Source organism: Barbatula barbatula (assembly GCF_947034865.1).
Source record: "Barbatula barbatula genome assembly, chromosome: 1".
Classification (NCBI taxonomy): domain Eukaryota; kingdom Metazoa; phylum Chordata; class Actinopteri; order Cypriniformes; family Nemacheilidae; genus Barbatula; species Barbatula barbatula.
The window spans coordinates 32,985,530-33,129,708 of record NC_136766.1 but is presented as its reverse complement, the minus strand read 5'-3'; the positions used below and the strand labels follow the sequence as shown (position 1 = coordinate 33,129,708).

The 144,179-nt window shown below is 39.1% G+C and overlaps 1 protein-coding gene across 1 annotated transcript; it reads left to right on the top strand.

Annotated features, from left to right (window-relative positions):
- Window positions 1–46,689: 46,689 nt before the first annotated feature.
- ntrk3b (neurotrophic tyrosine kinase, receptor, type 3b) lies at window positions 46,690–126,355 on the top strand (the record flags this gene model as incomplete). The annotated part of the gene is made up of 16 exons (XM_079451397.1): window positions 46,690–46,931; window positions 60,359–60,433; window positions 64,268–64,339; window positions 79,575–79,643; window positions 82,164–82,318; window positions 83,444–83,586; window positions 83,665–83,806; window positions 86,394–86,714; window positions 87,700–87,749; window positions 87,971–88,073; window positions 107,782–107,970; window positions 116,389–116,519; window positions 117,703–117,875; window positions 118,567–118,810; window positions 124,089–124,247; window positions 124,948–126,355. The coding sequence occupies 16 exons, from the start codon at window positions 46,690–46,692 to the stop codon at window positions 125,131–125,133; spliced, it is 2,454 nt and encodes an 817-aa protein (XP_079307523.1). The 3' UTR covers window positions 125,134–126,355.
- Between the last annotated feature and the right edge of the window lie 17,824 nt (window positions 126,356–144,179).

The window sequence follows — 144,179 nt, the reverse complement described above, 5'->3', positions numbered from 1 at the left end:
CATCTTAAAACTGCGACCCCGGCAGGACTCGAAAAGGCAATCTTCTGATATGAAGTTAGACGCCTTATCCATTAGGCCACGAGGCCTTCAATTGTGTACAAATTTCCTCTGGTTTTGCACAAAAGGACCGTATTAAGATTCTATAAGTCCGGCAAGACGTCCCAGCTTTGTGGCGTTCTCAACGCAGAAACTGAAAAAAATGTGTTAAAGGATGGTTAAGACTTATTTGGGGATTACATTTAGTTCTGTTTAGAAAAGGGCCTAAGCCTGGATGTACTGAAGTTTCTCACGAGTTTCATACAAGCTGCAACAACCTTTTTGCAAAGACCACTGGTGTGGCGTAAACTGTTGAAATGGTCATCTTAAAACTGCAACCCCGGCAGGACTCGAACCTACAATCTTCTGATTCGAAGTCAGACGCCTTATCCATTAGGCCACGAGGCCTTCAATTATGTACAAATTTCCTCTGGTTTTGCACAAAAGGACCGCATCAAGCTTCTATTACTCCGGCACGACGTCCCAGCTTTTTGGTGTTCTCAACGCAGAAACTGAACATTTTTAGCTAGCTCTGATTCCTACATCTGCTAAAATCTCTTTCAGTGACGCATGCAGTGTGGCGATTCATATGAAACACATTGGGCAGATACTAAGATTGGCATCCTGTCACAACTTCTGAAGCTTCTCACGAGTTTCATACAAGATGCAACAACCATTTGCAAAGACCACTGGTGTGGCGATAACTGTTGAAATGGTCATCTTAAAACAGCGACCCCGGCAGGACTCGAACCTGCAATCTTCTGATTCGAAGTCAGACGCCTTTCCTCTGGTTTTGCACAAAAGGACCGTATTAAGATTCTATAAGTCCGGCAGGACGTCCCAGCTTTGTGGCGTTCTCAACGCAGAAACTGAAAAAAATGTGTTAAAGGATGGTTAAATCTTATTTGGGGATTACATTTAGTCCTGTTTAGAAAAGGGCCTAAGCCTGGATGTACTGAAGTTTCTCACGAGTTTCATACAAGCTGCAACAACCATTTGCAAAGACCACTGGTGTGGATATAACTGTTGAAATGGTCATCTTAAAACAGCGACCCCGGCAGGACTCGAAAAGGCAATCTTCTGATATGAAGTTAGACGCCTTATCCATTAGGCCACGAGGCCTTCAATTGTGTACATATTTCCTCTGGTTTTGCACAAAAGGACCGTATTAAGATTCTATAAGTCCGGCAAGACGTCCCAGCTTTGTGGCGTTCTCAACGCAGAAACTGAAAAAAATGTGTTAAAGGATGGTTAAGACTTATTTGGGGATTACATTTAGTTCTGTTTAGAAAAGGGCCTAAGCCTGGATGTACTGAAGTTTCTCACGAGTTTCATACAAGCTGCAACAACCTTTTTGCAAAGACCACTGGTGTGGCGTAAACTGTTGAAATGGTCATCTTAAAACTGCAACCCCGGCAGGACTCGAACCTGCAATCTTCTGATTCGAAGTCAGACGCATTATCCATTAGGCCACGAGGCCTTCAATTGTGTACAAATTTCCTCTGGTTTTGCACAAAAAGAACGCATCAAGTTTCTATTACTCCGGCACGACGTCCCAGCTTTTTGGTGTTCTCAACGCAGAAACTGAACATTTTTAGCTAGCTCTGATTCCTACATCTGCTAAAATCTCTTTCAGTGACGCATGCAGTGTGGCGATTCATATGAAACACATTGGGCAGATACTAAGATTGGCATCCTGTCACAACTTCTGAAGCGTCTCACGAGTTTCATACAAGCTGCAACAACCATTTGCAAAGACCACTGGTGTGGGGTAAACTGTTGAAATGGTCATCTTAAAACAGCGACCCCGGCAGGACTCGAACCTGCAATCTTCTGATTCGAAGTCAGACGCCTTATCCATTAGGCCACGAGGCCTACAAATGTGTACAAATTTCCTCTGGTTTTGCACAAAAGGACCGTATTAAGATTCTATAAGTCCGGCAGGACGTCCCAGCTTTGTGGCGTTCTCAAGGCAGAAACTGAACATTTTTAGCTAGCTCTGATTCCTGCATCTGCTAAAATCTCTTTCAGTGACGCATGCAGTGTGGCGATTCATATGAAACACATTGGGCAGATACTAAGATTGGCATCCTGTCACAACTTCTGAAGCTTCTCACGAGTTTCATACAAGCTGCAACAACCATTTGCAAAGACCACTGTTGTGGCGTAAACTGTTGAAATGGTCATCTTAAAACAGCGACCCCGGCAGGACTCGAACCTGCAATCTTCTGATTCGAAGTCAGACGCCTTATCCATTAGGCCACGAGGCCTACATATGTGTACAAATTTCCTCTGGTTTTGCACAAAAGGACCGTATTAAGATTCTATAAGTCCGGCAGGACGTCCCAGCTTTGTGGCGTTCTCAAGGCAGAAACTGAAAAAAATGTGTTAAAGGATGGTTAAGTCTTATTTTGGGAATACATTTAGTCCTGTTTAGAAAAGGGCCTAAGCCTGGATGTACTGAAGTTTTTCACGAGTTTTTTATACAAGCTGCAACAACCATTTGCAAAGACCACTGGTGTGGATATAACTGTTGAAATGGTCATCTTAAAACTGCAACCCCGGCAGGACTCGAAAAGGCAATCTTCTGATATGAAGTGAGACGCCTTATCCATTAGGCCACGAGGCCTTCAATTGTGTACAAATTTCCTCTGGTTTTGCACAAAAGGACCGTATTAAGATTCTATAAGTCCGGCACGACGTCCCAGCTTTGTGGCGTTCTCAACGCAGAAACTGAAAAAAATGTGTTAAAGGATGGTTAAGACTTATTTGGGGATTACATTTAGTTCTGTTTAGAAAAGTGCCTAAGCCTGGATGTACTGAAGTTTCTCACGAGTTTCATACAAGCTGCAACAACCTTTTTGCAAAGACCACTGGTGTGGCGTAAACTGTTGAAATGGTCATCTTAAAACAGCGACCCCGGCAGGACTCGAACCTGCAATCTTCTGATTCGAAGTCAGACGCCTTATCCATTAGGCCACGAGGCCTACATATGTGTACAAATTTCCTCTGGTTTTGCACAAAAGGACCGTATTAAGATTCTATAATTCCGGCAGGACGTCCCAGCTTTGTGGCGTTCTCAACGCAGAAACTGAAAAAAATGTGTTAAAGGATGGTTAAATCTTATTTGGGGATTTCATTTAGTCCTGTTTAGAAAAGGGCCTAAGCCTGGATGTACTGAAGTTTCTCACGAGTTTCATTCAAGCTGCAACAACCATTTGCAAAGACCACTGGTGTGGATATAACTGTTGAAATGGTCATCTTAAAACTGCGACCCCGGCAGGACTCGAAAAGGCAATCTTCTGATATGAAGTTAGACGCCTTATCCATTAGGCCACGAGGCCTTCAATTGTGTACAAATTTCCTCTGGTTTTGCACAAAAGGACCGTATTAAGATTCTATAAGTCCGGCAAGACGTCCCAGCTTTGTGGCGTTCTCAACGCAGAAACTGAAAAAAATGTGTTAAAGGATGGTTAAGACTTATTTGGGGATTACATTTAGTTCTGTTTAGAAAAGGGCCTAAGCCTGGATGTACTGAAGTTTCTCACGAGTTTCATACAAGCTGCAACAACCTTTTTGCAAAGACCACTGGTGTGGCGTAAACTGTTGAAATGGTCATCTTAAAACTGCAACCCCGGCAGGACTCGAACCTACAATCTTCTGATTCGAAGTCAGACGCCTTATCCATTAGGCCACGAGGCCTTCAATTATGTACAAATTTCCTCTGGTTTTGCACAAAAGGACCGCATCAAGCTTCTATTACTCCGGCACGACGTCCCAGCTTTTTGGTGTTCTCAACGCAGAAACTGAACATTTTTAGCTAGCTCTGATTCCTACATCTGCTAAAATCTCTTTCAGTGACGCATGCAGTGTGGCGATTCATATGAAACACATTGGGCAGATACTAAGATTGGCATCCTGTCACAACTTCTGAAGCTTCTCACGAGTTTCATACAAGATGCAACAACCATTTGCAAAGACCACTGGTGTGGCGATAACTGTTGAAATGGTCATCTTAAAACAGCGACCCCGGCAGGACTCGAACCTGCAATCTTCTGATTCGAAGTCAGACGCCTTTCCTCTGGTTTTGCACAAAAGGACCGTATTAAGATTCTATAAGTCCGGCAGGACGTCCCAGCTTTGTGGCGTTCTCAACGCAGAAACTGAAAAAAATGTGTTAAAGGATGGTTAAATCTTATTTGGGGATTACATTTAGTCCTGTTTAGAAAAGGGCCTAAGCCTGGATGTACTGAAGTTTCTCACGAGTTTCATACAAGCTGCAACAACCATTTGCAAAGACCACTGGTGTGGATATAACTGTTGAAATGGTCATCTTAAAACTGCGACCCCGGCAGGACTCGAAAAGGCAATCTTCTGATATGAAGTTAGACGCCTTATCCATTAGGCCACGAGGCCTTCAATTGTGTACAAATTTCCTCTGGTTTTGCACAAAAGGACCGTATTAAGATTCTATAAGTCCGGCAAGACGTCCCAGCTTTGTGGCGTTCTCAACGCAGAAACTGAAAAAAATGTGTTAAAGGATGGTTAAGACTTATTTGGGGATTACATTTAGTTCTGTTTAGAAAAGGGCCTAAGCCTGGATGTACTGAAGTTTCTCACGAGTTTCATACAAGCTGCAACAACCTTTTTGCAAAGACCACTGGTGTGGCGTAAACTGTTGAAATGGTCATCTTAAAACTGCAACCCCGGCAGGACTCGAACCTACAATCTTCTGATTCGAAGTCAGACGCCTTATCCATTAGGCCACGAGGCCTTCAATTATGTACAAATTTCCTCTGGTTTTGCACAAAAGGACCGCATCAAGCTTCTATTACTCCGGCACGACGTCCCAGCTTTTTGGTGTTCTCAACGCAGAAACTGAACATTTTTAGCTAGCTCTGATTCCTACATCTGCTAAAATCTCTTTCAGTGACGCATGCAGTGTGGCGATTCATATGAAACACATTGGGCAGATACTAAGATTGGCATCCTGTCACAACTTCTGAAGCTTCTCACGAGTTTCATACAAGATGCAACAACCATTTGCAAAGACCACTGGTGTGGCGATAACTGTTGAAATGGTCATCTTAAAACAGCGACCCCGGCAGGACTCGAACCTGCAATCTTCTGATTCGAAGTCAGACGCCTTTCCTCTGGTTTTGCACAAAAGGACCGTATTAAGATTCTATAAGTCCGGCAGGACGTCCCAGCTTTGTGGCGTTCTCAACGCAGAAACTGAAAAAAATGTGTTAAAGGATGGTTAAATCTTATTTGGGGATTACATTTAGTCCTGTTTAGAAAAGGGCCTAAGCCTGGATGTACTGAAGTTTCTCACGAGTTTCATACAAGCTGCAACAACCATTTGCAAAGACCACTGGTGTGGATATAACTGTTGAAATGGTCATCTTAAAACAGCGACCCCGGCAGGACTCGAAAAGGCAATCTTCTGATATGAAGTTAGACGCCTTATCCATTAGGCCACGAGGCCTTCAATTGTGTACATATTTCCTCTGGTTTTGCACAAAAGGACCGTATTAAGATTCTATAAGTCCGGCAAGACGTCCCAGCTTTGTGGCGTTCTCAACGCAGAAACTGAAAAAAATGTGTTAAAGGATGGTTAAGACTTATTTGGGGATTACATTTAGTTCTGTTTAGAAAAGGGCCTAAGCCTGGATGTACTGAAGTTTCTCACGAGTTTCATACAAGCTGCAACAACCTTTTTGCAAAGACCACTGGTGTGGCGTAAACTGTTGAAATGGTCATCTTAAAACTGCAACCCCGGCAGGACTCGAACCTGCAATCTTCTGATTCGAAGTCAGACGCATTATCCATTAGGCCACGAGGCCTTCAATTGTGTACAAATTTCCTCTGGTTTTGCACAAAAAGAACGCATCAAGTTTCTATTACTCCGGCACGACGTCCCAGCTTTTTGGTGTTCTCAACGCAGAAACTGAACATTTTTAGCTAGCTCTGATTCCTACATCTGCTAAAATCTCTTTCAGTGACGCATGCAGTGTGGCGATTCATATGAAACACATTGGGCAGATACTAAGATTGGCATCCTGTCACAACTTCTGAAGCGTCTCACGAGTTTCATACAAGCTGCAACAACCATTTGCAAAGACCACTGGTGTGGGGTAAACTGTTGAAATGGTCATCTTAAAACAGCGACCCCGGCAGGACTCGAACCTGCAATCTTCTGATTCGAAGTCAGACGCCTTATCCATTAGGCCACGAGGCCTACAAATGTGTACAAATTTCCTCTGGTTTTGCACAAAAGGACCGTATTAAGATTCTATAAGTCCGGCAGGACGTCCCAGCTTTGTGGCGTTCTCAAGGCAGAAACTGAACATTTTTAGCTAGCTCTGATTCCTGCATCTGCTAAAATCTCTTTCAGTGACGCATGCAGTGTGGCGATTCATATGAAACACATTGGGCAGATACTAAGATTGGCATCCTGTCACAACTTCTGAAGCTTCTCACGAGTTTCATACAAGCTGCAACAACCATTTGCAAAGACCACTGTTGTGGCGTAAACTGTTGAAATGGTCATCTTAAAACAGCGACCCCGGCAGGACTCGAACCTGCAATCTTCTGATTCGAAGTCAGACGCCTTATCCATTAGGCCACAAGGCCTACATATGTGTACAAATTTCCTCTGGTTTTGCACAAAAGGACCGTATTAAGATTCTATAAGTCCGGCAGGACGTCCCAGCTTTGTGGCGTTCTCAACGCAGAAACTGAAAAAAATGTGTTAAAGGATGGTTAAATCTTATTTGGGGATTACATTTAGTCCTGTTTAGAAAAGGGCCTAAGCCTGGATGTACTGAAGTTTCTCACGAGTTTCATACAAGCTGCAACAACCATTTGCAAAGACCACTGGTGTGGATATAACTGTTGAAATGGTCATCTTAAAACTGCGACCCCGGCAGGACTCGAAAAGGCAATCTTCTGATATGAAGTTAGACGCCTTATCCATTAGGCCACGAGGCCTTCAATTGTGTACATATTTCCTCTGGTTTTGCACAAAAGGACCGTATTAAGATTCTATAAGTCCGGCAAGACGTCCCAGCTTTGTAGCGTTCTCAACGCAGAAACTGAAAAAAATGCGTTAAAGGATGGTTAAGACTTATTTGGGGATTACATTTAGTTCTGTTTAGATAAGGGCCTAAGCCTGGATGTACTGAAGTTTCTCACGAGTTTCATACAAGCTGCAACAACCTTTTTGCAAAGACCACTGGTGTGGCGTAAACTGTTGAAATGGTCATCTTAAAACTGCAACCCCGGCAGGACTCGAACCTGCAATCTTCTGATTCGAAGTCAGACGCCTTATCCATTAGGCCACGAGGCCTTCAATTGTGTACAAATTTCCTCTGGTTTTGCACAAAAGGACCGCATCAAGTTTCTATTACTCCGGCACGACGTCCCAGCTTTTTGGTGTTCTCAACGCAGAAACTGAACATTTTTAGCTAGCTCTGATTCCTACATCTGCTAAAATCTCTTTCAGTGACGCATGCAGTGTGGCGATTCATATGAAACACATTGGGCAGATACTAAGATTGGCATCCTGTCACAACTTCTGAAGCTTCTCACGAGTTTCATACAAGCTGCAACAACCATTTGCAAAGACCACTGTTGTGGCGTAAACTGTTGAAATGGTCATCTTAAAACAGCGACCCCAGCAGGACTCGAACCTGCAATCTTCTGATTCGAAGTCAGACGCCTTATCCATTAGGCCACGAGGCCTACATATGTGTACAAATTTCCTCTGGTTTTGCACAAAAGGACCGTATTAAGATTCTATAAGTCCGGCAGGACGTCCCAGCTTTGTGGCGTTCTCAACGCAGAAACTGAAAAAAATGTGTTAAAGGATGGTTAAATCTTATTTGGGGATTACATTTAGTCCTGTATAGAAAAGGGCCTAAGCCTGGATGTACTGAAGTTTCTCACGAGTTTCATTCAAGCTGCAACAACCATTTGCAAAGACCACTGGTGTGGATATAACTGTTGAAATGGTCATCTTAAAACTGCGACCCCGGCAGGACTCGAAAAGGCAATCTTCTGATATGAAGTTAGACGCCTTATCCATTAGGCCACGAGGCCTTCAATTGTGTACAAATTTCCTCTGGTTTTGCACAAAAGGACCGTATTAAGATTCTATAAGTCCGGCAAGACGTCCCAGCTTTGTGGCGTTCTCAACGCAGAAACTGAAAAAAATGTGTTAAAGGATGGTTAAGACTTATTTGGGGATTACATTTAGTTCTGTTTAGAAAAGGGCCTAAGCCTGGATGTACTGAAGTTTCTCACGAGTTTCATACAAGCTGCAACAACCTTTTTGCAAAGACCACTGGTGTGGCGTAAACTGTTGAAATGGTCATCTTAAAACTGCAACCCCGGCAGGACTCGAACCTGCAATCTTCTGATTCGAAGTCAGACGCCTTATCCATTAGGCCACGAGGCCTTCAATTGTGTACAAATTTCCTCTGGTTTTGCACAAAAGGACCGCATCAAGTTTCTATTACTCCGGCACGACGTCCCAGCTTTTTGGTGTTCTCAACGCAGAAACTGAACATTTTTAGCTAGCTCTGATTCCTACATCTGCTAAAATCTCTTTCAGTGACGCATGCAGTGTGGCGATTCATATGAAACACATTGGGCAGATACTAAGATTGGCATCCTGTCACAACTTCTGAAGCTTCTCACGAGTTTCATACAAGCTGCAACAACCATTTGCAAAGACCACTGGTGTGGGGTAAACTGTTGAAATGGTCATCTTAAAACAGCCAACCCCGCAGGACTCGAACCTGCAATCTTCTTATTCGAAGTCAGACGCCTTATCCATTAGGCCACGAGGCCTACAAATGTGTACAAATTTCCTCTGGTTTTGCACCAAAGGACCGCATCAAGTTTCTATTACTCCGAAACGACATCCCAGCTTTGTGGCGCTCTCAACGCAGAAACTGAACATTTTTAGCTAGCTCTGATTCCTGCATCTGCTAAAATCTCTTTCAGTGACGCATGCAGTGTGGCGATTCATATGAAACATATTGGGCAGATACTAAGATTGGCATCCTGTCACAACTTCTGAAGCTTCTCACGAGTTTCATACAAGCTGCAACAACCATTTGCAAAGACCACTGTTGTGGCGATAACTGTTGAAATGGTCATCTTAAAACAGCGACCCCGGCAGGACTCGAACCTGCAATCTTCTGATTCGAAGTCAGACGCCTTATCCATTAGGCCACGAGGCCTACATATGTGTACAAATTTCCTCTGGTTTTGCACAAAAGGACCGTATTAAGATTCTATAAGTCCGGCAGGACGTCCCAGCTTTGTGGCGTTCTCAAGGCAGAAACTGAAAAAAATGTGTTAAAGGATGGTTAAGTCTTATTTTGGGATTACATTTAGTCCTGTTTAGAAAAGGGCCTAAGCCTGGATGTACTGAAGTTTCTCACGAGTTTCATACAAGCTGCAACAACCATTTGCAAAGACCACTGGTGTGGATATAACTGTTGAAATGGTCATCTTAAAACTGCGACCCCGGCAGGACTCAAAAAGGCAATCTTCTGATATGAAGTGAGACGCCTTATCCATTAGGCCACGAGGCCTTCAATTGTGTACAAATTTCCTCTGGTTTTGCACAAAAGGACCGTATTAAGATTCTATAAGTCCGGCACGACGTCCCAGCTTTGTGGCGTTCTCAACGCAGAAACTGAAAAAAATGTGTTTAAGGATGGTTAAGACTTATTTGGGGATTACATTTAGTTCTGTTTAGAAAAGCGCCTAAGCCTGGATGTACTGAAGTTTCTCACGAGTTTCATACAAGCTGCAACAACCTTTTTGCAAAGACCACTGGTGTGGCGTAAACTGTTGAAATGGTCATCTTAAAACAGCGACCCCGGCAGGACTCGAACCTGCAATCTTCTGATTCGAAGTCAGACGCCTTATCCATTAGGCCACGAGGCCTACATATGTGAACAAATTTCCTCTGGTTTTGCACAAAAGGACCGTATTAAGATTCTATAAGTCCGGCAGGACGTCCCAGCTTTGTGGCGTTCTCAACGCAGAAACTGAAAAAAATGTGTTAAAGGATGGTTAAATCTTATTTGGGGATTACATTTAGTCCTGTTTAGAAAAGGGCCTAAGCCTGGATGTACTGAAGTTTCTCACGAGTTTCATACAAGCTGCAACAACCATTTGCAAAGACCACTGGTGTGGATATAACTGTTGAAATGGTCATCTTAAAACTGCGACCCCGGCAGGACTCGAAAAGGCAATCTTCTGATATGAAGTTAGACGCCTTATCCATTAGGCCACGAGGCCTTCAATTGTGTAAAAATTTCCTCTGGTTTTGCACAAAAGGACCGTATTAAGATTCTATAAGTCCGGCAGGACGTCCCAGCTTTGTGGCGTTCTCAACGCAGAAACTGAAAAAAATGTGTTAAAGGATGGTTAAATCTTATTTGGGGATTACATTTAGTCCTGTTTAGAAAAGGGCCTAAGCCTGGATGTACTGAAGTTTCTCACGAGTTTCATTCAAGCTGCAACAACCATTTGCAAAGACCACTGGTGTGGATATAACTGTTGAAATGGTCATCTTAAAACTGCGACCCTGGCAGGACTCGAAAAGGCAATCTTCTGATATGAAGTTAGACGCCTTATCCATTAGGCCACGAGGCCTTCAATTGTGTACAAATTTCCTCTGGTTTTGCACAAAAGGACCGTATTAAGATTCTATAAGTCCGGCAAGACGTCCCAGCTTTGTGGCGTTCTCAACGCAGAAACTGAAAAAAATGTGTTAAAGGATGGTTAAGACTTATTTGGGGATTACATTTAGTTCTGTTTAGAAAAGGGCCTAAGCCTGGATGTACTGAAGTTTCTCACGAGTTTCATACAAGCTGCAACAACCTTTTTGCAAAGACCACTGGTGTGGCGTAAACTGTTGAAATGGTCATCTTAAAACTGCAACCCCGGCAGGACTCGAACCTACAATCTTCTGATTCGAAGTCAGACGCCTTATCCATTAGGCCACGAGGCCTTCAATTATGTACAAATTTCCTCTGGTTTTGCACAAAAGGACCGCATCAAGTTTCTATTACTCCGGCACGACGTCCCAGCTTTTTGGTGTTCTCAACGCAGAAACTGAACATTTTTAGCTAGCTCTGATTCCTACATCTGCTAAAATCTCTTTCAGTGACGCATGCAGTGTGGCGATTCATATGAAACACATTGGGCAGATACTAAGATTGGCATCCTGTCACAACTTCTGAAGCTTCTCACGAGTTTCATACAAGCTGCAACAACCATTTGCAAAGACCACTGGTGTGGCGATAACTGTTGAAATGGTCATCTTAAAACAGCGACCCCGGCAGGACTCGAACCTGCAATCTTCTGATTCGAAGTCAGACGCCTTATCCATTAGGCCACGAGGCCTACATATGTGTAGAAATTTCCTCTGGTTTTGCACAAAAGGACCGTATTAAGATTCTATAAGTCCGGCAGGACGTCCCAGCTTTGTGGCGTTCTCAAGGCAGAAACTGAACATTTTTAGCTAGCTCTGATTCCTGCATCTGCTAAAATCTCTTTCAGTGACGCATGCAGTGTGGCGATTCATATGAAACACATTGGGCAGATACTAAGATTGGCATCCTGTCACAACTTCTGAAGCTTCTCACGAGTTTCATACAAGCTGCAACAACCATTTGCAAAGACCACTGTTATGGCGTAAACTGTTGAAATGGTCATCTTAAAACAGCTACCCCGGCAGGACTCGAACCTGCAATCTTCTGATTCGAAGTCAGACGCCTTATCCATTAGGCCACGAGGCCTACATATGTGTACAAATTTCCTCTGGTTTTGCACAAAAGGACCGTATTAAGATTCTATAAGTCCGGCAGGACGTCCCAGCTTTGTGGCGTTCTCAACGCAGAAACTGAAAAAAATGTGTTAAAGGATGGTTAAATCTTATTTGGGGATTACATTTAGTCCTGTTTAGAAAAGGGCCTAAGCCTGGATGTACTGAAGTTTCTCACGAGTTTCATACAAGCTGCAACAACCATTTGCAAAGACCACTGGTGTGGATATAACTGTTGAAATGGTCATCTTAAAACTGCGACCCCGGCAGGACTCGAAAAGGCAATCTTCTGATATGAAGTGAGACGCCTTATCCATTAGGCCACGAGGCCTTCAATTGTGTACATATTTCCTCTGGTTTTGCACAAAAGGACCGTATTAAGATTCTATAAGTCCGGCAAGACGTCCCAGCTTTGTGGCGTTCTCAACGCAGAAACTGAAAAAAATGTGTTAAAGGATGGTTAAGACTTATTTGGGGATTACATTTAGTTCTGTTTAGAAAAGGGCCTAAGCCTGGATGTACTGAAGTTTCTCACGAGTTTCATACAAGCTGCAACAACCTTTTTGCAAAGACCACTGGTGTGGCGTAAACTGTTGAAATGGTCATCTTAAAACTGCAACCCCGGCAGGACTCGAACCTGCAATCTTCTGATTCGAAGTCAGACGCATTATCCATTAGGCCACGAGGCCTTCAATTGTGTACAAATTTCCTCTGATTTTGCACAAAAAGACCGCATCAAGTTTCTATTACTCCGGCACGACGTCCCAGCTTTTTGGTGTTCTCAACGCAGAAACTGAACATTTTTAGCTAGCTCTGATTCCTACATCTGCTAAAATCTCTTTCAGTGACGCATGCAGTGTGGCGATTCATATGAAACACATTGGGCAGATACTAAGATTGGCATCCTGTCACAACTTCTGAAGCGTCTCACGAGTTTCATACAAGCTGCAACAACCATTTGCAAAGACCACTGGTGTGGGGTAAACTGTTGAAATGGTCATCTTAAAACAGCGACCCCGGCAGGACTCGAACCTGCAATCTTCTGATTCGAAGTCAGACGCCTTATCCATTAGGCCACGAGGCCTACATATGTGTACAAATTTCCTCTGGTTTTGCACAAAAGGACCGTATTAAGATTCTATATGTCCGGCAGGACGTCCCAGCTTTGTGGCGTTCTCAACGCAGAAACTGAACATTTTTAGCTAGCTCTGATTCCTGCATCTGCTAAAATCTCTTTCAGTGACGCATGCAGTGTGGCGATTCATATGAAACACATTGGGCAGATACTAAGATTGGCATCCTGTCACAACTTCTGAAGCTTCTCACGAGTTTCATACAAGCTGCAACAACCATTTGCAAAGACCACTGTTGTGGCGTAAACTGTTGAAATGGTCATCTTAAAACAGCGACCCCGGCAGGACTCGAACCTGCAATCTTCTGATTCGAAGTCAGACGCCTTATCCATTAGGCCACGAGGCCTACATATGTGTACAAATTTCCTCTGGTTTTGCACAAAAGGACCGTATTAAGATTCTATATGTCCGGCAGGACGTCCCAGCTTTGTGGCGTTCTCAACGCAGAAACTGAAAAAAATGTGTTAAAGGATGGTTAAATCTTATTTGGGGATTACATTTAGTCCTGTTTAGAAAAGGGCCTAAGCCTGGATGTACTGAAGTTTCTCACGAGTTTCATACAAGCTGCAACAACCATTTGCAAAGACCACTGGTGTGGATATAACTGTTGAAATGGTCATCTTAAAACTGCGACCCCGGCAGGACTCGAAAAGGCAATGTTCTGATATGAAGTTAGACGCCTTATCCATTAGGCCACGAGGCCTTCAATTGTGTAAAAATTTCCTCTGGTTTTGCACAAAAGGACCGTATTAAGATTCTATAAGTCCGGCAGGACGTCCCAGCTTTGTGGCGTTCTCAAGGCAGAAACTGAACATTTTTAGCTAGCTCTGATTCCTGCATCTGCTAAAATCTCTTTCAGTGACGCATGCAGTGTGGCGATTCATATGAAACACATTGGGCAGATACTAAGATTGGCATCCTGTCACAACTTCTGAAGCTTCTCACGAGTTTCATACAAGCTGCAACAACCATTTGCAAAGACCACTGTTGTGGCGTAAACTGTTGAAATGGTCATCTTAAAACAGCGACCCCGGCAGGACTCGAACCTGCAATCTTCTGATTCGAAGTCAGACGCCTTATCCATTAGGCCACGAGGCCTTCAATTGTGTACAAATTTCCTCTGGTTTTGCACAAAAGGACCGCATCAAGTTTCTATTACTCCGGCACGACGTCCCAGCTTTTTGGTGTTCTCAACGCAGGAACTGAACATTTTTAGCTAGCTCTGATTCCTACATCTGCTAAAATCTCTTTCAGTGACGCATGCAGTGTGGCGATTCATATGAAACACATTGGGCAGATACTAAGATTGGCATCCTGTCACAACTTCTGAAGCTTCTCACGAGTTTCATACAAGCTGCAACAACCATTTGCAAAGACCACTGGTGTGGCGATAACTGTTGAAATGGTCATCTTAAAACAGCGACCCCGGCAGGACTCGAACCTGCAATCTTCTGATTCGAAGTCAGACGCCTTATCCATTAGGCCACGAGGCCTACATATGTGTACAAATTTCCTCTGGTTTTGCACAAAAGGACCGTATTAAGATTCTATAAGTCCGGCAGGACGTCCCAGCTTTGTGGCGTTCTCAAGGCAGAAACTGAACATTTTTAGCTAGCTCTGATTCCTGCATCTGCTAAAATCTCTTTCAGTGACGCATGCAGTGTGGCGATTCATATGAAACACATTGGGCAGATACTAAGATTGGCATCCTGTCACAACTTCTGAAGCTTCTCACGAGTTTCATACAAGCTGCAACAACCATTTGCAAAGACCACTGTTGTGGCGATAACTGTTGAAATGGTCATCTTAAAACAGCGACCCCGGCAGGACTCGAACCTGCAATCTTCTGATTCGAAGTCAGACGCCTTAACCATTAGGCCACGAGGCCTTCAATTGTGTACAAATTTCCTCTGGTTTTGCACAAAAGGACCGTATTAAGATTCTATAAGTCCGGCAAGACGTCCCAGCTTTGTGGCGTTCTCAACGCAGAAACTGAAAAAAATGTGTTAAAGGATGGTTAAGACTTATTTGGGGATTACATTTAGTTCTGTTTAGAAAAGGGCCTAAGCCTGGATGTACTGAAGTTTCTCACGAGTTTCATACAAGCTGCAACAACCTTTTTGCAAAGACCACTGGTGTGGCGTAAACTGTTGAAATGGTCATCTTAAAACTGCGACCCCGGCAGGACTCGAACCTGCAATCTTCTGATTCGAAGTCAGACGCCTTATCCATTAGGCCACGAGGCCTTCAATTGTGTACAAATTTCCTCTGGTTTTGCACCAAAGGACCGCATCAAGTTTCTATTACTCCGAAACGACATCCCAGCTTTGTGGCGCTCTCAACGCAGAAACTGAACATTTTTAGCTAGCTCTGATTCCTGCATCTGCTAAAATCTCTTTCAGTGACGCATGCAGTGTGGCGATTCATATGAAACACATTGGGCAGATACTAAGATTGGCATCCTGTCACAACTTCTGAAGCTTCTCACGAGTTTCATACAAGCTGCAACAACCATTTGCAAAGACCACTGTTGTGGCGATAACTGTTGAAATGGTCATCTTAAAACAGCGACCCCGGCAGGACTCGAACCTGCAAACTTCTGATTCGAAGTCAGACGCCTTATCCATTAGGCCACGAGGCCTACATATGTGTACAAATTTCCTCTGGTTTTGCACAAAAGGACCGTATTAAGATTCTATAAGTCCGGCAGGACGTCCCAGCTTTGTGGCGTTCTCAAGGCAGAAACTGACAAAAATGTGTTAAAGGATGGTTAAGTCTTATTTTGGGATTACATTTAGTCCTGTTTAGAAAAGGGCCTAAGCCTGGATGTACTGAAGTTTCTCACGAGTTTCATACAAGCTGCAACAACCATTTGCAAAGACCACTGGTGTGGATATAACTGTTGAAATGGTCATCTTAAAACTGCGACCCCGGCAGGACTCGAAAAGGCAATCTTCTGATATGAAGTGAGACGCCTTATCCATTAGGCCACGAGGCCTTCAATTGTGTACAAATTTCCTCTGGTTTTGCACAAAAGGACCGTATTAAGATTCTATAAGTCCGGCACGACGTCCCAGCTTTGTGGCGTTCTCAACGCAGAAACTGAAAAAAATGTGTTAAAGGATGGTTAAGACTTATTTGGGGATTACATTTAGTTCTGTTTAGAAAAGTGCCTAAGCCTGGATGTACTGAAGTTTCTCACGAGTTTCATACAAGCTGCAACAACCTTTTTGCAAAGACCACTGGTGTGGCGTAAACTGTTGAAATGGTCATCTTAAAACTGCAACCCCGGCAGGACTCGAACCTGCAATCTTCTGATTCGAAGTCAGACGCCTTATCCATTAGGCCACGAGGCCTTCAATTGTGTACAAATTTCCTCTGGTTTTGCACAAAAGGACCGCATCAAGTTTCTATTACTCCGGCACGACGTCCCAGCTTTTTGGTGTTCTCAACGCAGAAACTGAACATTTTTAGCTAGCTCTGATTCCTACATCTGCTAAAATCTCTTTCAGTGACGCATGCAGTGTGGCGATTCATATGAAACACATTGGGCAGATACTAAGATTGACATCCTGTCACAACTTCTGAAGCTTCTCACGAGTTTCATACAAGCTGCAACAACCATTTGCAAAGACCACTGTTGTGGCGATAACTGTTGAAATGGTCATCTTAAAACAGCGACCCCGGCAGGACTCGAACCTGCAACCTTCTGATTGGAAGTCTGACGCCTTTTCCATTAGGCCGCGAGGCCTACATATGTGTACAAATTTCCTCTGGTTTTGCACAAAAGGACCGTATTAAGATTCTATAAGTCCGGCAGGACGTCCCAGCTTTGTGGCGTTCTCAACACAGAAACTGAAAAAAATGTGTTAAAGGATGGTTAAATCTTATTTGGGGATTACATTTAGTCCTGTTTAGAAAAGGGCCTAAGCCTGGATGTACTGAAGTTTCTCACGAGTTTCATACAAGCTGCAACAACCATTTGCAAAGACCACTGGTGTGGATATAACTGTTGAAATGGTCATCTTAAAACTGCGACCCTGGCAGGACTCGAAAAGTCAATCTTCTGATATGAAGTTAGACGCCTTATCCATTAGGCCACGAGGCTTTCAATTGTGTACAAATTTCCTCTGGTTTTGCACAAAAGGACCGTATTAAGATTCTATAAGTCCGGCAAGACGTCCCAGCTTTGTGGCGTTCTCAACGCAGAAACTGAAAAAAATGTGTTAAAGGATGGTTAAGACTTATTTGGGGATTACATTTAGTCCTGTTTAGAAAAGGGCCTAAGCCTGGATGTACTGAAGTTTCTCACGAGTTTCATACAAGCTGCAACAACCATTTGCAAAGACCACTGGTGTGGATATAACTGTTGAAATGGTCATCTTAAAACTGCGACCCCGGCAGGACTCGAAAAGGCAATCTTCTGATATGAAGTTAGACGCCTTATCCATTAGGCCACGAGGCCTTCAATTGTGTACAAATTTCCTCTGGTTTTGCACAAAAGGACCGTATTAAGATTCTATAAGTCCGGAAAGACGTCCCAGCTTTGTGGCGTTCTCAACGCAGAAACTGAAAAAAATGTGTTAAAGGATGGTTAAGACTTATTTGGGGATTACATTTAGTTCTGTTTAGAAAAGGGCCTAAGCCTGGATGTACTGAAGTTTCTCACGAGTTTCATACAAGCTGCAACAACCTTTTTGCAAAGACCACTGGTGTGGCGTAAACTGTTGAAATGGTCATCTTAAAACTGCGACCCCGGCAGGACTCGAACCTGCAATCTTCTGATTCGAAGTCAGACACCTTATCCATTAGGCCACGAGGCCTTCAATTGTGTACAAATTTCCTCTGGTTTTGCACCAAAGGACCGCATCAAGTTTCTATTACTCCGAAACGACATCCCAGCTTTGTGGCGCTCTCAACGCAGAAACTGAACATTTTTAGCTAGCTCTGATTCCTGCATCTGCTAAAATCTCTTTCAGTGACGCATGCAGTGTGGCGATTCATATGAAACACATTGGGCAGATACTAAGATTGACATCCTGTCACAACTTCTGAAGCTTCTCACGAGTTTCATACAAGCTGCAACAACCATTTGCAAAGACCACTGTTGTATCGATAACTGTTGAAATGGTCATCTTAAAACAGCGACCCCGGCAGGACTCGAATCTGCAATCTTCTGATTCGAAGTCAGACGCCTTATCCATTAGGCCACGAGGCCTACATATGTGTACAAATTTCCTCTGGTTTTGCACAAAAGGACCGTATTAAGATTGTATAAGTCCGGCAGGACGTCCCAGCTTTGTGGCGTTCTCAACGCAGAAACTGAAAAAAATGTGTTAAAGGATGGTTAAATCTTATTTGGGGATTACATTTAGTCCTGTTTAGAAAAGGGCCTAAGCCTGGATGTACTGAAGTTTCTCACGAGTTTCATACAAGCTGCAACAACCATTTGCAAAGACCACTGGTGTGGATATAACTGTTGAAATGGTCATCTTAAAACTGCGACCCTGGCAGGACTCGAAAAGGCAATCTTCTGATATGAAGTTAGACGCCTTATCCATTAGGCCACAAGGCTTTCAATTGTGTACAAATTTCCTCTGGTTTTGCACAAAAGGACCGTATTAAGATTCTATAAGTCCGGCAAGACGTCCCAGCTTTGTGGCGTTCTCAACGCAGAAACTGAAAAAAATGTGTTAAAGGATGGTTAAGACTTATTTGGGGATTACATTTAGTTCTGTTTAGAAAAGGGCCTTAGCCTGGATGTACTGAAGTTTCTCACGAGTTTCATACAAGCTGCAACAACCTTTTTGCAAAGACCACTGGTGTGGCGTAAACTGTTGAAATGGTCATCCTAAAACTGCAACCCCGGCAGGACTCGAACCTGCAATCTTCTGATATGAAGTCAGACGCCTTATCCATTAGGCCACGAGGCCTTCAATTGTGTACAAATTTCCTCTGGTTTTGCACAAAAGGACCGCATCAAGTTTCTATTACTCCGGCACGACGTCCCAGCTTTTTGGTGTTCTCAACGCAGAAACTGAACATTTTTAGCTAGCTCTGATTCCTACATCTGCTAAAATCTCTTTCAGTGACGCATGTAGTGTGGCGATTCATATGAAACACATTGGGCAGATACTAAGATTGGCATCCTGTCACAACTTCTGAAGCTTCTCACGAGTTTCATACAAGCTGCAACAACCATTTGCAAAGACCACTGGTGTGGGGTAAACTGTTGAAATTGTCATCTTAAAACTGCAACCCCGGCAGGACTCGAACCTGCAATCTTCTGATTCGAAGTCAGACGCCTTATCCATTAGGCCACGAGGCCTACAAATGTGTACAAATTTCCTCTGGTTTTGCACCAAAGGACCGTATTAAGATTCTATTACTCCGAAACGACATCCCAGCTTTGTGGCGCTCTCAACGCAGAAACTGAACATTTTTAGCTAGCTCTGATTCCTGCATCTGCTAAAATCTCTTTCAGTGACGCATGCAGTGTGGCGATTCATATGAAACACATTGGGCAGATACTAAGATTGGCATCCTGTCACAACTTCTGAAGCTTCTCACGAGTTTCATACAAGCTGCAACAACCATTTGCAAAGACCACTGTTGTGGCGATAACTGTTGAAATGGTCATCTTAAAACAGCGACCCCGGCAGGACTCGAACCTGCAACCTTCTGATTCGAAGTCAGACGCCTTATCCATTAGGCCACGAGGCCTACATATGTGTACAAATTTCCTCTGGTTTTGCACAAAAGGACCGTATTAAGATTCTATAAGTCCGGCAGGACGTCCCAGCTTTGTGGCGTTCTCAACGCAGAAACTGAAAAAAATGTGTTAAAGGATGGTTAAATCTTATTTGGGGATTACATTTAGTCCTGTTTAGAAAAGGGCCTAAGCCTGGATGTACTGAAGTTTCTCACGAGTTTCATACAAGCTGCAACAACCATTTGCAAAGACCACTGGTGTGGATATAACTGTTGAAATGGTCATCTTAAAACTGCGACCCTTGCAGGACTCGAAAAGTCAATCTTCTGATATGAAGTTAGACGCCTTATCCATTAGGCCACGAGGCTTTCAATTGTGTACAAATTTCCTCTGGTTTTGCACAAAAGGACCGTATTAAGATTCTATAAGTCCGGCAAGACGTCCCAGCTTTGTGGCGTTCTCAACGCAGAAACTGAAAAAAATGTGTTAAAGGATGGTTAAGACTTATTTGGGGATTACATTTAGTTCTGTTTAGAAAAGGGCCTAAGCCTGGATGTACTGAAGTTTCTCACGAGTTTCATACAAGCTGCAACAACCTTTTTGCAAAGACCACTGGTGTGGCGTAAACTGTTGAAATGGTCATCTTAAAACTGCAACCCCGGCAGGACTCGAACCTGCAATCTTCTGATTCGAAGTCAGACGCCTTATCCATTAGGCCACGAGGCCTTCAATTGTGTAAATATTTCCTCTGGTTTTGCACAAAAGGACCGCATCAAGTTTCTATTACTCCGGCATGACGTCCCAGCTTTTTGGTGTTCTCAACGCAGAAACTGAACATTTTTAGCTAGCTCTGATTCCTACATCTGCTAAAATCTCTTTCAGTGACGCATGCAGTGTGGCGATTCAAATGAAACACATTGGGCAGATGCTAAGATTGGCATCCTGTCACAACTTCTGAAGCTTCTCACGAGTTTCATACAAGCTGCAACAACCATTTGCAAAGACCACTGGTGTGGCGATAACTGTTGAAATGGTCATCTTAAAACAGCGACCCCGGCAGGACTCGAACCTGCAATCTTCTGATTCGAAGTCAGACGCCTTATCCATTAGGCCACGAGGCCTACATATGTGTAGAAATTTCCTCTGGTTTTGCACAAAAGGACCGTATTAAGATTCTATAAGTCCGGCAGGACGTCCCAGCTTTGTGGCGTTCTCAACGCAGAAACTGAAAAAAATGTGTTAAAGGATGGTTAAATCTTATTTGGGGATTACATTTAGTCCTGTTTAGAAAAGAGCCTAAGCCTGGATGTACTGAAGTTTCTCACGAGTTTCATACAAGCTGCAACAACCATTTGCAAAGACCACTGGTGTGGATATAACTGTTGAAATGGTCATTTTAAAACTGCGACCCCGGCAGGACTCGAAAAGGCAATCTTCTGATATGAAGTTAGACGCCTTATCCATTAGGCCACGAGGCCTTCAATTGTGTACAAATTTCCTCTGGTTTTGCACAAAAGGACCGTATTAAGATTCTATAAGTCCGGCAAGACGTCCCAGCTTTGTGGCGTTCTCAACGCAGAAACTGAAAAAAATGTGTTAAAGGATGGTTAAGACTTATTTGGGGATTACATTTAGTTCTGTTTAGAAAAGGGCCTAAGCCTGGATGTACTGAAGTTTCTCACGAGTTTCATACAAGCTGCAACAACCTTTTTGCAAAGACCACTGGTGTGGCGTACACTGTTGAAATGGTTATCTTAAAACTGCAACACCGGCAGGACTCGAACCTGCAATCGTCTGATTCGAAGTCAGACGCCTTATCCATTAGGCCACGAGGCCTTCAATTGTGTACAAATTTCCTCTGGTTTTGCACAAAAGGACCGCATCAAGTTTCTATTACTCCGGCACGACGTCCCAGCTTTTTGGTGTTCTCAACGCAGAAACTGAACATTTTTAGCTAGCTCTGATTCCTACATCTGCTAAAATCTCTTTCAGTGACGCATGCAGTGTGGCGATTCATATGAAACACATTGGGCAGATACTAAGATTGGCATCCTGTCACAACTTCTGAAGCTTCTCACGAGTTTCATACAAGCTGCAACAACCATTTGCAAAGACCACTGGTGTGGGGTAAACTGTTGAAATGGTCATCTTAAAACTGCGACCCCGGCAGGACTCGAACCTGCAATCTTCTGATTCGAAGTCAGACGCCTTATCGATTAGGCCACGAGGCCTACAAATGTGTACAAATTTCCTCTGGTTTTGCACCAAAGGACCGTATTAAGATTCTATTACTCCGAAACGACATCCCAGCTTTGTGGCGCTCTCAACGCAGAAACTGAACATTTTTAGCTAGCTCTGATTCCTGCATCTGCTAAAATCTCTTTCAGTGACGCATGCAGTGTGGCGATTCATATGAAACACATTGGGCAGATACTAAGATTGGCATCCTGTCACAACTTCTGAAGCTTCTCACGAGTTTCATACAAGCTGCAACAACCATTTGCAAAGACCACTGTTGTGGCGATAACTGTTGAAATGGTCATCTTAAAACTGCAACACCGGCAGGACTCGAACCTGCAATCTTCTGATTCGAAGTCAGACGCCTTATCCATTAGGCCACGAGGCCTTCAATTGTGTACAAATTTCCTCTGGTTTTGCACAAAAGGACCGCATCAAGTTTCTATTACTCCGGCACGACGTCCCAGCTTTTTAGTGTTCTCAACGCAGAAACTGAACATTTTTAGCTAGCTCTGATTCCTACATCTGCTAAAATCTCTTTCAGTGACGCATGCAGTGTGGCGATTCATATGAAACACATTGGGCAGATACTAAGATTGGCATCCTGTCACAACTTCTGAAGCTTCTCACGAGTTTCATACAAGCTGCAACAACCATTTGCAAAGACCACTGTTGTGGCGATAACTGTTGAAATGGTCATCTTAAAACAGCGACCCCAGCAGGACTCTATAAGTCCGGCAGGACGTCCCAGCTTTGTGGCGTTCTCAACGCAGAAACTGAAAAAAATGTGTTAAAGGATGGTTAAATCTTATTTGGGGATTACATTTAGTCCTGTTTAGAAAAGGGCCTAAGCCTGGATGTACTGAAGTTTCTCACGAGTTTCATACAAGCTGCAACAACCATTTGCAAAGACCACTGGTGTGGATATAACTGTTGAAATGGTCATCTTAAAACTGCGACCCCGGCAGGACTCGAAAAGGCAATCTTCTGATATGAAGTTAGACGCCTTATCCATTAGGCCACGAGGCCTTCAATTGTGTACAAATTTCCTCTGGTTTTGCACAAAAGGACCGTATTAAGATTCTATAAGTCCGGCAAGACGTCCCAGCTTTGTGGCGTTCTCAACGCAGAAACTGAAAAAAATGTGTTAAAGGATGGTTAAGACTTATTTGGGGATTACATTTAGTTCTGTTTAGAAAAGGGCCTAAGCCTGGATGTACCGAAGTTTCTCACGAGTTTCATACAAGCTGCAACAACCTTTTTGCAAAGACCACTGGTGTGGCGTAAACTGTTGAAATGGTCATCTTAAAACTGCAACCCCGGCAGGACTCGAACCTGCAATCTTCTGATTCGAAGTCAGACGCCTTATCCATTAGGCCACGAGGCCTTCAATTGTGTACAAATTTCCTCTGGTTTTGCACAAAAGGACCGCATCAAGTTTCTATTACTCCGGCAGGACGTCCCAGCTTTGTGGCGTTCTCAACGCAGAAACTGAAAAAAATGTGTTAAAGGATGGTTAAGACTTATTTGGGGATTACATTTAGTTCTGTTTAGAAAAGGGCCTAAGCCTGGATGTACTGAAGTTTCTCACGAGTTTCATACAAGCTGCAACAACCTTTTTGCAAAGACCACTGGTGTGGCGTAAACTGTTGAAATGGTCATCTTAAAACTGCAACCCCGGCAGGACTCAAACCTGCAATCTTCTGATTCGAAGTCAGGCCTAATGGATTGTACACAGGCCTAAAATTGTGTACAAATTTCCTCTGGTTTTGCACGAAAGGACCGTATTGAGATTCTATAAGTCCGGCAGGACGTCCCAGCTTTGTGGCGTTCTCAACGTAGAAACTGAACCTTTTTAGTAGTTCGCTCTGATTTCTGTATCTGCTAACATCTCTTTCAGTGACGAATGCAGTGTGGCGATTCATATGAAACACATTAGGCACATACTAAGATTGGCATCCTGTCACACCTACTAAAGAATCTCATGAGTTTCATACAAGCTGCAACAGCCATTTGCAAAGACCACTGGTGTGGCGTAAACTGTTGAAATGGTCAGCTTAAAACCGCAACCCCGGCAGGACTCGAACCTGCAATTTTCTGATTCGAAGTCAGACGCCTTATCCATTAGGCCACGAGGCCTACAAATGTGTACAAATTTCCTCTGGTTTTGCACCAAAGGACCGCATCAAGTTTCTATTACTCCGGCACGACGTCCCAGCTTTGTGGCGCTCTCAACGCAGAAACTGAACATTTTTAGCTAGCTCTGATTCCTGCATCTGCTAAAATCTCTTTCAGTGACGCATGCAGTGTGGCGATTAATATGAAACACATTGGGCAGATACTAAGATTGGCATCCTGTCACAACTTCTGAAGCTTCTCACGAGTTTCATACAAGCTGCAACAACCATTTGCAAAGACCACTGTTGTGGCGATAACTGTTGAAATGGTCATCTTAAAACAGCGACCCCAGCAGGACTCTATAAGTCCGGCAGGACGTCCCAGCTTTGTGGCGTTCTCAACGCAGAAACTGAAAAAAATGTGTTAAAGGATGGTTAAGTCTTATTTTGGGATTACATTTAGTCCTGTTTAGAAAAGGGCCTAAGCCTGGATGTACTGAAGTTTCTCACGAGTTTCATACAAGCTGCAACAACCATTTGCAAAGACCACTGGTGTGGATATAACTGTTGAAATGGTCATCTTAAAACTGCGACCCCGGCAGGACTCGAAAAGGCAATCTTCTGATATGAAGTGAGACGCCTTATCCATTAGGCCACGAGGCCTTCAATTGTGTACAAATTTCCTCTGGTTTTGCACAAAAGGACCGTATTAAGATTCTATAAGTCCGGCACGACGTCCCAGCTTTGTGGCGTTCTCAACGCAGAAACTGAAAAAAATGTGTTAAAGGATGGTTAAGACTTATTTGGGGATTACATTTAGTTCTGTTTAGAAAAGGGCCTAAGCCTGGATGTACTGAAGTTTCTCACGAGTTTCATACAAGCTGCAACAACCTTTTTGCAAAGACCACTGGTGTGGCGTAAACTGTTGAAATGGTCATCTTAAAACTGCAACCCCGGCAGGACTCAAACCTGCAATCTTCTGATTCGAAGTCAGACCTAATGGATTGTACACAGGCCTAATGGATTGTACACAATCCATTAGGCCACGAGGCCTTCAATTGTGTACAAATTTCCTCTGGTTTTGCACGAAAGGACCGTATTGAGATTCTATAAGTCCGGCAGGACGTCCCAGCTTTGTGGCGTTCTCAACGTAGAAACTGAACCTTTTTAGTAGTTCGGTCTGATTCCTGTATCTGCTAACATCTCTTTCAGTGACGAATGCAGTGTGGCGATTCATATGAAACACATTAGGCACATACTAAGATTGGCATCCTGTCACACCTACTAAAGAATCTCATGAGTTTCATACAAGCTGCAACAGCCATTTGCAAAGACCACTGGTGTGGCGTAAACTGTTGAAATGGTCATCTTAAAACCGCAACCCCGGCAGGACTCGAACCTGCAATCTTCTGATTCGAAGTAAGACGCCTTATCCATTAGGCCACGAGGCCTATAAATGTATACAAATTTCCTCTGGTTTTGCACCAAAGGACCGCATCAAGTTTCTATTACTCCGGCACGACGTCCCAGCTTTGTGGCGTTCTCAACGCAGAAACTGAACATTTTTAGCAAGCTCTGATTCCTACTTCTGCTAAAATCTCTTTCAGTGACGCATGCAGTGTGGCGATTCATATGAAACACATTGGGCAGATACTAAGATTGGCATCCTGTCACAACTTCTGAAGCTTCTCACGAGTTTCATACAAGCTGCAACAACCATTTGCAAAGACCACTGTTGTGGCGATAACTGTTGAAATGGTCATCTTAAAACAGCGACCCCGGCAGGACTCGAACCTGCAATCTTCTGATTCGAAGTCAGACGCCTTATCCATTAGGCCACGAGGCCTACATATGTGTACAAATTTCCTCTGGTTTTGCACCAAAGGACCGTATTAAGATTCTATAAGTCCGGCAAGACGTCCCAGCTTTGTGGCGTTCTCAACGCAGAAACTGAAAAAAATGTGTTAAAGGATGGTTAAGACTTATTTGGGGATTACATTTAGTTCTGTTTAGAAAAGGGCCTAAGCCTGGATGTACTGAAGTTTCTCACGAGTTTCATACAAGCTGCAACAACCATTTGCAAAGACCACTGGTGTGGATATAACTGTTGAAATGGTCATCTTAAAACTGCGACCCCGGCAGGACTCGAAAAGGCAATATTCTGATTTGAAGTTAGACGCCTTATCCATTAGGCCACGAGGCCTTCAATTGTGTACAAATTGCCTCTGGTTTTGCACAAAAGGACCGTATTAATATTCTATAAGTCCGGCACGACGTCCCAGCTTTGTGGCGTTCTCAACGCAGAAACTGAAAAAAATGTGTTAAAGGATGGTTAAGACTTATTTGGGGATTACATTTAGTTCTGTTTAGAAAAGGGCCTAAGCCTGGATGTACTGAAGTTTCTCACGAGTTTCATACAAGCTGTAACAACCTTTTTGCAAAGACCACTGGTGTGGCGTAAACTGTTGAAATGGTCAACTTAAAACTGCAACCCCAGCAGGACTCGAACCTGCAATCTTCTGATTCGAAGTCAGACGCCTTATCCATTAGGCCACGAGGCCTACAAACGTGTACAAATTTCCTCTGGTTTTGCACCAAAGGACCGCATCAAGTTCCAGCTTTGTGACGTTCTCAACGTAGGCCTTTGTTTTTCACGAGGCCTACAAATCTTCCTGTTTTATAGGTGAAAAACACTGTAGCCTTTATTTTGGGGCGATAGTTTGTATTAATTCATTCTGTATTTATTGGTATGGTTATTAACGGAGTCAGATCTGGCAAGATCTTTGCGAAACTATCTTTAGTAGCGGAGGTGATTGTTCTACCCTGTCGATAACGAGTTAAAGGGCTGATTCCTGCAGTGCGCATTGTACATGTTATAAGATAGTGATCGGTGACATCATCGCTTTGATGTATAATATCTTTATTGGTAAGATCGGCTCTGTGAGATATAATCAAGTCTATTATATGATTCAATGATGTTTTGAATTACTCCAAAAGATTGTAGTAGTTCTGTAAACGCCACAGCTAATGCATCGTTACTGCTATTTACATGGATATTAAAAACTCAGACAATTCGTATTTTATCAAAGTTAACCAATAGGTCCGATAAGAAGTCCGCGAACTCTTTCAGAAAATCAGTGTAGGGACCAGAGCATCTATACACAGTAGCCAATGTGCAGTAGCCAAGTAAAAACAATTTACTTTTGTTTGGAACAATTATGTTCAGCGCAAGCACTTCAAACTCTGTTCTCTGAGTAATAAAGTTTCTAAATATTGTAGCGACATCACCCCCTCGACCAACCGGACGTGGCTCATGCATATAACAGTAACTTGGTGGGGTACACTCATTTAGACCGAAATAATAATTTGGTTTAAGCCAGGTTTCGGTAAAACAGAGTATATCAAATCTGTTGGCCGTGATAATTTCATTTACAGTAACTGCCTTTGAATTTAGTGATCTAATATTAAGTAGGCCGAACTTTATGAATTGGTTTTGGTTGTTTATTACATTGTCTTCAGATTTAATCATGATCAGATTTTTTCTCTGACTTTTGCCAATTTTATTATTTTGTAGTATTAATCTGGGGACAGATACAGTCCATATATATATTTGGAAGCAGAAACTTGTTTTGTTTTGTTAACTTTATGTTTTGTTTTATAAAGCAACACAGCTCCCGTAAACATTATGATTTCCTAAGTGACCACTAATTGATGTTATGGCAACACAATATATTTATAATCCATTTAATGTTTCTCTTTTAAGTAGAAAAAGAACAGCTCAGCACTTTCATGAACATTTAACTTACCAAGACAAATAACAGCGAGTGAGATTAACTCACTACAAAATAATACACAACCTAATAAACTACTGATGTAGTCAATAGCATTCAAAACACTTACATTAATGCTTTCGACCAGACTGAAAATGCTGATAAGGCATTAGTTTTGGTTTCAGGAAACCATTTGTCTAAGGAGTCATTTTGAGAGCTACAGACATTAGTGTGAAATGTGTCTTATAACTTGATTAAAAGAAGGGCTAGTACATGTTGCAGTCGCCCTTTTTATGTATGACAAAGAGCTTATGCATGCGCTTCTGATTTGTCTCTGCATCTGAGCTTGGTAGATTTATTGCTCTGTAAGGATTTGTAATGGTCCCTGTTGGAAAACTGTATCAGGGAAAAGTTGTAATAAAAAGAACGATTCAGCACGAATTATGTAGTGTAGTATTTTATTCCTTTTTTAGACATTACTAGACAGTGGTTTACTTAAACAGATCAATTAAACAGACCAACGTCCACTTGAACTTGGGTCATTAAAAAATATTATAGTTCAAGTCAAAATGTATTTTATTTTACCTTTATCTTTACACAGTAGTTTACTACACAGAGTTTGGTGTTCTGGAACAGAGAGCCAAACAACTACAATTTTCACTAACCTACACGGTTAAAAATAAAGGTGCTTTGGTTAGTGGTTGAAGGTTTATATGAATAACAGTTGCTTACTCTGTTGTTATTCTATTCACTTTGCATTAGTCACACATTATTGCTGACAGGTGAAATCATTCACACCACATAACGGTGAAAGCTATTCAGTAATATTAAAACAGGGATATTATTTCTCTAATGTGTGCTCTTTAAAGCACAGCGAGTTCATATGTTTGCATCATAATCAGTGATGTTTTAGTGTTTTAATCATAAAACATGGATGTAGTGTCCGTGACATCACCCGTAGGTTTCCGGGGAGCTGTTTTGAAGCTTAAGTGGGCAAAAAGCCATTGTGCCTAAGCAAGTTTATGTTCATCATGCAAAATGACATTTGTATAGAAAATTACAAATGTAACTTTTTAAATGCGGAAAGCTACCTGTATCAATATTGATACTAATGATAATCAATATTGTTGTGTACTCCGTATTACAAGACAATATTGAACTTTTAACTAGGGAAATATTAAGAAATCTTTAAAATGTTAACCATCTGAAAGGTAATAACATGTGTTACTTTAAACTAAATCAAACTTAATGTAAAGATCTGTGTGGTTGTGTGTAAATAATCCTTTAGAAATGTTTACTGCATGAATACGCTTTCAGTTGTTTTTTGTCATTTGAGAACATCTAGTTAGTCTAACAAAAGAAATTTAGAATCTCTTTACTTTTAATCTGTTTAAATGACAGAATATCATGCACTCAGATACAGATGGACGCATTTTTAAAGAACCTAATTATCTTTATTATAATAATGTGTGTTTTTTATATGTAAAATTATTGTTTCGCGAGGATGACTCAACTCGGATGTGATTTCCATACTGTACATGGCATTTAGAAGTTACCCAGTCATCATCGTGGCCTAAAGCGAGAAGCTTCTCAATACACGATTTAGCTGGCTGACGCATTTCCCCAACAGACTGAATGGTGTCCTTGTAAGTGTCAAGGCTCGAAGACAGTTTGTGAGTGTCAGGGGAAAAGCCAGCAGCGCTTTGTGATTTTACCTGTTGACTGTCAAGGGTTTTAATACGCCTCTGAGATGAAAGACAGACCTCTGACTCATGTACAGAGACAACACTATAATGAATGGCTCAGAATGATCCCGGCATTCAATTCCTTACACAAAGATGAAGTCCTTGATGAGGATTTACAAACTAAAACTTCAACGCATCATCACATCATGAATCGTTTTCTATTTCTTGTGAAGGTTTTGTTGGCTTAGAAAAAGCATCACGTTTCATTTTAATCAAGATACTTTTTTCAAGGAAACTATCCAATATCCCATCATTTAAAACAAATGTAACCATTTCAATTAGGTCAGACACTTAAGTTGCATTCTTGTGGGGGTAAATATGCCAACAGTATGGAGGCAACATTGATGTAATAATAAATTCATTGCATGTTTAACATGTTAATATATGAATTGAGCAAAATAATTAAAAGTAAAAAAAACAATCCTGATCAAAACATAACAGATCATGTCTAGTTTGTGGCCAGTATATATATAGTTTCTTTTGACCTGTTTATGTCTGTTATGAATTACATTATGTAGTCTCTGACATTTTATAGAATTAAAAGAGAATGCTATGAATAATTAATAAAAAATGGATATGTCAAATGGATATTTTAATTTCTTCTATGTAAAGCACTTTGAATTACCATTGTGTATGAAATGTGCTACATAAATAAACTTACCTTGCCTATCAAACTGCTGTAACTTGACCTAAATTAAAGTAATAGTTAACCCAAAAATGTCAATTCTGTCATTATTTACTTACTCTCTTGTCATTTCTAACCTTTAAAGCTTTCATACTTCTGTAGAACACAAAAGAAGATATTTTGAAGAATGTTGGTATCTGGACCCCATTCTCTTCTATTGTATGGACACAAAACCAATGCAAGTGATTAGGGGCCAGTTTACAACATTCTTCATCATCTTCAATAATCTTATTTTGTGTTCGGGGAAATGTTTTTTCTATAGGTTGGAAATGACAATACGATGAGTAAATATCTATAGAACTGATCAAAACGCTTCACACATCCGCTGAAGAATGTTGCATTGCTTCTGTTGGGATCTTTTTTTGAGTGGGTTTAAAGAGCTTTTCTTCTGAAACTGCTCAATTAGGTTAAGTTAACGTAAATACTTTATATTAACGTGTAGCGCTATTAGCAAGTCATTGAGTTTCAAGAGTACAGAAGAAACACACGGCACCTTTTAAATTCTACAGCACATAATATTAGTCTTTAAAGTCATATAAAAGCCTGAGATTTAATTATTTTTTGCATCATCATGTCTCTCAATCTCGCTCTATCTCTACCTTTGCTGAAGTGCAAGAGCCGAGAAAGGTGACAGAAAATATCATTCACACATGGTTTCCGAGCTAACACAGATGCTCTCAGCTTCATCGCCTCTCTTACAGATCTCTTCTCATCCTCAAGCTGCTGTTGATCAGCACCATCCTCACCCAAGAGTCTTTCTGTCATTGTGTGACACACAGTAACCGGGATGACACTTTCATCCCACATCATCCTCTTTACTGACAAAACACACCTGCACTTGATGTTCTTCAGACAATTTCTTCAATACGTGTCTTGTACAACATGAAATTTGGCACTTGAAAAAACTTCCATGAGTCACTCTCTTTAACATCTTTCCATCTTAACTTGCTAGCACTGCAAATATGTTTCAATAGTTATATTCAAACAGATGCTTAAAAGGAAAGTTCACCCAAAATCTAAATGCTAATTCTTCAAAATGTCAAACAGGTTTGGAATGGCATGACTGAGTAAATTATGTTTTATGTTTGGGTAAAATATCCCTTTAATAATAATAATAATAATAGGCAAGAAATCCAAAATTGTAATATGTTGCCATGCTGCTATGGTGCTCAGGGTGGTTGCTAGTGTGTTTTGCGTGGTCACTAGCGCATTGTTGTTCAGTTTCTTGAGTGTTCTGGGAGAGGTCACACAGACTTTGGTCACAAGCCCAGTCTATGATATGGCTCGGACCCTTATTATGTAACGTTTTACCCTTTTCTGTCCAAAAAGAAAAATAAGTGTGAGTTAATGATGGCAGAATTTAAGTGAACCTTCCCTTTAACGCCTTCTAAGCCCCTCTAAAAAGTAAAGTGGACCACTTATTTTCATGGCGAGCCATGCATGTCATATGATAAAAGCACAGATTTGGAAAATATGCTCAGATATTAGAGTGTAAACCGTTCATTACGCTGGATGTCTGCCCTCCTGGATAACGGTTTATAGACAATATGAAACAAAAAACAAAGAAATGTAAAAAAAAAACGATTTAAAATGTAATAAACAAATGAGCGTTCATACTTTTATTTCTTTATGTAAATGTGTTATATATTTATATTACTCCTAATTAAATAATTATAGTATAACAATGCTTAGTTATGTTATATATATGTATAATGTTATATTTTAAAGATTATATATTCTTATTTCTGTTGTGTTTTTCACAAATTTATTTACATAAACATTTATTTATTTCCACTGTCATACATTTTCACATTTATTTATGTCAACATTCATGTATTTGTGTGGATGTGTCTACATTTAAAATACTATAGCATATTCAAGTATAGACAATGCAGGTTGCATAAGGCCTCTGCATCTCCAGGGGGCTGTCATGAAACTGCTCCGAGACTTAGGGTGAGATCCAAATGCAGCTTTATTGGTGGGTAATCCAGAGGCGTAATCCAAATAACAGGCAGGGGTCATACACAGGTAGGCAGTTCAAACAAGGAAACCAACAACACAAAGAAACAAACAAAACAGGCAGGGACCAGAGGCAAAAGAGTGAACAGGGAACCAGGCAATAAATCCAAAAAACCAAAAGACAAGGAACCAGGGAAACGCTCAGAAATGCAGTGTAGACAAAACAAGACTTCGCAGTGAGTGAATAAGTGCACATGGTATATATAGAGTGAATGTGAATGATATGCAGGTGTGTGTGAAATCAGTGCTGATGAGTCCGGTTAGTGAGTTATGGGAAATGTAGTTTGTGAGTGCATGATAAGTTTGATGTGGAGTGCCCTCTGGTGGTTTTCAAGGGCACTCCAGCTGGTGACCGTTACAGGGGCATCCTTGAGTACTTAATTAAAAACACCATAAAACAAGACGTTATTTTTTTAACTTGCAAATTCAACTTCAGGAACTTTGGAAATTTCCTTTTTAATACTTTATTTAATTACTGTTACATACTCCGATATCATTCAGTGGGTGGCAGGTAATAACATGTGTATTGAATGCATAGAAATGAAAATACTTTTCAGAAACCTGACATTTCGGTTTAAAATATCCTTTGTCATTGATCTTAAGTAATATTCTAATTTTCTTAAACACTGAATTTTGGGTTTTCATTAGCTGTAAGCCATTATCATAAATATTTCAAGAAATAAAGGCATGAAATTTTCACTCTGTGTGTAATGAATCTACAGTGAATTTAGGATGGACCAATTTACCGATGTCTTTAGTACTTTTCTGGACCTTAACAACAACTATAACCATGATGTTTATGAGGAGGCCTGGAAATCTCTCGGATGTCATCTAAAATATCTTTATTTGCGTTGCAAAGACGCAGAGAGGTCTTAAAACATGTTTAACGTCATGTGGGTTAAAAATAACAATTGTGATTTTGAGATAAACTTGCCTTTAACTGGCAATCTGTAACTTTTTCTTAAAGAGAAATTGCGATTATAATTTTATATTATTAAAACTATCTGGTCTGATTTTGTTGCAAATGTCAAGCAACTGAGCTATGTTTTAGACGAAGATCCAAAAAGAGGCTTTTCTGACACCATTTGACAATGACTTGCATAACTTTCTGGCGAAAAAGTTGATTTTCCAGTACCACCAGACACCGTAATGCAGTGGCAGCTAATCACACGAGGTTTGACCAAGCTCATATGAAGATATTTAATACCCAGTTGGTGTTTGCAGCTTTGAAACATAAAACTGAAAAATCTATCTTCGTTAAATAATGAGTGTTAAGCAATTACATTTTACATTTACATTTATTCATTTGGCAGACGCTTTTATCCAAAGCGACTTACAAGTAGTTTTATACAGTGGCACATTACTGCAGAGCAATCAGGGGTAAGGTGCCTTGCTCAAGGGCCCTTCAGTCATGACCTGCTGGCACTGAGATTAGAACCGGCAACCTTCTGATCACAAGCCCAACGCTCTAACCATTAGGCCACAGCTGACCTGAATTAATAACTTGCTTTTATGTCTTTTGATGTATTATTAACATTAATGACAAAGGCAGCAGCAGTTTTTTGGGCCACTGTCACTTTAATGGACCGATCCAATACAATGTAACACATCTGTTCACATTTACATAACCTATTGATGTTTATTTAAAAAAATATTCTGTCTTCTCCAATAGCTTTGTAATGGCATTGAATTGTGCCCTTGTTTGAACCCCTATTAAAAGCGCATACATCATCATAAAAGTTATGATTACAGGGTGTTAATGTCTTCTGAAGCGAAATGATACATAAGTGAGTTGACAAGTTGACATATTTTAAGCGTATTTAGCCAAACATCTTAAGCAATGTAGAATCTCGTAGATTCTGAGCCATCGAAAACCAATTATATTCAACGTTGAGATGAGCCAGTGTGCCACGTTATTAGGGTTCGGTACTGGACTCAATCATTTTAAAGCCACAATATGGAATTATTTTCACTTGCACAGTGTGATCAATTTCATGAAGTTGTATACTTCATTTAAATAAAATTTTACAAAAAATATGACAAAATAAAATGCATTTATTACATCATCCGTGAACATGATGGGTGATCTCAATACACCTCTGATGGTGAAAACGACATGTCCCATAATTTCACTCTCCTACTTAACGTCATTTAGCTTCACCTTATGTTGTTGTTTCGAAAGTGCACCATCTAGTGGTCCAAATGTACACATTGTGGCTTTAAGGGCACCGATCGCTTCACAGTAAGTAAAAATTTCGGTAACTGAGAACGCATCGGGTGCTGCGCTAGAGCAGGTAAGTTAGAGAGATGATTTAAGTTCACGCAAAGTGAAAATAGGAACGCTAATAAAGCAGGCTGTCGCAATCAACGTACAAAATGAAAATAAACACTTGACTCTACTTATATTTTATGATTATTATATTATATTTATATTATTTATCTCACTTCATCTTTTATCGAAAATTAAGCATACACTCGCGTTAAGAAAATGCGCTCCGAGTCCATTCTTGTAGCAGTAGGCAGAAAATAGTAAGGCGAGTCCCATATTGCGCAATCAGCGTAGTCATGGAGACAGAGGAAATCAGAGTGCCACAGCTGCCGGTTGTTAGCACCTGCACCTCCTTACCAACCTGCCAAAAAGCAGAAGAAGATCTTTCGACTCCTTTACACAAGCCTACTAACATTGATTCTCTTGTATTGGTTGGATCCGACGACTGACGATCGGCAGCCCCTCACGCCGCCTGACTGGGACACGGCATAAATCCAACACGACCCCGCCTTGTGGCTAGACAAAATTTCCCCACCGACTTCCACGAACCACAGGCTCTCTGAATAAAGATCACCCTCTGGGGCCTGCAAAGTGCCGTAGTTACGGAGTGATGCTACGGATCGAGTTACTCTATTCTACCTGCTTTCTGTTACAGGACAGCGCTTTCTGTTACAGGATGGTGCAGCTGCACGGGAACCGCTGGCGGTTGCGAGGTCGACTGCCCACCAACTTCTGACAAAGCTCACAGATCCTTGTCAAGGATTTCGTTTTCCCCCGTCTCTGTGCTGCCCAGACGTTCCACCAATGGACCTATGACAAGCCTACACCACCTAAGGCTACTGACCATGGATCCCACGGCCGCTCAGGTGGTAATAGACCATTCTCCTGCGAGATCTGCCTCGGCGCTACAGAGGATCTGTCAGCATGCACGGCCCCGTAAAGCTCCGAGACCTTGTCGAGTCAGTGGAACTGGCTAAGGCATACGTAGCCCGCGATGCTGGGGAGCAGTGGCACCATCCCGGAGGGTGAACCCTGGCTGGCGACTGCAGGAGGGCCCCTCGAGGCCAGTAAATAGACCCACAGCACCCACACCCCTGGACGAGCCGATGTCCACCTAACCAACCCTGGGCGTGGCTGGCATTGTACAACAGTACGTCCACTCTGGAGCCCCAGGACAATCGTTGGCCAATGTTGGCCAAATTCCTTGCCTTCTGGAAAGGCCCTTTCACCCTGGACTCTGGCAGCTCAGTGATATCCCTCGTAAACGAACATTTCGCCTCCTAGGATGGACCGTGAAGCTGGAGAAACAAAGAATATGAATGCAATTGTACGATACAAAATTATTCACATTTCATTTCATTCTCAACAAAACTGCATTTGTTAATTTACAGAACACATATCTTCCTGTCATCCTGCAAGCTTCACGAAACACACTCATGACTAAAAACAAAACATTACGTCATTTTACGCACACGAATAACTCAAATATTTAATATATGTTAGTATTCTCACCTCAAAAATGGTTTTGTGCCATTTATTATATACAGTACAGTCGTTTGCTGTATTTTGTCGGTAGGAAATCAGTTTACACAGCTTCAAACATTCCTTATGCCATTATGGCCTGGTTCTGTAGACCAAACTTAGCTTAAGTCAGGACTATGCCTTAGTTAAAATAAGATATTTATTTAGCTTTTACAAAAATCCCTTAGAAGAATACATGACTGGTGTACATCTCGAGAACTGATATAGTTTAAGAATATTTTAAGATATTTCTGGGCAAGTTGAAAAGGTCACACATTCGCTTTAGTCTTGGACTAGCCTTAAGCATTGCCCGTGAAATCGGGCCTATATGTAATTTAGTATCATTTCTCAATTTTTTATGAACATTACATAACTCCCACATCTGAAACTAAACTTTCAGTGCACATATTGCCATAATGTGGAGCTGTTGTTTACCAGCACGTCTGTCTTTTGATGCCGCGTTCGCGTTAGTAGCAGCCACCGAAGAACCACGAAGGTCTAGCGCTCTAACGGTCGATCCAGTCGGTGTATTCGGTTCGCGGACACATCCACCACCGTCCGTATCTTCCGCCTTCACAAAGCGACCAGCTTTTTGTCCCATTTTCACGGTTAAGTTGAGCGCAGTGAACCAGCTTTTCGTGAATCCGTAGCAAAAACAGCAAAGCAAGGGCGCGCTCTCAGCCACGCTGTGACGTAACAATTGTAACGCGTCATTTGAATAAAGCCTTTAAGTGTAAATCCCCAATGCGTGTGTTAGCTTATGTGTTTAATGTTTATATTTGAATTACAGCGTCGATGGACAAACGCGATTAGCCGATTCGAGCTCTCATCGGTCTGTTTCCATAGCGGGCTCAGCAAGGGGGATTTCCAGAAAACATAACGTTACCCAGCTAAGTAAGGGTTGTTAGCTGAAAACAACAACTTTCGGTTCCAAAAACTGAGATAACTTTCAGGATATTTAAGTGACGATAGCAACGTAATCTCTGGAGTAGCGTTCATTTTAAGGAAACTTTACCAAGCTTTAGGGGTTGTCTGCGCATGTGCGCGCTTAATGAGTGGCCGTGGAAGCACAGATCACGTATAATATATTATAATTGTACAGCAATATTACAATTACATTTCCAATCTGACCCATCGCAATTCAGCATTCACAACTCATTTTATTATTAAAATAAAATACTCTTTGAATAAAATAATGTAAGCCGTTTTTGTTAAACAACGTTATGTAATTATATTGAATAGTGTAAATACTTTGAATTAGGTTTATTAAGACATCTCCAAATATGACTGGATAATTATGCACACCTCTCAATTTCCAACAGTTAAAGGATGTTAGTGAAGTATATTAACTGCAGAGCAATTATATATCATTACACTTATTAAGCAATATTTGATGCACTGAGTGAAGGATTGCAAGTTCGATTCCCAGACTGGCAGGTGTCCAAGGCTTTATTATAGGTGACACCCAATGGGAACTATGGCATACTATTCACATATTTAAATTCTAATTGTAAATTGAATTCTATTTACATGCATAAAAACTTAGACTTCAGGTTTTTCATATTGACTGTATTCCTTAAAAATATATTTCTGATCCTCAGCCTCCTCTTGTTGTTTGGGATTGAAAGGCCTTCTCCAAATTACCATTAGCCTTACGGGATAGGCCGTTTCCACCTCTGATTACTTTTGCAAAGCCATGGCCTTTTAGGTAACAAAGTCAAGGCAAAAAATGTAAATGGATATTTTACATGACATATTGGACATGTAACTTGTGGGCCTAACGTTTCATTTTCTTTTACCAAACCAAATAAAAGTCAAATAAAATATACTGGTAGAAAACCATACACATGTTCATTTAATTGTTACAAACATCTTAACAAATCTAACGGAGAGATATATCTAAACTATCTTTATATTTAACAGCGTTTAAAGTTGTAGAAATGCATAAATTAAATTAATCAAAATTCATGTTTTTTAAGTTAGCACTTTATGCACCGATGCAGATTTAAATCTTTTGACAAAAAACTGATTTATAACGTTGTTTCACGGTTAAAACCTTGAAGACATTTAACACATTGAACAAAAAACTGTTTTTACAATGTTTTATTCAATACATTACATTTACTTTATATTATATGACTATTACAGCCCGTTTTCTTTTGTGTATACAGTATACTGTATGTCCCTGCATCTGGGACAAATACCATTAAAAATGAAACTTTTGGAATTTTAAGGGGAATTTTAAATACATTCATAAACAAAAATAACCAATGCACACAAAAAGGAAAGTAAACAAAGGTAATAATGCACGTGTGTGTTGTACAAATCTGACTAACGTCATCTGCCTCCTGTCAGAGGTTGCTATTTAATGTATATTAATGTAAAGAATACACAGTATTCAGATTGCATGCAACATGAACATGAAGTGTCAGCAGATTTCCTTTTTGAATTCCTGTCAATAGAATTAAGTAGATTAAAATTGAGCTTTTAGTTGGCTGTATTGTCAGCATCATGCAGTCTGTGCTTTTTGGTATTCTGAAATATTAAATGTGATATATCTGTTTCGACAACACGTTGACCTTGTGTGTGTTAAATATTTTGTTTATTTTGCTTGCATGTTGACAACGGCTCTGGGCAGCTATACACGTCATAGCAAGTCCACAGTCCTATCTACCTGAATGGGGAAGGCATATTTTCTAAAATCGCTGGCAAATATCACAATTAAAACAGCACATTTCTGATCAATAATCAAACATGACATCAATGGTAAAAATTGGCTAAATTGGGAGGTCACCTTAACTACTGCCCCACGGGCTGGCAACCACCTCACGAGAGCTCCGCCCCAGAACGCATCAGTCTTTACGGATTGACGATTGGCTTGTTTTACTGGAAGGCGGGAGTTCCTTCGATGGAGCGGCCAAATTGAGTGGTGCATTCCTCACCATTCATGGTGAAGGCAGTGCCGCCGCATCTTGTTCATATTTATATCTTTTTGATGATACTATCTTATATCGTATGTAACTGGCACTATTATGTTAATCTCTTTTGTCTGTCATGAGTAGTTGAGTTTATACTTTGACATTTAGGTCATTGATGAACACTGAGGATTCTGATGAATGAAGGGTTTTTGGCTGAACAGAATATGATGCAATGAAATGTCTAAATTACCAATGAGATACAAATTGTCTGAATTTACAACTGCGGTGTGTGTCTTTGAACAGACAGGATCAACAACAGAAATTCAGGATAAAGGTCTTGTGTGTCTTTGACGTGAAGAGAAATAAAACTAGTGGAACCCCCTCTGCATGAGCAATGAATTAAAAGGAACCTTACCTGGGGCTAATTTACAAAAAAATAGGTTATGTGATGTGTAAAGTCACAGGAAGTTGGTGATTTTGTGATTTAAAGGTCCAATGTATGAAATTGAATGGCATCTAGCGGCGAGGTTGTAAGGGGACCCGCAGTGTATGTGGATGGAAATAGCTCATTCTAAGGTAATAAAAACATAACACTTTATTATGTAAGGTCTTTACACACCTCTGAAGACGTAGTTATGTACATTACATTGCATTTCTGTCAATGGACCTTGAACAGACATTTTTTGTATTTGTTTTCCACAAGCAACTGTAATCTGGTAAGGAAAAAACATAAATGAGGTTTATTGATGTTTCGCTTCAAAATGGCACATACTGTATCTCAACGAATTAAAAGGCAGATGTGTTTGAACACCATTAGCTTCCTCCTGTGGGATTCTCCCCTGACATCATCCCGGCAACAAATTAAGACCAACATTTTTATTGTGACGGAGCTTCCGCATGACTTTTTTCCAGGTGCTGATCCGCTGCAAGTCTTTTGTAGGATTTAAACAATTTGTTGGGGGTTTATGCACATTTGCATTGTGTTCTTCATAAAACTGACAATAAGAAACTTGAACTCCATCAGTAAGCGTTTGTCTGCGGTTCTTTCTAAGGCAAAGATGACTACATTACAGTTATTAGAACATAAAAAAAACCCTAGTATTAAACTTTGACACATGATGAAGGATAACGAACAACTCAAATCACCCAGCTTGTTGAGAAAATGTGTACTATGGATTTTTCTGACTTAAATGAGTCACCTGGTAATTCCCTAGCAACCAGACAGAACACCCAGGAACAACATCACTTATTTTGTCAGGTTTTGCACACGTGCTCTGGAAAACAAATGCTGGGTTGTTTTAACACATTTTCAAGTTTAGTTTAGATTGGATTTTTTCCATATTTGAGACATTCATAAGTTGAAGCCGATTTAGCGGTGCAGTTTCTAAATGAAAGTTTTACTCAGAAAAATTGTCGAGACACTCAAAAACAATGAAATCTTTGCTCAAAACACAACATTCTCATTCTGTCTAACAGTTTCATTACTTGTCAGAATTCAGCGAGTGCCAATTGTCATTCTGAGTCCCAGCTGGCTGAGCAAAAGGCCTGTTATATAATGTCATATCAGACAGACTGGTACAGTGACCGCAAAATCTCTCTACCCAATTGTGATGAATCCGTTTTTAATTAAGGCTGACAGAATAAAGGTCCCCCGATACTTCACTCCGTGTCCTGCTTGTTTTTTGTGCAATACGAGCATTAAAGTTTGCGGCTAAAAATAGCAATGGCGTTTTATTAAACCGCAGTACTGCTGCTGGGGGCCAGCAAACCCCTCCAGTGTTGTCTCGCTTGACCGTACGATATATCCATAAGGGCTCAGAGACATTGATTCAGCAGAGCTCTTTATCATCAGGTGTTTTGCAGCGTGATGCGTAGTGTATGATCTCAGTGGAGCAACCTGCTGGGAGAAAAAGAGCGTTTGATGAAGTTCCTCGCAGATGCTCATAATGGCATCTGTAATGTAACAGTAATGCCAAAGTTACCTGACTCGTGGGGATTTATGATTAGAACAACACCTCCAACTAAAAAAAAAGATTTTGATTTAAAACAAGTGCTACTGTAGTAGAGGTGTGATGAAAGAGGGCTGGTGTCAACTTAAACAGGCAACTCAATCACATACGCTATATTCGTGGCACAAAAACAATATTTGCAAATCTAAGTTCCTAGGGCAAGCAAAATGCTTAAATGTGAAATGATTTGAATCAAACAAACAGAAAGAAAAGAACACATTCTGCCCATGTTTCAATAACACCTAAAAATGATCTAAGAGAAAAGCATTCCTATTATCAAGTCCCATATTTATAAAAAAACACAAATACAAGGCATTTTCAATGAGAGGATTATAAATAGGGCTTAAAGCAGTGGATGACACATCAATTATTTTGGTTGTTGGGCTTATTCGGGTTTGATTCCATATTTTTTATGATAAATTTCTATATTTCCTAAAATGCCACAAAATCGGTGTCCCCCCAATCCATCTTGGGGCCACGGCCCCCAGTTTGAGAACAACTGGCTTAAAACACTTATCCAATCAGAACAAATTAGATTTTTTTCTAATGTTGTTCGTCAACCTCAGGTTGTAATATCTCAGGTTGTAATATCTCAAACGAGATATTACACATGCTTTTTTTGCTTTATATGCAGTTTCCACATTATGTGTGAAGGTTATCTTCACCTAGTGGCTTCCTTCTTTGCTATATTTGAAACTCTGGCACTGTTACAGTGGGTGATAATACCAAAGATGGATGAGGTGATGAATCAAACTCTCAATGAAGGGATGACTATACTGTGCATCCGCAGTCCTTAAAGGATAACAGGAAATAGTTTCGCAAAGGCTGGTTTTGAAAGCTTAAAAGATCACTTCGGAGCTCTCCAAAGCACGCTTCCTTCATGTCTCATTTACCGTGGCAACAAGATTACGGTACAAAGCACGTGATAAAATAATAAACGTAAACAGCGTATTTATTGTTTTATAAGCTTGTTGTTTGCTCACAATTATGCCAAAACATAGGTGGACAGGTAGGACATCCTGTCATTGCATTTTCATACCAATTATTTAAATCATATTACTTATTGATTTATAAGTATGTGAAGAGACTTTTTAACAAGTATAAAAAAATGAAAAACATTGCCTACTCAGCTTCAAAGATGACTTGGAAGATAACGTGACAACCCTACCAATGCAGAGGCTATCATATACACTAATGTAAAGCACAAGCTTAATTTATGTGTTTTGATGTGATCTTTGAAAAAGCTACAAGTAATTAAGATTTTCAGTCGGGACAAAATATTTTCATACCTCTTAGAATTCTGTGATTCATTCATGACCTTCAATCCATTTGTTTATATGGCACACTAAAAGGCGAGTTGTTTGTTAAATAAGATGCTTTCAGCGTGTATTGATTGAAGATGTTGAGGTACTAATAAGAAGTCTTATGTAACACGATCATCTACGAACCAATGAGAAATACAGTCAAAGTGCTTTCTGCTTGTTTTTTGTTGTTTTTAATGGCTTTGGTATTGAGTGTGTAAGTTAAATATGTTTACACTCAAGTAACATTGCAGAAGATGTATGTGTTACCGGTGGGACGGTGTGTTGATGGTCTTCATGTCTGAACAGACAGCAAGTCCTGCTTTTGTTTCAGCAGCAGTTTTGACAGCTCCTCATAATTACCCTCGGGCACTATGTCGCCTCGGGTATGGCTCAAAAAAGCTTTCGCACCTAAGACCCGCCACCGTCTTCCATATATTATGGGTCATGACAGGGTTATGTGTGAGATAGTCAGCTAGTCATTGCAATATTTACCACTCTGAATTACAGTAAAACATGTTATGCTTTTTAAGGGTGTTCACACTGATTAAAGTGATAGTTCACCCAAAAATGTCTGTCCGTCTTACTTTTTACAGCAGAACACAAAAGATCATATTTTAAAGAAGGTTGGTAACAGTGGCACCCATTCTCTTCTATTTGTTTGGACAAATGCAAGTCAATGTAACGGCTGTTGTTTTGTTACATTCTTCAAAATATCTTCTTTTGTGTTCTGCAGAAAAAAGAAAGTCAAACGGGTGATGATGATGAGAGAATGTTTTATTTTTGGGTAAACTATCCCTTAAACTCCATAAATTAAATGAATGTCTGCATGGATTGTTGCCACAGTGCGATTAAAGAAATTCAACATCAGCATTGCACCTGCAGATTTACATAAAATACACAATGCCGTGAATGCACAAAAAAATTTTTTAATCATATGTTCTGACTTTTTATAGTTTAATGAACCTTTGCGCACAAAGAAACTTTTATGCTACAGAAAGGTTCTTTAAAACAGCATGTCCAAGTCACATTTCAATCAAAATCAAAGAAATAGTTTTATGTACTGCATCGATAAAATGAAGCTTATTTAGATCTAAGGATTATAATGCATAGGCTACACCTGATGCTCTCGATGCTTATTCTCATCAATGAAACAATTAAGTTTTTTATCAATTAGCATAAGTTCTAAGTTGAATAAATACTATCATTTGGTGTGAATCCTTTAAATGGTTTTATTTTTATGATTTTATTTTCTCAACATGTTTTGTAAGATTCAACCATATAGTTCTTTGACTACCATCCGACTAATGTCTGAAATGCAAATCCATCAGTGTATCTGGGTTGGTAATGAGGGCAACTGCTCTGATTGAAAAGCTATTTTTGTGCCTATAGTTGTTTTTGTATTGATTGCATTGAACGACTTCTTGGAAGCTAGTCCTTAAAATATATAACAGCGGGGTGAACGGGTCGGAAAGGCTTTCGCCTGCCTGTATTTTAACATGAAAAATTTCCCAAAAGGCAGACTATAAGCCACTCATTCATTTTACTTGTGATCTTTTGAAATTACAGTCCCCACAGGAACCCTAAATACTATATAGTGGTGACAGCAAAAGCATTGATGTTATGGGAAATTGGGCTTGAAGAAGCCATGCAGGTTTGCTGTTTTATGAAACTAATCAGCATTATGTCATCTTAACAGACCGAGTGTTCTTTGTGGATGTGGTCATTTGAGAGAGCCTTGTGGTTACATTTTCTAAGCGTCAAGCGCTAGTTATTACGTAATCCTTTTTTCCCTCTACAGATCAGGGTGTGAGGTGTACACAGCTCGCACCAGCTGGCATCCGTTACAATTACACCGTCACAAAAAGCGAGTTATGTTTACTAATTCCACAGCTTTTGTAAGTTCACTCGGTTTCTCTTATGCTGTACCTGTTACCTAAATAAATTTTCTAATGGTCGACACCAAACTTGACTTCAATTTCCAAGTGCTGTGTCAACTGGATTTGCATATATTAGTGCAGTCACATCACATGCTGAACGTGTTCACTGGATTTACATTACAGTAGATAGATTATTCCATCTTTCTATAAATAGAAACATCATATTTTTCTCAAAGGCAACTCACTATATACAGCTACAGTCAGTAGCTTCAGACAGATTGTTGACAGGGTTTCCGCTTCTGTTCTGGCTGCCAGTTCATGGCTCGGTGCAGGATTAATAAGTAGAACTATTAAGAACAACTGAGACAACTGTGCTACGGTGGCTCGAGTCTCGAGGCCAGATAAGAGTATCCTTGAGAGGTCTCTGAGTCCCAGCATCTCAGTACAGGGGTAGCCCAGGGCTCAGTTTTTGGACCGCTGCTCTTCTCCATATACAGTACAGTAAGTCCTAAGGTTCTGTCATTCGGAAACATGGCTTTTCCTATCACTGCTGTGCAGATGACACACAGATCCACCTGTCATTTCAGCCTAATGATCTGACGGTTTCTGCGTGCATCTTAGCATGCCTTAATGATATTTCACTCTTGATTAAGAACCATCACCTTCAGCTGAACCTTGCAAAAACTGAACTGCCTGTGATCCCTGCTATCGCACAAAGACTAAATCCCCGAAGACTAAGCACAGCCTTTCCAACCAACTCGGTTCATCAACCACTACTCCTTCCAGAACGGCCAGAAACCTGGGAGTAGTTATTGATGATCAGCTGAACTTCACAGATCATGTTGCCAACACAGTCCGCTCCTGTTGATTCATCCTCTACAATATTGGCAGAATTAGACTTTTCCTGTCTGAGCAAAGTGAAAAAAACACGACTCTGGAACGATCTCCCTCTTGCCACAAGATCAGCGGATTCTGTAGTTGTCTTTAAGAATCGGCGAAAAACATCTCAACATCTGACCCATTAGCACAGTCTCCTACTTCTTTTCTACATTCCTATCCCCACGATCCCACCCCCCCAAACAAAAAATTATAACGTTCATATTCTGTGGTAGGCTAACTGGGACCAGTTGTACTGCACCTATGCATTGTTGTCCTTTTGTTGCACAAATTGCTTCTATTGTTTTCCCCTACTTTGTAAGTCGCTTTGGATAAGAGCGTCTGCTAAATGACTGAATGTAAACGTAAAACAGCAAAACAAAAATGATCACTCTGGCCTATGAATGATCAATGTGCATTTCTCAAAGTGACATTATTCCGTATCTATTTATAGTTTATACTTTTATATAAACTATAAAATAATACATTTAAATGAACTCAAATTAATTAGCATGCACGCGATAGAACATATTTTGATAAATGATTCTGATGTGACTAAGTTATTGAGGATGTAGACTACATGCAATTCCATGTTGTAATTCAATGTTCCAAACTGTAACAATTACAGCTACATCCATTAGAGAAAATCCTGTCATCATTTACTCACCTCCGAGTTTTTCCAAATCTGTATGAATTTCTTTGTTCTGATGAACACAGAGAAAGATGTTTGGAAGAATGCTTCTAACCAAACAGATCTTGTCACCATTGACTCCCATGGTAGGAAAAAATACAATGGTAGTGCCCCAGAACTGTTTGCTGTCCTGCATTCTTCAGAATGTCTTCTGTGCTCAAGAGAACAAAATCATAAAATAAAAATCACAAAGTAATTGTCCTATTATGGAAGTCAATGGGGGCAAATTCTCCAAAATCGAAGGTGATTAAATGATGACAGAATTGAATTTTTTTGAGTGAAGTATCACTTTAAGGGATGTATTGTGTCCACTTGTTAACACAAATGCCACGTTAAAGCATATTAAAGCCATAACAATTAAACGATAACGGTTTACAACTACCTAAGTGTTTGAAACTAACATACCCATGTGATAACTAGCCCGTGTCTGTGTGTTAAATGAGAAAACCCTTTAACAAAATAAGATGCTGTCACACAGGAAAACAACACTCGTTTTTACGTGACTGTGTTTAAACGCCTTTGTTGGCTCAGTTTGGAAATCTTCTGTCTGCACCTCCTCCTCCTCTCGCAGGTGTCAGTCTTAATTCCGTCCAGTAGGTGGGACTTCATACTCGTCACCCAGAGCATCATTGCCTTCACCAGTACTTTCCTTCAGCTTGGAGACCGAGAGCGACCCTATCATGGACTGTGAAAGGGAAAGTCGCGGCGAGTTGTGGCATTTCCGCTCTTTCTTTTGATAAAGGAATACACAGCAACAATTCCGAGGAGAGTTCATGTAGAAGCCGCTCTATAACGATGTTCACAGGCGAGCGTCACCTTATGTAGCCGTTTGGACATTTAACGCTCATATCTTCATTCACGATCTTCATCGCCATCAGCCCTGGAAGACGTCGAGTCGTTTCGGACCCAAAAGTCATGGATGTATGGTTCTGTTCTGCGGTTTTCACCTGGAGGTTTATCTTTCTTTCAAGCATCTTCCAGGGCTATTGGAGCTCCATGCTCGATTGTCCGCCAACATGCAGCTGCTCGCCCACTGAAATCTATTGCAATAAGTCCGACAGTGGAAATTTCTTCCCTTTACTCGCTCTGCAAGACCCGACGGGCAACGGTAGTAACAATAATGACATTGAAGAGCTCTTCAGGAACATCACGTCCATGTAAGTGCGTTTTCTCACGTCCCTCTTCTACTGCGGAAAATCTTTACATATATAAATATATATTTCACCACGAGTTCCCCATAGAGTCAAGTCATACTTGGGCTATAAATAAAGTGTGTAGTATTATTTCCACTCGCAAGTTACTTTTATGGATTTATTTTCCGTTTTATTTTAAAACTAATGCAAAGATTTATCGAGCTTACAATCTCAAATAGCGTTGCCGCAATGTAGGACGTCGTTGTCACAGGTTTTGCAAGCTGTAAGATTTGATTATACGATCAACCTCCAGCGCTTTAGCTGCTGCTGTGTTATGTCGGTGTCGATTTTATGTCGTGATGTCTCTAATTCTGCATTCGTGAATCGCATTCAAACCGTCATTGATTTACAGTTTTTTCGTCTGGTTTTATGTCTACTGGATAAAATCTTCTCTTACGGATGTTCATTTTGATATGTCTGTAATTATAACATGAACGCAAACGCATCTCATGATTCCAGACGGTGGAATTAGTATCGTCCACTGGTTACTTGTATTAATACATTAATATTCGTGTGAAAACATGTATTGTATAATTTATCAATAGGATAATATTACATTGATGAATTAGTTGAAGTTGTAAGAGCTGTGCACCAACAGGTTTCAAGAATCCCCTTCAGCACTCTGGACAGCTCATGGTTTCTCTGTAGCATTGGCTGATTTTATTTTCAGGCTTGATCTGTTATAAAACATATTTTTTTTTCTTTGCATCTCTCTGTCTTCAGCTTGCTGTCTGTTCGCCATGTCATGGCCGGCTGTACATTGCTTCACGACAGTTGTATTTTTCAGTGAGCACATGATTTATTTAGCTGCTGGCTCAGAAAATGCAGGATGTCCTTCAAAGTTGAGCTTTTTTTCAAAAAAGTGTCAGATCTTCAAGTGTGAAGAAAGTTCTTCCTTCAGTCCTTCGAATCACTGACACTGTGAAGTAATGTTTTCATTTCACACGGATGTACAGCGAGTTTGGTTGGAGATGAAATTGATTTATTCAGCCGTTTGCAAATATTCAGTTGAGATTTGACGTGCTACACACTGTATATTAAGTAATATTATAAACTATTTCCAAATTTACACAAAATGCTTTAAGCAAGAAATTTCAGTAAGCACCATGAAAACAAACTTGTATATGCAGCTACAATAATTTCTCTCTTCAATCAAGTTTGTACTGTATATAACATGTATTGCAATACGTTTAAAAACCCTTGCGATACATAGAATATACTATAGTCTATAACGCAATATCCTTTATGTCTTGCAAGCCCATTATTGAGTTTGTCTGAGGCTTCTCGTTGTGTTAAGTAGGTCAGGGCTGCCATCTGAGAATTCGGAGGAACGTCTGAACTTCTCAGTGTGAAGGACCACAATGAGAATATTCCTGCCCGAGTGACCCACCCTGTCTCTCCCATGCAGTTTCTCAAATCCCTTTCAAGGGAATCGGAGCTCAGATTTGTTTGCTTCCATATAGTGGTTGAAATAAGTACTTTTGTGTGGGGAAACTGATTGTGGATCAGTGCAAGCGGGCTACTCTCAGCCATCTGCGGGGGCTCCACTTTTACAGAGGAATATAAATGAAGCACCTTCTCGGGCAACAATCAAAAGACGCATTAATCTGGAAATAAGGCTCGGTTTGGGCTGTCTGAGCGTTTGAAGTTTGTTTCTAAGGTGATTGTATTTTAACAAGCTTATTATGAATCATGGAGAAATGGTAAATGATAGTGCTGTCGCACATGCTGTAGTACGGAAGGGGAAACTGGAAAAGATTGTTAAAAGCTGCTTGGAACATTTCGACAAATTTTTATTTCATTATTCGCTAATGATTGACGAGTGCTTTCCAACAAAGTCATAGAATTTGTCAAAATATACATTTCTAAAATGAAATCAAAATTTTTGGCGTAAAGTAGCAGTATAACATTACACTCTTACAGAATAGTGCTTCACGATGTCAAAAAACATTTTGGCTGAATGGTTCCATAACCACCAAAGAAGAACTTTTGCTGCTTCACAAAAGGTTCTTTGTGGTAGAAAAACGTTGTTTGGATTATAAAAAGGTATAAAATGGTTCTAAAAAGACCTTTGGGGAACCAAAAATGGTTCTATGGCAACGCTGTAAAGAACCTTTTGAAGCACCATTTTTAAATAGTGCAACGTTATGCACGTCCTCTTAAATTCCTGTAACCTTAATGCAAATGCTAAGAATACTGTTGAAAATGTTAAAACGTTTTATTTAAACATTATTCATACGCCGTGGCTTTATTTATTGACTCAAATGATTTCCTGCTGATTTCAATTAAAAATCATTACAGGAACAAGAATCTAATGAGAGAGAAATGGAAATAAAAATATAATCTAAAGCAAAACGGCAGACCCATTACAGTAATAAGAACTGCCACTGTTATCGTGTTTTTTGGTTTAACAGATCCTTCCTATTGGTGCGGTCTGTCAACACGGTTTCTCAACATGTGATGAGACAAATCTTGGAAGAAGGTGTGAACCTAATTTTGTTCTTTAGAAAGAGACAGTAAGGATTGGTTTTAGAAGTGTCAGACCCTACTGTCAGCTCTTTGTAAAGTTTCCTTCAATTATGATCAGCAGATGTACTGTAAAAGATAATGTAATGAGGAGTTGATTTACCTCGCTGCTTCTGTTATTGGATTGCGCCCGTGTCAGCCTCTGTCAGGTTTCCAGGTCAAAACGAGCACTGTTTTTATCATCATTACACAGCATTCTGAACTTTATCTCAAGAAGTTTCAGCCATGATGCCTCATAACGCATGATTATGTTATGGATATGATATGGATATTGAGAAGGCCAAAGAAAAATTGATCTAGATCACTCAACACATGGCAAAATTGGTGCAACAAGATGGTCGCTAAAATGTTTTTAACAACATGTGGCATTTCATTTGATGTACACGTGTTCTCTCTTTCTTATCATATTGTTGCCTCAATGTCCTCTCTCTGGATTAGATATTCAACAAGGATGTATGTTATACATTTAATAACCGTGCTTATTTTCTTTCACAATCATGATTGTAAACAAGATTTTTAAAATCATTTTATTCAGTTCAATAGGACATATTAGTAACTTCTGTTTCAACTTTTGTAGCCTGATGTGTCGCACGTCTCAAAAACAGCATAAGACAAGGCAGAGAGCAATGTGACGGTTCAAATTAAATGAGCAAAATATCTCATTAAAAAGATCACATCATGAATTAATCATCTCATGGAGGAGACGGAGAGGAAGCGAGGAAGCAAACGCATCACATATGATTTTACTCTCAGGAGTCTTTCAAGTGTACATGATGGAAACAAATCAAAGCTTAATGTTGATTCGCAGAAGCAACAGTATGACTACAGTCTGCCGTCGATCTTCTCGACAGCGCACAGGTTTCTCATGCCACTGCAAGCTTCTACTTTCCAGCTTTATTCACCTATGAAATATTGAACACTTTCAACAAAATTCCTTTGATCCTGTTTTCTATGTCATTAAAACCCTGCATGCCACAAATTCCCCAAAAGTATTTTTAGATTGCTTTAATTAATATTTTCTCATTTAAAGACTAATCTGTGGGCAGTGTGCTAGTAATGGCCATTCTTAATAGGTTGTGAAATTCGGGATGTGGTCCACAGGACGGTATTTTACAGTTGGCGTCACGGGCGGGCTGCTGTCTACCTGCTTCGTAACCTGTTTGTATAGACAGCACCTCATATAATATCACAGAATGAAATCTGTCAGGCATTATGTTTCCTTTTTTTCACAGAATATGAGCCGAGTAGGTGCGGAGATTGGAAATGAAAGTCGACAGGAGCGTTTTAAATGGAAAACGACGTGTCCTATTAAAAGCGCGCTTGGTTCTTGTCGTGCACGCGTTTCTCGGAGGCTTCGCAATATGTTGAAGACAGGAATATGAAACTGTCACTGACTAAGTTGACATATATTACATAAAAAGACTGCTGTCATTCTTCACCTATGCACTCAGGTCTTTATATTTTAACCGGCGTGATTTCTTTGCGACTTTTTTTTATGTTTGACTTGATGTAAAATACCTCAGGAAGGGTTATTGGATTTGATACAAAGCGAGGAGTCAATTTTAATTTCAGTGTCAACAATGCTTTTGCGAAGTCTTACATCTTGGATTAAAGTTTTTTACGGAGATAGTCACAATGCATTATGGGATTGCATTCACCAGAAAGGACACGTGCAATGTCGCTATAGAGCTTGTCAATCGACATCACGCCGTGTTGAATGTTCCGCCATGTTGGGAGGCAGGCTGCTATTGCGTTCAATGGAGCGTTTTGTTTTTTCTTGTTTGATTAAGTAATATCGGTCTTGCTGTATTAAAAACTAAAATAGTGTTATGCGGAGTCGTTCTGGAAAAGGCCCTGGTGGTTTCACTTTCGATTTCTCCTTATATCAAACAAAACCAGTAACGGTACATATCAAAACAAAAATACCAGCGGCGTATGAGCCTCCCAAGATGGCGGAGCAGCCGGCAGAACAGCAATATAAAACGCAGGGCGTGACGTCAGCTTCACATTTTCTATAGAATATAAACAAAACATATTGAAAACAATGTCTAGTCTCTCTATATCCTGACTCTTTGTGAAAACTGCTATGTGCAACCGTCTGTTGATTTTTTTTTGATTACCGCCAATGTCAAAGACAGCTATTTTACTTTAAAACCCTTTCACAATCACGGCTGTTTCGCCGTTTATTACAGTATCTTTGCTTATGTTCCCCCTGAACCAGCTGAAAAGGATCCGTGTAAGCAGGAAGAATATGAAAAGAATTGATCAAATCTCACAGAAAGCCGCTTTTATGTGTCCCAGAGGGACCACAATGAATACGCAACACTTCCAAAGCACTTTCACAGTTGGGCTGCATTATGTCTCGCAGTGAATATCCGCCCGTACTTTATCGGAATCAAAATGTAGTTAGTTAACACTTAGCGAAAGCGAGAAGAGACGGAGGAAGTCGGTGTAACGTTCGTGCCCGCGCACACACGGTACGGTAACCATTCCAGCCCGCGGGTTGCATGGGCGATCGACAGCATGTATGTACAAGAAACCCCAGATGGGCTTGTTTTAAACACACTTGATTTTCACAGCCGAAACTTTCCCAGATTTGGGTGCTGTATGGCACTCTGGCTTTTCGCCAGCGCGAGAGAACAGTAAGAAATTGTTTTATTCAAAAGATGGGAGTACTTCAGTAGGCTGCTAAAATACTCATCAGGGGAGATGACACGCATTGCTCAACAAGACAAGACCTGTCAAGAGCACAAGAAAAGATAACACCAGAAAGATGGTTGTCTGGCTTTATACCTGCTTCGAATGCCCCGCTGGTGATGTTTACACCGCGTATTCGACAACGCGGTATCGACTCTGATGCCTTTAGGAATTTGTTTTATTTTTAATGCGGTGGTCAGAAGGGGCAAGCGAAAGTTTGCAGTGTTACATAATAAAAACGGCATTTTCAGAATAGGGGTTATAGTGAGATTGTGTTTTATGCTTATGCTCTGTATAATCCTCCGTCTTGAATATTTGTCCTCAGAACAAAGTAAAAAATCTCACAAATTTGAGCAGAGGAGATTGAGGAGCTACACTTGCATATGCATTTGATTTCATAAGGCTTTTACGTCTGCACTCATTTCATTTAACACTCATTCTGTTTATTTATGTGGAAATTTCTTGACATATTACTATAACGAAAGCTTTAGTGCACAGATTTGTACTCGGATGGAACGTGAGGTACAACCTCAAGCTGTAGGGTGGAAAAGCGTTAGATCTGCTTGCTTAAGGCCCTGTTTTCTTGATGGGGATCTATGGTCAAACATGAAGCAATATTAGTAATGTAATTCTGTGCAATATAGCAATGTTCATTACAATCCAACCCACCCCCCCCCCCCCCAACGCACACACACACACACACACACACACACACACACCCAGACTCAGACTTTCATCCTTTCATACACTCAGAATGTTAGGCTTTAAAGGACAAATTATGTAAAGCGGACCTTTAAAACTCTTTTACCCCAATAACTCTGAGTTACGGATGTGTAATCCATCTTGTGATGGCAACAGACAATATACCTGTGGCTTTACAGACTCTGCAAACAGCTTCTGTCTCTCTTGCTGTCTGTAATACACTGTTTTTTAGACTTTCTGTCTCTTCAACTCTCTCCTCCCTCCAAGCCTTCCTTCTTAAAGCTGAAATTGGTTTGGTTATTGAGGAGGTATAGATGCAACACCGTGCTCAAAACGGTCTCCATACCTTTCCCTGATTTGCAATAGTACGTTTGTAATAGTGATGTATAATGTAAACTGTTGAGTATGATTTTTCAGGAAACGTCAGTTGTGGGAAGTGCAAGGTAAAATGGAAACGTTAAGTAACCTGCAACTTTATGCTTCAAACAGGGATGGCAGTAGAGAGAACATTACGGATTAAAATGTAAGAAAGATTAGCTGTCAATTTATTAAAAACTGTCAAAGTCATTGTGATTTATTGATTGTCTAATCAAATTAATTGCATAGAAATTAAATGTTCCGGAGATTTTAGTCATCGAAATGTCATCTTATTTACATTTTTCTAAAAACATTGTGAAATCTTTTTCGAACATGTTTGCATGTGTCTGATTTATAATCCACCGCTATTGCATCGGACTATGCTATCATCTTTCATTTGTATAACTCGATGAGAAATGAATGAGATATATTGCAAAACTCTGTGTAGTGGATCTAAGAAAGTCCCTTTCAGCGGCTTGAACCTGAAATCTGATTTTTGATTAAGAAAGTTGTGATACTATGATAATCAAATCTTATTTTTGTTACAAAGACATACATTCATTTAGAAAAACTTGATTAAAACATGCCAATTAGCTAATAAAACATCAATTCCATTATGTTGTAATATGTGCAGATAAAGATGCTAAGGAAGCCATCTAGTGCCGATTCTGCAAACGCTTCCAAGCCTTTGGCATGGCGCTTGACATTGGCGGCCGGGCACCAGGAAGGTACTGACGTCTGCGCCTCTTCTGCTGCTGTGTCTAATGCTCTCTGGCTCATGGGACATAATTATGCTCATTTTCATTTTGGCTGCGGCTCAGGAGGGAATGGATGTGGAGATGTGCAAAATGTAGATACACTTCCCAACCGCTTTAGTTGTGACTATATATATATTCTTTTCGGTTTTGGTCATGGACCGTGAGGTTGATGCATCGCGCTGTTAATCTGAAGCCTGTTGATACGCAGCGTTAAACACGTGCTTGGACGCAGTTAGGCGAGGAATGTAAATCCATACGTGCTTTAGCTTGGGCGTAATGCCAGCGGTGTTTTGGACTATGCATTGTTCGTGCGGTGAAAATCTCTTTTTTAGCCGCATAGTTTCGGATGTATTTTAAAAAGCTGATGTCTGGAGAGTTATTATGAGGTGAAGGGTCGGCCTAAGGTTAACACAACCCGGTTTTACATTGTCATACGTGTTTCTGGTGACTGCTGTATAGTAACGGGACCGTTTAATTGTGTTGTTTACTGGGAGACACATTGCTGACATTTTGCCTCCTTTTCAAGAACAAGTTGAAGAATTGATCCCAAGATTCAATAACTCTGTGCTTTAATGGCAGGCAGACTAGTCAATACAGATTTTACTCATTTCGAGTTCTTAACCCTCAGGTATTGATGTAGTGTCTGAAAAGACCTCACTGGAAATATATGCGTTTATATATTTATTTGTGCAGGTGATAGATATATTTATTGCTTTGTGACTGTACAACATTTTACTTACAGTATTTCAATGCTGATTTTATCCCTTGTTAAAATTACCCTGCGTTTTGTTTATCGGTAAACTGTAGTAATTACGTTTTGGAAGTATTGATTATCATTTGCATTTATGCATTTAACCACAAATATCATGGTTATTTTAACAAAACCATGGCTAATTATTAATAAGAACAATAATATATTTGTTTATTATTATTTTATTATTGTTCTTGAGATACAGTAATGCTTTTATGCTATGAACAACAGCCATGAAACCACTCCTAAAGGAAAGCCGCATGAATAACACATGCGAAACTTGTGATTTTTGAACATTTTCATGTGAACCTGTGCGAAAACCTTGAAACATGTTATCCACGTGGGAAAAGCATATAAAATGAATGCGTTTTTTCTGTTAGGGTAGCACTGATCTGTTAGAAACCAGCCACCTGGGACAACAGCTAACAATCCAGTTTATTACATATTAAACTTAACATTTGGCAGGATTTTGAGATGAGCCGATCAGAATCAAGTATTCTAAAAAGAATAACTGTTAGAAAATACATAACTTGTGGGTAAAACCTGTTGTGCATTGGTTATTTGATTACATCTGGTTGCTGAAGACTAAGTGACAAACCTTAGACGTGCTGCCTCACGCAATGTTCTTTTTTTTCCCCATTTAAAATGCAAATCTGCGTCCAGGCACCTATACGCACGGTTCGCAGTGAGGTGACACTTGTTGTATTTATACATCGGAAATGTATATCCTGTTATTTCCCAGACTAATCCATTATGAATGTCGCACATCTGCCTCGGTGTATTTACATATATTCAGAAATAACACATGTAAAAGAAAGGCCGTAGAACCGATGTTTATGTCTCCGGCGCTTATGCTGGAAAACAGTGCCGAAATGTATAGATTTTATGCTGTAATTGTTACGAGCATTGTTACGATTTCTGAGCCATTGTCCTTATCTTCACCATTCTTCTTTGTTCTTTTAATGGTGCAAGATATGGCGTAAGAAAAAAGAAAGACATGTATCATGATTTCCCTGCCGTGTTGGGGTTTACCCAGCGCCTGGCATAGAAAACAAAAGCATGGCGTCGATCAGTGTCTGGAGAGCACTCTTGAGCCGATCTGTTTTATTAAAAGTTCCTCTATTAAGCTCCTTGCGCTCGAGCTGGAGATCATTTCAACAGAGTCGTTCATCATGCACAGGCGTGGATGTCAGAAACAATGGTGAGACTGAGGGGTGATTATTGGGAAAACAGCCATGAACTTGGTTGCAGGCTGGGAGAAGCTTTTCTCCACCACAAGCTGGGATGAAACGGGCGATGAGCCTTTGAAAGATATTTGAATGATTCACACATGGCTTTGGTTGGGAATCTGCATAAACAGGGTTCCTCCAGTGCATCTGGAACGCGGTAACCTTGCTTTGACTCAGTTGTAGATTTATTTGCGTGCCTTTGCGATGCCCAATTCGTGAACAGAACGTCCTTTTAAGCCAGGTCACTTTGGTTGAAAAGACTTGCCAAGCATTTAAATCCTTGAACTCTCTGGGATGTTTTTGTGAGTATAACTGGGAGGTGGGATCAGCGTTTTACAATCAAATTAATACATTGTCTCAGTGGTTCTGTGTTCATACAATGGAAGTCAATGGAGGCCGTTGTTGTTTGGTTGCAAGCGTTCTTCAAAAATATTATCTTTTGTGTTCTGTATAAAATATGTTGTACGGGTTTTACGGTTTTCAACCTAAACAACAAAAGTGATAAACAACATTTTTACTACAAATGTGTCCATTAACATTTTGAAAGATGTCACACAAAAAAGTGCTTTTTGTGATTTTGACAGTGCATTCAAGGAAAGTAGATATTTTAGTAAAAACTGTGAACTTTTGTGCCGCAAACAGAATGATCTACCAATTGTGCCACACAGGTTTTGTTAAATTGATTCCCATATTAAGCAGCTTTGGAAAGACATTATATAAATTAGGGATGCACCGATACCAGTTTTTCTCTGCCGATCCGATTCCGATACTGAACTTTCAAATATCGGCCGATACCGATCCAAATCCGATATCAGTTATTGTTGACCTTTTAAGGTTTAGAATTTCTGTAACTCACACAGTCATTAAATTTATCTGCTTAAAGTCAAGCTTTGCATATTCATGAAATACATCAAAACTTAGATAAATAATATACACAGTATGACGGACATCTTTATTAAGAACACTGTGCTAAACTTATAATTGAAATAAATTACATTTAATCAAGCTATGGAGTCATCCAAATGACAATCTGTATTTTCCAACCATCCAGCATTTCTTTGATTGTAGCTGAAATCACGCTGTTGTGTGTGATCCTCGCAACTCTTTAGCATGTAGCACAGCACTCTGCAATGCGTAACCAGAATCCATCCCATGCGCGGTTAAACTCAAAAGGGAATGGGACACACGTCGGAGCTCCAAATATTAGCAGTGAAGCTCAAAGATTTTACATCTTTTAACTGATCCGCAACATGCGACGACACTATAAAATAACTCAGGCAAAGCTGTTTCAGAAATGTATTTACGCGATGGTAAACTAACGCGGTTCAGGCGACGGAAGCCTACATTTTCCACAACAGAGAGAGGCTGATTATCTAGTACAATAAATTCCACAACTTTTTCTGTGATTTTTACAGATTTTTTTGTCGTCTTTGTGAAGTTTTTCTTGCCTTTGAAATAATTCCTGCAAGGTTTGGTGCTTTAATTCGTCCTTTTTTGCGTTTCGCTTGTACAAACTCTTCGTCATTTTTCCGTGATGCTTCTGAAGATGTTTGATTAAATGTGTCGTGTTGTAACGCGCAACAGTACTTACACACTGGCAGCTGTGCTGCTTTCTGTTGTTTCAAGCGTGAAATATTTCCACATCTGCGACATCTTCAACGCGCTGAAATTTCCATACAGGCATAAAGTTGGGTCCTGAAAGGTCTCCCCACTAAACTCGCCTGTCGGGCCATTACGCAAAATTAATTTCAAAGTATTTAATTATTATTTTTAAGTAAATGCATTTTTCTCAAAATAAACGAACGTTTTCTATTTACTTAAATACAGGTCCCCGTTCAACAATTGCTGGTAATTTGGTATCGGATTTGGATCGGTTGTGCTGACTCGCGCATGATCGATACCCGATCCATTCAAAAAGGTATGGATCGGAGCCAAATCCGATCCAGAGTATCGGATCGGTACATCCCTAATATAAATACAACTTTTATAATATAAATTATATTTTTCCTTTTTTGTTGTTTGTTAAAATCTTTATGAATTTACCAAATTACGTTCAATTTTTTACCTCATCGTTGTCGGATTATTTTCACTCTCATATTAAGTCATTTTGGAAAGAGATTAACACTAGAATAAAACTTTTATTCAGGGGTGCAAACTTGTCACCTGTGGCGATAAGTGTAATGTGATTGGCTGTTAACTGTGAACCAGGGTTGCTAGGCAATATAGGCGGAAGTAAAGAGGGAAGTGAGAGTTGTTTTCTAAATGATGTTGAGTTGTACATTTGCACTGAATAATAATAATATAATAAGAAGCGTATTGAAAGGTCGTGACTTGAGTCGGCCTTAAAATCAAGACATCACCTTTTGGCGAAATTCGCCGTTTTGTGATTCGACTAGATCCGATTAGTTTTTGGTGAGGGGGGTCTGTGAGTCTTCGGACTGGGTCAAAACAGAAAAACATTGAACTGAACTCACTAGTAGAACAGAGCCGTTACCACCTACAAATATGGCTGCGACGCCCAGCGTTTAACACAGCGTGACGTTAGCACCTCATTCTTATATATAATGTTTTTCTGTATTGTTTTCGCTGTTGCGTTCACGGAAAATTACTTTGGAAACCAGTAGTGGAGTGATAAGTGTGTCACTTCTTATTTTTCTGTCGTTATTTGTCTCTCATTTACACTTGAATGGGTCCAATTGTATTGTAGTATCATTGTTAATATGACACATTATATGGTTAAATAATTTCAACCTTCTGTAATCAGTTGTCCACATAATTTTTATTTGAATCTAAATGTGTAACTGTTACACTTTAGGTCGTTCATTTTAGGTGATTTGACCTATTGAACTATTTGTACTGAATGCTAATGCAAGCAACAAAGTAATTTTCAGAGAACGCAACAGTGAGATTATCTCGGAAAAAACTGAATATTATTAGGGGGGATTAAATCAACCACGAAATGCAATAAAGTTTTGCTATAAACAGGGTTCATTAATTTTATAAGAGGTACAAACACGTGGGTCACAAGTTGACACGGCATACACGTCCTTCGTTCACCCAGGTACGTTCTGTAACACCGATGATGAAATCCTGACTCCCATTCAAATATGATCCAGTTCCAGGAGAAGCAAGGTAGCTCAGGGCGTCAGTTCGCTTAGCTCACCCCCAGGCGTTGAGTATCTGTTGCGTGCGTTCGGAACCCGAGGCAGGCTGTTTACACGTTAACAAAGTAATATTTATAAGCAGCATCTGGAGTACACAATGACGTTGATTTATTACAATATTTTAATGACAGACGCATGCATCCTTTGTATTAGGAAAGACTTAGGAAGGTGTACCTCTCAGAAAAGACAAAAAATTTTTTTAGATGTTTAAAGAGGAGGGCATTGTTATTTTTTATTTTTTATGAAACTCTCAAATTAGACCAAAATCCATATTTTCCCTGTAGCTCAAAATGATTGTCACGTCATTAGCTGCTGCTCTATTTGTGTCATGTTGTGCACTCGAAAAACTTCAAAAAACTCTCAAATTCTCAAACCCCACATTTATTTTGTTCAAAATTTCAGGAAATGAAAAAAAACAGATACTGTAGTTCTATTTGATCACAGTCGAAATGATGGAGAAGCCGACAATTGAGTCTAATTGTTCTGGGTTAAGCGCCAAACTGGTGCGAGCCAATCAAAGCACTTTGGGGAATTAGTGACCTGAGGAAGCTGTCCGAAACCAAAGGGCAGTAAAGTAGCAGGATCTCTTCTGTATTACATTAACTGCAGCGTGTCTCATTTGTAAAGTGTCACCCTGCTGTAAACCGCTGTGCTGTTGTATTCTGTCAATGTCACGACTGTGATTTCTCCGGCTTGGACCATCTCTTGTACAGATTGTGTTTGTTTAAGCCGGAGGATTGGAGAAGCCAGGAAACAAAGAACGGAAGTGGAAATCAAGGTAGAGGCTGAGCCACATGCATAGACAGTGGCTGAATTTCAATGAAAAACCATTGAGGTTTCAGCGACATGAGTCGACTCATCTTTCGGATTGTTCTGCATGCAACACATAGTAATCGTCTCCACGTTTCCCACACATTCTGTGAGTTTGACCTTAAAGTCTAGAGAGAAACTAATTGTTTCGCTAATTATTTGCGGCGCGGATTGCAAGTAATCACACCCTTAGGCCATCTGTCTCGCCAACACACAAATGCTTTGGAGAGGAATGTTTCGTAAGCGAACGCTGAATTGTGATACATTTTTTAACACTCCTGGGACTCTCCTTTGGGTTCCTGCACCAGACGTTAAAGCGGAAAGACAAATATTCCCCCATTGAATACATTTTTGTCAATGGTATCGTTTTCAACGTGTGTTCGTGTTTCTTTTGCAGACACATAGAGAATTGGACTGGACTACAGATTCTCAAGGATGTTGACATGGAACTTTACTCTGGACTCCAGAGACTGTGAGTATTCGATACTGATCTTACTATATGTGAAGAGACTGTTTGTGTACCATTTGAATGGATGGTTAGATGCGGGAAGGATGGGTGGTTTAAACACAAAATGAGGTCAAATCTTTGGGTTAGTTTAAGCCAACGTTCGGGTTCATCCATGTTTGACCCAACCATTGGTCGAAACCCATCATTTTTAAAGTGAAGACAGATGGATTTTGAGCTTCGACGCTAATGAAGTGTTACCAAACAAAGAACGCAAACAACTTTACTTTTATTAAGCCTCCCATCTGGGTTTGACTTTGAATAAATTACCCATAAAGGCAGAATTTCTGCATCAATTACTGATATGGCTGATAAACTAACACTTTTTACGTTCTAATACTTGTGCTGCAAATCAAGTTGAATCACATCTGAATGTTCCAATCAGATTATGGAAAAATCCAACGGAGCTGTAAAAATGTGTTAAACATAATGTGTTCATAAAAAAAACATTAAAATTGACAACTTGACATAAAGTAACTGACACATTTGTGGGGTTTTATTTACGTCACATTTATGTACTTTTAACTATAGTGGTTAGGCACTTGAACATCTCCTGCTGGTCCAGACCTCCCACAGAGCTCCATCGCTCACACCTACAATTTACCCCTCAAACCCTCCTGTCTCTCCCCAACCTTTCTTCTTCACTCAACGCGGATTTTTGCCCCTTTCTTCCATTCGACCGGTCAGAAAGAAGCAACGTGGAACCTTGGAATGTTTTTTTTCCTTAGCATCGCTCTCTTCTGTTGCCGATGGACTCTGGTGGCCCTTCCCACGCTTCACTCCTGTGCCTCTAAATTACCCCCTAAGCATCCGCTGAAGGTCAGCTGCTTCCACATGTGTTGATCTCCGCTCTTCGCCTTTTGTTTCAAGTGTAAACAACGTAGATAGAAAAGTTACATAAGCAAAAGTATGAATGTAAGACCTCTGTGTGGAGGGTTGGTGTTGTAGTTGAGTCACACAAGACCTCAGCCCACTTGAGTTGTGAGAGATTCAATGGGTAGGCTGATCGCTTTGCTCAGTTATAATTGATGAAAACGCCAACGTTTTATTTTCTGCTACAGATTCAGGGTTAGAGTTAAATGGAAACTAGAGTTAGGACTAAACTGGTAATCATGTTTATTATTTGATTAATATATTCATTGGATACATTGCATCTTGACCCAGTGATGTCCTTCAAACAATGTGCAAAGTTGAAATATAAATAATAATCGCTACACATTATTTGACATAAAAAGTCAAATGTAAAGGAAAATGAAAAATGTAGATTTTTTTCGCTTACATCTCTGAAACAAAACAATAAATTTGTGAGATGATCCAAATATGGCGGTACATAGATGAATCTCATTGTTTTTTGGGTGTCCGATTACTAGTTGTAATATGCATGTTTTGCAAAGGTGGACAGTAGTAAAGTATTTTTACTCCACTCAAGTAAAATTTTTAGTATTTGTACTTTATTCTGGAAAAGCTTTTTTTGACTATTATAAATTAATTTTATAACAGCAGTGCCCATTCACTTCTATTGTACAGACACAAAACCAATGCAAGTGAATGGTTACCAACATTCTTCACAATATCTTTTTTGAGTTATAAAAGTCTTAAAGTCAAGTCAACTTTACTTATATAGCGCTTTTTAAAATGTTCATTGTTACAAAGCAGCTGTACAAGAAAATATATTGACTATAAGCAAAACATATACGGTTATTTAAGTCAAAAAAAAAAACTGACCGGACGCCTGAGAGCGTAGTGCACGTGAAGGACTGTAATACGAGATAAGTTCACTCAAGTAGTGAGGAGATAAACCATGCAGGACTTTATAGGCAATAAGCAAGATTTTAAAGTTAATGCAATGCTTTATAGGTAACCAGTGCAAGGTTGACAGGACCGGGCTAATATGCTCATTCTTTTTTGTTCGTAAATGAACTTAAACAGTTGGAGTTTTTGTAATAAGCCTGCAGGGGAACCACCTAATAGTGCATTACATTTACATTTAGTCATTTGGCAGACGCTTTTATCCAAAGCAACTTACCAATGAGGAAACATTGGAAGCAATTATAACAACATAGGCAACAAAATACATAAGTGCATCAAACTAGTCCATTAAAGCCTAGCACAGTATACAAAGCTAAGAATAGCGAGGTTAGTATTTTTATTTTTTAAGAAGGAAAGGGAAAAGAATTAGGATAAATCAATCAGAGACGTGTTGACGGAAGATATGTGATTTTAGGCGTTTTTTAAAGATGGCAACCGAGTCTGCTGATCTTGTAGCAGCTGGTAGATCATTCCACCAATGTGGAACAGATCCAGAGAAGGTACGGGAGAGTGACTTTTTTCCTTTTTGGGATGGTACCACTAGTCATTGTTCCTTTGCAGACCGCAGTGATCTGGCATTACAGTAATCTAGTCTTGATTCATATTAACGCATGAATAAACTTCTCTGCATCTGATGGTGACAGCATATGACGTAGTTTAGATATATTGTTAAGATGGAAAAATTCAATTTTACAGGTGTTGGCGACGTGGTTCTCAAATGACAGAGTACTATCAAATAAAACGCCTAGATTCTTTGCTGACGAGTGTTTTATGGAACATCCATCAATAGTTAAGCAGTTTTCTTGGTTGTTACGTATGGCGGTTTCGGTCCAATAAGTAACACTTCTGTTTTGTCCGAGTTCAGTAATAAATTTTTTTTTCTCATACAGTTTTTTGTATCGACTATGCATTCAACTATTCCATGGAATTGCTGTGTTTCATGAGGCTTCGAGGAAATATAAAGTTGCGTATCATCAGCATAACAGTGAAAGCTTACTCTGTGTCGCTTTATTATATCTCCTAGAGGTAGCATGGAGGTTTGAAATGACACAATGGTGATGAAGGAATTCAAATATTTGGGGTGCACTGTCCCTTTAAAGGAAAGGAATGTTGTCCACGTTTTAAGCCTCTCCATCTTCAAACTTTCAAACCAAAATCAACGTAATCTTGATGGCCTTTCCATTTCCAGTTGGGGATTACTGCACTGCCGGTATTCCACTACTGCATGCAGAAACCCCACTACAGCGAAGTATCCATCCTGCATCCACCCCCACCAGCTCGAATATTCCACTTGAAGGACAATCACGACCGAAGACCCCTACGTGTGTTTACAAGCTTTTAGAAGTGAAAGGTTAAAAGGAAAAATGGTTCAAACATTACCAAAGTGCTCATTATCTCTCCCCGTTAAAAGTTACGTATAAATCCGAGAGGTGGTTTGCGCCATCATCATAATAAAACAAATTCTTTGCTGATTACTGTTCGCTGGATAAGGGTTTTGTAAGTGTAATCACTTTTTCCATTTAATTCCTGTAATGAAAAGGATACAGTCATTACCAATTAATGCCACGGAGACTGTAAACTGAGTCTTTAGGATGTGCAATTCATTCCGGTCGCCGCTGCGGCTCAGCACTGTGAAATTGGGGACCCTGATGATGCCATTATTCTAATGACACTCTGCGAGGAGATGGAAAAGATGCTGAAGTGAGATTGCTTCTGCGGTTTATCATCAGAACCGGCGCATCAACCTGCGAGCCCCTCTCGAACGGTTGGCTTTCTCGGCTTTAAATGATCGACTAGCAATACCAGAAGCAAATGACTCGGTCAGAGTCATAAATCGGTCATAGAGCATAAATCGGTCAGATTTATGGCGGGGAGGTTGGTGGTCTTACCATGAGAAACGTATTTGTGTTTATCATTAGCGGTTTTTATTACACATTCATTGTTCAGAAACGTTCACGCATTCATGTAGCCTTCACTTGTTTTCTTTTTCAGGACGATAGCGAACTGCAATTTACGGACTGTTCAGGCGCGAGCGTTTGCGCAGAATCCTCACCTCCGCTACATGTGAGTACAGCATCTGTTTGCCAATTCACAACTTATTTCATAGTTGAATGTTTTCGAAACCTGATTTAAAGGAATAGTTCAGCCAAATATAAGAGTTCTCTCAGTTTGCTTGCACTCATGTCATCTCAGCGATAAAATCATCTTACTTGATGCTTCAAAAGCCACATCCATCATTCAACTTATCCAAATGAATCCAACGGGTTAATAAATGTCTTCCGATGTGAAACAGACCATATTTTGAGCTTATTTAGTGATTATGTCACATAATGCAAACATACACATCAGCATGATCCAAATGAGTCATTCACACAGAACCACTGAAACATAATGGCAGTACAGATTTGAATGATAAAACATATAATTCAGTAACACAACAATGATCATAATGAAGATAATTGTCATATTAACACAGGAATGAATTGCTTTATCTGCTGAAATTCTCATTACAGTATCGTGTCCCAATTGGTCTGACTGCATTATATGTTGTAATTAAAACTATTCTGAATATTCTAAAAAATGTGACGTTCTCAAATGACAATAATAATTATTAGAATCAAAACAGGGTTAGAATATTCATGTATAATAGAAATGATGAAATAGTGGTAAAAAGGAGTGTCCATGACTGATATTCTTGTCCTCAGGACAAGATCTCAGGACCAACGCAGCACATTAGTTTTGTAGTGTAAACGCTAATGGTGTAATTTACAGGCGAACGGGCTAAACACTTCACGTGCGTTCACTTGAGGCACAATAAGAGCAGATGGACTTGTTAGTTGTATAGTCATCATAAATGTGCCGGGATTTTCAGCGACAAAGATGATGAGTGCTTATGTCTTTTTTAACTGTGCCGCTCGCACGATTGGAATGGCGGGTGTTTAAAGTTATAATGCACAATGGAAATAATTCACACATTCACATGCAACTGACACAGATTATGGAGACAAAACGTTTGATTTAGGCCGCGGGGTTGTACGTTGAATTACTGTAAGTACAGATAAGTCTGTTCTTTTCGCAAGTTATCAACGTTTGAAAGAAAAGAGTTGTCTGTCATTTGACCATAAGTGTAAAAATTATATATCACTATACAAGTGATATTTAACTCTTTTATAATCTAGCAGTTTTACAATATTCGCCACTTTGCTAAAGTGGTCAAACGTAAGGGAGTCTTACAAAGACTATTAACATCACATTGTTTTATCTCGAAATCAAAAGACAAAAAAATGGAAATCGGTCAAATCAAGCTACTATTCAGTTTCTTGAGTGTGACATCATTTGCATGACAATTAAGCACATTTTCATTTTTCCTTTAACCCCACAGTTAAGCTGCTCTCACATTTTTCTCGGCATTACAATTATGTTATCATGAAATATAACTTTATGGCCAATGTCTGTTATGCATTTGGTGTGCGACTGATATTCTGCAAAACCCAATTGTCCATCACAATGAAATCCCCGGCTCTTATTAATTCATCACATTGACTTGAATGAACCTTTTGCTTCTTTTATTTGTCTGAAATATGCCGTGTGCTAAATGAGGGAGTGCAGTCTGGGTGGCCAGACGTTGTGTCTCCACAGCCCACATATCAACAGGGGCCTAATAAATATGAAGGGCCCATTGTAGCGAAGGAGAAAAGGTCGTATCCTCTCGGGAGGGCGAAAAGTCTGTCCCTCATTAAAGCTTTCAACGCGATTGTCTTTCCCTAAATGTCACTTTACTTCAGTAAACTCTCTCGTCTTACGCAAAATATTTGGAATATAATTGAGTATTTCAACATCCTATGTGCATCTTGAAGCATCTTGAAGCGACCGAGTGAAGAACGGCATTGTTTCCTACGGAGATTTTAGCGGACATACGTCATCGCTCCATGTGCATATACCCCATTAGCTATACAGACCATTTTTTGAACAAGGCTGTAAACATGTTTTTTTCTGCTATAAGGTTGATTATTTGAATATGGGAATCTGCTAAATCTCTAGCGGCCAGTCGATGAAGTGAAGTGTAGGTCGCGTCCTTGTTGGTTTCACCAGAGAGGCCAGAAGGTTGCCGCTCGGTACAGACACCTAAAGTATTGGACATAAAAACGAATGAACTTCTTCAGACAGCTGATAATGTAATGTGGTTTGATGATTAAACAGGTCAATGATGTTATAGCTCTGGAGGTAAAAAAAGACTACTGGTACATCTGACATTACTCAAAGTAATTATAGTACTTTCATTAAATAATATTACCGTTTACTTAGCTTTATAATGTCCTATTTATGTGTCTACTTATATAGCCTGCGATGTAAATTATAAAATGACCTTTAAAATGACATTATATATTTTCATTTGTAATCCATGTGATTAAAGTAATTGATATTAAGATCACCGCCTACACCGTTTGGCTGTTTTACTGTTTATACCAATACACTCATGAAGCCCCGGCAGAACGTTTAAACCAGCGGGTTTTTATGCTCTTTCTATTATAGTCAGACATGAAGAAATGGAGTCAAGGCTACGAGAGACTATGAAGTTTAGTTTTGGATGGTCTGGCTTTTGAGCATTGCCAAAAGCTTTCCAGTAGCTCAGTGGTTAGCATGGTGCCAGCAACGGCAAGGTCATGGGTTCGATCCCAGGGATTGCGCATACTGAAATGCAAATGTATAGTATTGTGCAATGTAAGTCACTTTGGATATATGTCTGATAAATGTAAATGTAAAGGTCTAGTCCACTGCAGGTTATTTTGTCCACTTCTGGACACGGCCAGGGGTTCAGGACACTAAAAGATGGAGTCAAGACAGTAGTTCATTACACTTCACATTCATTTTTGCCCAAACTGGTTCTGTCAAGATTTAAAGTCTTTTTGGTCAAATGTGGCATTTCAAAAGCTGCGAGAGCTTTCCATACATCCCAGTAAGTTGCGTAGAGCACACATCATTTAGCCTTTGTGGGACCGATAAGCTAATAGTACAGAACCAGGATGCAAAGCGAGAGCTTACTCTAAGGGGTCTGTCAAATGTCAACTAACATGACATTCTGCCGGGATTATTCACCGCGTCCGCTCAAGGCTGAATGTTACACCCTTTTGTTGAACCCTTCGAGAAATATGGGGACACGCTGTCATTCTCAGCAGTTGCACAACATTAAATGGGTCATATCATATCCCTCGTGGTTCACTTACAATGTCTTTATTTTATTTTTAACCCGTTTTCACCTTCTCTTAAAGGGATAGTTCAACAATAAATAACTGGTGTTCTATATGACTCATACGATGTAAGTCAATGGGTTTCAGTGTTGTTTGGATACCAACGTTCGCCGATTCATATTGTTCTTTAGTCGTCTTTGCAGGGTGAAACTAATGTAATTTTCCCAAAGTTTTCTTTCTGTTGAGTAAGATTAAGGGCGTATCGATCCATCTCCGCGCACACACTTTGCCCAGTCAGCAGCTCGGCCTTTGACAGACAGTTACGGGCCCCAGGCCTGACATTCTGTGTACATAGGTAAAGACAGCCTCTTCAAGCCTCTGTCCTTCACTCGGCTCCGGAGCGGTTTATCAGAACTGCGAGCACCAGCTCATCACTGTCTGCTCGCACTCCAGGGGATTGTGGGAAGATGTCTTCCATTCACACCCTGTCCACGCACGGCCGGGGTCATCTTGTTTTAGACCGCTTCTTCGACACCGGCTAGGGCATTGCCTGTTGTGCTTCAGAGTTAGAGGAGAAACTTTGTCTGTGCACGAAGCCGTCTCGGTCTATTTAACACAATCGAGAAAAAAGCGCAAACGTAAAATAAACCCAAAGTGACGATTATCTAAGTCGTTGTTTTGGAGATGTTTCGGGGAATGAGCCAAGTTGTTTACATGGCGGGGGATTTAAATGCACAATTACCTTCTTTAATTTTTGCTTTTGTGTTGTTGAAGATGTTCTTTCTGCTGTAGCTGCGAGTTTCTCCACTTATAAGCAACAATAACCAATGTTATCTGTAACAGTACAGGTGGTTTCTTAACTTAAAATGGTCTCTTTTCTTAAAATGTAGGATGGAATTAAAATAAATAAATATTAAAGTTAAATCACTCATTTTTTTAAAGACATATCAGGAAAACCTAATGTTACGTCTTTGAAGTGCAGGAGATTGTATTAGGTTGACAATAGCTATGTTTGGAATAAAAAATAGCTTTTGACTTACTGCTAACTTTGATCCAAACCACATACGATGTTCCTTCTGGCTTATCTGCCTCATTTGAAATAGAAGGTTAATTTAATGCATTGTATTATGGGATATACTATTCTCTGTAATGTGCTTTGTTGTAACCAGCACATTTTGCCAAACGTAGTAGTTCACTGGGTATTTTGTACATTCTGAATATTTTATTATAGTTTGTATTATAGAATATGCAGAACATGTTGACAGTATACACTGCAGCAAGTATAATGCTGTTAGTATCACATGTAGAGCCAAAGGGCAAACATGGGTGATTCATAAATTAAATAAATAGAATTTGTGCTTGAGTAACCAATTGTGTTCTCAGATCCAAATGTATTCAGTATTTGAAATGTCAAGAAAAAACACGCAGTAATACATTGATTATACGTTTTAGAGACAGACATGCTACAAACATAGAGCAAGGGTTCTGAATTACGTTTTACTGAAGAATATTCAAAGGCCCCACTCACCCAAATATTTTAGAGCGTCATTAACCCGAAAAAACTATTATTCATTATAAAATAGCCAAATAAAAAGAAAAATCTCAGTTTCTTTTATATTTAAAAAAAATATTTCATTGCTCATTTAGTCTCATTTTAAATTAGGGCCCCTTTGAAGTCAGCTGGAGCCCCCTTGAGGGCCACGGCCTCCCGGTTGAGAACCACTATCTAAATGTGAATCTCTGCAATCTTTAACTTTTGCAATGTTTGAAATGTAACATTTCTGGTTAATTTATATACTTCACGTATCTTTGGGTTGAGGTCAAATGTCTTCAGAGGGACGTTTAGCAAGAATTCCTCTAGGTCAGTGGTTCAACTTTTTCGTTGTAAGGTCCCCTTTGGGTCGAGTGCATCACTTTGTGGCTCCCCAAATAAAGACATGTAATCTTAGAATTTTTATTAAACCAAAAACATATTTAGCTATACAATGCTGGAACATCAATTCTTTTAGTTGGTGGGCTTATTTTGTTTGATTGCATACAATTTTTGATCAATTTCTATATTTCCTAGAATGCCACAAACTCTGTGCCCCCCCCTGGATCCATCTTCGGGCCCCTCAGGGGGCCACGGTCCCCAGTTTAAAAACCACTGGTCTAGGTCTTAATGTTTAGACCTCTTTTCCTAATCATATGATTTATCAAGTCATTTTTTTGAATCTAGAAAGAGTATGGCAGTTATTTGCAGCATGATATTTTGTACACGCTGCAACCCAATGACGGGTTTCTTGTGCAACAATATGTTCCCGCTGTGCATATGTGTGCTCACCTGACTGATCTGATTAAAACCCACGGAGGTATTACAGTCCAGAACATTCCGGTCAGGTAATGCCTCCAGACAGCAGGGCACTGGCATGGTCAAGCCCCAGGGCTTTCTCCTGTTTTCCACATCAGTCAGTTTGGCAGAGACCATGCCATAAACAAAGCTACGTGGTCAGTGTGATCTAATACCTCACTACGGTACTTTGGTGCTGACTTTCACTAAACCAGGTCATGCAGTACTACGGTAATGTTCTTGTTACACAAATAAATACAATTTACAGTAACGACACATAAAAAACGATCATGAAATATCTTATGCTAGACTATTAATAATGATCGCAATAAATAAATCTGTCACCAAATAATGAAAAACATTAGCCTTACTCTATATATTATGTATTGTTTTTGTTAAATGAGTCCACTTTCTTCCCAGTATTAACCGTTCTCGTCCATGACTTTTTGATGATCTCTTCGTATATCGCATGTCCAAACCAAATCTCCAGAGGATGGGCCAGATCAAGGCAGCCCGCTGATTGAGTTTTGCTGGGGCATGCAGCTTTGCACCGAACACCGTAACCCCGTGCCAGTTCACGTAGCCATCTGCCCCTGTCTCTCAGCTCATCAGAGCAGCTGAAGGTGGCGGACCCAGGTGCCAGGGCATGGCGGCTCTGTGGATGACAGCTTTGAGCTGCTGTGAGGTGCCGGCATTCTGCCAGGCGCCGGCGCCGTGACAGTTTGGCATTCATTAGTGCCCCTCACACCTCCGTTCTTCATGAGACCCGTTAATATCTGCCCAGATGAGCTTTGCCTTTACCATTTGTGCATTTGACGGTAACAAACATGGCTGGACGGATCCAAAAAACGTTTAATGAAGGAGCGAAGTGGTTCTATTGGTATGCTTTCATGAGATCACTAAGTAAGAAAAATAAACCATACGTGATAAAACATTACAATACGCGATTTTGATGACGTATTCTTTCCATTTCGAGGCTTTTGGTCAGTTGTAGATGGGATTTGGAGACAATTCATTGGTGCCGGCGAATCAGAGTGGATTGGTGACTGTAATAGAGAAGCTTTTGAAGCAGACAGCAGATTCACCTGCTGAGTCCAGAGACCACCTCAGAGGAACAGAAACACAGGCGATGCTTTATTTGCTCTGGCTGTAGTAGACGCAGGTCTTTCATGTCCCAAGTGTTTATGGTCCCTGTGTTTTTTCCCCACCGAAGCTTATATTCTCTCTCTTTTCAAGCATCCCCAAGCAGGATTATTCCTGAGATGCGTGATGCCTACCCGTCTCATGAATCTATCTTCTCCAGTCATTGTGCATCATTTGAAAGCAGAATCATCAAAGCCAGACAATCAAAGGGGACGGAATTTAAAAAGCCATTTACGGGGACGGCGTGTCCTACGCAATGCTCTTCTAACTCTGGTTTTCTGGTTGGAAGACTAGCAGTAGATCTGTTCAGCCATGACCTCCATTTGTGGGCAAATGCAGAAGGCTGATTCTTCAAGGGATCCTTTGGGGATTTTTAATAGAATCGCGGTCTTCCATTTACAAGGAAAATAAGGCAGGTCGTGTCACTTGAATAGATTTTCAAGTTTTCTCCCACCTCAGACGTGAAGTTGGAAAATCTTGCTGTGTTTTAAAAATGGAAGTTGCTCATATGTTGCCACAGAAACTTGTGGGTTTGCGTGACAAAAGAGACTAACATTGCTGTCCATATACAGGTTATTGTAGTGTACTACTTTTAAACGAAATAACAGACGAAAAAATATGAGAAATACATAAAAGTTGAGGATTTACAATTATGAATTTAAAATAATTGATTTATTATAAAGATTATCAGGAAAACCTAAACTAAATGAAAATTAAGTTGAGGCAATAAAATTATGTAAATACATTAAACCATTCTGCCATAATGGTTCTATGGGCATCGAAGATCATTTTGGAGCACTTTTTTATAACTATGTCTCTAGCTGTTACCTTTGCAAAGCACATAGTAGCTTTCAAAATCATATGTTAACCATGTTGAAGAGCAAAACGAAAAATTCATTTTAACTAAAGTGGCCATCCTAAAAATCCATTAAAAACTCCAGACGGAACCCATGGCTCTTAAAATACTTCTTCTCTTTTCTACCTTCAGTAATACAATCCGAACAGTTTGTTTTATATTTAAAGTACATTGTTTTTAGCTTCTTAAAAGTGTGCAGCAGAGATGAGATGATGTGATTGTTTTGTCGCGGGCTAAATGATGTCATATTACCCCGCCGGCACATAGCACTGATTCACCCTTTCTGAATCACATAGCACAAATTCTGTCTTAACAAAGGCATTTGCAGCAGGGAGTAATTGGACGGCAGTAACACTGAACACGGAGCTATTTTAAACCATTATTGCACTTGTATGCCTTTCTATGCAAGTTTTATGTAATTAATGCAAACGTGTTGACATGGAAATAACACATTCTGTTAGCAGCTCCCACTTACGTCTGGGAAAATATTTCTGTTGTTGTTCCTGTTGTTGCTAATAAAGGTTCAGTTTGAGTTTGCTAATATTAGTGCACTTTGAAAGCACATTGAAACAATTATTTGGTCAAACTTATCAGTGGTCGACTTGTATCCCAATTCAAAGATTGGAAAGTGAGAGATGTGGTTGACCGGACCGAGTTAGAAAGAATGTTCCAACAGGAAGGCGTTGTGAATGAGCGGGAAAGCAATTTACTGCCCTTTTGAAAAGGCAATACAAGACGTCGCTCGCTTGCTGAACGCAGGGCTCTTGTAGGAGGGTAGGAGGGTGCGAAAGTACGCTTTCGCAGATCCAGTGACAGTCCTGTAGGCAAGCATCAGTGATTGAATCGGATACCGACTTCTACCGGTAACCAGTGGAGAGAAATGAAAAGCGGTGTCACATGAGTCCATTTGGGCTGTTGGAAGACGAGGCGAGGCGTGCTGCTGCATTCTGAACCATCTGGAGTGGTTTGATAGCCTTTGCAGGAAGACCAGCAAGGAGAGCATTGCAGAAGTCCAACCTTGAGATTACCAAGGAGTTGTGCAGTATGCTCAGTGAGAGGGGGTCTTACCTTTCTAATGTTAAATAATGCAAATCGGCATGACGGCGTTGTCTTTGCAATGTGATCATTGAAGGAGAGCTGTTCATCAAATATGACTCCCAGGGTCCTGTTTTGGAAGGAGTCGCTGTGATATCGCCAAGTTGGATGGAGACATCGTGTTGCACCGTGGGGTGTGCCAGAAATACTAGTAGACTTTACCTTAATCCCATCCTTTTAGCCTACGTATTGCCATCTCTGTCTGAAACATAAAATTGCATGTTACTTTATGTACTTATCTTTACGTGAGACGGAACCCAAAGGATGCTTAACTGACATTTCCTTTCAAATCCTACCAGACAGCGCAAATATTTTTTACCGAAAAAGTTACACATTGCGGCTTTAATGTTTCATATTTCGATTTTCTACTTATCACACAACAAATTGTGCTACCCAAATTCTTTTAGATTGCTGTCAAATATACAAAACTGTGCTATGAATAAAAGAGAAAAACTGCTGTCTGCCCCATTATTTCATTCCACGCAAGAAGACAGTTAAGAGAATCTCTTCCGAAGCCATTACTGAACGCCTGAAAACCGTCTGGCTTCTTCTTTCCCTTTTGGATCCCATTGCAAACCATTGAAGACTGTAAGCTGTGTTTTATATTTAAAGTAAGTATCTGCAGTTATGAATAATAGACGACAACGTGCCTTGTGCAGAGAGATGCAGGGTGGGTGGCACGGTGCATCTCTGACAACAGCTTTTAAAAGTTAGCTTTAGCCGAGCTCCCCCAAAAAACAGATGCTGGCAGCACTCTACGTCAGTCCTTGAACCAGAGATGAGCAGTTACTGACCATGTCATTCATACTTGGTATTTGTTGATGACCATGGAACAGAAATCGACGGTTTCGCCAGTTTAACAGAATGTGTGTGAACACCTTTTATTGATTTGAGATGGTTTGTGCTGCTGGATTTTATATTGTGGCTTTGTAAGCTCAAGAGCTCACCGGATGAATCACGCGAAACAGTGAAGAAGAGGACGAGGCTGTTTATTTATAGCTCCTACACTGTTTACTCTTACATGCATCTCTATAACTGATCCTATTTTAAAAAATGCAAATGACGCTTAAATTATCACGTTTTATAAAACGAAAAATAATTTGCATACCATTCTGCAAGCATGTTTTGCTTCAGTAGCGCTTATGTCTGGGTGATCGGGTCATTTCCCAAATCCCATTGGAGAAGAGAGACAGGGATAACTGATGGTGACAAAAACGACAGTGTTAAAACGTCATTCCTTTACAATTACAATTTTTTATTTTTATACATTTTGCATAGAAATATTTTCTTATTGGAAAGGTGTAAAATGCATATTGTGGCAGTACCATAGACTGGTACTATTACTATAGTATTATAGTAAATATACCATGGTACCCCAAAATACTTTAAATAAAGATTTATTGCATAACCCAATTCCACATCCCTTGAAATGACGTTCAGGTGTTTTTTGTTTTCTGAATTCCGATTCCTCTTGAGCAGTTTATCATCCAAGCCTTTCCGAGTATACTTCATTGAGCGCAAGTGCAGATGTCCGCGTTGTGTAACCCCCCTTTCTGCACTTAATCCCTTGCATATGTGCGCAGACGTCAGCAAACTTTGCTCGTGATGAAAATGACTGTCCATGTGCTGAAGAGAAACGCGGATAAGCCAAGTACACGTTATAACCTTTTCAGAAGAAATGGACAGAAAATTAAACGGTTTTAATGTGTGGTTGGGGAAAATGCATACATTTTCAAATCTAAGCGTAATTATTTTTGTGAGTCTCACTGCCAGGTTTTCAATTTTGTATAAATTCTGTGTGGCTCCCACGCAACCGGTGCCAAATGACTTTATTTCCTAATTCATTAACTACCTTCCACCCTGTTCAATTTGCACTGACATTTTTCCTCGCAGAAGTGAAAGATGACCTTTGAAAAGAGCACCTCCTGAAATATGCAGGTGGTTTTGCACAAACACACCTAAACATTTCGATTTGCAATCGTAGGCATTCAGCGGGATGTCTTATCTGGAGCGACTCGCAGACATAATTTGGTTTCTTTTGCGAGACTGCTGCCGTTGTCAGTAGATTACGTGAACGTCTGAGTTGTCATTTTGATGAAGACGTATGAAATATATAAAAAAAAAACAGACATTAGTCCATACACTAACACGGTTACCTAGTAGGCTGCCTACCTAGACTATAGACCAGTGCTGTTTCTACGCAAGTCGTCTACCATGTTGGAACTTATAAGTGCTATAAGGTGAGAGAGTGACTAGGAATCTGGAGGTGGTGAAATAGCTGGCTTAATGAAAGATGTAGAGATGTTAGAATCTAAAATAAAATACTTTACAACCACATCACTATGCAGCAACCAAGTGCAAGAATGGCCATCGCCCACCTTCGCAGATCCAAGCCCGATGAAGGGTTCATAGCAGAGGAGCTCCATGTGAATATCAGGGTGCATTGAAGATCAGCTGGGTTGCAGCATTGTTGATATGCCTCAGACGTTTAAGTTTTCTCGCTGGGATTTCAGCCAAAACAGAGTTCCACTGAGAAAAACAAGAACAGAGACTAGGAGTACTCAAGTATCTTGTTGTGTCCAATTGACTTTAAAGATGTAGTGCTTTATACTTCACAGGTTTGGTTTTCTAGTTTCATCATTCAGCTGGTACAGACATGCAAAGGAAAAGTTTCTTAAAGGCACACGGGTAATAGATTGGGGTCGCACATGTGACCCTGTCTGTGAAAACACCCATGAAGTCACCTTTATAGTGGGATTTACTATAATGTGCAGAAAATATAACATTGATATCTTTGACCGAGTATGGCCATGACAAATATTAAAACCAATGCTTAGGAAGCCAACTTTTGTTTAAAATAATAAAACGTTATGACAATAAAAGATAAAAACATTAATGTTTTGACTACTTTTCTAAATCTGTCAGGTAATATATAATTTACACTGGGGATAGCTAAGGTACACCTATAAGATGTCTGCTAAAGATCTGGAGATCCCGTGAACATCTAATGTTAAAACATTTGATAAACATCGTATCAAGAGCGGTTCTACATACATTCTAAATCATAAAGATCTTACAGACGTCTTCTAAGTCTGTAACCCAGCTGTCAGATGTCTGCTAAAGATCTGGAAAACATCTGCTGTGTAAAAACATCTGCCAAACATCTTAGAAAGAGCAGTTTTACGTCCATTCTAATTCATATACATCTTACAGATATGACATCTGATAGCGGACGTCTCGAAGATGTCCTGCAGATGTATTTGTGCACCCAAGGACAGCAAGAAACGCACATGACCTATTTGCATCCTTTTGAGGGCTATGACTACGGTACGTTGATGCTAACGGCTAGTCTCGTGCCTTCTTAGCCTGGATTTCACAGACAGGATCACACAAGTGTTTCACGAAAACTAAATACAAGTTTTTGGTTAACATGCACAAAAAGTTGCATTATATACGTCAATACGAAATTAAACTTAAAAAAAATGATATGACACAAGCCCTTTATTTAAAAGAAAGATCAGATGAATCTTGTCAGATCAGGTGTTATCTAGTACAAAAGCTACCGTGATATTTGAACAGAATGGTTAAATAAGTTACAGTCAAGCTTGTGTCGAATTGGGATTTGTACTGTTTAGTAACACCTACAAAGACATGCTCATACATAGATTGACTTATGTAACCCAGTTAAATGAGAATCCATTAGACGCCCCTGACGGAGAAACGGAACGGTTGAAATACTCAATCAGTTGCAAATTTGACTAATACTCTGTTCACTTCACAGAGAGATTGTATGTGTGTGTGTGTGTTTGATATGGGGTGGGGGCTGTTGACACTTGAAAGCGTACTGAGCCCACAAACCCCCCTGCATCAGGCAGCATCAGAGCGCTTGTTGCTATGGTGACGAGTTTTGGCAGCCAGTAGTGCTTGTATAAAACTCGTAAGGGTTTCTAATGACCCTGAGAACAAGCTAGTTGTCTGGTCAAAACAGCTTCCTGTTACTATTACTACAGCAATCTCACACATATACGTGCTTGTGAGTAGTAGATTTCTGAATCCGTAAGTAAATAAAATAGGTTTTTTATTTCTTGAAGACGATCTGAGTTTCCTGGCTGTTGCTATGGTGTTGCTATAGTGTTTTGAGGGGTTTACAGATTGTTGCTGGTGGCCTGGGTAGCTGTTTTCTGTGCTAATTCCAAACAGATTCTCCCAAGCATTCAAGTTCTTACATTGGATGAATCTGTGGGAATTTTTGCATGTTATATCATTTTTCACTACACAAACCATAGTTTTACTATGGTAGTACTTGGTAATAAATTCTTCCAAAAACATGGTTTCTACACATTTGCTGTATTAATACCATGGTCAACCTTCTTAAAGCTATTCTCACCACATTCCACAGAACTATAGTAGACTATAGTATTTACCGTAGTAAACTATAGTAGCGTGTAGTGTACTGTTGTATATTATAGTAACTCCGTACCATACTATAGTAACTCTATACTAAACTATATAATATCGTGTCATTAAGTGTCATTATTATTGTAAAAAACTATGGTAAATTGATAAGCTGTTGTATGTTCAATAACACTATTGTAACCAAGATTTTTACTGCAGTTTACTATAGTAAATACTTAAGTATACCAGAGTGTTTTTCATGCGAGTTGTACTACGGGTATGTAGAGGATCACACAAATTAGTTTTTGTCAAGATCTTTTGCTGTTTTACCGAAATGCGTTGTTTGAATTATTAAAATACATCTTTCGAAAGGTCCGCATCCATAACCCTCATTGCTCAGAATGTGGGAAAAAAAGCCTTAAAATCATTGTGTTTCCAGCTTTGGTCAAATATTGATGCTTAATATGATTCTCTTTGACGTACATACTTCGAAAAGCAAATTCTGTGATGTCTGCTCCATCCTAGGTCCCGGTTAATGGATGTCCATCTTCATCTATGTCCAGTAGATTTATCTTAATGCTCCCTACAACATATCATGCCTTCAGCCCTGTTGGTTAAAAGCCATTTACGAGTCCCAGACCACCTCTTTGTATTGAGTTTGTTGGCTTTTAAACCTGCAGTCTTTCATAGCATCCACTGAACTGCTCAAGTTCTCTGTATTGATTTGGCTGCGCGGCCCCTGCAGCTGCTCCTTTTCTCTCGGCTCCTCTTGGCACCGACGGGCCCTCGCCGTGATTTCCTGTCGCCTCAAATGCTTCTCGCTTGTGTTAACTCTTTCATCAGTGGACCCTGAATTATTATTTGTGTAATAGGTGACCATGGATCACAAAACCAGTCATAAGTAGCATGGGTTGCAATAACCAAAAAGTCATGGGTAAAAATGATCTGTTTTTCTTTTAAGGCAAAAATCATTAGGATATTAAGGAAATATCATGTTCCATGATGATATTTTATCATACTCTAATATCCTACTGTAAACATATCAAAACTTTATTTTTATCAGTGGATGCTGCAAATCGCAAAAACAAAAATTGTCGGAAACACCATCCGACAAATGTCACTCGCTGCTGTTTGCTCTTCTGGAATTGCCTCGAATTCATCTACTCTCCACAACGTCATTACAGCGGTAAGCCAGAGAGCTTTAAAACAAACTTGTTTCTTCTCCGCAACGGCCTGCTACAGCACCTTTGATGGTCAACTTTTAAATCGATTTTCTTAATATTTATTTTTTTGCACCCTCAGATTCCACATTTTCAAATAGCTGTATCTGTGCCAAGGTTATTTTAGTTCACTAAATTTTAACTTTGAAAACGTTCCTGTTCATTGAAATCTAATCAAATATTGACCAAAAAATTATTGGAAAAACTTGAATTGAAATGTTGCCTCAACAATAAACTGACGTAAGTTTAAAGCAGTAAAATTATAATAATGAACAAAACCTTCAATAAAAATGTATTAATCTTACATAGCAACATTTAAAATAAACCAATAAATGAACAAAGCATATACCACAATTGTTAAAACGTACTTAAATTAACACAAAAACAAAAAATCTGAAAATAAAAGCTAATTTCACATACTAATAAAACTAAAATCAAAACTATAATAACTGATCTCGGCCAAATATTGTCCTACTGTATCCTAACAAACCATACATCAATAAAAAGTTTATTTATTCCGCTTTCAGATTATGTATAAATCTCAAGTTCACAAAATTGACCCTTATGACAGGTTTTGTGGTCCAGGGTCACATATATAATGTACATACGTATCACAAATATTTTCTATTCTGTATCATAGATAAGACATCGTTTATCTGGATTTGTCTCTTTTCATAATGTTTTAAATTTATTTATTATTTATGTTATGACGTGGTGATTTTGCATACATACATTTGTATTTATATGATGTGAACTGTCCAAAAATGTATGATTATTAGATAAAAAACAAGTCAATTTTTACTAAAATGAACAAATGAGATTATACGAATTAATCTGTTTAGCCACAGATATGTGCTTGACACCATGAAATATTTATGAATTGCCATTTTATCAAAACTCCCTGTGCCCATAAACTACCGTGTCCAAACTCAGCCAAATAAGATTTGAAACATTTAATAATCTGAATAATTTTCTTGAAGCACTTTGGGAAGTACAAATATATGTTGGATGCAGTTTCATTTACTCCATACTTCACAGTTAAAATCTAAACCATTGTCTTTATTTTTCACAGTAACCTGTCCAGGAACCCTCTATCCACGCTCTCCTGGCAGCTTTTCCAGCATCTTCAACTCCTCGAACTGTAAGTTCACCATGAATTTGAATTTTATATACTGTACATAAATACAGTGACCAAATCTCACGATATAAACAGAGCAAGAATGCATTGTTGCAGGTCGATCAGAACAGTTTTTCACACTATTCCGCGTGATACCCCCGCTCTCCCCTCCCATCTCCCCCACGTGTCTTCATCGACGCGAGACATCCCGAGGGATGAAACGGAAACGCTCTCTACATGTCCGTGAACAGTGCTCTTGCTTGTATTGGTTAATTAAGGCATGGCAGTGAAATGTATTGGTCTTGTCTGTTCGGAGCCTGACCTCATTTTCTCGTTTGTCATGAATATTTGAGCAATCCACACGCACGTTAAGTGATGAGTTTGTTTATTGATCGTGAGCGACGACATGGTGCCGTTGCGTTGCGTATAAAATGAACTAATTCTATTTCTTATTTGACACGTCCTGTACTCAATCTTAGTTATGGCTGAACTCAACTTCACTGGCGCATGTCATGCTTAATATTTTATGACGCACGCTTTTTGGCCTTTCAGAATGTATTAAGGAATTCAGGGACTGGTGTTTTTGTGCCATCCTCAGTGATGTAGGATGATAATGTTAAAAACAAATCCAAAATGGTGGCGTTTGACTTTTTTAGAAATCATTCAACTCAACGCAAGCGTGGGAAAGTGACGGCACATTTACCTACTATTTACTATTACGTACAGCATTACAAGACCGAGGTGACTGAGATGTTTTGTGTACTTTTTCCTTCCAGGCCAATTACACAAGAAACTCTTTCGGTCTTAAAAATTACTTTGTCTTTCAGTCATCTTAATGCATTTAGTAAATGTCAAGCATTTTCAAATCAATGGCAGTGAATGGCGACAGCAACAATGGCGACATGTGTGCTGACAGGCGACTGGGGATTTTCAACAGCAAATTAAACCGGGCGTATGCAGATGGTGTTTCTAATCGCCGTCATTTCCAGTGTTAAATGTCAAGAATTATTACTGTAAAATAACCCGCGGAACGTGTCGGCTGACAACGACGAGAACATGTATCCAATATTCTCTGTCAGAGTCTGCAAAAGACATTTACAACCGGCTTGACATGTGATCAAAATGATGGATTATATGGTTAAACTGTACTTAAGATGAAAATGAAAGCAGGCAATGCAATAAACCCGGCAAAGTCATTGTCTTCAAGGGCACTAAGTATACAAACATCTGCAGACTCACTGCATTAGCATCTCTGTCTTTTAGACCCACAGCGGTCAACGCCCTCATGTCATTCCAAACGCGTATGGACTTTTTTTCTCCTGCAAAACACAAGGGAGATATGAGAATGATGCTAACAAAACCACAGAGACATTTCTCAAATATAGTGTGTACTAGTGTACTGAACCGGTTGGTTGGTTAGACGGATGGAGTAAAAGTGAACAGGGGCCAGAAAATAATAACGCAAACTTCACCGAACAAATTGCAGATGTTATGGAGATAAATGGGTTTAGATGGGTATCAGTTCTGTTACTGTGGTGTTATAATAATGGCGTAATCTCCACAGCTAGATGAGATTCACAGGGATTATTGATTCACAGACTCCGTGAATCCATCCTAAAAGTCATTGTAATATAATATTAGCCCATGCGCTTGGGAAATGATGGCGGTATTTATCCGTTAGAACACATGCTGTACATGTAGGTTTTCATTCGGCGAATGGAAATCGTCTCATTACTTTCACAAAAGTTTCTTGACTTCTTCAAAGCACATTGCTTTCAGGTGCACAACTAAACCTCATTGTGCGACGGGCTGTCAGTCATTCCTGGTGACTGTCAGGACCCCCATTGGCCTCTGCTAGGTTGCTTCCGACAACATAAATGATGTTTTAGTGTGAGCGTGAAGCACATGTATAATGATTATTATTATTTTTGTCAGGCTCTCTAACACGTGTTTAGTTATTTTATATGAAAATACTGCACACTGAATATACCGAAATTGCTAAGCTTTTCCATCACTTCGGTCACGCGATTCGTGTCATACAGTAACACAGAACTTGTTCACGTTGGTGACCTGATTCCTGAAGATTTGCAGAAAGGGATTTGCAAAGTAATGAAGGTACAGTAGTGTGTATTCCAACCCGTGCATACAGATGAATCGACTAACATTTCATGCTGAGATCAAAGGCTCCAGTTAATGAAACACGGTTCATAAGGATGCAAGCTCATCAACTTTTTTTTTCCATTCAGGAAATGCGACCGACTGTATTTTAAGAGGTGCAATACAGTATTTTAAAAGCAATACATTTTGTATGCTGTCAATTCCTATTACCGGAAGAGTTTATATGATACAAGTAGACGTTGAGCGTGCCGTTTTTTCAAAACGGGGAAATTTACAATAGACTACAACCTTTTTCCTAACAAAGTTACGTTGTTTGCTTCTCCTTTACTTGCTAGATCAATACGTTCCCTTGTTCAGATTGGATGATATTGGATTTTGGTGATATGTGAGTGTTTAATCTCTGTTGGTTTGTTTTTGTGGATGCAGGAGGCTGGAGGGGGTGGTCTTTGACTGTGGATGTGACATTCGGTGGATTCAGCTCTGGCAGCAGCGAGGAGAAGCCGGGCTGCACACCCAGCAGCTCTACTGCAAGAACGGAGCATACAAGATTCGCCTGAAATCAATGAGCATCGCCCAATGTGGTAGGACGTCTTGAATTATAAATTATACAGCTGGAGGCCTGTGAACAACATATACAGTGTTAATTCATACATATATACAGTATATATATATAATGAAAAAATTACCATGGTAACCAATTTCCACTGAAAAACCCCAGTTACTACACCTATGGATATACTGTGATACTTGTTTTTAGTCATAGCTGTTATTGGTTAATGAAATAAATAAAAGTTGGAGAAATATAGCTTTACTTTATTTAAATAATTGACAGGAATAAAGATTCTGAAGCTACACTTTTATAAATTAAATGTAGCCATACATGTAGTGCATTCCCCTATTAATATATTTTTGTGTCCTAGAATTATACATCTTTAAAATTAAAATAAGGAAAAAAAAAATATTTTTGTAAACAGTGGTGATAGTTGTTTCCTTTAAACCTTTCTCAAGTGCACTTGAAGGTATATTTCAAGTATAAAAATTAAGAAAATAGTAAATAATACTATAAACATGATGTTTAGTTCACTTGGGCCCGGTTTCACAGACGCGGCTTAGCTTGAGAAAGGACTATGCCTTAGTTGAATTAAGATATAAAATGCCTTTTTATACATTACTGGTCTGCATCTTGAGACAAACAATGGCACTGATATATTTAAAGATATTACAGGGCAATATTCAGGGATATTCAGATAAGACAGGTCAAACATTCTTATTAGTCTGGGACTAGCCTTAAGCAATGACCTGTGAGTATTTAGTCCTTAAAGGATATAAACTTCTAAACAACAGTGGAGTGTATACTTCAAAGTGTACTTTCATCAACTAAAAAAGTATTGATCTAGAAAATTATCGGTATACTAGTAGTTTAGTTGCAGTGCAAACGAAAATCGTAATTGCAAACTATTTGTTTACTGAATTTACTACTTGTGTAGTAAATGTGTGCCATTTTAGTCCAAAATAGTACTGAAATATTACATTTGCAAGTACATTATGTAGTATTTATTCAAATATCAATGTACTAGTAATGTTAACTTAAAAATAAACTTTACTTAAGTGTACTTAACAAAATGAAGTGTACTTGTTTTTTGTAAGGGGTGTTTTGGCAGAGACTACGGTTACATTAAGAAGTTTATTGTAAATTGGGTTTGTAGACCTGCCAGACATCAGTGTCGCTCACAGTAACCTCACTGTGATGGAGGGAGATAACGTAACGCTCAGCTGTAACGGTTCCGGTTCTCCATTACCTGAGGTGGACTGGACCGTGCATGGCCTTCATTCCATCAACACGCACCAGGTGAGCAACATTCGTCGGCTACTAAACACCACCCGTTTACTTTCCACCTAATCGTAACGCTTTGTATCTGCCCTACAGTCGAACGTCTACTCGCCCAACATTCACTCCATCAACCTGACGCTGGTCAACGTGAGCCGGGACGACAACGGTTTCACTCTCACCTGCATCTCTGAGAATGTGGTTGGCATGACCAATGTTACCCTTCAGCTGGCTGTGCTCTGTACGTTTATTTTATCTTTTGACTGTGTTTAGCAACCACATACAAATGCTCTAGAAATCACCCAGAACATCCCCGAACCACTTACAGTAGCAACATGCTAAAAAACAATCAACACTTTATCGGTCACATAGCAACAACCCACAATTTCAACCTGGCCAAACGCCACTCTCATTTTCCTCTGAAAATGTGAAAATCTAGTTAACTTATAGCAAAGGGCTCTGAAAAAGGAACGACTTAAAGTCCCAGTGAAATCAAAAATGTTGTCATGAAATATTATAAAAATTCATGTGCCCTCATAATCTTTAGTTAAAATGCTTAAATGCACTTCCTTCCTGTAATGACTATCCATTTTAAATTACATATGTTAGATGGCTTGGGCGGAGCATCTGTTAACCCCTCCCCTACAACAGTCAGTCTGCTCCCAGTTCCCATTTAAAAATGCCTACTATGTTTAAATTCCATTTCACTTAATATACGTTTTGACACCAATTAACAGCTAAACACTTGTAAGCCAGTGTGTTAATTTAATTCAGGGTCACGTGGGAGAACTTTTACATAAAAATAAGCTTTACGATGTGCTTTCTGCTAAAGTGGGTTAAACAGGTATAAGAAGCGAACTGGCTGGAAGCAGAATTGTGTGTGTGTGTCACATTTATCCGAACCTTTCAACTTTTTAATGGTAATGAAGGATGTTTCCCGCTGCCGGTTTTAATGTTCCAGCACCCAGATATGATCTGACACTCAGGCATCATTATGTTCATTAAACAGCACATGATTTTAAGACAGTGGGTAGATGAAAAACATTACATTTTATCACAGCGCAGACTAATGACCGCGACGTTAAAGTGTAATGACAGCGGCAAGATATATACGGCCACCAAGTGGAAACATTTCTTATGATTGCTTTTGATAACCAAGTACTGAGGGTTGGTTTTTTATCAAGGAAGAAGTGCATTGCTTATTGGCTCATAAAGGAGCTTAACAATATTAAGCAGTTAATAATTTTTTTTAAAGTATAAAATCTGATAATCTGAAAATCGTTTGCAATACCCAACCCTACTCTCCAGCTGACAAAATATGTTCTAAGATCGTTATGCTAACTTTTTATGAAAATGTTTTCGGAAGTTTTTTTTAACGTTCCACTAACAACGTATACTTTTTTTTTATATCAGCGTTTAATGACATATAATGTCGATCAAACGTTCTTTTAACATTAATGCAACGTTTCGAGGATTCTTAATAGCTTTGAGACAATGTTAGCCAAATTTCTGAGTTTGCTGAGATCAGATTGTGCTGCAAAGTTGCTTGTTTGTTTTAGTCGAACTATTTGTACATATAATGAATGGATTTAATATAGAACAAGGTGTGTTCATATATACATTTTTACACCAATTAACAGCTAAACACTTATAAGCGATTGGTGATAATTTCATTCGGGACGGGCCTTCGAAAACCTTCATTTCATTCCGATTAAGTAATGAAGAGTAGTTTCTGACTATTTTAAATGTCACACAAACAATATAAGAACTACGTTTTTACATTGTTTAGCAACGAAATATAATGTTGATAAAATGCTCTTGTAACGTTACCGTACAAACATTTGTAGATAGCTTTGAGAGAAAATTCTGAGTTAGCCGAGATCAGAACGCGCCACCGAGTTGCTTTTTCCGGGCAGAAATCTGTAAGATGGTTGCCTTAGCTAATAACAAAGCGCACTAGCTGGATTTTTGTATTCTGATCAAAAGCCCTGCGAGATTCTCTCATTCTGTCTCCTGATGGGATTTCAGCAGGACTCTCTAAATGACAGGTCTCATGCAGAAGAGAGAGCAGACAGGCCGGGAGGAAGGGTGCTACTGCATGCTGATTCTAAAACACATGTCATCTGTTTAGGCGGGATGTATGAGGAGCTCGCGCTACGGGAGGGATCTCTCTCCTGTCTGAGCTCATCAGTCAGCCGAGCACAAATCACTTCTGTGAAAGAGGGCAACTGACAATAAGCATGCGTTCTCATTTGAATGACAAACCAAAGCTTGCGTGTAACTCGGAATTTGAGGCTGTGGAATAACACATAGTCGGTGACAGTGGGATTGCAAGCTTGTGGGTCAATTTATGCTCCGTCCAGCTACTTTGTCAGCGACCTAATTAAAACAGTTACGGTTGTGAATATCAAGGTAAAAATGTCCATTATTTCAAAAAGATAGCATGGATGATCAGAGGTAATGAAGCGTTATGTTTTATTATCTTAGAATGAGCTATTTCTATGTACATACACCGCCGTTCCCGGTACATGTAATTCGCCATGTTGTTTCTATAGTACTGACAAACTGCTCTACAGAACGCGTTTCGTAAATACGTCATCTACTTCGGCAAAGATGTGAAAACATGACGACATCATTCGAAAAGTGGGGGTGGAGTGAGCCGTTGGTTGCAATTCACAACCATGCGCTAGGTGGCATTAAATTTCATACACACACACACACACACACACACACAATTTCATACATTTATTATTGTTAGTTTAAAAGACGTATACTAGTAATAGCACACCTGAATAAACTGTAACAGTTTTATTTTTTCCTCACATCAGTTCCGCCTGTAATCTTAAAGCTGGACGAGCCGGAGCGGCGCCATCACACCTGTATTGAGTTCACAGTGAGAGGGTTCCCTCATCCCACACTGCGTTGGTTTCACGAAGACCGGGAGATCCTGCAGAGCGAGTACATCCACACGGAAATGGCGTTCTACCAAGATTACTTGGAAGGCTGCTTGACCTTTGAGAACCCAACGCATTACGACAATGGAAACTACACCCTTGTAGCCATTAACTCCCTGGGTTCAGTCACTAAAACTGTGAACGGATATTTCCTAGAGCCGCCGTTCATCGAAGACGAAGGTACGTCTGCTCTGTGTTTTTTCAATGTTATACAGTATGTTACCCCTTGGTTTTAATTGGGTATTTCATTGAGCAAAATACTTATTTAATACTAGTATTATTATTACAGATGAAAAATTACAGCTATTTCTTCGGTTAATATAAGAAAATGATCTCCAGGTTTTCAAATATAGTTTAATCTTATATATTTTATAGGTTTAAAATAGTGTATATGCTGGTATTTAAAGGTTATTTCTCATCGTTTCAAAATTTTTCTCTTTTCTCTTCCCGTTTGCTGTTGTTTTACAAGGCATCATTGACTACAGTAAGTATCTCTCTTTTTATATTTTTATACTGGAAGTACAGGCAGGCCAACCTTTATCTCATTGTTATATCTCATGTCTTTGTTCCGGCTTTGGTCAAACAAAATGAAAATTTCATTCCGCACCATTCTATAGATAATACACGAGGATCTCTTCACTCAAAGAGATCTTGTAGGTTGCGTCTCTATATGGCTCCACTTAAATACACCTACACCATATAAACCCTCACCTCATCTAAAACCAGAATCGGGCCTGTGTCTATAAAAAGATACGGATTTGTCCTGTACAAGTGGACATAGTTTCAATGGGATTTGACAGAGGAGACGTTTAAGCATGTACACAAGCTTTATGTTTGATGCATTCAGTTCAGGTTAGTAGAATTGTTTTCAGGGCCGAAGGAAGATAGCGTTCGTGCTTCGGGTGCGTGATGCAGCAAACCCGCTTCACCTTTGCCACCACGGCTCAATTAAATGTATCAATTCCTCTCTGTCACCCGTGAACAAGCTACGCCGGCTCAGACTTCTGAACCCATGGAAGCTCTGCCTGATGAAAGCGTTTAAGTTTACACACTGGGTTTCAGGAGTCAGCCATTTAGCTGAGACCTGAATTTAAAGCAGACGTACGGCACTGTATCTAAATAAGACTGGAAAGAAGTGCAGCAAGCGAATGAACTAAAATATTGGTTTTGAATCTTCTAGCTCCATCGCCTGAAGATGAGGCGAAGAGACCAGAGGAAGACTCGTTTGGGGTAAGATTTCTTAAAGCGACGGTTCACCCAAAAAAGTTTATGATGTCATAAATGCGTCATATTGTTACACAGACATGTTGTTATTTTCATAATATGAAAAATTGATAAAGCCATTCTGACTGGATTAATGTACATTAATTCAATAAGGATAATGATAAAAAAAATGTTTTATTTTGCTTTCGTATAGTTTAACTTGACCGTTTCATTATTGTCTTCTGCAGATGTCGATTGCTGTGCTTCTGGCTGGGTTCGGTTGCGTGTTCCTCATTGCTATTTTTGTCCTTGTCAACAAATACAGCAGACGCAACAAATTTGGGATAAAAGGTAAGCGAAAGCAGATTGTTTGGCATCTTTCCGCTGTTTAAACATTCGGTAATCGGCGCAAATATAAAGAACATTCTTTTTACGCGTTCCCGAAGTGAAGGCGACACCAACCGTGGCGTGTTTCCTACAATTTTCATCTGTCAATCATCCTGTGTGACATAATAAGCTTTCACGCTTTGGTTTTTAGACTATGTTTAGCGACTGCTTTTAAGCTTTGGTCTGGCACATCATGAGTCAGATAGGGTTTGCTTTGTGCTGTGTGGGTTTGTGTGAATAGAATGGGAGTTGAATGCATCCTCTAGTCTCAGACCTTGGGGAGGCAGTTGGCAGAAATGCCTGCGAATCTTTGTTTCGTTAGCCTGGCTTCGTCTTGTTATATTACAGTTTATACCACGGTATTATCTTTTATACCACTGTGGAGCGAGTGTTGACATAGCTGCACAGTTCAAATCTACATTTGTTGTAAGGGTAGGCGGTGTGCCCAGAATGTATTACAGTGTGAGTCATTATATATCACGTACCATCATTAAAGCATAAAGCAATATTTTAGACGTATAGAGAGATGATAGACATGAACATTGGCAAATCTGTGAACTTTGAACTCTGAAAAGTCACAGTGAAATGTTAAAAGAATGTCTTTAAGATTGAATTATACATGCAAGATAAAAAAACTCAAACAAACTGGACTTAATTCTGGACCAGTGTTTGTTGAGAAGTGGTCTATATGACTACAATTTGACCAATCAGACCAATTCAAGAAGCTGAATATAAATCATGATACAGTATATCTTTTATATTTTAATAACAACGTTGCAGTGTCTTTTGTAGGATAATTCAGGGAATTAAGTGCTTTACAAAAGAAAAATATATTTTTATTATGTTCTCTGCTAATTTAGTAATTGGACTTTTAAAGGCATTTAAACCAAAAGATTTCATTATACTCTGGAGTTAATGGAAACTATTTTTGTAACAAAATCAAATCAGAAGTCCTCCGAGTCAATGAGATTCAAGAACCTGAACTTTTACATAAAGCAAAATATAGTTATATTTGCTGACAATGTATTGAAGATTTGGTTCAGAATTGTTTCAATGTATCTTTTGTTATTTTCTCTGCTAATATGTTATTGGAGTTTTAATTTTGGGTGCCATTAAAATCAAAAGATGGAGTCAACGAAAAAACATTTAGTTACAAAATCAAGTGACACATCCTAAAACATTAAAACTAATATTATCCAAAGGATAGAAGTTTGTAGATATCAGCATTGCTCGAAAACTTTTGACTTTTTGGCTTTTTAGACAAGTCCCACTTTTTCCTTTCACGTTACTCTACTGTGTTACGTTGTCGCTACCTGTACAATGCACTGATTGTATAACAGTGCTGGAGAACACATCACTTTGTATCCAAATCCCAACCAGTACACAAATTTCTATCATTGCACAAAATACCTTGCTGTTATTTGCTTGAGACTTGCCAGTTTCCCCAGAATTATCCTCATTTCATTGTGCTTTCGAATTATGAGTCCGAAGCAAAACAGGAAACACAAATGACAGAAAATGATTATGTTTTGTTTACTGTTCTCATTGCAGACCTCACATTTGTCTTCCGAACGAAAACATTTGAGCATTTCTCCTGAAACACCACATCCTTTCACGTGTTTGCGTCGCCACAATTTAACAGTCCTAACAGAGACGGAGAATATGAGCTCCATTGACTCTGAGAGCGACGCCTCATTATGCTTCACGATCATTGGCAAGGTTGAAGAGGCATAAAAGACTTGACACTCGGTGACGTCAATTCCAGCCCCTTTCAGCACGCTGGCCTTCCCACAATAGACCACTTGTCCTGTTTTTCTCTTCAAATCAGCTGGAGGTCTTAGGCAGCCATTACCTCAGATTGAGCAGTATTGGATTTTTGCCCCGCTCGATCATTCTAAAGTCTTTTTTCGCCGTCAGAGTTTGATCACTGACTATTTTGGGGCAGCAGCTAAAATCTGATTTTGGTGCGTGTGTATCGCTCTGTCTTTGTTTGGGCCCTTGGACTGCTATTAAATCATCAAATCATACAGTAGACGGATGTTGGGCCACAGAGTGCCCATTGATTTCGCTTGCCTTTTCAGCCTGGGTGCTGTTCTGTCACTGTTCCCATTGTTAATGTTTTGTCTCGGAGCGGCCCATTCTTTACTTGTTGTTCATTCTTAATTGAGGGCTTGGAGTGTTGCTTTAATTCCTCAGCAGGAAATAAATGATCACGAAGGGTTTGTATATTCTCAATTCAAGACCATTACCAGGTTACCCTGGTTACCCTATTAGCTCTTACCCAGCTGAATGGAGTCGTAGGGACCATTCAAGCGGAAATTGTTTCTCAGTCACACAATTGACAATTATTGCACAAAGCAGAACTCTCGAAACACATGTGGTCAGTCACATGACCCTTCTACAACAATGCGAAGGAAACTAGGCGTTATTATGAGGATAGACATGTTTTTGTCATTATAATAAAATTACCACCATTCTGGTGTACAAAACCAGGTAATTCAGCCCCAAATTTGCAACAACATGGTGGGAGAAAAACACGAGTTATAAAAGAGGAACTTACCTCGTGTTCCCGTTCGGCACCTACTGTCCAAATAGGGCTAAATGCTACTCTTTCAAAACAAGGTACTAAGTTAAAGTTCTTTCATCATTGACTCATCTTCATGTCATTCCAAACATGCATGACTTTCTTTTATATCTGAGAGCACAGAGGATAATGAATATTGGTAACAAACAACATTGACGTCCATTGTATGGACACAAAACCATTTCTCAATTTCAAAGTTGTAAACAGGTTTTGAGTGACGGAAGGTTTATTTATGGGTGAACTATCACTTTAAGTGTGTGCTAATTTGACTGAAGCTTTTGTCGTTGCTTACTATCATGGTTTAGGTGGTTTGGTTTAGGCCAGCGGTTTCGTTGTAAAGCCCCCTTTGTGTAGGGTGCATTGCTTTGTGGCCCCAAAAATAAAGACTTATCATCTTGATCTTAGAAAACATATAACAGTTATACAATGCTAAAACATCAATTTCTTTTTCTGAGGGTTGAATGCAAAAGATGTATGATACATTTCTGTTTTTCATAAAATGCCACAAAATCTTGGGACCCCAGTTCAAGAACCACTGGTTTAGGTAATGGTGTTCCATATATATTCATTGGATGCAGGTGTAGTTTATTTTAAGGGTACGTTTACACGACAGTAATGTGCTAAAAACTGTTTTTCATATGCATTTTAACATACAGACAACATTGTCGAAACAATCCATGTTCACACGGATCTGGGAAAACAGCTAAAAACGCCATGCTTTGCATGCCAGGCCAGTAGTTTTGTAGTTTCAAAAACTCGAAGAATATTTTCTTTGAGAAGTTTCAGTTTTCAGGCCCAAAACACATACAAGGATTTCCATTTTTAGTTTAATAAACTGAGCGCTTCAGACTTATCTTGCTGTCATTGTTTCAACCGAGTTATAATCAGAGATCATGTACTGCCTCAGATCTGTAATTTAATAATAAATCATATCTTTAATAGAATTAAGCTGCTTGATTCAGAATCAACATATTTTATAATCCGTAATGAAAGTGTGCTTGACTATATCTTAACATTGCCATCAGACATCTGAAATGTAATAAGAAGCTTTTTGCCCAACTCTGAGGAAAACTGAGTTATGACTCACGATCGTAACAACGCTAACCACATGTGACAGATTTTATTTTAGCTTCTCCATTGAAACTCCCCTGCGCTTCCCCTCCGCAGTCTCTGCCCCGATAGTTCACCTGCCTATTAAGATCTTATCAATGCTGTCATAAGGGCTTCCAACCTTCCCAGCTACATTACTGCAATAAGCCAAGGGCTATTTAACACACATCATCAAACCCGAAGATTTCACAGGCGACCGAGTCACCTCGCCCCAGCGAATGAAGCAGTCAATGGGGCCACACGCAGAACAACAGCTGACATGCGAGGATGGCCACAGACGTGTCTGTAGTGATGCTGACGTGCCGTTTCTTTGACAGATGGGCATGCTCAAAGGCACAGGATCCGTCGGCGATTTGGAACAATAACCGTTTTCTGATGTCAAAATCACAGCAAGGAACAGCTCGTTTTTTGAAGCAAACCAGGGCCATTGGGTTCCATTTCGCAATTTTGAAAAGCTCTCCATTATGAATGGATTTCAAAAGGATACTTACCTGCTTGAATTAGCACACTCAACTCGGCAAATATATGCCTGCCTTACCAGTGACCAAAGCCGTATCTATAATCACACCATTTTAGTCATAAACACATACCCCTCTTGAGATGAAAATGAGCAATTGCAATATTTTTGTCTCATTTGATGCTCAAGCGTTCTGCAACTCGCACACTGTGCCTGTGTAAAGCCATTTTGCCAGAGTATGGTGGTATTATTTCTCAAATAATCTTTTATAAATTGTTATAGTGTAGGAAAGGAATAGCTAAAGAGGAGGAAGGAAATGACAAAGAAGAAGCTTCCCAGCTAGCACGTCTGGAAAACATCTGCATTCTGGAAACATCTGCTAGATGTCTTGGAAAGAGCAGTTTTACATCCATTCTAAATCATAAACATCTTACAGACAGTTGATGTCTTTATTTACATCTGTGAGACACTTTTGTCGTTTGCTCATCTGCGATACGTCTGTGAGCAGTCAGATGTCTAGAAGATGTCTGTAAGATGTTTATATTTTAGAATGTATGTTTTTTACATGACAGATGTTTTCCAGAACTTTTTACAGACAAACCTGGGCTAATTGGGTACTGGTTTGTTTGTAGCCTATTCACAAAAACAGTTCCTAGTTTTGGCCACTGGGGGCAGTTGTTTTTATGTTTGTTTTCACAATAAAGATGATCAGGCTGGGATTAAAGTACAAAACGTTGCCATTTAACTCATCTTTTACGGTTTGTGCATGGATGCGAATAATGCCTCCAATTTTTTGCATGTCAGGCCATAAACAGACAAAAGATATCCGAGAATAAAAAGCCAGCATTTTATTAGATCTAAACAACTCCGGTCCAGGAACACTTCCTGTTTGTGCTTTTTATTTTTACATTTCACATATTTAAGTCTTAAAGATGTTATTTTTATTAGTTGATTCAATTATAAATATCCTCTTGGTTGAATTTTGCTTTAGGTTTTGTGTTGTGTTAAAATACACGAAACGGGAAGTTTCTGGACTAGCATTGTTTATGTCTCGCAAAATTACTTTTACCTTTGGACGGTAAGCAACCTGTTAGAACTCCTTGGCAACCAAATTTTTAAATTGTGCAATCCAGTTTGGTAACCCATGGAAACTGTGATGGAGGTGGCGTGAAGAAGCTCTTCTTTCCAACATAAGTAGCACATAGTAATAACACTTGACCCCTCAATGTTGTTCACTAGACAGATACTGCCCATCTCAACTCCATTATAATGGGAAGAAGGGACATTGATAAACAACCTCTCAAATGATGTCAAGCTTATTCTTTCCCTCTTAAGGTTGTGTGAAATGGAGATGAAGGTGTGTGTCATGCAGAGATGAGGGGTCATTATCGGCCCCCTAAAGGCAGTGCGCTAAATCAATTTCATGCCTGTGAAAGGGCCGGGTCCCTCGTGCTGTAACACTGTTTAAAAATGATGCAATCCAGACATAATTGGGATGAGGGATTATAAAAAAAGACGCTTTTATGCACTTTATTGTTTAAAGCTCTGAAAAGACCAGATTCATTTGTTGGATAGTGATCCATCAGAGGTCAGAATGCTTATTACAGATATGATTGTTTCATGGTTTGCATTTGTTATCCGGATCAATCCAGGTAACCAGACAATAGAATCAGCTCAAATTTGGCCCGGCGGGGAGGTGCATTGGATAAGACAAAAGCAATGTCATATTATGCAAAAAGGAAATGCTTAAATTAGAAGGATCTAAATAAAATGTGAAAAATTATTCTATCACATGTAGTACACTAAGGGAATACACATCCAAAGGGAAAAGTTACTGTACTGCACACTATTGTATATGGATTATTCTGGTCATTTGAAGGCAGAATATATTTACGTTTTTTTTTCCCATATTGTTGGCATTAAAGACGTGCTTGGCTATCTTGATAATTTGTTCTAGATCAGTGGTTCTCAACTTTTTTCCTTGGAGCCCCCTAGGTACACTTACGACAATCTGAGCCCCCCCCCCATATAATATATAAATATCTCCCAAAATTAACAATCTGTCATATTTTACTCAACATTTTGCGACTTTCTTCCTTCTGCAGAACACAAAAGATGTTACTTGAATAACTGAGCAACAGCAGTACCCATTCACTTTTATGGTATGGACGGAAAACCAATGCAAGTCAATGGGTACCCCGGTTCGGTTACCAACATTCTTCAAAATATCACAATTTTGTGTTCTGCAGAAGAAGGAAAATCACACAGGTTTGAAACGACTACATGAATTTATATTTGACCTTAAAGCATATATGGTCTCACTACCTCCTACGAACTCGGCTGCATGTGTTTGGCAACCAAGTCAACCAAGTCGATAGACGTGGCATTACGATGTCCTGGAAATCTTTCTTAAATGCGTTTGTTCATACACGCAAGCTGTCTATTATGTTTTTAAGACTTCCTTTAAGGCAGTTCTCTTTGGGTGTGGCCACCGTGGCGCGTGGTTAAATAGGTTTAATGCGCAAAGGGAGTGTGTATTGAAGACTCATGGTGTGTGTGACCTTTACTTTCATATCAGACTAAATCAATTTAGCTTGTGGAATATCAACCTAATTCAATGGAAGGTGGTTGACTATTATGTCTAACGCAATACAAAAAGTGCTGCAAAATGATATATATTATAATTCGGCAGAGGGTCTTAAAATGCAATCTCTACAGTAAATCATTTATGGACACAATGCTCGATGAGAAGTGTGTCTCCAAATGGCGCTTGTGTGCATTAAATATTTGATAAGGATCTTTAATAAGGGCTTTAGCTCAGACGCAAATATTTGTAAATATTTGATATTCATGTGTGCTTTCTGCACAGGCTTCGCCGGACGATCGACCTGCCCATCACACAGAATATTCCTGCATGTATCTGTATTGTGATTATCCCGACTCCATCTCCCTGACCTGTGCAATACGTTTCCGAATAACACAGGGGCATTTTGTGCATTAGCTTTAGTGGAACTGTCATCCATAATAGGCAATTTCTGTGATGGTCATGCTGTGTTGTCACAGAAGAGAGGGATGCGACAGTGAAGGGATGGAGAACTCATTTTTGCCCGCACCGCATCAACACTCGGTTTCCATTGATAGGTCTCTTGATTTAATAGAGGCTCCGACATGCTCACAACTTCAATAGCTACAACATGATGATGTGTGTTTAGGAAGCCTGTCTTGTGTATTGTTGTATCGAGCTCAGTACGAATAACAAAGTTTACGTTCAAGATAAAACAGATTTGCATTTCCTCAAGGAATTGTCAGCGCAAGAACAGTGTTAGAGTATTAAAGGAGAAGAAAGTGAGAAAGCTGCGAGAGAGAAATATTAAGGGGGAGGAATGACAGCCGGTGGGGTTTAGTTTTGTGAGACGGCACTTGTATGTTCAATGCGAATGTGGAAATCCAGATATGGATGCATGCCAAGAAGCCTATAAATTCAGCCAATTACACCATTTGGATATTTAAAATCTTTTAAATCTATTTTCTTATACAAAACAAGGTAGAAAAACAAAACCATTCTTAAGACATTATAAGGACATCTAAGAAAGTACACACACAACACAGTTTAATGGAGTCTGCGCATTAAGTTGTTCACATATTAAATGAATGCAGTACTTTTATACTTTACAGAAGAAAACAAATCCTAACCAGACTGTCTGAAGAATATCAATTAAGTTCTTTCTTGAAAGCAGTGCGATTATACAACATAATGTAGAATTAGTGTCTAGACTTGTATTACATCAAAGCAGCTATTACATTTTACATGATTTAGGGATGAGTTATATTTTGGAACAAAAGGAAACTTTGACAATGTTTTATTGAATGAAATGCGTTCTTGTAAAGTTTCAATGTGTAACTTGGATAATTATAAAATCAAACGCCATCCAAATGTTTCCTCGCAAGTGGCCAAAAACCCTGGCCAGTGTTTAGCCATATCTGAAAAGGCTGTTTGTTAGTTCTCAGGTTCTCATGTCACAGCGTTTATAACCTAATCTGTGTCCTGGAGCGTCTTTTCTCCTCCGGCGGGAACAAACGCGGGCCACTTTTATTCATGGAGCGGGATAATTACTGACAATTGTTAAAGTCATTTTCAGATTAGACAACCTCAACGGAACAAAGGACGTCTATTAACCTGAAGCCGGATGTAAAACGGTAATGACATTTCAGACCAAATTAGCAGATTACTAAACCGGCGGTCATGGATACTGACCAAGAGCTGACTAACTACCTTTACAATGAATCCTAATCGCGGCTTCAATTTCACGTGTCACTGAGAATGTTAGGATGAGACGTGGACTGGTGACTGTAAATGGTCATTCGCTTAAGTCTAGTTAAACGTATGATCATATATTACTGTTGAATAATCTTGATTTACAAAGGACGGAAAAGGCAGAGTAGAAGCTATGTCTCTAAGGTGGTCTCGTTTTGATCTTGGGGGTGGCTAAATACTGGATGGGATTCATACCGGTAACCAAAAGGTCACATGTTGACCAAAAAGATTCATCATTGTTTTCGGGTACAGGAAACATACTTGGCAACCTGCCAGATTGATCACAAACGATTCGTCACACTTTATGGCTAATTATTATCCCTGGTTATTCCCAAACCTAATGTTTTATGTTCTTTTCCGCATCTTTAGTCGGTCTATCGCGCGATGAGCCGTGTATCTCTTAGAGTACATTAGTCAAGACGCAGTCATCTGTCCGGTTTGTTTGCTAGAAGAAGACTTGTAGCCCGCACTGTACATGTCATAAACATCATCTGCTGTGTTTCGAGCAGAAGCGTCATTCCTCGGAGAGACTGCGTCATGTTCCGTGTTGAAGTGTGGGCGAATTCAAATCAGCTCCCGTGTTTGTTCATCAGCACGGCGCTCACAGAAACCCAAGAATAGTCTATAATCGTTTTAATCCCAGATGTGCGAGGAACTCGCCTTTTTTAAAGATCACAATTTGCTCCAGAAGAATGTCGGCACACGCTGTGTGTTTGGAACGAGAAACCCTCGTCGTCTTCTCGAGTTGATCAAATAAAAGGAACATTCTGAATGTCATTCGTTGTTTTTCTTTCTTTCTTTTGCGCTATGCCTTCAGTGCACAGATGTAAACAGAAGGGAAAAGATCCGTCTTCACATCATTCAAAGGCTTTTCATCATTTTTGCTTTGGGAGTAGGACAATGGAACAATATATCACGGTTTATTGATAGGTGAACTTAAAATAGGTGATCTTTTGTTTAGTTACTTTATTCACATGATCTCTAGGAAATATTGACACATTTTATGCACGGATTTAAACGCAGCATCAAATGTATCTTTTGTGGTAAGGGCAAATCCCAGAATGCATAATGATGAATTTTATGGGCAAATGTCTTTTTTTTTCGAGGCGGTGCATTTGTGAATCATAGAAATTGTATGATTGTTAGAAAAAAGCAAGATTGAAGCTCCACCCCTAACCCCGCCTCAACCGTGACTGGGGAGAAAGCAGATCGTACTTAACATTTACAGTATTAAAGATAATTATAATAAGGTTAATTTAATTCATACTTACATTCACAGTATTAAAGGGATAATAATAATAAGGTTAATATAATTCATACTTAAATTTACAGAATTAAAGAGATAATAATAATAATGAGGTTAATTTAAATCAAACTTACATTTACAGTATTGAAGAGATAATAATAATAATTTTTGCTTATAAACGAAACTAAAACCATGTTGCGCATGATCATAAAACATAATTAATGTGTACTTAATTATTACTGAATAATCTTTAATAAAAATAGATTATAAATGCACACACTTATATTATTATAAGTGTTATGTATGGGTGTTATGAAAAGTCTTGATGTACATGAGGAGTCATGTAAAGTTTAAGCAAAATAGATTTTTATAGATCTTTATTATTTTACATTATATGTCTTGCACCTTTAGATTTTTTCTTGAAGTGACAGCTTAATTATCCGCTCACAGTGTCTGGAAGTCACTCAGAGAAAATGTGTGTGAATCATGTTATATCACAAGAACAAAAACCGCAGCAGTAGTGGTAAGTGTTTGGAAGCGTTTGGCAGCGACATTAAGTGGTTTAAAAAGCCGCCCGCATATGCCAATCACGGGCGGCACCTATGCTAATATAGGCATTACAGACAGGCACATCACGCCTGTGATACATATATTTGTCTTGGTTCACGCATGACAAAATGACTTCAAGGGCAGCAATAGAAAATAATGAATGAAAAAAGCATTGAGACTTCAAAAAAGCTTCATATCGTTCAGCAGCACACAGATCGCTTGAGGATATTCCTTCCTCCTCACGCGACAAAATCTCTCCGTAACCCTTCTCAGCTTCGATTGAAAGAGCCGTTTGACTTCATTTAAGCAATGTTAAACCTCAGGCAGCCTCATTGAACGTTTCCATGAACCTTTGATAAATGTGCAAATTAATTAAATGCATCGGATGGTGTCCATTTTGTTATGGCATAAGTGCCCTTATAAGTGCAAATGTACAAGTGCTGCTTCACATAAAGTTCTTGTTCCTAAAAGGGTCTTTTGAGAGAGAAAATGGAAAAGCGTACCCCCGTGTTTTAGGGCTCACATCTCTTTGGTCCAAAAAGACCCTTCGTTGATTCCGAAGAAACATGTCTTTCGGAAATCTGCACAGTTGTTGATGTCAATACCGTGACGACATTACGTGTTCACAATTTAAGTACATAAAAAATCATTGTGTTATATTTTAATCCTAGTTTGGTTCTGTACAACTGAGATGTACTAAAAGCTTGAGTGGAGTACTTAAATCGCATCCTTAAAGGAACAGTTCCCATGCTTATAATTTATTCATGCTCACAACATCCTAGATGTATATGACTTACTTGTCAGTTAAACGTAAATATTTTTTATAAAAATATCCACTAATTTAAACCAAACAAAAATCCCTAATCCCTAAATTCAGTAACTTCAGTGGCGTCTCGTGATGAAATATATATGATGACCAAATATGGTTTCTCAAACATCCTTGTGGCTTATTAATCATTCGGGTTGTTTTATGGTGTGCTTTTTGGAGCTTCAACATAGCAAATCTATACATAAGAATACATATGTGACACAAATTTTGTGCATTATTTTCATATATCTCTAACCCTTTCATGCTTGAATTATGACAACCTCAATCAGGATTTTTCCCTTTGTGTTAGATTGCTCTCAGGGCGATGTTTTTCATTTCTCTCTTTTCACTTTTCATTTTCCACTTGACTGGACAGATGAAGAGGTGACAGTGTATATAGGAAGATGCGCTAGTGTCCCTTGTAGTGGTTGATGTGCAACTATGCCATCAAAACTCATGCCCACGCTAGAAATGGTTTTTTTAATAGCTGTCCACTGTTGCGTGTAAATATGCGTGAAAGAGTTAATCTCACACAAAAACAACACGTTTCGCTTCAATCTTAGACTGAAATGTTGACTATATAAATTCACCTGCCCGATAATGGAAATAATTGTACGCAAATTCGCTTGCTGTCCTTGAAGCGTTTGATCTCAGGACTTGAGTTAAATGCTGTAAAAACAGAGACCCTACAAATCCTTCACGCAGTCCATCGACGGGAAGACTTTATAGGGGATTCGGTTTTAAGACGAAGAAACATTTTGAAGCACACCATATTAAGACCCGTTGTCCTTGACCATTCTGGTCCTTTATGGCTGCATTCTGAAAGCAATCTGAAACTTTTTATGTAATGCTAAATTAACTTGAGCATTTAAATGTGTTATAATCAGTGTATGTTTATTACTGTAAGCAAGTTATTATTTTGACCAAAAATACGCACACAGCTGTAATACCGTACATCCGTTACAGTTTACGCTTTTCTTATAAAATGGAATCAAAATGGCACCACAGTGAAGAGATCTTTTTATAAGCATAAATGAAAGGCAATAAAACAAATAGTACCATTTCGAATAGTATACACTACATTTTATATAATAGTATTGTTTATCATGCATTATTGAAATAATGTTTTTCGTTTGATCATGTGGTGCAATCTGACCCATGTTCTTGATACACTTTGTACAGATGAACCTCTGGTTAAACAAAACAATTTCACAATATTTCCTTAAAGGAGACATATTCTGATGTGTTTTGGGATGTATGAGCGTAAACGTCTTCATAGTCTTCCCCCATCTGACTCGCCGAGGACATCCGGTGTTTGTAAACCTCTAAAGACCCTTCCATGTCCTTTCTACTGCTTGCAAATGTCTCCCTGTCCATCTGCTTGTTTTATTATCCAGCTAGGGTCAAAACTGATCAAGCATACCTGACGCGCGTCCCTCGCCATCGTAGACAGTGCACCTCGACCACGCCATAATAGCATCAAAACACGACCGTGATCTCTAACAAGGATTGACGTTTACACATGCAAACATTCATACATTAGCAGGCCTCCATTGCGTTTGAAAGAAAGGCTTCTGATGGACTCGTCAGTTGAACGAATGAAGTGAAACTGAAGCCGTTCTTACTGTTTATTGCTAAGAGCTAAAGCTAAAGGTATGGGAAGGCGGGACATTCTCAAATGAAGCTTTGAGCGTTTAACCAATCACAACAGACCGTGAAGCCAAAACTTGACAGCTTGACCAATCAGAGCGAATCGGAAGGAGGGACTTTATAGAATCCGGAAAAAATCAGGTCACCGAGACAGCGAATAAAGGTCAGAGGCGGACAGAGTACACAGGTTCATTACTTGAGTAAAAGTACAGATACCCCTTGCTAAATTTTACTCAAGTACAAGTAAAAGTACTACAGTCAGATGTGTACTTAAGTAAAAGTACTGAAGTACATGTTTTTAAAAGTACTTGAGTATCAAGAGTACAAGAGTACATTTTCTAAATATTGCATTACTACTGCCACAGTGCTTACATTTATGTACAGAAACGTCCTACATGGAGTTATGAAAAATGTTAATGTTAATACCTTGGAGAATGTTAAAGGAATTTAAAGTAAAATAAAGTAATTTTAATCTTTTTACCATGCTTTATTCTTTTCACCTCTGCTAGAGTTTTAATGGATTTTTTGCACCCACATTTGAACCGAACAGTTTTAAACAACACACCGCATACTCAAGAACATCAAAGCAAATACTCGGCTTACATTAATGAGTAATATTAGAAAATACAATTCAGCTAACAATTGTGTGTACATGTGAGTTTCTCTGTTTTTTCATCAATCAGTAGTGGCGTTTCATCAAAACCTAGGGTATGGCGAAATTTCCTCAGACCATACAAAAACGAACCACAATGAAACCAAATGATACCACATATATGTAACCACAAAACTTAAAGTAGTAAAAAATAACCCAGCCAGATGTTGTCATAACCACCACCAACGACTACGTTAATCGACTATGAGACTAAAATATAAACCAACCATTGATCAGATTCAGCAAACAAGATTAAATATAAAACATGTCTTACCTTGTCGCAGGGTTGTTAAGCCTTGATTCTTTTCATTTTTAAGCTAATCCTGGCATAGCTAGTGGCAAATCGCAAAATACATAATAGCCTAAACTGCGACTGCACTACAAAGTCTTTCCGTACAATATATTTTTTTAATTTTTCACATATAGCGTTGTACATTATCAATGAAATACAATAACAATATTGTAAATTATTCGATTTATTAAAATTATTAAATGGATGCCAACTAATTGGGAAAATAAAGACCATCCCCACTACCCATAACCTCACACTTGATTCCAAAACCACTGTTAGGCATTTTGTAGACAGTTTCTTTGTTTTATTGAAAATAAATGCCTGTATATGATCTTAAATGTGGAAAATGCAGACAAACGAGTTTAGCCAAAAAGAGCTTCGAACCAACATTACGATGATGTCACGTCAAAACTACATATCTTCGGTCTTACCGACTATACGTCAATGACGCTATGTGACTTAACGGTGTTTATACATTCTCAAATACACATGCTTCCGACGCCTATGCTACATGTACACATCAGTGTAAAGCAGTTTAATTATCTTTAATGAGTCTTACGCACACGTACTTTATTTCAACAATGTTTTCTGAACGCTAGGGCCATACACAAACGCCGCCCCTGAAATCAATAAACCTAAAACAGCAAAGAAGGCTATATAGCAATGTTCTGACACACCTCTGAACCTGACCGTGTTATACACGCAGCATAGAGCAAAGAAGAGAAAATAATAATGATTAAAGAAAATCAGCTGACCGGTCGCGATGTTTTCAAGTTCATTTCATGTTATATTTAGCATTTTATATGACGCTATTGGCTACTCTTCCCTTACCTTTATTCTTTATTCATATAAAAATACCCCCAAATCGCATGAAAATACACACAAAACACATATTCTTCAATCGTGCATTTATTAGCTTCTTGTTTTGGTGAAGAAATGTTACTTTAGCTTCATCGCGGATGTCCTGAATGAGGAAGTGTACACAGGACGTGTCATGCAGACGTGAGATGATTGACAGCTGTGTACAGCAAATGATAGAGCTCTGAGGTCTGGGTGATTGTTGCTGATAGGCTCGCCCAATAAGTGGCGCCTGCACAATCCAATCACGTTTGAGAGGGAAAAAACAAATTGGTGGTTTCCGAGATTTTTCTTTTTCCTTTTTAGAAGTAACGTGTACTTACGGTTATGGATAGAAATGTAGCGGAGTAAAGAGTACAATATTTGCCTCTCAAATGTACTTGAGTAAAGTCATGAGTACTCCCCAAAAATTATACTCAAGTAAAGTACAGATCCCTCAAAATTGTACTTAAGTACTGTACTCGAGTAAATGTACTCCGTTACTGTCCGGCTCTGATAAAGGTAAATCATTAAGAGTGTGGATAAAATCCGCTTTGGATAAAAAGCGTCTGCTAAATGACTAAATGACTGAACTTCTGTTTCAGTGCACCACAAAATCACAATAAAGATCTCGAAATACTGTCGAACCCGTCACCTTTAAAATATAATTTGTTCCTCCAAAATGTCAATTTAGTAATGTATGTGCCCTATAGTGACATTTTGAAATCAAGTCATTCAACACGGATAGCTATATTCAACCAAACAGAATCATTTTCATTTCTGCCTTTGGAAACAGAGCATGCCAAAAGAGGAATCCCAGTGTCGCATCAAGTTCCTGACAGCATAACAGGGTCACAAAAACCACACAAAACAAATCGCTTTTTTTAACAAGCTCTGAATTACTGAAACTGAAAGTTTTACACTTTCTTTTTAATCTCGGTTTGAGCTTGTTTGTTTGCTGTGTAATACTGTGACATTTACACAGGTGCGGTGCGACACCGTTCAGGGTCCCCTGAGTGTGTCTATTGTTGTACTTGGTTTTAAGGGACCTCTATCCAGAATTATAACCGAAGAGCCAGAAATGCAGATTTGAAGCATGTTACATAACTATCTGCGGCACAACTTGAGTGAAATCAGACAATAATGACATTCTCACCTTTAGCGCTGTGACTGATTGTTACGTTATGCTAACCCAGATATTTCGTGACGGCGGCGGTGCCGTTTGTAGAGGTACTTATAGACTCTTCAGGCTGAACCCACGTATGTACTTTGGTTTGGCTTTAACTGGCCGTGGTTATTGATGCCATTTCATTCCCTTCGTGTCTCACAGACGTTATTAAAGAGGTGATGTCTACGGCATTAACCCGGATGTGCAATTATTTAGTAATTATCTCGCGTAGCCAGACCGTTGACTGTGGCTAAAGGTTCGTTGTTGTGAAGCTTACACTGGATAAGAGCCGCACACAGAAAAAGCAGGAAGAAATCAATTTCTGATATCAAATTCTAGGGGGCACCATACAACTGATTTGTAATTGAAAAGAAGCAAATTATTCACAGCACCTGTTCTTTCAAACCTTCTAATTCAGAAAGGTTCTGCTGTTTGTCTACATCTGCTTGGACCCTGATCGTTTTGCTTGCGGCTATATTTTTTGTTCCACCTTGCTTCATTTATTGAAAAAGTCATTATGGCTTTGAGTAATTGAATGACCCATGGCAGTGACTGGTTTAACCAAAAAAGCCAGAGTTTAATTGCCTGACAGCAATCTGAGATTCTATTAAAAGTTTACGATGTCAACAATAAAACACACACTCTTGTTAATTCAGTTTATTCAAATATCAATATTAGGTATTAGCTGAAGACATGGCTGTGTTCGGAATAAGATACCAGCACAGCTAAGCTAAAACGAGAATGAAATGCTTGCCACATGACCTCATTGAGTTGCTTATGTATTTCAGTAAGTGGTGTCAAGTTATCATCTCAGAAATACATATGATATTTGCATTATGGTCGAGAAGGAGAAACAAGGTAAGGAAATGAAACGTTCCATGGTCACATTTCAAATGGCAAGACAGGATGGGTGCATTGCACTGCGGGATAGAACATCACATTCAGTGTGATATGCACATTGTGTGGTTATTCGTAGTGGAATCAATATGTTTTCAGCATTTAGTCTCTATGCAGCACACAGCAGAGTTCAGGTTCATCCACAGCTCAGGCTTCTTATAGACCGATTCTATTTCCCAGCGGTTGGCCTACTTCTGAGGGTTTTGAATGGGTCTCGGTGACAGGAGTTTTGCTTCGCTGGGGTCTGAACGTAGCCTGATCGATGGAGGACTTACTATCAGTATCTGAGCGATCACATGTTTTTGTTGGAGCATACAATAAAAGGTAAATATTTAATGGCCCCGCTCAGTCGTGGCCCACCGCCAACTGCCCAGGATGATGCAACATTATCAATATTGATCACACCTCCCTGGGTTTAAACGACTGGAGTCTTGACTGATGAAAGCGGCCCTTTATTGCTTCTCAGTCCACGTAACGCATAGATTGTGTGTGCGTGTGTGCGCGTACGTGTGTTGTGGTGTGGACCAGGAATCAAGCCGAGTCAATGGGAAAATACAACAGCGAATCATGCTTGCTTTGCTTTTCTCATATACTTTGAAAGATTACACATGTTGACTTGTCAGGTTAGTCACGTGTTCACCACAGTCCTGGTTTCTAGTCTCTCGTTCCCCGAACTGTTTATTAACGCTTGCAGAAAGTCTGAGCTATTTTATTTGAAGATCTATCATAAGAATCAGAGTTGCTGGACGATACGATAACATTTGTCTTTGCAATAGATCAGACATATACATGAGCTTTTTTTTTTCGTCAATCTAAGCGTAGAATTGGATGATTTATTCGAATAGGAATGCATTTTCTATCGCTGTCAAGAACATGTACATGTCATATTTCTCAACTGAATTAAAAGAAAAAGAACTGACCCTTTCTTTTAAAGCTACTAATATTATAATTTTTCATTATGATAAACACACACTTCCCTTCACAATAGTTAAGTAAAAAAGCAATGATATAGTATTTAAATGATACATTTATATTAAATAGTAGTACTTGTTACTCATTTTACTTTATTCTGATTTAAGTCTTATCAAAGAGTTAAGTGATGAGAATCACAATTAAGAATAATGCATTATAAACAAAACATATGTTATTTATTTTGGGTGAAATGTGACCTTGACACTTTTTCATGAGCTACAATAAACGCTTTGCATTTGGTACATTTAGCATTTTTGTAGTATGTTCCATGTTTTTGCGTGCAAGCATTTTATACAATCGTAAACTAAATGAAGGGTTTGTCCAATGGAGCTGCCCTAAATTCTCTAAAGCCCTACTTTGTGAAAGACCTTTAAAATATTTGTGGTTTGTACGAGATTTCACTGGGAACCCCAAGTGTTTCTGTGAAATCTTTAATATCCATATTGTTTCAGATTATTAACTCCACTGTAGGCAAAAAAAGTGAAATTTAAATCTTGAATGAATCCCCCGTTTCAGCACATTATGTACCCCACATTTTCTTTATAAAATCAGATAAAGGTGACTCATTTTGTTATTTATGTCCTGCTGACTGCCTGCTCTTATGGCAAGACTTCACACACCTTACACCTTGGTTTACACAAGATGAGGTTTCACATAGCAGGTTTGGGCAAAACTCCAAAACCCTGAGATGCAAAAGGTGTAAAAAAAACATGTCGGGTTTCTTCAGGTGTCTGGTGAGTCTGAGTTGATATTGAGGAAAAGCCTGGCGAAAGCTGGAAAACAATGTTTCTGATGTAAACCTATAGAAATGTACTGGACAACCTATATGCGCGCTGTGATAAAACGCAGCAGGCTTGGTGTGAGCGTGTTTAAAAAGTTGCCTTTTTTTACCAGATTTTAAACCAGTCTTGAGCGTATTGTCTGACTACCAGCATGCAAGGTCATGTTGCATTATATATGTATAGTGTCTTACATAATTTTGTGGATGCTGTGTGTTTTGTTGCTGTCAAATATATGGGTGCATATATTTAGAACTACATCAAAAAGGCTTTTAACATTTAAAGCTACAATCTGTAGTTTTAAGACATACAAAGATATAATGGCCAACGATCGGTATCGGTTGATAAAAGCAATTTTTCACACTATCGTTTAACAGTTTGGATCGATATGTGCTTTCAATGATAAGAGGGCAGGAAAATTAAATTAATTTGTGCTTTGCATATAGAAAATGTGAAGAAACATCACCAGTTTGATGTTTAATATTAATAGTAATTATATAAATAAATAACAAATGAAAGTTAAGAAATATTGATGTCATCTTCAGAATCGGCAGATATCACTCTGAATAAGTGGCTGTCGGTATCGGTGGAGAAATTTAGTACTAGTGTATGTCTAGTAGCTAATACGATTTATTGAGCAAGTACATAAAACATTTTATCTATATTTTACCCCGATTTACAATGATAAACTCATAAGAATTATTCATATGATTCGTGGGTAATTTTATTTCAACTAATATAAAGATAAGTCAGTAAAATAGCCTGCAGTTTTATGCTTCAACCAGAGATGGCGATATTAATGCAAAAAGTATGGTTAACTCTAAAGAAAAAACTGCTTCCGATGTTTTGATGAGGTCCAAAACTGTTTTGTGTTGAGACAATTGCATCTGTTCTGACAGTAAATCCCTGCAATTTATTCCCAAACCTCCTCTGTTCGATTTCTCTCCGTCAGGTGACAATTTTGAAAGGTATTCAGAAAGCTTTCCATTTCAAATTGACTCAATTGAAAAACTTGATAAATGGGCTTTAAAGATTTTTGTAGTGTACTATTGTGAAGTCACTCGAAAGTTTTTTGGTGAAATGAGCTGATGGTTATTTAGTTCTTCTGAGCAGCCGGCGTTTGAAGTATAATATTTCTTTATTAAGAAGAACTGCCGTCTGAGTTCAATTTTCGATGTCTTTATGGTCTATATGCAGCTGCGTACAATGCATTATTGTGAAAAGCATTAGAAATACATTCAATACAATTACGGCTGGTCAATGGTTCTAAATAGTGGTGGCTCATTTGTTGGAAAACTAACGTTCACTTATCCGATATGTTCATGTACATTGATTGTCTGTATATTCCTTCTTTAGGTCCTGTAGCAGTTATCAGTGGGGAGGAAGACTCGGCCAGCCCCCTTCATCACGTCAACCACGGGATCGTCACCCCCTGCTCTATGGACGCGGGACCCGACGCTGTCATCATCGGCATGAGTCGTATTCCTGTCATAGAGAATCCGCAGTATTTCAGACACGGACATAACTGTAACAAGCCCACAACATGTGAGTATTTATCCTTGTTTTTAGTATTCTCTCGCCGGTTTGATCTCGGAGTACATTAATGTTATTGACCTTAACGGCGATTCACAAATTCAAGTTGTATTTCTTATTAGTTTGTCTGCCGGGCGTCATTTTGAGGTAATTTGACTGCAGTCCCTCATAGTGCGTAAAGTAACCTGCATTTTATGTTTCAAACAGAGATGGCGATAGAGAGGCAATAGTTAAGAACTGTGTCATTGAAAATCATTAAATTATTTTTATTTACCGTTTTATTTTACTTCAGTACTCAAGTATACACAAATTTAATCTGGGTTTGTGGAACACTGTTTGGCAAACGCTACACTATATTGTGTGTGATCGTCAAGATATTGTTTGAATATAGTGTTTTGTTAAAAATGAATGGTTTTTGTATAGCCATAGCTTGCACTTATCGCACAGGCACGAATGCCAACCTCGTTGTTTGCTTAAATGACGTTTCTTGGCCACGAACGTTTACGCTCCCATTAAGATTTATGAGATCATTTATATATTTATTTGCTATTTTTGGATCCCGTCGTGACCGAAGAGTTCCACATTGAAAATGACTTTGCTGTAGCTAATGGTGCGTCTTAGTTTAGACCTTTAATGTAATTAATCGGAATACATGCGGCCGGCAAAGGGTTTTTTAACCAGATTTAGAGGGTAAAAGGGGCTCCGGTTGATTTATAGCACATGGTATAGTATAAATGGGACGTGTGCACATCAACACACACATACTCTATTTATATTCCAGGCACAATGCAGTGGTCTGTTCACAGAGAGCACTGATGGCTACGAAAGGAAAACCAGAGGAAGGGGACAATCACATTTTGCCCTCATGAATAAATTAACTCTTTATGCATAATGGATGGCATAAAATCTTTATAGCTGTAGATACATAACCATCATGGCCGTGCCCGGACCTGATGAGTGTGTCATATTTAAATGACAGTTACTTGGAAGTGGAGGGTATATTTTTACTCCTCACGCCGAGAGATACTGCAATGCACTTTACCCATTAGCCGGAGCAAGTTTAATAATTCAGGAAAAGATACGCCGTACAAAAATGGCCCAGGGTTCATGGTGGGAATTTTGACCGATAGAACGTCAACAAATTTGAAAGATATGTCGATGATAAGCGTCAGACTTTCACAGTTTTCGCAGTTCACAGGCTAAAATACACTACGTGTTACTACGAGGCACGTTTTACTGTGCAAATTTGTTGTGTTCAAAGTCTGGTAGTGTGTTTGTTTTACTGTATAGTTGTGTGTACAGTTTTTCTCTGTAACCATTTACAAGTCAGCATATGGTTTAAAAGTAATCTAGGTTACAGCCTTTAGTTAACTCTTTTGTCGCCAATGCAAAATTTTCGGTCACAACGCTTCCTTGCAGTTAGCGGAAATTTCCGTCAATTCATATTTTCACTGTTATATAGTAGGAGGCGCTGTTACCCATCTTCTGAAAGGCTGCAGCATACTGCACACTACGATCCAGAAACAACAAATAACTGATCTGTTTTAATCATCGTTTTAAAGCAAATCTGTGTCTTTGACAAACAAAACTCAGCTTTTTGTTCACGATTTTGTATCTTTTGAAGAAACGTGAAGGTGTGTGTGAGTATATTCATATTTACGTAGATAAAAATATTATCTACTATTAAAAAAAATGCTGGCACTGGCTGGAAGCTTTAAAAAGGTGCAAATCACAATGCACATCCACAGTTCTACCAATAAGACCAAAAAACATTCGCTAGAATCCATATAAATTTGTGAGACTGTATAAAAACACAAAAAGAAAATTCACAATATCCTTGTTGAATTGAGCTCGCTTCAAACCATTTACTTACATTATGCAATTACTGTAATGTCATTTACTGTTTCGATAGCTTATTCGCACCTATTTTGCAATTACAATCGAGTTGTGCTGCATTCGGTTATTCTCTTTGTCGTGGCCCACTCAGTCCTTTTCAACTCAGGTTGAACTCCGTCCTGTTTGTAGGGTTTTACTTCATCTGGCAGGGAAACTGAGATCTCAGCCTCTCATGTGGATATGCCGTTGACTCTTCTGGGTGTATTTGAAGGGTAGATTCTTGTGTGTCGCGCTTGTCGCCTGTAGGCAGACCCCAAGGGCATTAACTGCGCCTCAGGACACGGCACATAAACCAGAGTCTGTGTGAACACAGCGGTTCTGTGTGTGCATGTCGACTGGCCACTGTAATGGAACCTTAATGTATATTAGAAAATGTGTTCGTTCTCAGAGCTGTCATTTATCAACATATCCATATGGCCACACATGCCTCTGCAGCGCTCTAAACTCTGACGCATTTTAATTTCCTGGAAGGTTTCTTGTTGTGATTCACATGACAGTTGTCCACATTAAACTTATGAAGAGAGCTTTCGGACCTAACCCACAATAAAAAGAGGATCACAAATAAAATATCTGTTTTATCTTAGGTTTTTTCCTAAAAGCAATGGGATCCAATAGAGCAGAAAATGAGTGTTTTGCTTGTGTTTTTTGAAGAGAGAGACGTACTTTTACTATATTCAAGTAGATTTTGTCAGGTATCAGCACTAGTGTGGTTATTTTGGAAAAATACTTAAAGCATAGATCATACTTTTTACTGTAGAAGTGTTATTTTTTTAATGTACTTTATTATAAAAATGTACATGTATTTCTAAAAGTGTAATTGCGTAAAAAGTATGCGACTGTATATGCTTTCAAATGTACTTGAGCGAAAAATAGTAGTACTGTCCACCTCTGTATTTTTGTTTTGTTTTCCAGTAAAAAACGAAATGTTAATTCACAATACATTTACCTCAATCGAAATTATCAAGATATTAAGTCTTGTTTTCTAAGATAAAAATAGAGAGAGTTCAAGTGATAAAAACAACAGTTTCAATCATTTACTTGTCATTTCAAACCTGTATGACTTTCTTCAGCAAAACACAAAAGAACACATTTTGAAGAATATTGTTAACTGGACCACATTCACTTGTATTGGTTTTGCGTCCATACAATAGAAGCGAATGGGCACCAGTGCTCTCCGGTTACCAACGTTCTTCAAAATATCTTCTTTTGTGTTCTGCGTAAGAAAGACAGTCATACAGGTTTTTGGGTTTAATGCATAAGACATGAGAAAGACATCTGCCAATTGGGTTGAAGTATGAAGTCCTTGATCTAGTTGATTTTTTTACCAAAAAAAAAACAATGCTTGATACCTTAGGTCTTTCTGCTGTTCCAGTAAATGTACCTTAAGGTTGTTTTATATATTTGTACTGGGAAACAAGACAAAAATACTAAGAGAGAAATCCCTTTTTTGTAAAGAGAAGAGATGGTCAAAAGATGGACAAAGTTGATATTAAAAGAGCAACGCGTGAGCAATAATAATCGGGACTAAATGCCTCAAATGTGTAAATGTAGTTGGTCGTGTATTATTAATAACCTACACATGATTGTCTTGGTGGACAAACCCAAGGAGAATGCTGTCGTCCATGACATGTTCTCTTTTATGCATTGCTGCTGGGATTTACAACTGAAAACATAGCACGCCCTGTCCTCCTCCAGTATATAAGGCACAGGAAAGCCATGGCGCTTGTCTCACATGCAGGAAACTGAAGATCATTATTCACAGAGCACTATTCCTGAAGGAAGGCAGTGCACAAGCGTTTACTGCTATCTGCTGTGATCTCACAGGCTATAAATACAAGCTCCTGACTGTGCATTGTAAGCATGCATGATGTTAAACAGTGAGCTGCTGACTGAGGCTCATTTATCAAGACTCTGCGCCTTCAGACCAATCATATATCGAAAAGAATCAATACCGAAAACAGGTAAATAGACTTACAAATGAATCAAATTCATGCAAAAGCATGACATCAGGAAATATTTCATCAGTCATCCATTTTATTTTTTAAATTAAAGTTTAGTTATCTAATGAAAGAATTGACTTTGTTTGCACAACATAGATCTTCATGTGAAAGATTTTTATATCACATGAAACATTTTACCACGTTATATATATGTAGACAAATAAAAGTATAACCTTGAGATGAAGTAGAGCGGTGGATATCTTACCGACCAGGGCTGCATTTCCCAAAAGCATCGTAAGCCTACGTTGAACGTAGCTCCATTGGTGACAATGGTTCTTAGATCAGCTTAAGGTTACGATGCTTCTGGGAAACTCAGCCCTGGTTGGTAAGATTGTTCACGTCACCACTTTTGTATTAAAGTAAAGCAACTGACTCTCCGCGAAACCCCGCCAACCTTCGTTCCTGTTGAAATGTCCGACAAGCTTTCGGTATCAGCCGTGCGCTCCCATTGTAAATTTGCACTCTCGTGGGAAATAGTGAAGGGTTTCCGGAAAAATGACACGCTGATTTCAGAAAGAAAGGTCTGCAATATGCATTCGAGGGATACATTCAGGATTTTAGATTACCGTAACAATAATCATACCTATATCTGCATCCACACCAGCAGACGATAACGTTAACTTATGTTAATTCTACACTCGTGTGATACAGTAGGCTACCACTGTCACACAAATGGATGTATAGCTAACCTATATGTGGTGTATGAAGTGTTAATATGCTTACAATTTGTAGTAATGACAATTTTAGAGCGAGAGTAACTTCGGGCAGAGTTTTGGTTGGCTGTAATCCTTCTTTGTGAAAACAAAAGTAAACTTTAAAAAATGTGTGCAGTACAGAAAACACCACTTCCGAAGGCCTCTGTCTGTAATTCGTACATTAATGATTTCAACAATATCGCGTCTCGTATCTGTATTGGTATAGTTGTGCTGTTCTCCTTCATTTGGAATGATTTTTAAAAGTTATAACTTAGTTATCGTTTATCGTTATAGTGTGAACGTCCATCTATTTTTGAATATTAATAACCAAAACTCTACTACACCAGGTTTGTCGGACTGGTTTGTTTGTTCGGACAAAATGTCGATCAGTCGTGGGGGGGACATAATATAGGCGTTACGATTGGTCAGATACGCTTGTCAATCAAACTGCTTGCGAAGTCAATCCGTTTCTCCTGCTTCATCAGATTTGCCACACTATATCCAACCATAAATGCGTTATGTTTATTACACAGAAGATACGTCCATCTCCCACCTACACCTTCATTGTTCTGGACACAATAACTGTGATTGTGAGTCAAAGGACAAAGTCTATATAGTTCAATTTCCGAGAATTGTTTAAAAAACATTTACAGTAAAACGTCAGTGCTTTGACGGACAACCACAACCAAATTACACAACCAAATATACTGTAGAAAAAAATAAAACAATGAACTTTGGAGCGAATAGACAAATCACGTTTGTTTTTAATCTCAGGATTTAATGCATTTGATTTAATCAGTTAGATATTGCAGGTGTGGATTGTATTACCATAGATTAAAGCAAACTGTTTTCTCTAGCAAAATGAAAAACAAACAAATCTTCAGATATGGATTTAGCTTTTAGGGTGAGTTATGCACTCTCTTGAAAAAGAGACTCCAGCTTATTGTAGGAGACATGTTGGTGTAAGAGAATACACATGTGACATCTGCTCACTGTTTATCGATTTACGTTATTTAGAAAATAATACAGCAATGTATTTTTCACTGCGGTCAGTCTTCACTGAAACAAACGCGACTTCTATCGTGTGGACACAAAACCAATGCAAGTCAATGGGGACCAACTATTTTCTGTTACCAGCTATTTTCTTTATAACGTCTTTTGTGTTCTGCGGAAGAAAGATAATCATACAGGTTTGAAATGACAAGAGGGCTTGTAAACAACAGAATATTCATTTTGAAGGTGAACTATCCCTTTAAGACCTTTATACCGTATGTGTATTTCCTCTCTGATACGCACTCGATAAAGGATTATGAAAGTCGAAACCAAAGATAAATAGACAAATTCACTTTTATAATTCTCACAAATGGCGCTTACAGTATATTCTGTTACGGTGATAATGTGAAACTCTTGTTTTTATATTGCATATTTGCAGCTTTATTGCTTAAGTAAGTATGGACAGCACAATTCCTGACCGCAGATAAAGAGTTTCATTTCCGCGAGCATAGGCTTTTTTCATTTCATTCTCCGAGAACTGACACAGACTTGGTCAGGGTGAGCAATAAATGTGTGATGGTGAGTGCAGGGATATTGCTTTTTAATTCAGAGGCTTCCACAACACGAACTGGGTAAATAGGCCGCGGGGAGAGCCAGGCACACCGGCAAGGTGGAAAGCTGAAGGTTAAGGTAATGCATCCCGGGCGCATGTGTAATTGTTTACTCAGAGGACGGGACAAACCCGGCAGAACGGCTGAATGTAAACGAGATTCTCAGGATGGGAACGGACTCGTTCTGATCTCTCTTGTTCTTGAGAGATCACTGCACAGGATACTACATGCATGTCTCCTTTTGTCTATGAATGTGATGAATATGATTTGTCGCTCTGATGGTTATAAGCGGTTTACTGCTTCTGTTCTTTAATTTCCCGACTCTCTGGTCTCGCTTTTTCCACCGTACCATCTCATAGAGCTATAAAGACCAAATAAAAAAATAAGCATTTCATGGGGGGCCCGGTGAGCAGTGCCCCCAATTCTGTGCTTCCACGGGTGCAAAGGATAAACGTCCGCTGTGTTTGTTGAACCAAAACATGTTGATTTGTAAAAATGTTTGTGGCATCACAATAGCAACCGTTTCATATTCATAGAGGAAAGCAAATCAGTCTTCCACAAACTCGCGACTCCTAATATGCACAACAATAGGCATTTTAAATGATACGCAATGTAATTCAATTACATATGTTAGATTTTAAAAATAAACCGGAAGTGCTTCAGGACCGGTTTTACCTCTTGCGAAGTGTTCTCTAGCGGAGACATTCATTTCACTATTAGAACTGATCTGGGTAAAGAGAGGTTTGTTGTATCGCAGTCACATTTTTGCTTTTACTACTTTAAATTCACACAAACAATTGGAAAGGATAATGAACATGGGTGGCACAATATTGCGAGTCCCAGGTGAGGTTTGGACAGATGGTGAACAGAGACCTTTTACTCTCATTTGCATCGCACTCGTTTTGTTTAGAAAAAAGAGAACCCGGAGACCAGGAAATATGCAGAAAATATCCAGCTGCGACAGTGAAACGCCATCTGTATGGGAGCTGACCTTTTACACAATGCGAATAACTCGCGATTGAAGCCTTTATTTACACATGTACACATATGCAAAAACACAGACACTTATTTCATGTCACTCCTGTTTATGGCACTCATTTTGGGTACCTCTTCCTATGGGACATCACGGTGGTATTATTTGTATGAGTGTGTGCCTTGGTCTTTGTTCGGTCATGTATAACACACACTAATGAACTGAACGGTTGTTTTAAAAAGGACACATATTGAATCCCCGAACACAATTTTTCACCTGTTATTCTTCAGAGGGTAAAATGACAGAGGCCTATTTTCTGTCATCTTTCAATCATCACAGTTCTCAAACCAAGCGTTAAAATGGGGATCCTGCAGGTCAAGATAAAACATGGAAGCTGTGATGGCAGCTGTAACAGCTGTTATTGTATTTAACAGCTGGGATTTAAATGCCATACTGTGCGTCAAAAGCGAACAGGTACATGTGGTGTGAAATGACTATGTGGGATAAAGAATGAAAGGTTTCATGTACAGTATATGAAACGTTATAAATTGCTTTAATATGCTGAGGTGTTTCGGTATTTCTACTCCGCTCATATTGATGACTTTTCTGGCACCATCATCTTTATTCTATATCTCAATTTATTATAGTTAATTTGGGTTTATGAGAGAATCTATGTTTTGAAAGTTGTGTCCCTGTGTCGACCGTCGTACCTACAGCACTCTTCCTTTTTAGAGCGATCTATAAATCAACTAATATAAACCTATAAATCACAACATTGACCCTCTTTTCTTTTTTGAACTCCGCTTAAGGAAGTACAAAAGTATTCACTATAAGTATTTGTAATCTTATCATTTTAAATTATAACTTGTTCTGTTGTTAATGGAAAATTAATTCATTGCACTTTACAACATAAGTTCGCATTTATTCAGATAGTGCTCATATAGCATGTTTTAAAAGACAATAAATGTAGATAATACAAATGATCATTTATAAAATGGGGGAAAATGAATTTCATGTTTCAAACAGAGATGGCGATATAGAGGCAAAAGTTGCAGATTGTAGCTTTAAAAAGATAAAAATGTGTCACATTAAAAAAGGCCTGTGCTTCGCAGCACGACCCGTTTGAGATTCAATATGTCATGACTAAGGAAAATGGCAATTAACAGTGATTCAGACTCATTTAGAAGTATTACTGTGGGATAACCTTGGAATACAGAAGACGACTGTAATAACCAGCAGTTTTCTTCCTCTGTGTCTCTCAGATGTGCAGCACATTAAGCGGAGAGACATTGTTTTGAAGAGAGAACTTGGAGAGGGGGCTTTCGGGAAAGTATTTCTCGCCGAATGTTACAACCTCAGTCCCACCAAGGATAAGATGCTGGTAGCTGTCAAGGTGAGGGACGGGTTTGCTATTTAAAGCACTTTTTCTCAGAATAAATGCATTTGTCTTGTGAAGTACATGCTGGAAATGGTGCAGCGTACGGCCTGTGTCTTTAATTATTAGTCACTATGTAAGTGTGCGTTTGATGTATTATTGTCCCCCAAACTCAAAAGAAAAAGAACATTTTTGCTTGAATACAATACAGGCAATTTTAGGAACACACCGTAAGGATATTTATACGACGGTTAGGTGCGTTAGATGTTTTTATTGCATGAATTTCCTTAGCACGACAAATACAGCTTTGCTGTAGTTGCAAATGTACTTGTTTTACTAATGTACTATTTTAATAATACTTATTTCTTTGTCTCAGCGGGCTACTGACAATTTGCTGAGCTAGTGAAATTTTCTTTGAATGAATGTTTTCTCATATTGAGGCAAGAACTATACAGTAATTGCATTTGGAAAACTTTCCGCTCTAAAAGTTTCAGATGCACCGAAACACAACCGCAATCTCCAGAAAAATCATAGATAAGGCATTAGGAGCAAACCGAGTATAAAAGTAAGTCTGGGCGACGATAACATTGTCTGGAACTACTTTGTAAGGCCAAAAACCATAATTGAACCATTAGAAAGTGCTCTGCGCATCCTTACCGCCTCCTTTAATTCAATGTACCGCCTCACCAGAGCTGCCTATTGAAACTATTACATCAAAAAGATAACTCCAAAAATGCTCCAGTGTCATGAGGATATCGCTTTATGAACCCGGGGCTTCCGGGCCGCTTCCTCGGGCAGAACACAGAGGGGGCTGTATTGAGCTAACAGATCCCCGACAGAATAGAGTGGCTCAGCATCTGTGTCATATACGCCGTTTTCTCTCTATGCCTCCCTCGGCTTGTGTCAGAGCGATCGGGGGAATTCTGTAATTAAAATCAAATTGCGCCATGTGCTGTCGAGGCCGAGTTATAATTTCATTGAAAGGAGCAGGACTCACGACGAAATGTGTGAAGCAAATTGTCGGAGGGGACATTTTTAGCACTGGTGCCACACAGGGCTTATTTCGCAAGGCTATTTAGTTGCCGATCCAATTATCAGGCAACTAAATGATATTGTTGTGTTTTTGTAATGGTTTACTCTTTCGGTTTTGACACCGTTTAAAGGCGCACGCATTACGTGGAGCATCTGTTTGTTCTTTCAGACTCTCAAAGACCCGACGCTAGCGGCCCGAAAAGACTTCCAGCGAGAGGCTGAGCTCCTCACTAACCTCCAACACGAGCACATCGTGAAGTTTTACGGCGTGTGTGTGGACGGCGACCCTCTCATCATGGTGTTTGAATACATGAAGCATGGAGATCTCAACAAATTTCTGAGGTAATGACGTTTTTAGCCGTATACAGTTCAGGAAAGTGAACGCTATGGAGAATTGACTCTGTTTACCGGAAGGCAGGACTTCTGTCTCTAGAGCGTCTGTTTTGCCCCCCTTGACTACCATAGTTGGAAAAATACAATGGGAGTCAAAAGTGCCCGAGAACTGTTTGCTGTCCTACATTCTTCAAAATGTCTTTATGTTCAACAGAACAACATAAAATGATAAAGTAAATTTTCCTACTATGGGAGTCGATGGGGGGCAAAATCTGTTTGGTGAGTAAATGATGACAGAATTTTCATTTTTGGGTGAAGTGTGCCTTTAAATCAAAATGACGCTTTCTTCGCCTTAACATACTCACTTGAAATTAGACAGCTTTACAGGATTAAAGGATAAGCAAATTATTTATTTTATGAGACTAAAAAGCAGTGGGTTTAAACGCTTTGACCTTGTGGCCTTTCACATTGATGGGTAAATCTACTCAAATCCTTAACTTGACCCTTAAGTAAGAAACTAGAAATCTGGATGTGGCTCAACAGTGAGGGAGAAATACTTTTAAGATGTTACTCCCTGAAGGTTATATCAATTATGTTTTATTCTCATCTGATAAGCACAGATATGATCTTGTGGCATTTTTCATATCATAATAAATGTCAACCAGTTTTTTACATTTGTCTCGTTAATGTACCATATCAGAGCTCATGGTCCAGACGCCATGATCCTGGTGGACGGTCACCCGATGCAGTCTAACGGAGAGCTCGGCCTCTCGCAGATGCTTCATGTCGGCGCACAGATAGCGGCAGGGATGGTGTACCTGTCCTCTCAGCATTTCGTGCACCGTGACCTGGCCACCCGGAACTGCCTCGTGGGGAACGGGCTGCTGGTGAAGATTGGAGACTTCGGGATGTCCAGAGATATTTACAGTTCAGATTACTATCGGGTGAGTGTTCTCTTTTTTCACTTACCACTTTGGATCAGACACCGTGTTGGTAAAGGACCTTTTTAAAAGCATCATCGGATATTTTTCTAAAGATGTGAAAGTTATATCCCAAGGTTTAATATTTAGGGTTCAGGATGCATTCAGCATAAGTAATAACAATGTTGTGTATTATAAAGTATTCAGAATGAATGCATTTTTATTTTGTATTTATTAACACATACACATACATGTAAATATTTAGAAAACATATGCATTGTACTGTATATATTACTAGATTTATGTGGTTGAGGCGGTCGAAAGCTGAAGGTCTCGCGAAGGCCAGAACCTGTCTTACGCACACATCCACAAGCTAGCGAACAGTGTGCAATATTGACAAAAGTGAGCGATTACGAAATTATAACCGCATTGGACACGATCACTGTGTCAAGTGATTATAAATAGCGGATCCTGCCAAGCACGTAATCCACACATGGCGAGTCATATTGACGTCTGCTGTCCTCTGGGGCTCCAGTGTCTGGCCGTGGGAACAAAGCATGAAGAGCCAATGAGAGATTGCTTTTTATCAGTCACCAATTCAACCGACGTTGTGAAGACATGATGGGTGGTACATCGACTTGCTGTCAGCTGTTGACTCACCAAATATTGCATGAGGGGTTTTCCCTGCTTGGAACCGGGTAACAGGAGAACTGAATGTCGTATGTTAAGGCTCGAAGGAAACGGACTTCCAACGCAAAAAATGAGTTTCATACTGTGCATTTTTATCTTGTTTTCTAGTACGTGAACATTTTAAAATCAAGACAAATGTACGTGACAAGGAAAACGACTCAACATATTTTTACAATATTTTTGGCAAATTATTTGGACATTGTTTTATTTAAGAATTGTTCGATATTTGTAAGACAAAAATGCTGAGTAAGAAATTCATCTTTTGCACTGTAGATGTCGTCTTGTGTTGTCCTGACGCATTGTCCTAACCCACAGATGAGGTCTCCTTAATATCTCAACGATTTCTCCTAGACAGAAATGAGACGAAATGGAGAGCAAATGAAAACATTTCAATCTTATGTCTCAGATATTTCTACTGAGAAGAAAAGAGGTAGAAATCCATTTGAGTTTCAGAAGAGATCTCAACAATGTCTCAAACTGAGCTCAGGTTTGTCATCAAAAGTCAATATTATTGAAGATCTCAATATGAACTCAACCATTTCTCATCAAATTGACCTCCACGGTCTACATTCAGTGCACACCTCCATACTCTTCGTGGATTTCAATAATCGTATCATTTGTTTTTTTTAATTATTCCTCGACAGTTTTAGGAAAAACGTCGGTGACTAAGTTTATCCTTAGATGAAACACAACCGAGAAGTCTTTCAAATCTCCTAAACTATGAAAGAGCAATAAGATTTCGCTCTCCTCCACAAATACCACTCGTAATGCTGTACAGTACAATTTTGTGACAGTCCATTATTTCCATTTAAACGTACTCAACAGTTATGGGGTTTTAAATGGCTTGATAAATCTGTTATCGCCAACTGATGTATGAATCTCTTTCTCTCGGTACGAAAGCGTAAATGTCCAGGGAGTCGCTCCAGTGGGGCTGTAATCCATTCCCCCGCTTTGCTCTTCATACCCATAATCCAATCTGCCCTTCCACCACTGAGCCACAGACTATCCAGTAATCCAGTTTTTCAAACTAGCAAACGTAAAAAAAATCTGTTCTCTCGTCCCTTCAGCCCTGAGAATGGAAAATGGCCAGAACGATTATATTCTTCTCCAAGTTCATTGTATGTTATATGGCCTTATCAATTTCAGCCATGCAAGGATAATTGCTCCAGCTTCAACCACAAAGCAGAAGGTGATCCAGGGTATTGTGGCTTGAATGATTGCTTAAGCTAATTTATTTGCTCGTCCTAATGAGGGATTTTCAAAGCAATTTGCATTATTTAAGTGACAAGAATTTGTGGGTGTGGATACACAGTAATTCCTCAAAGCTCACTGTTACTTGGCTTGTTTAAATTGGCAATGAACAACTTTACATGATAACATTTCAACCAGTTAAACTGAGATATTGTGTCAACGTTTACTCCCACATGATCAGATGAAGATCAGACCGTTGGTCTGCTGTCCTGTTATTAAGTGATCTAGACGTTGGACGTCGACAGGTGCTCTTTCATATATCAATGACATTTAATGGCGGAGATCTGAAACAGTTCAGCTGCGCGCAATTCCATGATCATTTGCGATTTATAGAATTCACATCGGATAGAGAGGCGTACGCTAGAGGGTGACACTTGAGCAGACACTTTTCAAACCTCTCCATCCTACAAAAAATATTCCCGAATCCCGCGAAACAACTTGGGAAAAATCCTGTCCCTTCCCAAACCCATAAGAATGACTCCTGTTCCCTTCGTTGTGTCCTTTTGGCCGGAATCTGCCAGTACAGATCACAGTGCCCACCTTAGTTAAGAAGACATCCTAAATATATTTTGTATGTTGCTTTATTGAACCGAAAGCCATCTTCAATTTGCGAAACTTGTGGAATAGTTGGCTGCTTAGCCGTTTGGTGCCTGCTTCCGCCGCAATGTGAACCGCGTCCAAGAGATGCTGCAAAAGATGCAACACGCGCACAAAAGGTCAAACACGTTCGTCTAGCTGGCGTTGACATAGAAAAACAATGGTCGAGTGGCGCCTCGGAATAAACACCTTCTCTTTGTCAATGCCCAGCCTGACACCGTACACGCACACACTCACAGCCCAAACTGTGCAGTAATAGCGAACGCGCTGTACAATAGTGAAAACAGGTCGCACAACAAAACACTCGCACAAATGTTCCCAAATATGCCGAATCAACGCCGGTGTTCGAACAAGCGCAGACAGTCTAAATGTTCAACCTCGAACATCTTGGCGTTTTTTACTGTCCAATCACAGTGCAGCGGTGACGGGATAAATACCAGACCCATCAAATGACGCGTTTGTACTTGTACAGCTGCATGTCTTTATAAAAATGTCTTTAGCCTGTTCCGTCCCAATCCCATGATTAATAGTGATTTTGTTTCCCATCCCGCAGGAATGCCGTGGGATTCCCGGAAAATTGTCAGCCTCTAGCGTACACGCTTTTTTTGTGCGTACAGAACTTAATACTGTCTACCATGTTTGATACATTGATGTGTAAAACAAAATGCTTAAAAGCTGCAATCTGTAGCAATTTTATAACATTTTTGGTTAAAGTTAAAGTACAAAAATGATCCATGTTGAAAACATGGAAGTTGAAAACATCTCCTCACACATATTCACAATAATAAGCTTACTGTATCATAATGATTTAAAAGAGTCACAATGAAAATAATCAATGACAACATCAAAACGTCTGTGTTCTATACGTACTTGATACTGTCTACCATGTTTGACATATTGATGTGTAAAATGAAATGCTTAAAAGCTGCAATCTGTAAAAATGTTTGGGTAAAAAATAAGCAAAATTCCGTTACTGAGCAAGGAAAAAAATTATGTTGAAAACTGTCTTCTTATTCACGCCTTACAATAGTGAGCTTATAATAATGTCAGGTAAGATTTTGCAAGAAAATTGACATCAGTTTGACGTGTTTTGAATTAAACCCACGTAAAGATAAATATGTAAATTCACATGCAACTTTATGTTTGAAACAGAAATGGGGATAGAGGGGTCAACGTCGTGGATTTACGTTGCAGCTTTAAGCATTGTTAAACATTTGAGCTGTTATTATGCTTCACAGACATATATTGTACATTTGAGCAAATATAGTAGGTTATGTGAACGTCTAAAATGTCGAACGGACGAAAGCGAACTTCTCTTCTGAATAGGGAAAATAGATCAGGTGAGAATTCACAGATACGCAAGTTGACTTGTACAAAAGGGTACGGTCATTTGAAAAAAGCAACAGTGTGACCACCCCTAAACCCCACCCCTACATCTGACATCACTGGGGCAAAAGCAAATCATAAAAACGTGTACGAATAAGAAACGACTCGCTGAAAATACAAAAAAATACATTTAAAAAGAAACAAAAGGACTGTGATTAACTAAACCAAATAACTATAACTTGCACAAAAACATCATTTGTAGATCACAGTTTGAAAAATACGCCATAGATGGACTAAGCAGAGGTCAGTACAGGAACTGACCTACTTGGGCTCTCCGACACGCGTACTCTATGGTCCATCATCCATTAGCCTTCTCTCTCCCGACCGGAAGTGAGATCAATGTAAGAGCAGACAACAAAGAGAACAGTAATTACAGCGAGACTTCCACGCTGAGCCGGAACAATAACCAGCCGTCCTACCCACATGATGAATGAAGTGAAATTGAAATGAATAAGAAATAGATTTCAGACTGTGCCGCTCTAATTGGAGGTGAGTGCAGGCACAACAGTAGTTTAATCTTATTAGTTCTTCTAGCAGAGGCCTTTAAACAAGGACAGATGAGCAAGACATGAGCAAAGGGGCTTACGGGATATTTTAAGATGATAAATAAGTTGCATTTAATTGTTTAATGTACGATTCTTGATTTCATAGTTTGCATTCATATTTTTCATGACAGCTTTAAAGGTTGACTGAAGTAAACTATGTTTTTGACTTTTTGTTTTAATATTGTATAGTAGCAGTAGGAGGGATATTTTTCTACTTTCTTTTCCCTGACTCAGAATTGAATTAAAAACTTTGCCACGTGACAATTGACACTGTGTTAAAGCTGCAATTCGTAACTCTTTTTGTTTCAAATAAATAAAAATCAGTTATTGAAAAAGTACATAAAAATCCTATTTAGCAATGGTAGGCTTTTAGTAATGATTTATCATTTTAAGATTCATCACATTAAGATATGTGAAGTGACCTGCAATTTTATGTTTTAAACAGAGGTGGAGACAGAGAGACAAACGTTACAGGTTGCAGCTTTAATATCCCGTTTATATGAATTAAACATGCAAACTAGGCATCTTGCGACTCAAAATACAAGCCGAGAGACTAAATGTGATGGAGCTTGTTGCGTTTTAGAGACCTCCAGAACCACAAAAAATATATATAATGGGACCTTTAACAGCACACTTGATAAACTAAATCAATTCTACATTTTTACATTTGAGATGTTTTGCCTGCAGAACACCCCTACATCCGCTCACCTGAAAGATGCGTTTGACCAAAGCAGCTTGCAATCACATCGTTCGTGCGTTGGCGTGCTAGAGAGGAGATGGAGCCGTTGTGGCCTCATAGGATGAGCCGTTCTGATGTGTAATCTGTTTCCCAGGTGGGAGGCCACACCATGCTGCCCATACGCTGGATGCCTCCGGAGAGCATCATGTACCGGAAGTTTTCCACGGAGAGCGATGTATGGAGCTTCGGAGTCATTTTGTGGGAGATCTTCACTTACGGAAAACAGCCATGGTTTCAGTTATCCAACAACGAGGTGAGCGAGCCGTTGATAAGACATGAGTGTGAATGTGACATTTTTAGAACGGAAGTGTGATCTTGTTAAGAAGGGCATGAAGCAGCTCAGATTCACCATATATTAGCACTGTTCCAAGACCTTGTGAGATTTATACCTATAGTGTATTTTTAGGGCTCTGAGATAACGGATTTAGTCAAACGATAAGGCGGAGAAGACAATATCACAATTCAGTGCGCCATTAAATATTGAGCAAGCACACAAAAAATCTGTGCTCTTTGTAATGATTTATAATTTGAGTTTTGCAAGAAATATCTTTTTTTATCATTTGACTTCACGTCAACTCCATCGAGTAACCTGGAATTTTATGCGTCAGACAGAGATGGCGATATAGTAACAAAATTACGGATTGATACATTTCCAGTATTTAAGCAGTCGTCTACTATTATTATATTTGTTAAGAACAAATTAGTATTTTCGTTGAGAACATATAAAGCACGCGGCACCATTATCAAAGTTGACCGAGGGACTCGTGTGCCGCCATGGCCACTATCAAAGCATTGAGAGTATCGTAAACTGCTGCAAATAAAAATGTCTCGCAGTCAGCCAAGGTGAAATAATCCGAATCTGCTTTTCAATAGATGCCTCCGTTCGTTCATAGCGCAGTGTGCCGAAATCAATTCCACCCCGAGCTCATTCCGTACTCTCTTTCTTTTTGCAGGTCATTGAATGCATAACTCAAGGTCGGGTTCTAGACAGGCCCTGCCTGTGTCCTAAGGAAGTGTACGACCTCATGTTAGGCTGCTGGCAAAGAGAGCCACAACAACGACTGAACATCAAAGACATTCAGAAGGTCCTTTACGCTCTGGGCAAAGCCACTCCCGTCTATTTGGACATCCTCGGCTGAGACGGGCGCTGCCAGTATCCAATCCAGGAGTAACCAAACGATCCCCGCATCGACTGGAAGAACACTTCGGAGAAGAACTTTAAGTGCCTGCAACCTTTTTTTCGATACACTGGGTATACATAAAACGAAAAAATATTTAAAAACAAACTTTTACATTTTGTTTACTGGTACAGTATATAGTGTACAGAATTATTCTACAAAGATGACGATTTTCTTAAAGTGATGGGGAAATTGCGCCAGGAATGTGTTGCCTTCGGTGTGGCGGCACCGCGTTTGAGATGCGGCGATTTTCAGTGTTTCATTTGATAGACATATATACACATATATATATGAATATATTTTTATTTATTCGGTTTCAGTTTGAAGGTGAAGTATGGGTGCCTGTCGTGTTTAGTGCTGTTGATATATTATCTTTTCGAGACGGCTGCTCTTTGGTTGCGCTCTGCTATCGGGATTACGTGAGGAAAGCCTTATTACTACGATTTTTTGTTTTGCCGATGCTGCGTTCAGCATCTTTTCTCTTATTTTTCTCGCAACTTTAATTTCATGAATTTAGCTCTCGAACGGGCGACTTTGAATCTTTAGCATACTAAAACATTGAGATATTTTCACTGTATGTGATTGTATATAGTGTACATTTACGCGTCGACCTGTTAACTTATTTTTTTGATGTGTTTTGGGTTTTTTTTTCAACACAAGGCTTGTGATGTAAACTTTGTGAAGGGCCAGCCAGGAGAGAATATAAATATCACACGGTATCTTAAAGCGAGCTCTCGCAGCTCTTTCAAATACAGGGTTTAATATTCATTGGGCGACGATGTTTTCCACCCGTCATGGCCGAGTCTATAAAACACTTTGCATCACCAAAACTCAATGTGGTACAATAGGAACTGAATAGCAGGCTTGATGTCACTCGCATCCTGAAAGGACACCTGTTTGAATTAATGTTTCTCAATCTTCATAGCATTCAATATCAATGCCACCGCATCTAAAGTTATAACAATTTCATGATGTTGTTGTCTGTAGCTAAAACAGTTCATTGTTATTTGAGGGGCTGTTCTTCTGAGATGTTCGTCAACGCAACGCCAAATGTTTTGGACATCAGGATTTCGATGTCGACGGATTCTCTTGCCTCTTTGCAGTTCCATGGATATTTGCAAACGACATATAAAAATGTATGTTTAGATTAAGTATTAAATAAATATCAGAACCTTGACAGTTCAAGTCTTCTCTGCTCATTGTTTTTCTACTGTTAGACTTTCACAAATGGTCCATATTACTATGATTTTTATTTGTTACAATGACGTTTCATGTTAAATAATTATGTGTCGAAGAATTATGCGTTTGGTTTTTTAATCTTTACCGTTTTATTTGTAAAATCCTGCTAGGATCATGCCTGGGTTTTGTTTAATCTATTCAATTATAAAACCTTACACAAAGTAAGTTTATTCAAGTGCTATTGGTATACGTATTTTACATAAAAAACAAGAACATATCATTTTAGTCCACTTTGTATGTACTACTTAGAAATATACTCACGATGACTCAAGTCTGCTTGACTTACACTCACTGACAGATGTTTACTACTAGAAATTGGTATACGTACTACATGAAGCATACTTACCTTAGGTATACTTTAAGTATATTACTTTACCAATGATGTACTTAATAACATGAATTTGAAGTATATACTTTTTGTAGGGGTACATAGAAACCAAAGCGAAATGCCAGTGAGAATTTCAATTTGCAGGCGAAATACGCTTGTCGTTACATGAATGTCAAAATACGAAATATTTTATGTTCCTTATTGAAATATAAAATATAAGGGAAAATTAATCGGTTGCAGAGACTCCATGTTCTGTAAATATAATTCCCTGTTCTGTTATAATTTCATCATTTACTGACCCTCAAGTTGTTCCAAACCCGTATAAATGATTGTTTACTGATTTTTAATGGATGTGGGAAACCAAACAGTTCTGGGGCACCATTGACTACCATAGTAGGCGTTTTCCCCAGAATGGTTTCTTTACAAACATTCTTCCGAATATCTTTCTTTGTGTCTGGCAGGTAGAATGATGACATGATTAAATACAATTCATGGGATGAAATTCATGACAGAATTGTCATTTTTAAGAGACATACTGTACATGCATGTTTGCCTCCGGCAGGCTGTTAATGGTGCGAACATTCTGGGAAGCAGCTGTTTAAATATCAGTATTACGTTCCTTAAGGGGGCAAAGATTGAGTACAACTACAGATGAACTAATCCTACATTCCCCATTTACGAGCTGGAAACAAATGTGCACTGTAATACATTTTTCTGCTTTATTGGGACATTCTGGATTAATATTCATGAAATCATCACAGATATGAGGTGCAAACTGTCAGTATTTAAGCGAAGAGACATACTGTATATTTATATTATATTAAATTGAAATGAAATTTAAAACAGCGACAGCGCTGCCAAGTGATAAGAGCGCCGCATTTAAAGCCAGTCATTACTCAAACAGCAATACGGCTCATTTTATGAATTTAGAAAGTTTGTACTGGTTTCCATCCAGAACTCATGCTTTAAAGGCTGATTTGTGTTTATAAAGTGCTGAAAATCCCAACCTCCGGTGAAGTTTAGAAGTTTTCTGGACAATACATGTTTCCTGTATTGGGTGTATAAGACGCCGTACGTGTTGGTCTGTTTCTTATAGTACATGCATTCTTGCCCAAATTTGTAGGTTTCAGAGCGTAGTGTTGGTGGAAATAACATTGTGGTCATACGAAGATTTTGCTAGGCAAAGAAAACGGTTTCGCCCGAGCAAACCTGTTTTAAAAGCGGTATATTTCGATCAGTGGCACCAGGGAACATTGTGAATTATTGCACACACGGTGAAGTATTACATTTATTCAATACTGCACGTTTTTCTGCCTTCCTGCTGGATCACCAGATTTGAGCGGATAAATAAAAAGGGCAAAGACTGTAGGTATTTTCTTCAAATCAGACTAACCAATGTCTTATAGTCAGAGACACCGATCCCAATACGGAAAAATAAAAACAAAGAGTCACGTCGATGGACCGCATGTACTGCTTGCTCGCATCACCCCAGAGCAATATCCAATTCCGGCGACAGGTGTTGACACCTAGATTAACCTTGGTTTGCAGGGAGCCGGGTTGCCGAGGGCTTATTAGAATGCACTGGGGATGGGCGCTTCACTCCTGGGCTGTAACCCTCCGGGGCTTTGCCCGTTGCTTGTGTCTGACAGCTCGGCTAAATGCCTGTGTGTGTGTGCAAACAATCTAAAAGGGGGTGTGTGGACTGCCGCAACATCGCAGTACTACACACAGCCGTGCCCAATCACACTTCAACCCTGTTTGTTGCTACAGGAGATGATGGCGCTCACACTTCAGTTGAAGGAGGCTCACATGCCATCTCTGAACACTGAGAGCCGTTTTCATTTTGTTTCATATGCTGATGAATGGCTTTAAAAAATGTTTGGCTTTAAAACTCAATAACATGATATTGCAGGTCGCTTTATATACGTTGCGTGTGTGGAAGTCAAAATGACTTTTCTCATTCCAAAGATGAATCGATGTACTCCAACGTGTCTTAAAAATATCTTGATCTACATTTAGGCTCATTCTCTGAGATTCCGTATGTCCAGCTACAGATAATAAGGGATGATGTACATTTGGCCTGATATTAATGCAAAATAAACCCAATATAAACAGTACAGAATGAATTCAGGATAAAAAATGCAACGCTTTATGTCTCAACTCCACGAACGATTTAGATTGACTAGATCACTAAAATGGCCTTTTGATCAGAGTGGAAACCAGCTATTCCAGTCATTCATTGAAATGTTCATAGCTCAACCATCATGTCCCATCCACTACATGCCAGGGATAAATTGTGTGCAAATATTGCAAATATAAGGTGCGTCCCACATTGTATACTTGTGCACTATTCTACGCCAAGAACTGTATAACTAGTGCGAGTGTGTTCGCACTGACTTCTGATTTGCCTTCAACCCACGTATAAGTAACCTGCAATTTCATAGTTCAAACAGAGATGGCGACATAGAGACAGAAGCTACAGATTGAGGCTTTAAAAAACGAATGTTTCTCGACTTAATTGTAAATGTGTCCATGCGCTTATCTGATGGAATTTACGCTTCAAGCATTGAGCCTGAACGGCTTATAAAAAGGGCTTACTTTCGCATCCTCACAAAGCATTTGAATAAGCGTTTGCCAGGTATATTAGTTAACATTTACTCATCTGAGAACTTTAGTTGCCCAGTTATGGGTTTCCAAAGCATGCCAACACCAGGTGCTGCACCGATGAACATAGATTTAAACCCGCCAAGCCGAATTCTGTGTCGGTTTGGCCAATTGAAGACGTTCAGATGAGGAGACAGAATCTCATAGTCTCTCGCAGTGATGCAAAGCAGATTGATCAATGTGCCTGTCACATCCGCTGCCTCTGCGGATCTATGTTTCTTAATCTAATTAGCTGGCCATGACTTTATGTTGCCTGTCAATCGCTGGACACCACGTGAAGGTCAAATTCTCCTTCAGAGGTGGAGTCAGACCAACAAATATGCAACTGCGGTATTTTCGTTTGCATCACATTTTTATGATTTACCTTTCACTGGATAATATGGCATTATACATTCAGACATGACTGCGCACTGTTATATGATGCAAAACTCACTGCCGCAATATGTAAGCAATAGTGATGCTTACCGTAGAAGGCTAATATTCTGTTATGTCTTATTGAAGTATTACAAATGGACGAATGCAGAGAAAATAGAGATTGAATGACATCAGAGTCATGTCGATCTACTCTGTGGTTCACACTCAAAGCAGTCACGGCCAGCGAGAAGAGCGCAGTAGACGGTTCGGGTGGCGGAGGCCTCTCACCTTAAAACCGCAAGTCAACGTGCGCCAGTCAATAGCTCTGCCTTTCAAATAGCACATCCATCTGGTCCTCAAGTCTCTTTTTTGGTACGAGAAGATGCATCGCTCCTTCGACGGGGTCAGAGCTCCCAACAAAAGCACTCTTACGTGTTCTTTCTCCACGAGAAAGCTGAATAAATGATACTTTCCTGCTAACAAAAATGCAGCTTTTCTATTTTCATCGGCGCATGAATAATAATAAAGGAAGCTGTAAATGCATGGTGCCGGCAGTGGGGAGCGCACACACACATTCAGCGCAGAGGTGCGAGGGAACTAAAATGAATATAAGTATGCAAACTCAAAGAATTCCTAAAAGGATTTCAGAACTACACCGGCATCTCTTTGGTAGCGCATTATGGAGAATTTGTGCATTCCTGCAAAAATATAAATGTCAAGCAATGATAAAGCTATTTACCCTGTCACACCGGTTTCATTGGCCTAATGGGAATTTCCGGACTAAATGGGACTGTATGAGCCCTAACAGTGTTGCTCTTTGATCTTCTAACATACCCGTCATTATGAAATGGTCAGTTCTGGTTCTTGATTCTGATGGCTTGAGTCGAGATCCTTATAAAACATCCTGATTTATAACTGCTTAGATATCACTTTATTTACTTAATTAAAGGTAGGACACGTAGCGCTATAATAAAGCAATACGCGTTATTATGGCGTCACATGTTGCCCATCAGTATTCAGAACAGACCTCACGGTTCGTAATTAGACCTGCGGCTGAATCCTAACGCCTCTTTTCCACAGTCAATATGAGTCAACATTCACCGTCCTATCGGTCACCCCCGCCACCTTACACTGTAACTAATCGACTAAATGTCGTAACTGGCAAACAGGGAACCACTAATTGACCTGCGCTGGATTCATCAGTGATTACATTCACCCACTAATTTCACACCAAGATGAACATAAGATTAATGAAATGTGTTTTTAAAGGGACAGTACACCAAAAGAATCTGTCGTATATTTAGCTAAATGTGGTTGAAAACTTGTATAAGAGTCTTTCTTCGGTGCAAGAGTGGTTTTGTGTCCATATACGCCAATGGGGCCGATGTTTCGTCAACATTCTATCAAATTTCTTTCTCCTTTGGGAATATGACCAAAGGCTGTTTTATGTATTTGAGCCAGAAATTGCCTTAAAAATGTAAAACTTTTATATTTACTGAAGTAAAAAGTGTGACAACTTGCCCCAGCATTCTGTCTTTAAGGATAAGTATGGGCACGAAATGCTTAACAACAGTTACCAACACTTAGAAAGTTGAACTGAATGGGTTAAAGATTAAATGAGCTTCATGTCTAATCTGACACATATCACAAGTTTTCCCAACACAATCTCACGACAAAAACGTAACTATTTTGCCATGTGGCTATTTTTGGCTAATTCGTATGAATCGGTTCGATTTCTTTCGTACATTTGGTACGATTTGCTCTCGTGCTTTCGTTAGGGGTTGGGCTTCGTTATTGCTTTTTTTCTAGATATGGTCCGTTTTTTTCCGATTCAGTATGTACAAATGAATACACATATGCCACCTCGGGAAATAGTTACGAATTCCCGTGAGATAAGTTTGGTTTTGCAAAGGAATTTATTTGGCACAAAAAATAGCAAGCTGAACATGGAATTGAATTAAAACTTCTGGAAACAAATTTAACAAAAGTTAGTAATTACACTTTATTCATTAAAACTGACTTCTGTGCTAAATTTAACAACGCAACAATTCTGAAAAACACTTAAATTAATTTGGTCTACAGGAATATTTTTTTATTTTCCTTGATGAAAAAGAACGCATCGTTGTTACTGTTTTTGTTGGCTTTTTTGAAACAAGAGACAAATGAGTTAAAAATAACTGTACTAACACACTATAACACATCAAATATCATTCAAATCACAGTCTGATCCCTTTTTTGCAACGCACACAAGCAAACTATTTGTATCTTTGTGTACCTTTGCATTGAGCGTAACTATATGATGCTTTCTATAGGGCACTCACCATATTTTGTAACAACTAACAGTGTGTTAACATGTAAAATTATGTTAATATAAGAAAATAAACAGCTAAACAGCTAACCGTACTATATTGGATTTGGTACTATATCTAATTTTCTGAAGTGCTTATGGCTCAAATAGTGGCTGAAGAGAGTGAACTTCTGCTTTCTCCATGCCTTTATACTGAAATTATGTTGATTTTTCAATGTCAGCAGGCGGTTTGACCCCAGCCATCCCAAAAGGACATTACCATTCATTACGACACTGGAGGTTAAATAGAGTAACAACTTAATCTGATTCATCTGACACATTTTCACTTTTAATTTCTCACATACGCTGCGCCGGTTATCCTTTTCATGACCTGCCGCGTAATTCATTATTTTCTTTGCAGAAATGCACGTTGGTCTGAGATCAGAGAATTTCGATGACTCAAATTTCCACTTAAAATATAAATGACTGTACACCGATGACTACACCGGCTTTTGATAGATGCATTTCATCCACAAATACTCGACAGTCCATCATGCTACAGTTTCTTTCATGCAAAAACAACAACATTGAAATCATGGGAATAGTGAAACAGACCGGCGGAGTGACAAAGTGTAAACATCCAGATCTTCACAGAGCTCCCGATATTCTCTTAATGGTCTCTCATCCTCTACGTCTTTAATAAGTTATGCTTAAGTGCTTCAGCTCAGAACACAGCTCAGTGTATCTTTCTATATCTGAAATACAATATATAATTCAAAGCACAGAACAGGTAGGGAAAAAACTTTTGTGAACTTCCTTTTTCTTTCTCCAAAAAGTCAGAGAACTCCTTTTGTGTGGATGTACAGAGTTATGATATAGAAGGATCTTGGTATGTTTTCAGACGTGTACGGTTACATCAATACCTCATATAGGTAAGATTTTCTTTTTAGATCCGAAAACAAATATGATATGATGATTTGTATCATGGCTGAACTGAAAGAAGTATGGTTTGCAGGATTACTCCTGTATCGTTATTGTCATCTACATTACCGTGGCTGGAATAAAGTTATACTCGAAGCCTTAAATATATACTCTGACAAATAAATAAACCACTACCATTAGAATCCATTTACAGTACATTAACTACAGGAACACCTCTGTGATTAAGCGTCGGCTCAAGGGTGCAATATTGATCTCAGAGCGGATGCTGCATATTTTACCTGCGTGTCGATATACCACAGAACTGCTTTAACTGTATGCAGCTTAAAAAAAGACTTACAGAAAATGAGTTTGAGCTCATGTATAGTTCATTTATCATAAAAATGCGCTTTGTCATCGAATAAATGAGTTTGATGTGTTGATTTATAAGATTGCACGGAAACATGATCTTGTGATTTTACTTGTGTTTATTCAACCTAGATGCTTCAAAAAGAGAAAGACAGGAGGTTAGGGTGGGGCATATTGACTGGCTCCTCCTCTATTTTAATAAATAGCCAATAGCATTTGGTTTTGGTTAAAGCCTGGAATTTGACGAGAAGCTACTGCTGCGTTCACACCAAAACGTCTTAAGAAGACACCAGGTGACATTCTATTCTTTACAAGTGCGTTTAAAGGTCCACTATGTAATGTTTTGGAAGATCTAGCGACAGTAATGCAATGTAATATATATCATATAATGTACTCGAATAGAGCGTTTCATCAAATGGGCGTGACTTAAGTACCGGTCTGTGTTTGGCTAGTGTCTAAAAATATAACTATTTATATTTAATTTAATTTATGTTAATATGAATTGCTATTTTATTGTATCATAATTTTATTAAATAAACAATTCATTGAATGTGTCCCATAGTTTTGTTGGCGAGACGAGCAACAAACTTTTGTTTGTTATCATGAATAATCTACAGGCAATCTATTGTTTGCAAACGTACACCGGAAGTTAAGGGCAGGGCGTTTGTTTATGTCGTTGCTTCGAAACATCTAAAATTGCTTTGACCTTGCATAATAAAGCGTTTTGTTTTTATTATTGTACACCACGGGTCATATGTTATCTCCTACGGCAAAGAAGCGAAAACGTGATGACATCTTAGTCCTGTGTCAGCCACCGTAGTGTTTCGAAAGGGAGGGGTGCAGTGAGCTGCTGGTTGCAACTCACAACCTCATCGCTAGACGATGCTAAATTTCACACAAGGGGATTTTAAGTTAAAATGCAAAACGGTGTGATAAAAGTCATTGATCCCCTTCGGCACATGTGAAAGACTGTGAGTTATGAGTGCTTTTCTTTTATGTGAAATGTTTTCGAGCACACATATCCTTACGGCAAATGTATGGGGACTTAAAGTATTACACGTCCCCCTGCTAGTTCTCTCCGCTGTACTGTAATACATGAATATAATCAGGATTAATACGAGAGAAATCAAATCGATTTTAGCATACTTAGAGCCCTGACCTTAGAAAAGTACATCCACCCTACCGAACAGACATAGAATTATTGTGTCTCATTGCAAATATATATCAACACTGGAAATTCAACACTGAATGGCCTTATTCAGAAGATGTTTGCATGCTATATGATATGTGATATGACAGGAAATTAAGCGCTCAACGCATGGGTGCTTTGATTTGAATGCTAAAAGATTCAGTGACTAAAAGTCTCTCATTCCGATGGTTCCTGAAAGGCAGTCTTCATCCCCTCAACAGACTGTATTTTCACACCACACTGAATCTGCTAAATAGGTCCCAGTGTGTCTTGTTAGCTGTGCAGCACACCTGGAGACATTTCTGTCGTGATGAGGGCTTTGGGTAGCAGTGCAAAGCCCCACAATGTGGCGACCACATTGCGATGTTTATAGTGAGACGCCGCTTTAAAAAACAACCACTGATGACATGTATCTCATAAAATGTTTGAATGTCCTTTATGTTTTAAGTATACTAATACTAATGAATCATTGTAGTGTATTTAGATTTCAGTTATTTCATTATTTCTAGACTACAGTGTCCCATTATGTTTAGCTTACAGTATTTTTAAGTATGCTTTAAGTGTAACACAACTATGGATTTCATTTCTAGTGCTTCTCTACGTGAACTTACTGGCAAACTCAAAGTATAAAAGTGTAAACTTCTGTACTGTTTTAGTACTTTTAGTACTGTACCTGTGAGTTCTCTTTAATAAACGTAAGATCATACTTATAGTTTACTATGGTTTGGCACTTAGAGTACCCTACACTCAAGTATTCCACCTCAAACCTGAATCTAAAAAGAAATATGCAAGTATATAATACACGCAGTATTTTTAAACCAAAGAATTTCCAAAGTACTCTTGTTATCCATCATTTTAAGTATAGATCTGAGAGTACATAAAAAGTCTACTTAAAGTAGCTTATTTTGAGTTTAAAGGAAGAATACTAGCACACCTGAATCAACTTATTTTTATTGTTAGGGAAGGCATTTATTTATATATTGTTACATTTGTGCGTTGACGTTAAGTTTATTTGTAAAGTCAACGGGACATTTTTACTCAGGGCTCAGAAAACCCCTTCATAGCCCCTAAACATCACAAGCATGCACCCTACCAATGTGCCAAGTGTTACACATCCTGTCCACGAGAATTATGATTCCCTTGTCATGCTTTGTTAAAGAACATTGTTGAAATATCTCTAAATAGCACTGTATGGTGCTGCTTTGACTTTCCAAAAGGTTCTTTGATAAACGACATAGTGCTGTGAGGTCAACTATTCCTTGCGGCAAAGTCTAAATGTTTGACTGGTGTGAAGTGCAGGTTCCTGGCGTGATGTACCCGTGCGTGATGAATGCTTGATGAGATGTTGTCAGCAGAATGAACAATGCAGAATGTATTTTGAAGTCGACCCATCTGGAAATCCCCCATCCGACTGGACTGGAGAGTTATTTGAGTCAATGTTTTCATTATATATGTCTACTGTACTTTTGACTCAGTCTTGTCTATTCTCCTCAGCGCCTTCTTACTTAGGCAGTGCTGACAAAAAGGATTCCAAAACTCTCTGAAGAGTCTGAAGAGGATGCACTAGATGAAGTTTGGCTAAAATCCTGTCAGAAGAGTTCAACAGGCTGCTATTGGGTTCAGTAAAGAAAAGCTGAATATTTGAATAACACATACATCTGCTTCGGATAGATTCTTCCCAAATTCATGACTATTGAATGTAAGAACTTTTGTTCGCAAGCCATTTTAACAAGCTAGTTAATGGCACTTTGCATCGTCTCCTGTCCTGATTAATTGTATACAGCAAAATCGGCAGTGTTAAAAAAGGTCAAATGAACTCTAAGGCCGTGTCTACACTGGACGCGACAGGAGCGACGCGTGTTCTTAATGGGCCGCATCCAGTGTGGACAAAATGTGTATCTTATGCGTTTCTAATGTATGTTGTTGTCTCGTCGCGCCTGTCGCGTCTGGGGTAGACACGGTGTCACAGTGTATAATCCACACTTTGAGAGTGTGTTATATATATACACTGTGAGTGTTAATTTTTGGTAATTTTTTAATTCCTGTTGTCATTTGTCACCATTTACTTACCCTCAAACATACCGTAATGTTCGGTGGACCTGCAAGAAGATACAACGGAAGTCGAGGAGGTCCAATGTTATTTGGTTACCAACATTCTTCAAAAGATCTTCTTTTGTGTTTTTACGAAGAAATAAAGTCATTCAAGTTTGGAATGACATAAATAAAAGTAAATAAATAAGTACACAAAAAACCCTGGTAATGTTCTGTCCGCAGGAACGACATAAATATACTTTTTACATAATATAAGGATATATACAGTAATACATTGTTTTCCCCGTTGTCCTTGTACATTTTCAGTCTTTTTCTGTCATTTAATTTTCTTTTGACGTATTTCAAAAATACATGAAAAATCTGTAATAATAAACATTCCTTTTTACATTTTATGTGGAAAATCTGTAAAAACAATAACAGAAGAAATTTCACATGCGAAATGATCTTAAAGTCACAGTACACTTTAAAATAATTTCCCAATGATCCATCCAAAAGCTTTGTTCCTTCTCTCTTTTTCTCTTTATCTCACCCACTTCAGTCAGGGTGATTCGAAAAGCAACAATCCATCTCTCTCAACCAGCCATAAGATCTTATATAGTCACTTACTTTGAGTCTCGCTCTGTTTCTCTCTCTCTCTTTTTTTCTGCCCTTTCTTGAGCTGATATTGTTTGATGTGGTGTGATGAATCGGGTGTAAAGTGATTCAAGTGACAATTGGCGCGTACAATCAATACCGTGTGTTGAACAGTCTCGCACGGGGTCATCCTTGAACTACAGTGAGCTCAAAACTTCATTGCAGTAAGTGTAGTACAGTCATTGGCATCAAGTGCTATAAAATTGATCAAATGATTTTAAGTTACACTTACTAGGTGCAAAGTGCATTAACTTGTTCCCGCTTTTCTTTGGGCTGATGCCACATAAGCTTAATACAAAAAGATATAAAAAAATGAAATTGTTTTGTCATTTACTCAAACCCATTTCATTCCAAACCCGTATGACTTTATTTACTCTGCAAAACACAAAATAAGTTATTTTGAAGAATGTATAACCAAACATCGACACCCATTGACTTCAATTATATGAACACAAAACCACAGAGACATTTCTCAAAACATTTTCTTTTGTGTTAAACTGTAGAAAGAGTCATTAGAAAAGTTTTAATTGATATGAGGGTGAAAAGAATGATGAATATTTATTTTGTGTGAACTATACCTTTAATGCTGGTTAACGTTATAGTAATATACAGAAATACAGTAAATAACCAAACCTTTATACATGACATGTAATCATTGCAAAAACTCCTTCAGTATTTCTTTCCTTTTGAATATCTCAGACACAGTTAAAATAAAATGCACATCCTGTTTCCTCCTGAATTTAAAACAACCTAGCATATTAAAATAGCAAAACAACTTTATTTTATTGCTTCTTTACTTACATTGTGAAGCAGTGCAGATACTGTATGTGGGCTGATGTAGCGTCTGGGTTAAAACTGATGTTGTTTATTAAATAGCATCTCATTTCTACAACTAAGAAAAAGAAGGATTCTTAACGTTTTCAATAACGATTCGCTTATGCAGTACAAGCTATTATCCAATGCTTTATGTTGTAATATCGGTGTCATTTCATGGGCTGCGATGGCAGATGTATTTACTTGGAAAATATCAGGCTCAATATTATCTTGCAGCTTAATGAATAAATTCAGTCTTCATAAACAGAAACAAGTTCTGTCAGAACCACTTCCGTCAAATATTGAAACAATGATCAAACAGATTCAGGCAGATATATGGTGGAGATGGGGATGGAGGTGGGTAAGCAGCCGATAAGGAGCTAGGAAAGGCAACTTAAATTGGACGCTTCTGTATGACTATTGGATACATAATCATACAGAGGAAATAATGACAATATTTTCCTTTCTTCTACGTAACACTATTTCCCCGTCTGTCGGTCGTCATCTATCTCCGTAGATTTAGAGACAAGAAAAGCTTTAAAACCTCAAAAACGTTTTTGCGGGTGAGCGCTGGCGCTCAGAGTGTTGTCAGCCTTTCATTTGTATGACTTTATGCTACAGTCTGCCACCTCTTTGGCAAGATCCATCAAAATAAAGCCGCTGCACCTCTTTTGACATCTAGAAATGAAGGTAATGTTCTGTCTGTACCTCCCTTGGAAACGCATGGCAGGGCATTATGGGTGATTTGTCATTGTTGGCAGGTGTTTTATGCAGTACTCAGTAGACCCGTAGTGCAGCATGTTCTCTGAAACACGCCGCGTCGCTCAAGTTGCTCTCTTTCTCTTGGTCGCGCCAGAGCACGTTCAGATTCTCTGAACGCAGCAGCACAAAAAATTACGCCGGTCAACATGCGACCGGAGATGTGATTTGGAACCTCGGCTTGGTGAGCGTGTCATCAATTGTTTGCTATATTGTTGGTCACGGTAAAAAAACTGTCTGAGATACTCTTATCTCACACTGGTTTTAACATAATCTGATTAGTTAGCACAATAAATCAGCCTCAATAATTTCTTATTGCTTTCATTAAGTGGTTGCCACAAAATACAAACATTATAGTGAAAATGATTTCTATATCCTCATGTCATTGCAAACCTGTATGACTTTCTTTCTATCGAGGAACACCAAAGAAGATTTTCTGAAGAACGTTGATGACCTGATAACATTGCCCCCCATTGACTATGGACACAGAACCACGGAGACATTTCTCAAAATATCTTCTTTTGTGAGGAAAGACTCATATACAGTATTGGGTATAGGTATGGGGAATAAAGGATGACAGAATTTTGAGGTAAACTATCACGTTGAGGACACATTTTTGGTGTTTTTTAAGTTGTTGTATGTGAAGTGAAAACAGCCATTCACTGGAATGATGAAGGTTAGACTCTCTCTTTGATATCCTATTGTGGACTTTTCAATGGAAAATTAAATCTTTTTGCATTTCGCATCAAGATTTAGAAATTTTGACCCAAACTTTGACCCAAAGCCCATCGCGTCCACTTATAAAGCGTTCACTCCAGCTTCACACTTTAAATGTGTGCTGAACTAATGAGGCATCTCGACAAAATTCTTACATCTGTACAATATGCATGAGAAAAACCGCTGTACCAATCACTGACTATCTTCATCTACTAAGATATATAAATGAATCTCTGATCTGTTTGCTCAAATGTATTTCTGAATCCAATTCATAGCCATGCAAGACTAAAACACTGTAAGCTGCGAAAGGGTTTAATGAAATGGAAATGTTATTCATATTTCATTGTGTTGGAGTAGCAGAACACATTTGGTGACCTCTCTGATAGCAACATTTGAGATCCACCACTGACCTTCGACGTCTTACTGGTAAAACCTCAAACCGCCTTCTGCGATTCTTACAGCTTTCAAAACACAGAGAAATAATAATACGGCAGATTTGTTTGAAACGGAGACCGTGAGGGATAGGAACTATCTGTCATGGGACAACTAGAATCTGTTTATTTATATTTCCAACGTTGTAAACACAAGAGACCGTTCCATTGTGCCGAGCCGAAAAGAAAAGCTTACAAACGGAGCCTAAATGACTCATCTTCATTCGCTCGGATTTGTGAGCAGCACACTGCACAGAAAGCTTATGCAGATTTACTGATTACGGATGTGATTGGGAAAGCTGTTGTGTATAATCGCATCACAGATTCACGCTGACATTTCACATTCGCGTGTCAACATCATTGGATAGATGACAGATAGATTTTTTTGTTGGAGACATTACGCAATATTCGATTATTAAGCATTTACACACAACTATACTGATGTTAGAGTCAAACATCATGAGACGTGTTTATTAATGACATTGCATTTATTTTAACACATAGACCTAAAAAGAAATTGATTGGAGGAATTCATCTATCAACATTGGGAGTTTCATACCCAGACTTGGGGCCTTTACCATGAAGCCGGTTTGGATTAGATTAGTTTTAGGTACCATGAAAGTTACCTTGCTTTAATCGGTGTTCATCGCCATGGTAACTTACTCCGGAGCATATTATCATCTCGATAAGGGATCTCGCTCGGAAACTAAACCAATCATCTGCGAGCAAATTTACATACAAGCGACGGAACTAATTCACAACGCGTGTAAACAAATAAAGATAATATAAAAATATATAAGATATAAATATATATTACAAATGAAGAGTTATTATTGTGTTTTATTGTTTTAGTTGCTGCAGTTTGATTGATTTTAATTGAAATGCACCATAAAAAAACATGCTTCATATAAAATAGCTGTCCGGTGGCTTTGAAACAATGGCCGCCTAGTGCCATGGCTTGCCTACAGGGGCATTGGATTCATCAGCACCACTCGACGAGATAAAATGGATTCTATATTTAATCCATTGCGTGTCGTTGTAGAAAACAACGAGAATAATTAAAAGGAAAACATACTCTTACTGTGTTGGAATGTCACGTCTCTGGTTGAAAAGGTGCGACAAATACAAATTACTTTACAGAATGATCCGGCCATCACAGAACCCAGCAGACAGATGGATACAGTGGGAGGGTTGAAGCCACCGGGTTTCCCTTGAAGTCCGAGGCCGCCGGGTGGAAGGCCATGAGGGCCATAAATGCCTCTCTCCACACAAAACATGAGGCTCTGTCATGATCCTGCCACAAAACTAAGAGAAACGTGACATGATGCGGCAGAATCATGAAACTTTGCACAAACTGCGTCCATAATATGCCCTAAATGCTTCACTAGGTATTCACTGATGTTGCTGAACATTTCTATCGTAAAACAGTTTCAATTATTAAATGCGTAGCTAGATCGTATGTTGCACTCGTGTGCCTTTAACAGAATCTCTTCCAACTTCTGTAAACAGCAACTTCCGCCTTCTTTGATTTGATTGGCCACCGTCAATTTTTGCCGACTGCAAAATCAGACGACCTATCGGGAAGGTCTTAATAGTCAGTCTGCCTCTAGTGTCGGGAAAACCATCATTAACATAACCGAATCCAATAGAGTTATGGTGTGGTCAATTCAGTTAACATACAAAAGCTACAAACATTTGATTCATTCAGATAGCAACTTGCTAAGATTAGTTTACAAGTTAAAACCATTGTGAAATCATATTCATTAAAAACTCACCCTTAATGCCGACAGAAGAATGTCTTTCTTGGTCACCAAAGGCGGTAAACTGAGAGACGTGCGGGAGATTCTTTATCTGCTTCAATCTCGCAATACTTGAAAACCTGCGAAACTATGGTGCCGTGGTTTCAAGAAACATTTTTGGGGTTTAAACAACAACTGTGCTTGTTTATTCAACTTTCACCCTAGCTGAAAACCAAGACACAAATGTTCTTGTTGTCTCAACAATTAATACAAACTGATTTGTGTCCACAAATAAAAATAAGTTGAAAATTTTACAGTGTGTTGAATACATTTTTGCACTAATCTTTAGGGTAAACTCAAGGGTGAAATAACATCAAAGTTCTTCAATAAATTGAATAAACACAATATAAAATGTAGTATTAAATAAAATGTGGGTAGTTATTATTGTTTCGTTTATTTTATCCAGTTTAAATCATATATTGAATGAGCAATTCTTTTATGTTGATATTTAATATTAATAAACAATTTAGTTATCTATTTTTATCATTGTAGAGCCCTAACCGTATTTCAGTTTATTTCTGATAAAACAATTAAATTTTTTGTTTAGTTTAAATTACTCCAATAATTTATATTAATAATATAATCTTTGATATAAACAATCTATCAAACGGCGGTCATTCAAACATATTATAATCTGATAGAAGTACTTCACTACTGAAAGCCCGCAGTATATTTTAAGATCGATGTTGCATGTCAATTGACTATGAAATTGCCAGTTTGTTCTTCTTGCAGGTGGGCATTAAATGCATTGAACATCTTCCCACACACTTAAAAATGCTGGGTTCTTTTCAACCCAGCGTTGAGTCAAAAAGGGACGAACCCAACCATTGATTCAACCCAAAATGCTGAGTTGTTTTGGGGTTAAATATATATGTTTATTTCTGGGTCAATTTCTCCCAGCGGGTTTATCTCTTTTTAAGCCAATGATGGGTTGAACATACCAGCATTTTTTAAAGTGCAGTCTTCTCTTCTCAATCGTAGTCTTGCGTCTCTCATCCGGGAAACATTTTTATTGAAGACCTGTAACCTGAACAATATTCAACAGAAGTGCATTACTGTGGGGAGGTAAACAATAAATTCTGTTTTTTTTATTTTCTATTTGCAGTACCTGGAACCAAGCACATTTTTTTTTATTAGTGTCTCGGGGCGAGAGCGCTACAGTATGTTTGTCAATGTCATTCATTACAAACAAGATGTCAAGCTCTCTGAGGAGAAACACTATTCTCTCTATACACATTAACTTGTATTGCTAGATTAAAGTGAACCCATATCATCAGATATGTGGCTTTACATGCAATTTGCTCAACATAAGCAACAGACAATATGGCTGGTTTTTACACATTAGGAATGTTGAACGCATCTCGGTGCTCCTGGAGTAGCGGGTGCATCATATTTAATAATTGAACAATGTGTTTGTTGTTCACAGTGAAATATTTATGTATTTTCTGCGGAGTTAGGGAGGGGCTGGCATGAGTAATATCAGCATTATCGTGACTGTAGAATGGCTAAAATTGATGATAATCTCTGACGGTGGATAGAAACATTAGAAGAAGAAGTACTTAACTGGTTGTGTCATTCTTTACGCACCCTTAAATAAAACATGTTGTGTCGGTTCTTGATGCTGATTAGTAAAAGCCATAATTTATTCGAAATTTCTTTTGGAGGTACGTATCATTCGTATCACTGCACATAACCCCTACTTTATGGCATATAAAGATACCATTTAAATGTGCAAATATTTATTTCTTAATATTTGCTTAAACCATTTGTAAAAGCTGGTTAAGTTAAATGACTTACCGGTGTGAAAACTACAACTAAAGGTTCACCGAGCAAGTTATCTATGTGATTTGACATTATTGGAAAAAGAAAATCTGTAAGCAAGTGAATAATAACTCAATGTTTGAAATGATTTGAGAAGAGATAAGCATGTAAAATAACCTGCAATTTGATGTTTTAAACTCATTTGTATAGATTCGAACGATCTTATTTTGTGAGTAATGTTCAAAAACATGCGATTTTTAGTTTTGAACATCTGCCGATCGTGCAGAGCGTAGCTGTTGACTTTTTTTGGACATTCTAGCAGAACCTATTTCACATGGACACATTCTCAAATGGGCCCTTCGAAATATTATCACGGTAAGTTTTCGCCTTGACACTACAAATGTGAAACAAATGGCTTTATCATCCCCAGGGCGAAGTGCAGCTAGGTGTCAACAGAAATCGATTTAATCTGGTTACGAGGAAGCTTAGCGATAAAATGATGTGTAGATATACGTAACATCTAAACAGATGTATCGATGTCGCGAACAACGATCCACATCCTGCATCTGAGGTCATCTAAAACTATTTCAAGTGGGCTTTAATCAAAACACAAATTGCGATTTTTATTCCTCCAGAGATATTAAACCAAAGTTTAAAAACAGGTAAATGGACGGTTATAAATGAATTTACTTTT